This window comes from Diadema antillarum, unplaced genomic scaffold (assembly GCF_040938485.1).
Source record: "Diadema antillarum isolate AM-2024a unplaced genomic scaffold, OU_Dant_1.0 seq00000793_RagTag, whole genome shotgun sequence".
NCBI lineage: Eukaryota > Metazoa > Echinodermata > Echinoidea > Diadematoida > Diadematidae > Diadema > Diadema antillarum.
The window spans coordinates 847704-991882 of NW_027271680.1; the positions used below are offsets into that span (position 1 = coordinate 847704).

The 144179-nt window shown below is 37.9% G+C and overlaps 3 protein-coding genes across 3 annotated transcripts; 1 reads left to right on the top strand and 2 right to left on the bottom strand.

Annotated features, from left to right (window-relative positions):
• The first annotated feature begins 11085 nt into the window (after positions 1–11085).
• On the top strand, positions 11086–107113 carry LOC139739312 (uncharacterized). Its single transcript, XM_071649927.1, has 68 exons — positions 11086–11167; positions 56776–56892; positions 58323–59054; positions 59824–60261; positions 60794–60904; positions 61437–61565; positions 62294–62416; positions 62616–62723; positions 63060–63179; positions 63600–63722; positions 64402–64521; positions 64761–64958; positions 65614–65745; positions 67719–67745; positions 68379–68420; positions 69726–69842; positions 70387–70566; positions 71071–71241; positions 72052–72177; positions 72502–72627; positions 73208–73356; positions 73974–74135; positions 74412–74591; positions 75072–75564; positions 76137–76325; positions 76824–76943; positions 77611–77816; positions 78392–78479; positions 79013–79219; positions 79930–80037; positions 80591–80872; positions 81427–81627; positions 82063–82244; positions 82630–82810; positions 83595–83717; positions 84385–84513; positions 84964–85083; positions 85700–85803; positions 86279–86423; positions 87497–87622; positions 87888–88010; positions 88675–88797; positions 89419–89550; positions 90283–90414; positions 90788–90910; positions 91634–91753; positions 92201–92317; positions 92702–92947; positions 93248–93388; positions 94029–94154; positions 94587–94715; positions 95245–95357; positions 95984–96224; positions 96825–96953; positions 97469–97585; positions 98109–98234; positions 98983–99105; positions 99590–99717; positions 100537–100783; positions 101347–101434; positions 102019–102059; positions 102450–102522; positions 102990–103030; positions 103539–103614; positions 104019–104463; positions 104928–105023; positions 105574–105654; positions 107024–107113. The coding sequence occupies exons 1-68, from the start codon at positions 11086–11088 to the stop codon at positions 107111–107113; spliced, it is 10584 nt and encodes a 3527-aa protein (XP_071506028.1).
• Positions 107114–121408: 14295 nt separating this feature from the next.
• LOC139739313 (heparan sulfate glucosamine 3-O-sulfotransferase 5-like) lies at positions 121409–127653 on the bottom strand. Its single transcript, XM_071649928.1, has 3 exons — positions 127629–127653; positions 126547–127143; positions 121409–121422 (listed from the first exon to the last, which is right to left on the bottom strand). Exons 1-3 carry the CDS (start codon positions 127651–127653, stop codon positions 121409–121411), a joined length of 636 nt encoding a protein of 211 aa, XP_071506029.1.
• A 13658-nt stretch (positions 127654–141311) lies between these two features.
• On the bottom strand, positions 141312–142223 carry LOC139739314 (heparan sulfate glucosamine 3-O-sulfotransferase 1-like). Its single transcript, XM_071649929.1, has one exon. The coding sequence runs from the start codon at positions 142221–142223 to the stop codon at positions 141312–141314; it is 912 nt and encodes a 303-aa protein (XP_071506030.1).
• Between the last annotated feature and the right edge of the window lie 1956 nt (positions 142224–144179).

The window sequence follows — 144179 nt, forward strand, 5'->3', positions numbered from 1 at the left end:
GAGGTGCCTTGATCGAGCGTGACACGGGGAAAGTGTACGTCCTTCCGTGATTTCAGTGGGACTCAAAAGAAATCATTATGCTACCCACTCTCACCGAATGGTATTGGATCAAAGCTTGCATAACAGTCGTTCGGTCGTCTGTGCAAACACCGCTCCAGGCGGTTTCTCCCCGAACGTCTCATACTCCGGAGCAGACAGACGATCCCGAAATGAGTTTCTTGGCGGATGCACTCCTCAAGAACATTTTGAAGGCTCTATCATGACTAACATTATTTGCTTCTTTGGTATCTTTTACACAGTTTTTAGAAGGCTATCTAGCTCTTTATGTTTGTATTCTTTGTAAAATCATTCAGCATTTACAGAATAAATATTTCTTCACCCAAAACATAATAAAATGCCATAAAAGTGGTGCTGATTTGTTCTTGTGGCATGTCATTGTCCTTTCCTTGTCATAGTCTTTTTTTAATTTTCTGATTATTTCGCCTGACATCAGGATATCAAAATTTTATACATGGAGTCCTTGGCGGATCTTGAGATGCCCTCACCTTCTAGAGTAATTCACAGATTTTACAAGCTATGCTTTTCTTGTGAATTCCTCTTTTCCCTGTAAAGTTATAGATTAAGGTTGTATCGCTTACTTGTTTATTTATCCAAATCAGAGTTGATATCATTATGATAATTGTATTCATGTTCTGTTGAAAATTACGTGATTGAATGTTCCTTTTGATGTTATGTTCAGTTCAGTTCAAATTCAATTCAAATTTATTTCATATTTCCATTTTCTCAATGATGACATCACAAAATTATTGACAACAAAACAAGAGTACAAAATATATACAATCATGTCTTTTGATTGTAGAAGAAAGAGAAAAAGAAAATATACTTGACACAAATGTACATGGTCACATCGTATGAAAATGTCACTAGTAAGTATAAGAAATATGATGGGGCCTACATAAAAGCTTTAAAGCTTGTAAAACTGTAGGTTCCCGAGTTCATAGGCATATAATTTTACACGGAGAACGGAGTACAAAAAAAATCGATGAGTAATAAACTAATAAACCACATAGATATCGCACAAACCAGACTGCATACAAATCTCGCAGTGTTTGAATAACAAAAATGCTATATTATTAAAAGATGTATCGGTACCATGAAATCACTTGAATAACTTGGTGCTGCGGACAAGGACAAAAGACTGGGAGCATAAAAAGGTTGCTAAAGGCTTGGTAGTGTGTATCCACTAAGTAATAACTGTTTTAATTTGCGTTTGAAAGTGAATAAAGATAAGGAAGAAGTGTATGTATGAAGTGTATGTATGAAGTGTATGTACTCATGTAAGCGTTATGTTTATTACTTTGTATTACTTTATATGGAAATAAAATCATTTGAATTGAATTGAATGGATTTGATTTCACTATTTTAACTCTTTTCCCTCCATCTCGTTCCCTCGTTCTTCCTCACTCTTCATTTATTTCCCCTCTCTCTATCTTTCTCTTTTATCTGTCCCTTAAAGGTATATTTTCCCCTCTTTCATATCTGACAACTAATATTGGTCAAAACGACACTTCAGACCCAAACATGCAAACCCTTTGTTTCGAGAAAATGAAGGTAGAGATATTTTTTCTATTTTATTTCGTTTTCAATCATCTTTCCTTTTTTTTTTCCAGCCAATATTCCATGACTCATGCAGCTGATGTCCTCGATTAAACCTATTCGTCTTTGTGATGGTGAACATGAGACACAAGTATTTCAACGAAGAAGAGAAGTGAAGAAGTTTCGCCGCAGATGTGACGTATCTACCAAAAGGGAAGAGAGGCAAATACGTTCACGTCAGAGAATAGAATCATTTTTAACAATTTGACATTTTAAAAAGATCGCTTCGAATGTTTTAAAATACAGAAACGCAACAAATGCTTCTTTTTTCTTTACCTGATCCAAGTATTTTGAGAAATAATGCTTTAACTTCAGCGCACTTTCAAACGAACATTCGTTATTTTTGACTTCGACTTTATTCACATTATACAACTATTTTGTTCTCGCTTTAGGTGATGCCGTGAAAAGAAGTTTTTGGATATTATATTCTACAACGTATATAGTTTGAGCAACCTACCATATCAGCTATGTGAGTCATTATCATGATCCTCTATTTAAAAAAAAAAACAGTAAATTGGAAGGCCGAAAAATAACATCGTTCACCTAAATTAAACATAAAATCATATAACAATTGTGGGTGTCAAGCTTTCTCATATTATTGAGGATATATTCGGTTTCATTCGAAATGATACGTATACGTATGAAATATTGAACCCCCCCTTCACATGGTTCGAGGAAAAAAGTGGGTAGATTATAATCTAATCTACCCACTTTTATCTGTATACACAAATTGTAAAGTTATATTGTTTTCGTATTTCTTTTATCGATTTTCGATGTATATGCATATGACATTACTTCTGTGTGGGATTATTCCAAATGTTTCGTCACCCCTTCGTCCTGTTTTGTGTCTATTGATGTAATAACATATTACAAACAATGACTAAAACACACAAATGGCTAAGACAACGACACGAGAGACCGCTAAATGAGAATAATCCTCTTTTTGAAAGAAAATAAAACTTTCAAAATTTGTTTCGGTGCAATATTGAAAATGTTTTACAACATTTTGTGACCGTATTATAGTAACCGGTTGCCAGGTACGCAGTTATTCACCTCCTTCGAGGAGAAATTTTGGGCGACATTATTTTGATTATCTTGTCCGAGGACGGGATTCGAACTTCGGACGTCCAATTGAAAAAAAAGAGTCTTATCCATTATGCCACACTGCTCCCACTGATGTTAAAACATTATCTAACAAATGGCAACGCCCGAAAATACTGATACATCTATTACAATTCATACGATTTCTGTATTGTATTTCTGTATTCATCTCAAATTATTCTCAACATTATGTATATTGTATTTTATGAACATAAATCTGGCACGAATGTATGGATTAGTGCCATGGTCAAATAAAGTGCACATCGATTGCAAAATCGCCCTTTTGTTTTGTATGTTTTACTTCGTCTTGTTGTGGGCCGCTTTACAAGCTCAGTGGTACTGGTTATTCATTATTTCAAACTCCTAGGAATATCGCCAAAATGTTTATTGAAAAAGAAAACGATAATCATGGGTTATAAAGTGTACCTATTATCACAATGCAATGCATTTAGAGAACAATATGACCTTGATCTTCAGAATAATGAGGCAAACTGCTTACGGTCTTGAGTTTTGCGTGGAAAAATAAACATACCTTTTCAGTTCATTGTTTCAATTTCTCTACGAAACCAGATAAAAGGTGCATCATAAATGGATGAAATAGTGATCAAAATAATGTTCAGCAACGCGCATAGTATACCCCACTCGCAAACATTCGTGCATGTCCATAATCAGGGCAACAGTTCAAATTTGGTACTTAAAACAGTTGTATAATTTCTACAACGCTGGTTTGAAATAAATGTCTTTCCATTTTGATAACTTCCAAAAATAATTACCTTTCTTTCCAGGGAATGTAGGCCTACATTCTCTATATTGCGCATGCGCGCTGTCGTAAGTAATTAATGACTGAAAACAAGACTCTCCATGCTGGGGGTACATTCTGGAATGTATGAAGCAAAGAAAGAAGTTAAGGATGTTAAAGCATCCGCATCACAGCCTATTGAGCTGTGGCATACTGAAGAACAAGGACATTTATTTTACAGCATGTCCCCCCCCCCCAAAAAAAAAAAAAAAAAACAACAACAAAAAAACCATCGGATTTTTTTCATTGATAACATCCAATATGATTAAACCGTCTAAATGCTACTTCAGGGTCTAAAAACATAACATCTTAGCTCTATTTTGCAGAAAACCCCATTCAATTTGGTTAAGCGGTCACAGAGAAATGTGGATTGTTGTAAAGCATGCCATGAGTCTAATTCTTTCAAGTTTGGATGCTCTTGGAACTGCGTATTAATGTGTAAACACAATAGACAGAACTTGGAGGGAAGGGATTCCTCTGATATGCTCTACAAAAATCCTCATTTCTCTTTGAACATTAATACAAATTGAATGGGATTTTCTGTTAGATGTGGGCAATTAGCTATAGTTTCGTACCCTAAAATTGTGTTTGGATTGATTCACTACTTTCAAATTTATCGTTGCAGAGGGTACCGTTGTTGTTGTTTTTTTTTTGAGGGGGGGAACATACGGTATTGCTTCCGAATTATTATTGATAGACACACGTATCAAGATGTGCAAATTGTTCTATGTTTTACAACGTTGGCAAAATGATGCCTCTCTTATGTGTTAAAGGACAAGTTCACCTTCATAAACATAAGGATTGAGAGAATGTAGCAATATTAGTAGAACACATCATTGAAAGTTTGAGGAAAATCAGACAATCCGTTCAAAAGTTATGAATTTTTGAAGTTTTTTTTGCAGTACCCGCTGGATGAGAAGACTACTGCAGTGTATGAATAACTTAGATGTCACATGCGTACAACAATATAAGGAAAATATAAAGAGAATTTCACAAAATTCCATCTTTTGAAAAAAGTACACATTCCCCTGACTCGTTACCGATAAAAGTTATGGGTAATATTATTCCCCCTGCCTTTAGAAAGAGGCAAGTCAATTGCTCTTTTATTATGCGAAAAAAGTGAAAATATGTTGAATTTTCTTTTATATTTTCTTTATACTGTTGTACGCATATGACTCACAAGCTGTAGTAGTCTCCTCATCCAGCGGTTCCAACACAAAAATTTAAAAAAATTCATAACTTTTGCATCGATTGTCCAATTTTCCTCAAACTTTCACTGATGTGTTCTACTAATATTGTTGCATTTTCTCAATCCTTATGTTTATGAAGGTGAACTTGTCATTTAAATGTTGTTAATGTAATTGTATTGTATATTTTAAAAAGAATACACAAATGTGGACAAAACAAATATCCATGATATGGACAAAGATGATTGATATGAAATGAAATGAAATGGTAAAAATGAAATGAAATGAAATGATTGAAATGAAATGAAATGAAATTGAATTAAATTAAATGAAATATAGAAACATAAATCTCTGGGCAAATGATTATGCAAGCAGGTAAGTTTATAGAGGAAAAGGGTAGAGTGGTGTATGATTCAAATACCTCGATTGTCATTCTTGCATTTATATCCTTTTTGGTCTTCTTCTTGTTATCCCTTTGTAGAATTCTGCTTGCATCGTTGTTCTAATTAGCGTGTAATGATGGTGACTGCAATACTCTGTATTCATCTTGATCATCATTTTACTATAAATCAAGATTGTAAGGACTGTGTTGTTTGTTTTATGGGACTCCGGGTCAAGGGAGGGTGTTAAGAGGATTTGTTGATAGTAATTTTAGGATAAAACCATGAGATTTCTTCCCCGTTAGACAGCCAAAAGTAACTTCCTGTTATTGAGATTCTGAGATTCTGCATTTCTTTATGTCCCCAATGCCCTACTTCTGAAGGAACCCAGTCACGCAGTATGTATTTTTTCTTTTTCTTTATTAGAGGAGAAAGGGATGGATTGTGTTGCGTAATCACTGCTGCCGCACGCAGATTTGAGTTGGGCAGCGGAGCTTCCAACCTCTTAGACCAAATAGATCGTATTGTCCTCCGGACAATGATTCCGTACACTCTACGGCATTCTCCTACTGGCTTTACTCGGTCGCTATGGTGACGGGCGACGCTAAGATTTTCTTGAGTCTTTGTCTCGACTGGACCAGATTTAATCAGCGCGCCGTGGGGTGACGAAGAAATGGCTAGATATTCGGGCCGTAAACTAGAAGACGGGATGAGTGTACAGCAGATCTGTTGGAGGTGTGCCGGGACGGGCCGGGGGTCTGTGCAGACACCGCGAATCTTCATTTTCATCGAGAATGTTTTGGATTTTCCTGGATGTTTTCCCTATCATTTACTGGCTCAAGTTCGGCGTGCCGTCTTGCGTCATTAGAACCGAGGCCCTCCGTTTGACTGATGTGTTTGAATCAGATATAATCATATCTTTCACGTCAACTTCACAGCAATGCTTCACGTCTATAATGACTTAAAGGGACTGTACACTACTGGTTGAGGAGGGGATTCAGGTTTATAACACTCCTAAGTGAGATAAGGAGAAACCTTTCATGAAATATGAAAGAGCATTTAATTGTAAGAAGGATTCAACGTTTATATTTGATGAAAATTGGTTTTCAAATGGCTGAGATATCCAAAAAAAGTGATGATGATAATAAAAGGCGACAGGCCACGCCTTTTATTAGGATCTCTTTGTTTCACCTTGTTTTTGGATATCTCAGCCATTTCAAACCGATTTTCATCAAATAAACTTGTGATACCCCTTAGAATTGCATGCTCTTTGACATCTCATAGAGTGGTTTCTGAATATCTCGCAAAACGTTAAAAGCTAAATCCTTACCTCAACCACAACTGTACACATCCTTTAAAACCTTAAATATGGAAACTTGTCCGAATTGATATTTCGGGGGTTAAGCATCAGTTACAGAAAACAAAAGCTGTATATATTCTGCCTCGATGAGCTTGGGGATTTTTTTTTCATACAGATTGTACCACTATGATAATGATGATGATAATGATGATGATAGCGATAATAAGAATCAGAATTGAATGATTATAACAGTTATCACAACAGTTATAATAACAATGATAGCTATAATAATGATCATGATAATAGTAGTGATAATGATAACAATGATAAAAATAATAATAATAATGCGAATGGCGATTATAATAATGATTCCGCTAATTGTGATTGAAAGTAAAATGATGGAAAACTGTTAAGTTTCGTTTTTGTTTTGTTCCGGTCTTGTTTGCTGAAGTTTGTCACTTGTGACATACACTGTAACTGATTTTACCTGGAGGAGACTTGCATGCTAAACTTTTTGCAGTGGACTGTTATTGTTATCACACTATAGACAGATACACGTGTCAATATTTGGATTAGTTTGGACTCGCCGTGCCTTACACGGCGTGGTACCGGTATGGGACGGAATTGATGCTAATTCAACGCAGACAGTAAAAGTTCTTTTAATTTTTTAGCAGCTTGTGTTGGAGGACGCCCTCAGTCGGACGTTGTTGCTCCAAGCTTAATGTTACCGGTACTCACGGATTCGCTCGAGAAATAGACGAATAGCTGGAGGGAGCCGCTACCGTTGTTTGTATGCGATCTTGCGGTAAAATTCTAAACTCGACTGACTGGAGTGTCTTTTGCAGAGTGAAAGGAACTTAGAATTTCATGGCATGTCAACAAACAAGAATAACAAACTAACAAACTAACAAACTAACAAACAAAAAAAAAGAAAGAAAAAGAAACAGAATGACAAACCGTTGTGGATCAATGGGTAAGACCAAGAACTATTAATTAGATAAGGTCATTTGTTCGACTCCCCTAACATCAGAGGTTATGCCCTTAGGCAAAGATCTTTATCTTCTTTCCAATGATTTATCCAGCGATTCATGATTTCTTGATAACTTGTAATTGATGTTCCCTAGGCAGCTTCTTATTACAAAGAAAATGTAATGGTGACAAAAATCTAAGTGAACTTTTCTTTGTAAATAAATAAGTAAATAAATGAATAAAGAAATAAATCAATAGATGAATAAACAAATGAATGAATAAATGAATAAATGAATAGATAAATAGATAAATAAATAAATGAATAAATAAATAGATAAATAAATAGATAAATGAATAAATAAATAAATGAATAAATAAATAAATGAATAAATAATAGATATGGAAATGTCTAGTTGTTCTTACAATTATTGTGTGTGTGTGTGTTTATTTTTGTTTACAAGATTTCTGTTCCTTTGTCTTGTAGAGCCAACCCCTGACTCAGATTCCATAATAAAATCATGAAGTAATAGTGTTCTGCTACAAAAGAATTGCACACTAAAGACACAATATTATGCGATAAACACAAACATCTAAAGCTGTCTTTAACAACAGTGTGCAATAATCTTTCTTGGCCTGAGAGTGAATATTTTCGTGTTATACAAAATGTACGCTTCCGATCTGTAACGGTGCCAATAAAACCACCTTTTATTTCCAACATTTGGCTCAAGATGTACACTCGTCTAGCTTGCGATGTATTTTTATCCACATTTCAATCGATTGCCTGATAAGGGCGTTTAGTTGCCACTAAACCCTAGTGTTCAAGACGACTTAATGCCCTTCTCATTCTCAACAGACTATAGATGGCGCGATTCTGTGGAGATGCTAGGCGGTGGTTGTCGACTTGAGAGTATAACTAGGCCTATACTATGACTACAGCACTCAAATTGTGCTTTGTCGACCACCACACCGTCCAGCAGCTCCTCAGAATCGCGCCATCTATTGGCAAGCAGTCAATACATACGTCAGGCTAGCTACAGTACAGTATGTAAAAAAAAAAAATACAACGGGGCCCTCCACAATGATAATCTTTAAAAATAGTGAATCAATCTATATATAAATTCAGGGTATGAAACTATAACTCATTGCCCACATCTTACGGAAAACCCCATTCGATTTGCTTCAGTGGTCAAAGAGAAATTAGGAATTTTGTAGAGGATGTCGGGAATCTCTTCCGTCTAAATTCTGTCTATTATTCACACACAAGGGCATTGAATTGCTAAGATTGGAAGAATCAGACTCATGACATGCTTTACAACAATCCACATTCTTCTGTTAAAATGTTATATTTTAAGACCCTGAAGTAGCATTTCAAAGAATTAGTCACATTGGGTGTTATCAATGCGAAAATCTGATTGTAATTTTTTGGGGACATCCTGCAGTAAGTCGCCCCAAAAATTACAATCAGATTTTCGAATTGATAACACTCAATATGATCGACCTGTCTAAGTGCTACTTCAGGGCCTTGAAATATAACATCTTAGCTCTATTTTGCAGAATATCCCATTCAATTTGGTTAAGCGGTCACAGAGAAATGTAGATTGTTGTAAAGCATGTCATGAGTCTGATTCTTCCAATTTTAGCAATTCAATGCTCTTGTGTGTGAATAATAGACAGAATTTGGACGGGAGAGGTTCCCGACATCCTCTACAAAATTCCCAATTTTTCTTTGACCACAGAAGCAAATCGAATGGGATTTTCTGTAAGATGTGGGCAATGACTTATAGTTTTATACCCTGAATTTGTATTCAGATTGATTCACTATTTTTAAAGATATCATTGCGGAGGGCCCCGTTGTAATTTTTTTTTTGGGAGACATGCGGTATATGCAGACCTACACCAGCTGAGCCAGTTGGAAACTATACCACAATTTTGAATAGGCTGCTGCGCAACATTTAGTAATTTGACATCATACAGACATTGCCTTATAATTTATGTGTACGTTGTTGAGGTGAAGTGGTCCCTCCTTACATCCAACTTGAAGAAAGGAAATTCGCAAAATTAATTTGCATCGCTAAATTTATTTTAAAGAAATGAATAATTAATCATCACGCCAGTGAGTGACTTGGATTATGAAGGGAAGTTTCTATGCTTACTTATATTCCCTACTTCCCTTCCTTTCTTGTGCATAGAAACATTAATGTATGTTTTGTGATATGCTCCATAATATGAATTTGCTTAATCAATATTATTGATATGTATATATCACTATTCAATTCAATTCAATTCAAACTCATTTCTCGAAAAGAACATAAACATTTCACTTTCTTTGGTAACAGAGAATAGGGTTGCACACTCAAAACAAAGTAAATTGAGAAAAATATGATTGTGGAACCTTGGGGTAACAAATACGTTGTCATGAAATTAACTGACTGAAGTGATAAAGACGATATAACAATACGCAAAACATCGAAAAATTGAGGGACCCACTAAAAAGACAAAGTTTGTAGAATGTGGGCCCCTCAGGTACAGAATGTCAAATAGAAAAATGAACTGATGCAAAAAGGGGAAAAAAGCTGGGGAAACAGGTCAGGAAAAAAGACTAAAAAATGTCTGGAAGCCCACTAAGAAGACAGAGTAACAAATAGACACACATACACACGTGAATAAACATTAAACGAGACTGGGACGACGGCACTAATAAAGGGAGACTAAAAGACAAGACAGAATGAGACAAGACTAACATAACATGAAGACAATACAACGGATAGAAAGGCAAAGCAGATCCAGCGATCTCGTCAGAATTATATCGAAAAAATAATGGGATGCGTGAAAAGAATACGGAAATATAGAAATTATTATTATCATTATCATTATCATCATCGTTATCCTCATCATCATTATTGATGGCTTGCACCTAGAAAAAAGAAGAGAAGTTTTCGTATACGATAATCCTATGGTTTTGCGAATACCATGTGTCCGTTAGATCTGAGTGAAAAGGTATAGACATATGTTTAGAAAATGTGAATTATCTTTACAAAAACAAAAAGGTAATTTGAGCACTTCACAGCCCATGACTTGCATAGTGCAATAACGCCCATTTGCAAACAATTTCCACACCATTTTTGTGTAATACCCCGATTTGGTTAACCACAAGGGTAAGCAAACTGGTCTCAAATACTTAAAGAATCAACATTATGGACGTCAATTTTACGGCGTTTTGGTCATGAAACCAAGTGGAAGGGCGTTCAACAGATTCCATTTGCCATTGTTTGTGGGTGACTGTGAGATCAGTCGTGTGTAACCATGCATGCGTTGGGCCTTAACGGTCTTTTCACTTCCACCACGTGTTGTGATATGACAAGGTCAACAAATCACGAATTTTACTTGCTCTCATTTTCTTTGGTTTTTTATTAAGGTCAAAATATGCATCTTAAATTTGTCATCACTTTTCTTTAATCATTTTTCCACCCCAATTAAACTCCTCCATATAGATTATAACCCCATTCCACGCAGATTTTTCATTTCTGGTCATCGGTCACTCATCGGAAGCAAAGTTTGTTCCTTCCAGGCGGCAAACCACCGAAGTGTATTGGATCACAATCTGTTGAATCCGACTTGGTTGGTTGACTATCAGGTGAGTGACAGACATGTGATCCTCATCGGACAATCTGCATCATCGGATCACCGCCCGACATGTCTGACACTGATCACAAGTCGGATCCAAGCGATCCGATACACTTCTTTGGGTGGCCGGAAGCGATTAACTTTGCTTCCGGTGAGTAACCGATGAAAGAAAATCTCTGTGGAATGGGGGTATAACTCTCTTAACTTGTCATCAACAATATAAGGTCAGGTGCTAACGTTATGCACCTTACTTGGACTTTAGGCCTATGCACAAATTCGCAATAGCAAGATATAGATCTCGTAGAATGACACACCCGAACCTTTCTGGTGACCACTGCTATTTGGAAAATGTTGTGGGATTGCGAGTGGCGAATGGGAACAGAATAGATGGGTTGTAAAAGCATAGTTCTTTTGTTTTCCTTAATCAATTGTATTGAAAAAATCTTATTTGACTTGAACTGAATATGAATGACAAATAATTACCTCGATGACAGTGAAGTTCGCCGTTATGATCCTATTGTTTGCATGGGTTTTGTAACAAAAGTGGGAGTCTAGTTATGGGCGTGCTGCCATTTCAGTGTTTGCTGACGCTACTTTTCGTACTTGAAGGTCCTGAGGCCAATTATTGTACTAATTTTATTGTCTGTACACATAGCTTTCTGATTACGTGATGCTTTATGCTAATGCTTTAGGCATGCAGTAATTGCACGTCATATTGACAAATCATGTTCTCTCCTGGCCTTGTCAACACGAATACATACTGTCGATATCAATGTTGTACAGATTGTTTTAGGGATTCGTAAACAGCAGAAAGATATCCGGAATGTGAATATTTACCTATTTTGCATTTATATTTTTCTGTCACAAGGATTTAGAACACGTCGCTGGGAGGGGTGCCCAAAATTTCAAGGAAATAAAACTTGTGCTTTTGTGCAATCTTCAATATCATTGCAAGAACACCAGATCTGCAAACCCGACACCTCCCAGAAGGTAAGGTAATTCAAATCCTTACTTTTCGTACTAGGTCTTGGATTATGTAATGCGATATACTGCATATTTGTCTATAGTTTTACTTTGTTTAGTGTTTTTTAATTGCCAGGTCTCTAGTAAGAGACTTCTCAGAGTCATCTTGAATCGTGTGTACGTACGTGAAAAACGTAATGCACCTTTTAAGAATTTTTTCTTTTTCTTTGCAGAATCCTTAAGAAAATTTTCAGCTGAATAAGTTGATTAAATTGAGTTAGTGAATATGAAAACAAATTAATAGAAATGTATAGATAGTTTGACACTGGGAGAAGTTGTCAAACGCAACCAGCCCCCAACTCTCTAAAACGCTCTTGACAAAATCCCTGGATATAAGTGCCAGACAAAATGATGCTCTTCCCACTAAAACCTCCTAAATGTGATTTGATGATTGTGAGCTTTCTTAGAAATTTATTATGGACCCCCTCACAAATTTCACCTTGAATGATGTACAGCTCAAATTAGTTCTTCAATTGAAATCGTTAGGAATGACAATCCAAGATGATGATTTGAAGTGGTACGTGCATGTGGAAAACACGGTGTCCAAAGCCTCTCGAAAATTACTTTACACTCTATGCATTCTGAAGAAGTGTAAAATCCCTACTGAGGACATGGTGAGAGTGTTCTGTTGCTACATCAGACCAGTACTTGAGTATGCATACCCAGAAGCTGACAAAATTGAATTTGTACGAGGAGAGCACGTCGTAATCTATCAGCTTGGGAAGGAACTACACTGGGTATGACGAAGCTCGTAAAGGGAAAAATCAAGTCCAAATATACCAGTTAGTCTGATAAAGGCCGTGTCACACCTTTTCGGGCAAGCTAAGGATAAATTTCTGCGGGCGGACAAGAATGTTTGCGAGTTTCGCATTTTGTGTCCTACCTGCTAGACGCGTGACACTTCTATTACTTGCCTGTATTCCGTGTGACCTGCGTGAGAGCTTTGAAACGGATCCGTTTTCTGTTACGAGAGACTTTCGGGTACTGCGAAGTAACCTGCGTTGGAGGTGCTGCCGGTAAGGGTCTCCTACTGGTGTTCTGCGTGTACCTCTGCAGGAGAACCCCCACGACTCACTCGGAACAAGTTTTGAGCATGCTCAAAGCCTTGTCAAACCGTATCTGGGGAAGTTTTACGGGTTGACTTGAGGGGAAACAAATTTTTCTACCCGGAACTTTCCGCACTTGATCCGCACCTGACAGTACCTAGCGCGCACATGATTGTATCTCACCCGTAGTTGCCCGGAGGTGCGCACGCACATCCGATTTACCCGCAGCCAAGTTTTGAGCATGATCAGAACTTTTTCCGGTTGAGTCGCGGGGATTGCCCGCAGAGGTCCACGCAGAATGCCAGCAGGAGGCCCTCAACGGCAGCACCTCACAGGCAACTCCCACGCAGATACTTCGCAGTCCCCGTCTGCGGCCAAGATAATGACATTCTGTGGGACTTCTGCCATTCTTTCAGAAGATTTCCTTCACTGACTTGTCAGCCCCCAAGCGCTAGGCACGCAGGTCACACAGAATACACGTTGAACCAGTTGAACTTAAGTAGAGCGCGTCCAGCAAGTAAGACACATGCACTGACTCGCCCAAATCCTGTCCGCCATCAGAAATTGTCCGGTATGCTGGAAAATCCCCACATGAAACAAGCCCGCGTAGCTTGCCCGGAAAGGTGTGACAGGGCCTAAACATGGTTGCGGGCGACTACGGGTGAGATACGTGCTAGGTACTGTCATGTGCGGGTCATCTGTGGGAACCTCCGGGTAGTAAAAATTGTTCTTCGCAAGTCGCACGCAAGGCTTGCCCGGAGAGGTGTGACACGGCCTTAAGAAAGAGTAATAGAGTTCAACGGTATAATTTCGATCGAAATCGGATGAAAAGGAAGGAAGTTATTTTGAAGTTTCGCTTTTTTTTTCGGGAAACAGTTCTTGGAACGTCAATATCAATATGAAAATGGCAAAGTGAGCATGTCATCCCCTGACAACTTGCCATATAGGCCCTAGTTTGTACATAAAATTTTGAAATTGCCTGTTTTTCATTCAAACGCAATTATGCCAGGGGCTCAAATAATGTCATCCTGAAGTTATTTAACCAGGAATAATGTCATATTTCAGACTTCAATTTAAACATTGGATTTTTGTTATTTTTTTTTACACAATTAATCGAAAATTGTGAGGTTATGACATGGCTAGCTCACTCATTTGCATATATACATTCAGTGTACAGGAGCTGTTTTGCAGAAGCTAATAAAACTTCGAAATGCCATAACGTCCTTATTTTTCAATTTCATATTTTTTTTTACCTTTGAACTCATAACATTTTACTCTTTCTTATCAGATTAACTTATATTTGAACTAGACTTTCTCTTTAATCACAGACACTTACTCCCACCTACCAAGTCCAGTACATGTGATACAGGCTGCGTTTATCAACTTTCCCCTGTTTAAACGACTTTCCAAAGCCCATTCCAAAGCCCTTTCCAAAACCCTGAACTATTAATGTGCCGCTTGTTTTCTAAGAAGGGACGGCGAAAAGCAATTACCATCATAAAGACATATCTTCCTTTGAGAGTGACGAGTCATGATGCAATGCCACATGAATCAATTGTCTTCCTAGTTTAGCACATACTTCAAATATTTTTGAGTGGCGGCATGAGACTTTGGCTGCGTTTATCAACTTTCCCCTGTTTAAACGGCTTTCAAAAGCAGTTTCCAAAGCCCTTTCGAAAGCCGTTTCCAAAGCCCTTTAGAAACGGCTTCCAAAGTAGTTGCGTTTATCAACTCTTCGAGAACACGATGAATGGCCTGTCACAGCACAGCTGCATTGCGCAAATCGGCCCGAGGAGAAGAGGTCATGATAAGGCGTGCATTGTTCGTAACTGCAGTACAATACTACATGCCGTTTCAAAACAGCTTTGCGTTTATCAACTTCAAAGGCTTTTACAAACAGGTTTCTGAAAACCTGTTTAGGAAACCTGTTTGGAAAGCCACAAATTTGCGGCTTTCGAAAAGGCTTTCCGAAAGGGCTTTCAAAACAGCTTTGCGTTTATCAACTCGTAAAAATTCCTTGAAAGCTGTTTGGAAAACCTGTTTCTGCCGAGAAAAGGAGTTGATAAACGCACCCACAGACAGCTCAGGGACATGTCTGGAATGTGTACCGAAGATGCCATACAGAAAGATATCGTAAATCTACTAAATCCCCTATTTGGCACGAAATCTAAAGCTTGGAGTTGTTGTTAATTGGCAGTTGTATTCATGTATGATGATTGTATACACACTGTGTATGCATTTTCCCTTTTCATTGCCGATTATTTTTTATTGTTTACTATTTCGTTGGATTTATGCCGTCTGTATCTGAGAGGATTGACTAACCTGGGCATCATGCACATTGAGTTACACATAGTGCATATAATTCATTAAGGTATTATTTTGATTGAGTCAACCATAACGTAGTACTAAAGAACACTGTATACTCATTAATTATACGTTTTTATCCGATTTGGTGTCAATTACAAAAATGGGAAAACACACCTCTACTTCTTTGTCAACTTCTTGTTCTGTGCCTCAAGGCACTAAACTGATCCCTATTTTTTATCTTAGCAAAATTTAGGTGAAGTTAGCTTCCGGTTTTAATTGTTGCACACCTTTTTTCATGAAAATACATGAGCTAGTTTTTGATTCTGCTTGTCAAACATTGACACAGTGTATTTCCTCCGACTAAGGTCAAAAGGACAGCAGATCCTCATGATTGCGGAGAGCTAAATGTGTGTCATTGTTTGTGCGTGTGTGTTAAGTGCATGTGTGTATTTGTATTTGTATATCTGTGTATGCATGTATACGTTTGTATTCGAGCGTCTGTATGTGCATGTGTGTGCTTGCATTTGTGTGTCTGTGTATGCATGCGTCCATAGTGTGTTTGTGTGTGGATCTATACTATGTATACGTGTGCCAATAGACGTGAATACTGTCATGTATCGCAAGGCAATCATCATAGATTATCACTTGTATTTAATTCGTATTTGTGTGCATGTGTATGTAGAGTTTCCAAAGCTATTATTTCATATTTGCTATATATTTGATCTAGTAGCATATTCTGAGGCCAACAGGCCTATAAAAAAAATGAGGGCATTGTTTGAACGTAACATGGGTTAAATTGAAAAAAAAAACTGTGTAGGTGTAAGATGAAAGGTCATTGTCATTGCTATTATAGTATTCTAGAAGGTGGGTGAATGTCTTTTGACACGATTTAATGAATAAAATCAAGATCTTTTGTTGGAGCTGAGACTCTGAAAAGCCATAGCACAAAATCGTCTGATTAAACTGATCTTATCTGATAGTCACCACATTCTTTTTCCAAGGACAGAAGCCCCATTTCTGTTTCCCTCACTCCAAATATTTGTTCTGACATATTTGATATCTGACTTATTAATATCCCTATAATGGCACTATTGTGATTGACGTAACGGTAAATGCTTACCCCATGGACATCATCAGTCTTTAATTAAATCAAGTTAATCGCAAAAGGTCGTTAGACCTCCCAGTTTGTATGTAATAATAACACCAATCAACGAGACATAAGCACTAGCATTAGACCTATAAGTCCATATCTTGAGTTGGACGGGGAAATTAAACGCTGCTATAGTTTCCATGGCGCAGGCAAGTTAAAAATCATGATAAACGTTTGAAAAAATGATATTGTGGTGAAAAAGGGGAAATCTTCCCCAGGCCTTGGATGCAATTGCATATTAGTTTATATTTGCTGTGTATCAAATTTTGATCCAGTGGCCTGCTCTGAGGCCAGCAAGCCTTAAAAAAAAAAAAAAAAAAAAAAAAAAAAAAAAAAAAAAAAATATATATATATATATATATATATATATATATATGTATATATATATAAGGGCATTGTGTGAACTTAACATGGGCTGTGTATGCATGTACAATGTATTTGTATTCGAGCGTCTAGTGTGTGAATGTGTGTGCTTGTATTTGTGTGTTTGTGTATGCACGCGTGCATGTGTTTGTGTGTGGATGTATGTGTGTATGTACGTGTCAAGGTGTGCCAATAAACTTGAAAATTGTATGTATCGGGGGGCAATCATCACTATTAGGCGCGGTCACACTGGCAAAAGATCGAAAGAAGAAAGAGTGCGCCGTCCGATGGCTACTGATTGTGACGTAACAATGCATATCCGTACATGACAATGGCCTCGCGCTTCGGAAACACGTTACGTCCGCCTGCTAACATATCAAGAAGTTTCGCAGAAAGTTTGCGGTTACACTGGCAAAACTTCGCAGATCTTACTTTTGCCAGTCTGACCACGCTTATTTATTATCACTTGTATCTAATTTGTATTCGTGTGCATGTGTATGTAGAGTTTCCAAGGGTATCATTGTTTGCTCTGTATTTGATCTATTAGCCTATTCTCAGGCCAGCAGGCCTAAAAACAAATAAAATGAAATTAATGAGGGCATTGTATGAACTTAGCATGGGCTAAATAAAATTAAAAAAATAGTGTAAGTGTGAGGTGAAATGTCATTGTCATTGCTATTATAGTATTCTAGAAGGTGGGTGAATGTCTTTTGACACGATTGAATGAATAAAATCAAGACCTTTTGTTGGAGCTAAAACTCTGAAAAGCCATAGCACAAAATCGTACGGTCTGATTAAACTGATCTTATCTGATAGTCACCACAATCTTTTTCCAAGGACAGAAGGCCCATTTCTGTTTCCCTCACTCCAAATATTTGTTCTGACATATCATCTGACTTATTAATATCCCTATAATGGCTCTATTGTGATTGACGTAATGGTAAATGGTTATCCCATGGACCTTTTCCGTCGGTAATCAATCAAGTTGTTCGCAAAAGGTTGGTAGACTTCCCAGTTTGGATATAATAATAACACCAATCGACGGGACATAGGAACTAACATTATTAGTTCCTATCTGGAGCTTGGACGGGGAAATTAAACGCTGCTATTCCCCTGGCGCAGTTAAAGGGACTGTACAGTACTGGTTGAGGTGGGAATTCAGGTTTATAACATTCATAAGTGAGATAATGAGAAACCTCATATGAAATATGAAAGAGCATGTAATTTTAAGAAGGATTCAACGTTTATTTGATGAAAATAGTTTTCAAATGGCTGAGATATCCAAACAAAAGTGATAATGATAAAAGGCGACAGGCCACGCCTTTTATTAGGATCTCTTTGTTTCATCTTGTTTTTGGATATCTCAGTCATTTCAAAACCGATTTTCATCAATTAAACTTTTGATTCCCCTCAGAATTGTATGCTCTTAGACATCTCATAGAGTGGTTTCTGAATATCTCACAAAATGTTAAAAGCTAAATCCGTACCTCAACCAGAACTGTACACACCCTTTAAGTTTGAAATAATGATAAATGTTTGAGAAAATGATATTGTGGTGAAAAAAGGAAAATCTTCCCCAGGCCTTGGATGCAATTGTCAGCATTCCACAGTCTTTCCGTAACGTAGTGTAAAAACTGGTTTTGGTTGTATTTTCTTGGTATCATCGACTTGTGACTATTATGAGATGAATTAAACTCCTCCTATTTCAAGACTACTTGTGTTTTACATGGGTCTACGCAAGCATACAAGAGAGCTAAAAGAGTTTTCCCTTATTTTTTTTAAAGACTTACAAGTAACCAAAGAACAGATATCTCAATTGGTGGCCCGGAATGAGACTGGGATTATTCAATCAACGAATATTGTAGATTTATGTGCATGAACGTACCCTTGTGTAGTACATCACACCCGTATAGTGAAGTCTAAGTGAGCAAAATTATAATCTTACTCTCTAACCATGAAATTGGTTTTAGTCTGACTAAAATTCCAACTACAAGCACAGCAGAATGTTGACTGTGATACTTCGCAGTCATTTAACCCGTTGAGGATGAGTCCTGAGTATACTCGGGCAAGTGTCTATTAGAAATGCGTGTTGTAGCAAATCAGTCCGTCCTCAACAGGTTAAGTATCCATGAACACATGAGCCAACTCCAAAAAGTCTGTTTTAACCAATGTAGTCACTGAAACTGTCTGTCGGTATAAAAAAAAAACAACAAACAAACAAGAACAAAAACAAAACGAAAAAAAAAACCTGTAATGCCTTACCATTTCTTAAATATCAATGTCTAATTAATTCAATTCAATTCAATTCAATTCAATTTATTTCACATCTTTCAAAAAACCCACAAAATAGACATATATGTATAATATGTACAGAACAGAACACAGAAATATATACAAAACAAAACACAAAGTAGTACAAGGAAAGTTAAAGTAAAATATAAACACAGCAAAAACAGTCAGAACGGCAGCAGATGTGTGGGAATGACAAAAGGCCATTGGCCTGTCAAAGGTCAAACCCTCGATGGACTGCATTTTAAAGATTGCTTTTCTTAAGTTAAGAACATAAAACGGAGACAAGGAGAAAGACAGTCAAGAACACGGCGAGAATAAGACAAAAAGAAGCACAGACAAGATTTACAGGTAGTAAAGTCAGAAGACAAATAAAAAAAAAGCTTATGAGCTACAACAACAATAACAAAAATACATGAACAAGCAACAGGTAAGCAATAAAACTTACATGTATATAAAAATACCTCATAATATATTGCATATTATACTTACTCTAATAAATAAAATTTATACTTTCTTTTAAAATCACTTGTGGAACACCGTTTAAACTTATCTAACATAATTATTATTCCAAGGTACAGGACCTTTATAAGAAATCACCTGTTCTCGAGAATTTATATCTATAAAAAGGAATATACATTTTATGGGAATTTCTAGTTACATACATATGCACGTCAAAATTATAAATGAAATAATCATTAAAAGCCTCAGGTAATAGCTCTTTGGTGAAGGAATACATAACAGAAGCAATCTGACATTTATTGATACTATGTTTAATATCCAATAACTGCAACTTTGAAATACAACTCTTTAGTGTGTGCCAAATAATGTGATTTAGTTATTGTAGGTAATGCACGTTTTTGGAGTTTAAAAAGTTTTCTGCGTTAAATACATTGCGCAATTACCCCATACAATATTACAATATGATAAATGTGATAAAATCATTCTATTATATATTCATTAAAATTTTCAGTGGTAATTTATGCTTCAAATTATGCAGTACTCCAATTACTTTTGACATGTTCTTAAAAGAAATATGGTTAATATGATCTTTCCAACTTAAGCATTCATCAATAATAACACCCAAAAATTTGATACTTTTGACTATCTCAATGTCAACATTATTAATCATAATATTAATTGAATTCGCATCGACATTTACATTCCGAGATTTAGAAACTTTGTCTTTGTATAAATTATCTGTTATTTGTTGGCTAAAAACCATGATGGCACTTTTTCTATTTCAGCATTAACAAGTTGATTAATTGTTGCAACATTATTTCCAGGTAAAAACAGGCTTGTGTCATCAGCAAATAAATTGACAGATAAAACATCACTTACTATTGCAAATCATTAATATACATTAAAAATAATAGTGGTCCAAGATTTGATCCTTGTGGCACACCAACTGGAAGATCTCTAAAATGTAGATTAACATTGTCTGTGCAAATATATTGCTTTCTCTTACTTGAATAACTCTGTAACCATTTGATTGCTATAGCCCGTTTACCATAAAAACTAAGCTTATCAAATAAAATAGAATGATCAATACAATCAAAAGCTTTCGATAAATCTAAAAAAAAAAAAAACTCAGACTACTATTGCTTTATCTTCAAAAGCTTTGGAAAGTTTGTCTGCTAAATCAATTATTGCATGTGATGTACTGCACCCTTTTCTAAAACCGAACTGTCTCCGATATAAAATGTCATGTTTTTGTATAAAACAGATCACTTTTTCATAAACTATTTTTTTTTCTGATAAATTTACTAAAATCGATAAAATAGAGACAGGTCTGTAATTATTTACAGATATCTGATTACAATTCTTAAAAACTGGTATCACTTTGGCGATCTTTAATGCACTTGGAATTATGTAATTTGAAAGAGGTCAAAGGTCAACAAAAGTACTAAGTATTTCAGAATTTCTTCTGTGACACACCATTCCCCTTACAAAATCATCACAGACTTTCAAATAAACATAACTTATAATAGACAAAAAAAAAAAAACGTGCAGTGAGCTATTTCACATCATTTAGAAAGTTGTCGAAATGAGAGCAGTATTGCTGTACCTTCCAGGGAATCATATGGCATTATGTAAAAAATCTTCAGTCGCTAATAGGGCTCACACCTGTAAATAAAATGGACTGTCCCAGACCCCTTCACAAATTCGTATACCAAAGATACCAAAATAAATGAAGAAAAAAATTAATTAAAAATCAATGCTGTAGTTTGGCAAAAAAACAAACAAACACCTGAATAGCTGTAGACATTGAGTATGCATTCCTATACAAACTGCATTTTGGTTGGAAGATGAAAGCTTCTCTGATGGAATTTGAGGGGACTATATTTCATTGGGTACGTGTACGGAAAATAGGTGATTTTTTGAGTGACAAGAACTCGTAGTCTGGCTTTGCGGACCCTTGGACAGAATTAGAGCAGAAGAACCCACCCTGGAAATTTGATGGAGGAAAGGGTATATCTCACTTATTCAGGTTAGTGAAGATGAAACACCTCATTTCTCCCAGCTATTTTACAGAATTTTTTGAAATTTGAATTTTAACACACGTCTCTATAGGGAATTATTTACCCTTGTGAGCCCTAATAGGGTTAACTGTTGGTGATAACCCGAATATCGCCCTCTCTTGCTAGAATCGCTACAACAGTTCGAAGGGGAGGGGGGGGGGGAGGAAGACGAAGGGGGGGGGGGGGGTGGGGGAGGGGGAGGGGGGAGGAGGAGACGAACTGACTCTGAAACTGAGAAAGCGATTTTGCAAACAGAGGTGATGACATTTGAACAAAGTTTATATGTGTTACCAAATTCAATGATTCGTAATCGAACGTATTCTATAGATTTGGGAAAGAATGGACAAGATTAATGACGATTCTGTATGGCAGGCGAATTTTGAATAACTATTTCTTTACAAGCACAAGAGATAAACGAAAAGAAAATAAAAGTGTTCCGACGTTGGCTCCCATTTGAGATATGAATTGAATGAATTTCATTGGGGACATTTTCCTTAAAAAAAAGACCACAAAAGAATGTGAGCTCAGTATTTGATTGTCATTATAGGTAAAAGTAACAGTGACATGAATAGTATACGAGCACGACACGGTAGTTTGCTTTCATTTGCATTCAGACAAAATGTATTGTCAGAGGGCACGTCCGAATATGTACGTTTCTAGGTTAACGGAGTGTGCGTCTACAAACAAACAAGCATAAAAAAATTAATGAACTTTATTCATACCTAGTTCAGTTTCCATTTTACTGTTGAGAGGGTGTTTACCAATTCCTTATTGAAAAGAACAGTGTCCCACCGAGTGTTCACAGAATATCCACGAACATTCTCGGCTATTACACTGTTGGACACTGTGTTTTGGGGTTTCTTTTCCAGCAAGGAAATCTGAACCCAGCAGATTCTAAGCCATTTTTAGGAGATTGTAATCCCAAATGACCCTCTATTCCGTGCTAAAATGTTCTAGAAGCATGAAATTAGCAAAGCTTTCGGTGGTGAAGTAATAAAACAATGATAACAGCAGCAACAGCAGTGTAATTTAACGTCCTCTTTGACATTGTGACAATGACAATAGAATTCCTGTGTATTGATGTTCAAACCAATTAAAAAAAAAAAAACAACCCAGCATTCAAACTCATTTTTACAAGACCAATAAAATTACATGACTATAGGCTTTTCCGTTCATTTTCTAACTTTTTTTTCCCCGTCAAGTTAAATAGATCTGAAGTTCAATTCTTTCCTAGAAATCCGGAATATGCCAATCCTAGTTTGAAATACGTCTTTTGTTGCTCATTTTCAAACAAGCTCTATTCAATTTAATCATTTGTCACAAACTCTTGTCATTTACGATTCAAATTTGTCCGTCGTACTCGCTGCACTTGTAACAGTAAAAGCAATTTCGTCTTTTAGCAAGCATTTTCGTCAAGAAAATTGTCTTTCAATTCTATCTCATATCTTTTCTATTTTGATTAAGTGGTCATTTCATTCCCCTGCAACCGTTCACTTTTTCGACACTTACATGAACACACGTGTACCCTATCCCCTCCCCACAAAAAACACAGACACATACACACACACACTAATTAGAGAACACACGGAAACAAACATTATGTCCTGTCAAACAATCGAAAACGGTGATCCACGATTTCCAGGCACGTACTGACTGAAGTTAAAGCCCGTTTTAATGTCAAAAAAAAAATGATAAAAGATATCATTGTTTTGTCGTTTTCCATGTTCAATACGGTTTGTTTCGTACATGAGATACAATAACATAAAATCAGGAAATATGATATCTTTGATTTAATGAATATAAATTTGATATATCATCTATAGGTCTTTATATATATATATATATATGTATATATATATATATATATATATATATATATATATGCATATATAGTTTAATCTATCAACGGTGTTGCAAGACTAACAGTGGACCAGTGGCACGTGTTAGCCCTATCTTTATATCGAGAAATGATCTAACTGATCTTTTCGCACTAAGAGAAGTCAATGATGTGCACAGTTAACAGCAAGGACACTGAATCCTAGCCCTGGGGTATCCAACAACACATGAAATTGTCTGTGGTCTAGATCAGATCACACTGACAACCAACAAAACACTGCTATGGGTGCTATCTGTGAAAGGACTGAGGAACCGTTCAATCACGGAATCAGTCGGGCAGCAAAACTAAAGGGATAACTCATAACAATGTCAAAGAGTAGCATGGCCTATGATTGTGTCAAATGCTTTTGGAAATCATGATGCTGCTACCCGTATAAGATACCCTTGGTGAAGTTTGGGGAGCCAGTATTCTAAGTAAAAATTTTCTTTAATATCTATAAAGCAAAAGTTGTTGTTTTTTCTCCATTTTTTACTGTCTAAACTTCGAGTATATTATTGCCGTCAAGATTGTTTTCGACATATTCTTTGATTAATTCACCAGCAGTGATAGGTGAAATGTATAAAAATATTTAGATATTTCCTCTTTATCTTGAATTTCTCCATCTTCGGGATTACTAATTGTATTTACAAATACCAGTTCCTATTTCTGCCAAAAGATGAGGTTGAACCACTTTCACATCTATCAGATTTTTCAATGTTTTTCATGATATTACTGGTAATGTATTCTCCCTTCTCTCTACAAAATTGAGACGTATATGAGCCTGTTTCGTATTGAGGTATCATTTTTTTTTTCAGTCGTCGGGGGTGTTTTATAAAGTTGTTCTTAAAGTTACGAACGACTTAGGAGCTACTGGTCATCTGTTATGGTGTGCAACACTTATCAGAATTTCATATAATCCAGATGCCAACAGTGAAGTGCGCATTATAACATAAAGTTACCTAAGGTTGAAGATAAGTATGATTCCATGGGTTCAAAAGACAGAGTGTGTTTCTTCTGCAGAAGAGATTTTGCTGGTTTTGATTCTAACGTGTTGTATCATTTCGTCAAGACCTATACGTTGCGAACCATCCTGCTTGATACACACGTGGACAGTGGTGACCAGACCATTATTACATCCGGCAACTCGGCAGACATTGTTCTTCACTTATTATATCTAGTATAGGTACTTAGTGATATTGAGTAATGTAAGGAAGATCATTGGCAACGTGCATTATAGTAATTATGATCATGTGGGTCCTAATCAAATGAATTGTTGAGAACAATCACGTGATCAGTCTTTCATATTGCCTAACATGCCCAGCAGCTATAAGTTTTTAACCCTTTACCGCTTACTAATGACTGGTTCTAGCAACCGCTCAGAGATAAGAGCTTGACGTAATCGCACTTACTGACGTCACAATTGTATAATTTACCAGTACACTCGCAATCATTTTCAAGCATGCGCTTAATCACTTATTAACTACACGTAAACACGTTGTTGGAGGCGTATTCAGTGTGTTTGGAACAGTATTTTGGGCGTCTTCCCTTTTGAGAAAAATGTATACACGAAGATGACTAATATCTACACAAAATGGTAAATTGAAAGCAGTTGAACAATTTTATAAAACAAATAATGCCCAGGTGTCAAGGTACTGTTTACCATTGGGAGCAGTGATTTTAAAAAAGTTCGAGTGATTACATTTGATGCATATGTGTACGTCAGTAGTATCACAAAATATCCTACCATACAAAAATTTGCGATAAATCCCAAATATAAGGATATATCACTATTTTCTCACCAAACCATACCTGTAGACGGTTTAGTCTAGGAACAATCTTATCATATCTATTGTTCACATTTTGTATGTTTACAAATACTTTGATATTGATTATACTCTGATTCAAATTTTACGCTGGTTTCTATCCTTAAATCACATTTTAGAACTATTTTGATGCACTAAAGCTGAGTTTTTGTTTCATCTTCAATTAATGGTAAACAATGCGTTAGTGGAAATGCAGGCCACTAATGGTGTAATTCCCAATGTTGTGCAACATGCACTCGGCCGCGCCTCGTGTATGTTGCAATACACCATCGTAAATACCACTATCAATAACGCCCTTTCACCCGTACATTATTTTGTAATAAAAACACAATGTTCCTATGACTACCACCAATGTCATCAGGAAGTAGAGTCATCTCGTTTATTGAGTTCATGCCGACCCTGAAGGAGACGTACAGTGCACGCGTCGAAGAAAATTGGTATTAATAGATATCATTGTTGGACTTGAAAATGCATAAATTCTCTACTTTTGAAATTCTTTTCTTTATTGATACGAATACAGACTGCAAACATCATAATATACACATGTACTCATAACAAATATGTACATATGTGAATACATGCAGTACACACATACATAAATATTATGTATAGGCCTATATATATATATATATATATATGTATACATGTAGATGTACACATGTTATATATATATATATATATATTCATATAGGTGTGTCGGTGTAGTGTCTGTGTGTGTGTGTGTGTGTGTGTGTGTGTGTGTATGTGCAAAATGCACATTTAAAGGAAGAATCAGTCTAAAGCTGAGCTATGTAATAGAGCACATTTTTTGCTTACATACAAAGTGACAGCTGATAAACTATCCATAACTTGGAGAAAATGAGATATTTAATTCATTATACAAAACTCATTTCAGGAGGTTGTTTAGCATAGTCATGTTTGATAATGATTCTTTCTCCGACAATATTTTATTCACAACTAAGGAATTGAAAAGTGCAAGGGTGCTAAAACAGCCATGGCAATCCTTGTAATTTCCTTTGGTGATAGTTTCGTAATTCTGAATGTTTGTTATTTCGAAACACACAAATGTCAATTTTTCTGGAGCAAATTATTTTTTGATACGGTCCTATTTTTCTGTAAACACAACAACAACTCACAAACTCGTATATACCGAAATGTTCATTTATCCAAATATGAAATAGCTATAGGGTTCGGCGTTATTCCGAAGGTTAGTTGATCCTATATAAGGTTCGGTAGTCTGAAAACGAAAAGAACAAAAAAATGCGTATTAACGAATGCTTTCAAAATTACGAACATCATTTCGTTTTTAGGTTGACGAACCCTCGGAATAACGAACCTTATTTCATTTTCGGATTAACGAACCCTCGAAGTAATGACCTTACTGCTTTTTTTGGACTTTGTGGATTTCTTTTTTCTCAACAGGAAAAAAAAAAATTATCTTCGTGGGAAATAAGAAATTTGCACTAATTTTAAACTTTAATCATGAGTTAATTATGCGTTTGCATTTGAGTATGAAAACAGAGTATGAAGAACATGAAATCTCACTGATATTAATTTTTAAAAGACATTACAATATACAGTTTAAATTTCAAGGCTCGTTACAAACTCGAAATTCGTAGTTTGCAGTTGCAATTAGCTTCCCGAATTTTTAGGTGCTGCTATTTTCTATGGTAGTTACTTTTCCGTGTCGGAGATAGTACCGGTATTGATAGATTGAAATTTAAAGTGATGAGTATGCTAAATAATTATAGACGGACAACTCAGCACACATAGACAGATTAAGGATCAGACAGATAGACAGTCAAACAGACAACCTCTCATACACGCATTTCACACACAAAGCATTACTCTTTAAATACACACTCTGCTCTGACATCTTCTTATCATTGACTGCAAAGCCAGTAATCCCATATTCTATGCAATCGTCGTTCCTCACGACTACTTTGATTGCATCTTAGGAAGCATTCATGCATCTCATCCCCGTACCGTTTGTCCCCCCCCCCAAAAAAAAAAAAAAAAAAAAAGATTACAACGGGACCCTCCGCAATGATGTCTTTAGAAATAGTGAATCATTCCAAATACGAATTCAGGGCATGAAACTATAACTCATTGCCCACATCTTACAGAAAACCCCATTCGATTTGCTTCAGTGGTCAAAGAGAATTAAATGAGGAATTTTGTAGAGGATGTCAAGAATCTCTTCCCTGCAAGTTCTGTCTATTGTATTCACACACAAAAGCATCGAAGTGCTGAACTTGGAAGAATCAGACTCATGATATGCTTCACAACATTCCACATTTCTCTGTGACGGCTTAACCAAATTGAATGTGGTTTTCCGCAATATAGAGTAAAAATGTTATATTTTAAGACCCTGAAGTAGCATTTAGACAGTTTAATCATATTGGGTGTTATCAATGCAACAATTTGATTGTAATTTTTTTGGGACATACTGCACAGCTTATTACCTTTTGTGGATTGCAGGGATAACATGGATACTGCATAACCCTACCACCCACCCACCTACGTTCCCCCACCCCCTACGTCCGCCACCCCTCCCCTCCCCTCATCCCTTCCTACCGTCTTGTACCGCATATCCTCTTTCACTGTACGTGCTTTGCGCGTGGGCACAATGCGCTGTAGGACTTACACGCCTGAGCGGAGGAGAGGACCACAATTCCTTTATTATCAATCTGAGCCAACGCCCAAAAAGTCATTGAATCCAAAAAGCCGCCGAGCTGACTTACGTAATACCTTACTTATACCCACTTTAAAGAAAAGAACCGAGGATGTGGGGAGACTTGGAATTCGTGAGATAATGTGTATGGAGAAATGGACAAGGTTGGCTGAAACTTCTAAGAGTTGACTCATGTTACGTAGCTACACTTCACCCATTATGAAAACAGACGGACACTCGCATTACTATTCTTGCTGCCACCTTGTAGTTGCAGTTAATGTTGCATTTTCCCGTAATTTCGATGTCATACTAAGGTTTCCGTATGTGAATCTTTTCCTTATTCAGTCTGCCTCTACTTTTGTTCCTCTCCTTTTCCTTCTCCTTCTTCCATTTTGCCTTCTGCTTCTTCATCTCTCTTCTTTCCCCTTTGCCGTGTTTCAAGGAAAAGTGCATTTTAACGGTTTGAAGCCAAACAAGTCTTTAACGAAAGCAATACCTGATCGTTAGTTCTCTTTCTTATTACAATAGACTTTACCGATTATTTAAAAAAAAGACCTGAAACAAAACAAAGACGGACACAAGCATTATTGGTATATTGCTGTTACCTTGTAATTGCAGTAAGTGATTTTGTATCTTCCAAGTTCATCGTGTCACTGCCGGCAACCAGAGATATACATTATAGCCTGGTGGTAATGTCGCTGCCAGAAAAACAGAATCGAATCAGGTGAAGAAGCAAGAAATTATCAGATAAAGAAAGTTAGGGAGGTTGAATATATATAGAAGATCGGTAATGCGACAACGATAAACAATGATGATGATAATATGGTTATTATCATTTTTATTTTTATTATCATTATTATTCCTATTCTTATTATTTTGTTATAATTATCATTATAATAACAATAATGACAATAATTATGATGATGTTAACAATATATATTACAGTAGTGCAAATAAATAGTGAAGTTGGAGGAAGATAAGACCATTCATTCAGGTGTTATGAATTGTTTAAGTGTTTGTTTTTTTACCTATGTGCCATTAGTACTGGAAAAGAAAATTATGACAATTTTTGGTGTCACAGTGGTTGAAAAATGTAAAGAAATTTTAGAGAGAATTCCATAAAATGTATTTCTTTATAACGAAAAGTACAATGTCTTTCTTTCTACTTGTTACTAACAGATTAAGTGTTTTGTCATTTCCCCTGCCTTGATTCTGACAGAGAGAAACCGGGTGCTCTTTCTCTTTCGCAAGAAAAATGAAAGTTTGTTACGTACTGCTGATGTATACTACTGATACATTCATAGTTGACTAAATACTAGTACATAATATTGGCAATTATTAGAGCAAAACTGCATTACAGAACACTACACGTGCAGAAGGGGTGGTCCTTACCAAGCAGGGGTAATTCTTACCTTGAAATGTGGCAGTATCATAACCATGGTAACAAAGTTATATAACATGAAGAGATAATGAGACATGCATGACACCATGCTTTTGTGCAGTCATGGAGACGGTGGGGGAAAGGAAAGAAAAGGGGAGTTTGATATTAGTGTTTTTCTCAACTTGTGCGTGAGTTTTTCATGATTTGATGAGGATTCTGGAATGGGCTAAGGAGCGAAAAAAGCTGAAGTATTGATAAGGAAAATTTGCCATACGTTTACAATATAAACATACTTCACAAAGTTCTACAATTTTCATTTTTCTCACTTAATTTCAGTGAAGCTTATACTCTCCTAATTACACTTTACCCATCTTTATGATCTTAATAGAATACATCAGTGAAATTTGAGTAGAAAACTGACTATCCGATGAAAAAGTAACGCATTTCTAAAGTTTTGGTTCCCCCATCGCTGGATAACAAGAATACTTCCGTTCATGGACTGACGTCACCATAGGAAAACGATGAAAGGAATATGACATAACGAGAATTCCACAAAAAAATATTTGTATGAGAAGCACACATTCCCTCAATATATTTAGATATTTCAAGGGCGATATTATTCTCCTTGCCTCCTGATAGAGGTATTTTCAGTGATCTTTCATAACTGCGAGAAAGTGAAAATGTGTTGAATTTCCTTTCCACTTGTATAATATTCTTTTTTATACAGCTGTCCATGGATACCATTATAGAAATGTTATAGTCTCCTTATCCAGCGATTATTATTCTTTTGCCATCTATTATTTTCTGTTTGTTTTGCCGTTCGTGCCTCTTCAATTGTAATCATTTTTTTTTTCAGAAGCATGTAAATTCACGTTTGATGTCTATTACATACATAAACCAGGTGCACCAACCACGTGATCGCGAGTTCTAAAAACATAGCTGGAAAACTAAGACTGAACATGCTGGATTTGTAATCTTGCTACTCTACGCTGTGCTTTACGACATTTACCGGATTAGTCTATTCTCAGTCACCCTTAAACCCTCTGCCTCCCACACTCATTTACTGTCTATAGTTTTATGCGAGAGATATGTGTACATCAGACTTATCGGCATAGAAAGAGTTAAGCTAGTAACCTATACCAGATGGCCGTTTGATTCTTAATTAAGATAATTTAATGTAATAATGTGCACATGTTCGTGTACGTAATCTATCGTAATTGTTTCTGTGGGTTTTTTTTTTTTCATCCAGTGGGGGTTTATTTCCTTTATGTTTTTTTTTTCATGGACAAATAAATGGAATTAAAAAAAAATGAATAAATTTACTCTGTTTTCCAAAACAGTTGTTTCATTGAACATCATTGTTTCTGTTTTACAATTCGTAGTTACACGAAAATCGTTGGGTCACTTATAACCGTATTACTAGTTTCGTTTTATAGATCATGCGTGCTTTTACATCAGTATACCGAACATGATAACGCAATCACGTGAGTAAACGTTGCAATCCGTCTCTGAGTTAAGTGTTGTCTATGATCACGCCTTCGAGCTGTTCTTTTTTTTTTCAATTTCCTTTCATTACTTCTATACACCAACTGACCGAGTTTACAAGATGGGTCACAACGAATATCTGTACAGATCGAGCGGGATTGGGACATTGACAAGTAAAAATGAAAATAAATAAAAGGACATGCCTCTGCCTGCATGGCAACATAAATATTGTGTGTGTGACGGAAGCATTGGTTTCATAAAAATGCGACTGACACAAAAGAGGAATCGGGATAGGATTTTAACTGAGCAAATATAATTTTTTCAAACTATTTGCTTTCCCCCGGTGTGCGAAGATCTGCAACCACATAATATACAACTTGCACGCAGGCACACAGCGAAACAAAAGAACACGTAGTAGTTTGACGCTATACGTCGTGAGGCAAAATGGGCGTTAACTCTATTAATATACTCACAATATAATGTTAACGCCCCGTGAGCGCTCCATATGACAGGAGCAGTATTGATATTAAGAGGCTCCATCTCCGTAATTCCAGGCAAATAATCATTTCAAAAGAGTTTGCGGGAACTTGACCCCACTGTGCATATATAACCAATGATGTGTTTGTCTTATACTGACGAACTGTCTGCTGTTGGAGGGGAATTTCTCCCAAAATATTCGCAGATGCAAGCAAGCGTGAATACCAACAATATCCACACCCGAAATTCATTTTCCACCCTCACCATAGCATGAAGAATTGATTGATAGTTTTAGATTGGGCCAATCAATCAATAAGATATATATATATATATATATATTTTATTGGAAACTCATCTGAATCCTAATTGCAGGTTGGACAGTAATTGTGAAAGTCATTCGAGTGCAATTATCATCACGCTTAAGTTTGCATTAACCCTTTCCGCGTCAATTAGTCAATAATGTGCACACATTTCATTCACACCCCTGCGGATATAATGTGGCACGCAAAGGGATAGTGAAAAATATAACATAGAAGGAATAGCTAGAAGACGTGTCATAAGGCTTGGAGGTGAGATATGGTATTGAGGAAAGTTTCCAAGTTGCATGTATTCCCCCAAACAATGATATTTGCAGCAATCATAGTTATAATTATGGTGGGTGGTAGAAAGCTTAACAGTACACCACGTATTCTTTCTTGGGTAAGTATGGCCTGAAAAGGGCCTATACCCACTGTCGTTCTTGCCGTTTAGAAGAGAATGCCGTTTTCTCTTGAAAACGGCAAGAACACGCTCGCCGAAACGTCGAGAATGGACAGGCCCTTTGGGGGGGGGGGGGGGGGGGGGGGCACATATTTACCCAGATGTGATGTACCGTTAAGCCTTCTAACACACATCGTTCCTATAGATACCGCCACGGAAGCCTGAAAGATTTCATCATAATTACAAGGAAACTGAAGGAGATGATGACACGATATCACAAGTTTCTCATTGTCCCATGGATGTATTTTTGAATATTTTTTTCTACATGAAATAGATAGGAATAAGTTGTTTAGTGTCATACTTCTGCAGACTATAAAGATAAAAGACATCACAAATTTGGTATTTTTATACAACTCAAGCCTATCCGTGTAGGCCGCAGTTAGAAGTCTGGACACCTAGAACGATTAATGGTATTTATGACAGATTCAACTGCAACCGGATAGCTTTCTTTTCAATTTCTTTTAAAGGCAGTATTCTGTCACGATCTAAACGAATGCATAATATGTTCATAAATCTGCTTTTGACATCACATAAATTAATACAGTATTTTGCTTGTTATTTATTACGTTTTTCATTTCTTATGGGCAGAGCGTAGTGGATTAATAACAATCATATGAATAAAAGTACATTTAAGTGATTGAAATCCACTGTTGATAACCAATTCAAACAATTCAAGATTTCTGGTTTGTTGACCAATGCAAGGCAGAAAACGACCACACTCAAATCAATGGAATATTTATCTTGATTTTACGTTAATTATTAATCATATAAAGTACATGAAAATAATATTGGTTTCACTCTCCTTATACTACTGAGGGGCCAATGGGCAGCCGCTTAATATCATCACATACGATAGCTCTACAGGCTCCAAGAATGGAATGTTAATTTGCTGCTGGAAGTCGCGCATTTTCTTCCGGAGCTCCGAACTTTTTGGAACGCCCTTCCATCTCATTTTGTCAGATCTCCTCCGTGGACAAATTTTCTCCTCCCTTTTGATATGTCTGATTGATTTGAAGTGATTTTTCTCGTATTACTCCGTCCTACGCTGATTGTATCAGTCCTTTTTTTTTTTTATAATAGCGACATATATATTCATGTGTGTGTGTGTGTGTGTGTGTGTGTGTGTGTGTGTGTGTGTATGTACATGCATGACTTATGTTGCGCCAAATCCACTCAGTATAGTAGAGTGCTCAATGCGCACATATTTTATATTATTCAAAAGAATATCATAATCTTGTGTACATATTCGTATTAGGTATACTGATATGCTGATAGTTTGTGTATGCATTGTCCACTAGCATGACTAGCGTGTTTTGCAATATGCATTGTTTGTGTGGTGGATGTACGGACGAGTTTGTGGTTGTTCATAGCATACTAACCGACTAAAGAGGACAAATATTAGTTGTCTGACTTCATCTTCATATCATGGCCAACCCAAAGGTAGTTCCCACTGTGGACAGTATCCGATGGCTATTCCATCAATTTTTTTTTCTCTAACCATTAAGGATATCTTGTAATATCAAGCTCACACCAGACTATAAAAAAAGCGCAATAGTAAGGAATGAAGGGTGTAGATTATTCTTGATCTTGAATGATCAATTTCGCCTGACATCTTCAACGTTTTTGCCTTTTGTTTGTTTGTTTGTTTGGTTGGTTGGTTTCTTCTTTTTTTTTGGGGGGGGGGGGTGATTGATATAAGGGTTTTGGGTTGGTACATTGATATTAGCACTTGACAGAACAAAGTTATGATGCTTGTGTAGAAGTTGAAAAGAATATAGAAGAACTGGGTGGGAATTCGGAGAAAGACGTTCTTGGTTGCTATGTTACCACTCAAGCTTACTTCCCAAGATTCCTATAGATTTTTTTTTTTTGACACGTGGGAAGCCATTTTATCACATGGAGTCGTTAAAAATTTTCTTAGAATCCACTGGAGAACATTCCCCTAAGTAATACACATTTACACAGACACGCAACACACACACACAAACACACACACACACACACACACACACACACCATTATGTGCACGTAACCATACAAAAAGCACATCTTGAAAATCTAGACAAAAAGCTCTTTTCTTCGACGTTTTCTTCACTCCATAGCATTCAGACATTCCTTTCTTTTCTTTCTACACCCTTAATGCGATCCTTTTTACTCTCTTTTTTTCAGACCGTCGGCATCTATCCCCTTCGACTGCAATGTCATCATGGTCTTAGCCATCCACTACAGACCAGTGATCAATCGAAAGTCGATGAAGGCTACGCAAAGCCTGATTGGCTATCGGATTCGCCTCATTCCGTTTGAGGACGAAAAATAGGACCCCGTCAAACGATTGTGCGCGAGATCGTACGCATCAGTGTGTCTCATAACCAGGCGCATTGTTCAACTTTGACGACGTTTCCCTGTTGGGTGCCCCACTAAAGAAAACTTAACTCTCATGTGCCTGTCTTTAAGCTGCTTGAAGTTTCCTCGGGAACGCTGCACGTCTATAGGTCCTCGGCGGTAAGAAATGATCCTCTTGGGAAGCGCGCACTGGTGCGTAGTGTGGAGTCTTGTTCGCTTCTCATCAGCTCGTGTTGGAGGACGCTGAATGCGTGAACCTGGTCCACTCTCGGAACGGAAATTCGCCTATCGCCTGTGATTTCTGTATTCTGAGGGCCATACGACAATCGCAGTGATAGAAAAGGGATCTGGGATCCCACTAATTGCTTATTTTCATCAGGTTCTGGGCCTTTTTTCTTTTTGCATCGTCATTTAGTGGCCTTCATTCTCGCGTCAGCTGATTACCCGTACCAAATGGTCTTTCAACCACGGTAGAAACTTCTATGCCGACGGCTGCAGGGTACCAGGAGGTGTCAGTACCCCTACCGGCGCCATCATCCCTTCGCAGACCCTTCCATCTCATGGAATAAGTGAAATATTGGCAGTCATGGAGTTATATGGGATATCTAGACTGGTCGCATTTGGGAGCTTGTTCCTCCTACTACACAGTAAGTTGCCTTTTTATTCATACAAACGTCTTGGAAGACAACTTTCTTTATTGCAACCTTGAAAGCAGCGCGTACATCAGTGCGGAAGATTGATCCAAGTTTATAGCTTTCTTGTTTCCTTTCTCTATCTTTATGTTTATTTCTTACAATCAACAGAAAAGCACTAAACACAAATATTGACAATTCATGACTACTACATTAAGTTTTATCCGCCGATGCAATATATGCGTAAAAAAAGAAACACCTAGTTAGAAGGCTTCCAACGAGGTCATAATGCATTACGTGATCAAGATCAAAAGAGCATAACCACTGTGGAATTTGACATAATACCTTACTTTACTCTCATATCATGTGCGTTCCGATCGCCGCCTTGAAGAAATTCAGCATTATGCTCTGCATTCCACTCCAAGACTCTATTTTGTTTATTTATTCATATCACTTTTAATGTTTCTCTGCTCTTAAACGATTCTCGTTAAGCACTGTATGCGGTATTCCGAAACGACAACGTATTACTTGGCACAGGACTATACCGAGCCACCAGGCAAGATTTACAATGATGAAAGACATTTAGATCCCTTTAGTTTATTACAAGACTTACGTATTCGTTCTGTCTCGACTTAGATAAAAAGATTTCGTTAAAAAAAAAACGGCAAAAGGAAATGATGGTGTCCGAAGTTGTAGCGGTCGCAAACAAGCTCACAATTCCAATGCTGTTTTGCACGTCAAGACCTCAAGCCTGCCGAACCAGTGTAGGTTTCAGAAACCATTGTCTGCATTATCGTCTGTTTTAACCTTCTTCACTCTTCTACTTGTCCCCCTTTTTCCTCTTCAATTTTCTTTCTCTCTCTCTCTCTTTCTTTCTCTCTTTCTTTCTTTCTTTCTTCTTCTTCTTTTCCTTCTTTTCTTCTTCTTCTTCTTCTTCTTCTTCTTCTCCTTCTTCTTCTTCTAACCTACTCATGTATGATTCTGAAAGCAGGCTTTATGCCTCTTTATTAAGATCAAGATTTGGCCCTTCTTGAAGTAAGCTGGGTCATGGCCAGGTGGAGTGGCGTCAAACTTAAACTTGATGGTTTCATCGTCCCGAAACTTATCTAAACCGATTTCGAAGCCATAGACACTTCTTCTTCTTCTTCTTCTTCTTCTTCTTCTTCTTCTTCTTCTTCTTCTCCCTCCTCTTCTTCTGCTTGTCCTTCTTCTCATCTTCCATCTCCTCTATTTTATACGTTACTTCTTTCTTTTTTTAAATCTTGTTTTCTCCACTTTCTTTGTGATAAGATATTTATTTCTAAACATGTTCCGTTTTTTTTCTTCTGCCTGCTCTGAAGAAGTCGTTATGACTACCTCTATTCCTGCTTTTGTGCTGTATGAAATTTAAAGATTCGTCGGGGACAAATGTCACACGTAAATCCAAGCAATGTCTCATATTCACTCCTTCAGAATATGTATGAGATTCTCCTTAGTCATGGGTGAATGATATACTAGCAGTTACTCTCTCTAACATTAATGGTTTATAGGAATGTTAATTACGAACCTTATGTATAATGATCTGAGGTTTTAAGGTATTATTTACTATTTTCTGATGAAATGTGAGTTTCGTAGGGATAGAAATAACCCATGTAAGAATGTTAAGCAGTATAATCAAGTTATCTATTGTTAAATATACAAAATGTGAACAATAGTTGTAATACAACTGTTTCTACAATTAACCGGCAACAGCTATGGTTTATTGAGAAAAATAGTGATATCTCCTTACATTTCAGGCTTTATTGTAAAATCCTTATATGGTATACTAGGATGTTTTGTGATATAACTGACCTACACATAATTATGCATCAAATGTGATAACTCGAACATGTATTGAATCACTGCTCCCAGTGGTAAACAGTAGCTCTAAATGTGAAACTTTGTTCAATTTGAAAAAGAGAAGAAGAAAATGTCGAAAACTACCATAGAAGATAGAGAAACTCAATGGAACAGCCATTCAATAAAACAGTACAGCCCATATAAAAGGAACTTAACCGGAATGGCAGATAAAGAACTGTTTTAGGTCTCTTTATCCAAGTAAATCCAGGAAAGTGAGTAAAACTTTGTTAACTTGCACTGCAGCGTTCAAATCTAAAGAAAAGCATTCAAGCTTAGAATATATTTACAGTCCGACAATACACCAAAGGTAGACTGTAGAAAACAGGAAGAAGATATATCTAAAGTGCATTATGATGTCACTATAAAGACGTCTATGACCAAAATCATTGTTTGAGTGAACCGGTCACTTAACTGTTTCTACAAATATCATTGTCCAAGGAATATGAAGTTTAGGAGTATGTCAATCCAATCACGCAACAAATCATTATGGGTTTTTTTTTTGTCTAAAGCAATTTAACGGTTACACGTAACCTAATTGATTTATTTTAACTGTATTTTTACACTTGATCTGATACATCCGTTGCATTATATCATATAATATCTATGCAAAACTTATAAATCATGGAGGCAAGTTTCTCCCCAACAACTCATTTTCCCTCTTCTCACTTTGAATGGTGCATTTAACTCTTTGAACTCTTTATACCAGGTCACAGTCTGTATCAAGTTAGGCATTATCTGAGGGATGAAACGAAGGTATCATTCAACTGTATGTAAAATGTTTACCATTAGGAGCAGTGATAAATATATATATATATATATATATATATATATATATATATATATATATATCTTTTAATGTTCGAGTTATCACAATTGATGCATTATGTAAGTCCGTTCTATCACAAAACATCTCACCATATAAGAACTTCGCAATAAACAGAAACACATAAAGCTTAAAATCTAAGGATATATCACTATTTCTTTTTAAATAAACCATAACTGTCGGTGGTACGGTTTCTTCTATGTAGAAACAATTTTATTAAAAATATTGTTGACATTATATATATACATATATATATATATATATATATATATTCAACAATACTTGACAGATAGTACTGATTGTCATATTTACATTGATTGTTTCTATCCCTTACTCACATTTTAGAACTATTTAGAAATATTAAAACTGGGTTCTTGTTTCATCGGCAATTGGAAATGATGCCTCTGAATCGCAAACATCACGCACATACAGTAGCTCCGACGAATACCAGACGTGAACAGAGAAAACAAATGTGTGCCATGAGTATTGATTACACGATGACAATGATTCGTGGGGTGGCTATGAATCATACCTACATAACATACCTTGGATGTGGGCGTAAAGTTATACTGAACTTATTTGCCCCTCGGTGTCGTCATTACATGACATTAATAACTTTTGGTTAGGCGCTGTGCAGTGTAACATGGACAAAAAAAATATCCCATCGGGGTTGTATTTGTTCTTGTCTTGACTCCAAAACCTCTCTAGGTTAGACTTGAAACTATTCACGGATGGGCTGTCGATTACAAATGATGGCAACTTATTCCACTCACTAATAACTCTTTGAGAAAAAGAGCACTGTCTCACTTTGGACTTTACATGTTTCTTCATCATCTTAAACTTATGACCACGCGTCCTTCCTCCAACTGAGAACTCAAAAAAATCTGAGGACTTCATATCATCAATCCCATTCACAATCTTAAAAATCTGTATCATATCGGCTCTATGTCGTCTGTATGCCAATGAAGGCAATTTCAAATGTTCAAGTCTTGCTTCATAACTCAAAGGTCTAAGTGGACGTATCATTCTGGTAGCTCGACGCTGTACATTCTCTACTTTTACAACATTCTTCTTCCAATGAGGATGCCACACTGATGAACAATATTCTAATGTCGGTCTAACAATAGACTTGTACAGTTGAATAAATCCTTTCTCATTAAAAGTAGAAAATGTACGATTGATAATTCCAATCCTACGATTCGCTGCAGTACAAATTGTGTCCACATGATGAGTAAAATCTAACTTCTTGTCATAATTCACTCCAAGATCCTTTACATATGTAGCTACTGGAATGGGCGCGTTTGTTTCATCCATTGTATAATTGACACATGGGTTATTCCTTCCATAATGGATAACTTTACACTTTTCCTGGTTAAAAGGAAGCTGCCACTTTTTTGACCATTCCATCACTCTAATTAGTTCAGCTTGCAGATTCAGTACATCATCATTATCATATATCTGCGAATACAACTTGGTGTCATCAGCAAAAAGCTTAACTTCACATCTGCCACTTATCAACACATCAGGAAGGTCGTTTACATATCGACCGCATTATGAATAATTGATTATAGTGGCAGTTGTAAATGCCTCTATAAGAAAGAAAAGAGTATTTATGTATACTGTAAGAACAAAGAAATAAAAGATGGCGAGGGCAATCACTGCGTCACCTTCATACCTCAATGTCCCATCCCCTCTCCCTCCCGTACTATAAAATCAGATGGTTCGGCTTGACTTGGTAATTTCCATGCCTTCTCAAGCGTGTGTGATGTTACCATGTTGCCAGTCAATCTTCCCAAACACCTTTTAGAAAGTATTCTTGGCGCGGTATCATGGATAGCGTAGTGGAAAGCTGCACATGTTCTAATACGAAACAAAAATGGTATCCTGTATGTTTAAAAAAGATCTGGCGAATACCATGTGGAGTAGCATTTTCTGCTACTGCTTTCAACTCATAATGATTACTGTATCAGCTTCTAACCACATTCCTGTCGTGCTGGTATAGAGCCGAAAGTTTCATGTTGAATGGGCAATTTCCCTGTCTTTCAAAGTCGTTACTGTTGTCAATAGGCCAGTTGATCCTCCCCTGAACATCGAAGGGCATAATTATCTTTGCGTCAGAGCTACATAACATGTAACATTCGTGCACACAGGATTACGGTTAATGCGGTATGAAATGGGGCATACAATAAGCCAGTTCGGTGTTAGCTCATGGGCACACTGCTACGAATGACCTTTCTTTGTTTCACTGTTGGTGAGGGGCATTTCACTCGGTTTCAGAGCAACATAATGCATAAGCTTTACGCAACAATTTATGGGATTCATCCATCCTTTTCAGACAATCCGTCAATTAACACTTGGGTAAGCATCCATTTCATAATTTCACATTAAATGCATTAACAATCTCTTTTGATCTTGCCATATATATCCACTTTTACTCAGGTGGATGTGCTGGCAAGCAGCATTTACAAGGGTTACATGAATTATCATTACATCACAGTGTGCTTAACTCAGTGGATTTAAACACCACCTGGCCTGTTGGTACGAATTACTTGGTTTTTTTGTGTTTTTTTTTTGTGTTTTTACTCATGCGCAAAGTGGAACTCCGAACTGGCTTATAGTCACTGCTCTGGACCGGTCGGAAAAGCCTCCCTCGCACTTTCTAGTTGTAATAGTGTACTGATCATTCCGTCTAATCGACTGTGAATATATCATCATGCAGCTTCTGCAAAATTGGGCAAATTTCTTTGCATTTAACTGCCTCTTCTCACCATCACATGATTTATCTTGCAATTACTGGTAAGTGTACTTTGACTTCTTGGGAAAAAAACAACACCAAACACAGAATGGAATGTATGAAAGAAAATCTAAAAGGGAAGTAACACAGATTGGCTCATATCAATTATGGTTGCATTTTATAATGGGTGTAAGATGCCAAAACATAAAGTAGATAAAAAGATGAGCAGAGGCAGACACAAAGTGTATGCAGGGGGGTATGTGTGTGCAAAGATGCGATATTGAAAGGAATGGGATATGAGAAAGAAGTTCTCATGCACACCCCCCCCCCACTAGTCACATGGTTTCCTACAATGATATGCAATTGAACCAGTGTTAAGCGTTGCGTAAAAAAGTGACGTGATCCCTTTCAAGCGAGATAAAAGTCCGTAGAGTAGGTATAAGACTAGAGCATGGTAAGAGTAAGAAGGTACTAGGCGAACATCTTCTTCTTTCTCCCCACCTCCACCCCCCTCTCTGTCCACCGATGTGAATCACCGGAGAGGACGGTGTGTAGTGGCTCTTGACGTCACAAAGTCATGACTTGGGCCTTGGCGCACTGAAAGCGAAGTCCGTCTGAAAAGGGGGGCACGCTGCTAAGCACAAAGACAAATACATTGTGCCGTTCCCTCTTTACAATGTGAGGTTGTTCTTTTTTACAATCATATCCCTGTTGAATTGTCTTCTGTAAACTCCCTTAGTCACTCTCCCTAAAACCGCCGATGTAACGACAAAGGGCGATCGGGTATTGATGACGTTTGAATGTTGCAGTTGTGTGTCAAGAATGGGAGCCACAGACATGGCAATCATGCATAGCTTTTGGGGACAACCCGATGGGGACCACTCCTTAATCCTTAAAAAAAAGAGTACTTCCCATGATGATGAAAGGTGCAAAATGGTATTGACACCCTAGGGCCAGCTTTCATTTCGTTGATGTTTGCTTAGTTTCCTTGTACCCCATGAAGAAAAGTCGACTTTGATGAAGGTAAAGCGTACACTGTCCACTGTGCATGAGAGGGAAAGTTGAACGGTCAATTACTCGTAGTAGAACTGGTTTTCGGGTTGTATCAAAAATATCTAACTCTAGTCAAACTCATGCATCAATTTCATCCCTTGCAGTCGGGTACGAAGACAAGTGGGTGGTACAAACTTTCTGGCGTAAATGTGTAATATTTCTCTGATATCTTCCCAGTTGCTTCATCTGAAGTTACCCGTCTCATTGTGTTGTACATGTCTGTTCAGGATTCTGAAATATAACTTGATGATATTCATCTGAAATTCGTGAGGTTTTCTGAACTGAGCCGACATATTATGGTATTCATCTAAAGAGAGAAGAAGCCCAATACATTCGGTTTCGTTTGCACAGAATATTGATTCTGAGCACTTGTCTGAACAATATTATAATATGTATACATTTTATCTATGGATATCATTTCGAAAAATGCAATATACCTTGAAAAATGGAAAATGAGAAAAACAACAAACAAACAAATGAGCAAACAAATAGGCACAAACATGTTTTTTCCTCTCCAAACATTCTATCAAATATACTGATTTTTAGATTTCACACCGAAGTTGGAACAGCCATTTTGTTCATGTTCATGTTCTCCGCTCTCGTACGCTGTGAACTATTTATCATATCCCTGTCACCGGCAACGGCATTTTCTCTGAAGTAAAATTATCCCAGCCCTTTTTGTTCCTTAACCCCAAATGATAGTCAGTAAAAGTTTGAAGGCGTTTATCAACAGTTTATTGAGAATGCCATCCCAAAGGGAAAAACAATAAAGAATTCTTGCCTGATCAACATACTCGAAGTCAAATAGTATTTGACTTCAATGTTTCGGTCATATTTTAACAATGCTATAAACATGATAAAGACACGGCTAGCACTGAGAATAAGACAAGATTACTGAGTCAGTAGATGGAGGGGGGGGGGGTGAGAGAAATATATAAAGAGGGAGAGAGAGATGGGAGAGAGAAAGAGAAAGAAAAAGAGGAAGAGATGACATACATTTTTGTATATTGTGCACTAGACTCCTTAACTACTTCGAAAACCCCTCTCCCTCGAGCTCGGTTTAGTGACGGTACAGTAATCTGAAAGTTGTTACGATGTGAAATGTTTTCCGCCATTCTTCGCGATTGGGAAGATCGTTGCCGTTTCAAAGAAGATTTAGGGAATGAAAAGGAAGACAAAAGAAAATAAAAAAAAACAGCTAGGCTCTAGATCAGGTAATCTTCAGTGAAACCCTGTAATCTACCCTGTAATACCACGAGATGCAAGAGGGATAATAGTTTTGGTTGAGATGGGGGATTAAGCTTTTAACTCGCTAGGGAGATGATTAGAAACCATTATGAAATATTAAAGAGCATGAAATGTTATTTTAAGGGGAATTATTCAAAGTTTATTTCGTGAAAATCGGTAAAAAAATGGCTGAGATATCAAAAAACAAAGTAAAACAAAGTGGAGTAATTCCCTGTTACAGCTCTTATGCGAAACTATTATACTGGGATGAAGAAAGATTATGAAGTCGGTATTTTTGTTGCGTTTTCTTGTTTCTTTCCACTTCATTTTGGGGACGTCATATAGCCTAGATACTTGTCGAGTGAGAAAAAAATGACACGGAGTATATTAAAAAAGTACATCATGTTACTCCCGGACCAGATGCACCTAACTATACTACATGTACATGATGTATATCGTCTATCGAATTAGTTGGGAGGAAAGCTAGGGGAAGTACATGCCCACTTGTTGTGTGGGATTCAACATTGTTCAAGGCAGCTCGAAAACGTCTTGCGAACTTAAAGGGGGTGGCTAGTAACTGATCAGTGGGAATCAGTGGGAATGCTGGGGGATGATTGTTCCAATCCTTGTGGGATTCATTTAAGAGTACATTATATATCTATTGTTGTGTGAAAATGATTTGCTTCAGAACGGTCTCATTTTCAAGTAATATGCAGTTTAATGCCCCGTCACTGTACAGGCATGCTAACCTGGAAACATTAAACTGCATATAACTTATATGAGACCATTTTGAAGAAAATAATTTTCACACAGCAATAGATATATAATGTACTCTTGAATGAATCCCACAAGGATTGGAACAATCATCCCCAATCATTCCCACTGATTCCCACTGATCAGTTACTATCCATCCCCTGGGATTGATCATAATCGCTTGATTCGCGTCAACACAGGCAAGAGAGACACTGGCAAAAAAATGCATGCTGAACATTGCTGGGCTTGACACAGTATAACTGGCCAGACAGAAGGCCCCAAATGCGATCCCCGTCGGCAATTTACCATACGCAAATAACAACTCGACAAAAGTCAAAAATAAGTTAACAGCGCGCCCCGTCGCCAAATCGCGCAAAGAGATCCCTACTCCAAATACACGCGCACTCCCAGCTTTTACGAAAGTGACGGCCAATACCTTGCCGGCATGTCTTCCTCTCACCGGTCTATTGTTCCGCTTGAGGAGGACAAAGGAAGGGCAAGAATAGCGGGGGGGGGGGGGGGGGGAGAGAAAATGGTCTTGAAGCACACTTAAGAAGATGTTATACCGCATCACGCGATCAAGAACATTGACGTGGTTTAATACTGCTTAAGGTTTTTCTGATAATAGTCGATTGAGAATTAAACCTACACGCCAGGCTTCTTGAAGTGAGGCTAATTATGACACCGATGGCTTAACGTTAGCATCTAATTAATGTCTCATGAATAACCAGAAATGCCTTTTTTTTCACTATTCACTAATGTACAAGTAGGGTATCTGAAGGCGTCAGATATTGAAACGACACAGCATCTGAAAAAAAAAATCAAACGAAGTCCAATGTACATTCATGAATGATACATAGCAAGGCAGCCTCCACACATACACACTATCACATGGGAGTTTGAATACGAAGAAACTGCCGTTTTCTAGCACTAATGAAGAGTTTTCCCCCCTTTCGAGTTGAGTTCCTCTCGGTTGACATCACTACAGCCAAAACACTGTCGTGACAGTATTGTCCAAGACCCGTGTTTGGCCTAGATCTCGTTTCCCCTCACCGAGAGCGCCTTTTAGCTGGTGGTCCATACAACGACTGCTTTTACCTTGACAAGGACTGAGATATAGATAGAGAAAAGAGGGAGAGAGGGTTTGCTTTGCATTCTCTAGTCGCACATTGTTTATCCCGAACAAACATGAAGACTGAAAAACCACGTCGTTTAGGATTGTCGCTATATTCATGACAGACAGACGTAAATCGTCTGCGGGCCAGTGGGGCTGAATCTCAGCCCTGACGCAACCTCGTGGCGAACCGATGGCGAATATTTCGCATGTTTTTGCACCCCCTTGAATCTACCGTCATATTTCTATAACGACTGTATCATATCAAGACCTCTCTCTAAACCGTAATATTCCCCTTCATGTGAGTCATAATAGGTCGACGACAAAAGGCCCACTCCATTGGAATATCCATGAATGTCTAAGGTATAATGATGGAACATTCACGTGGCACAATCAAACGGAAACTCTGGAGAGTAACTGGAAATGTAGAATTGTCGTGTCTAACTTGAAAACATATACATGTAAGCGAACGCCCGTACACATACTAAATCCTTTAAGATCTACGTACGATAGGACCCAGAGAACTAGTTTCAATGATCGACATTTTCATTGCTGGATCTGTGAACGTTTACCTTGCTTTTTCTATAGTAGTCCCACGTCTATCGGTTAATTTGTCTTAAAGTTATGCCTCTTTTAAAAAAACTATGTGTTAATCTGTCATGTTATTGGGAGAGAATATAAATTTAGTAGACATTCTTAGTGGGGGAAGGGGGAGGAATGAAAAAAAGAGGAGAAGTGTGTGAAAAACAGAAGAAGGGAAAATTAGTGAGGAAACGGGAGGAGAGACAAGTTTTTGTTGGAAAGACAATAAACAGAATATGTTGACGTATAAACTAAAAAAGGAAATTGATAACAATAGAGGGTGAAAAAAGTGTAAAATAATTTTACGGTGTACATTGCAATCGTATTCTCGATCACATGCCAACCTTTTTACTTCAAGGGTCTCGATCTTTCATGTGTACAAACTAGAGCAAAACATCCATTTTAAGGTTAAGAGCACAGAAAGTGCAGACTACTAATCTGTAAAAGGGTGTCTCTGGTTGAAGTTTCTCGGTTGGAATGTCTCTCTAGAACCCCTCCCTCAAGATAGGCAGTTACCTAAGTTTCGAATGGTTCCGAAAGATCGTTATTCCGAAATTCGTTAATCTGAAAATGAAATCTGGTTTGTTATTCCGAAGGTTTGTTCATCCGAACACGAAATAAAGTTCAATATTTCCGAAGGTTCATTACTCCGAAAAATAAAACAAGGGTCGAAAATCCCAAGGTTTGTTAACATCCACCTTCTTTTCGATATCGAATTAACAAACCTTCGAAATAACGAGCCTTATTTTGTGTTCTGAGTTGCGAACCCCCGGAATGACGAACTTATTTCGTTTTCAGATTAAACAAACCCTCGTAATAACGAATATCACGTCGAACAAGAACGGGAGTGTCGGCATACTTTGGTTGAGACTAACTCTTCATCCCAGAACTTGGAGGACATCCCTCATTGGTCCTGCTCGATTTAGCCGCACTTGATATTACGCAATTCTGGTTCCTGTCCTTATGTCCCCGTAAAGACGCCATTGCTGCTCAACTAACGGCTCAGTGATTTAATTGATTTAAAAAGAAGACTGTCGCTCTTGAATGTGAAATTCATCAATACACGAGTCACTATATATACATATGTAATAAGCAATGTAATGATTTGAGACCCTGGGCAAATTATGATTTGCATCATAACTTGTTTGATGGTAGAGTCGGCAAACTCAGCAACGAAATGTGAACTCGAAAAATATTACGCGCTGTTAATGACGTCTGACGAGACAATATCCCTACGGTGCAAAGTCTTAACAGATAAAAGGAGACATTGTCCGTTGAGGATTGCCGGTGGCAAAGTTCAAAGCATTTTAGGCTATATCAGTGTATTTCATGCAAATCATTTTCTATCTACATCCAATGACAGCTGCTACATTATTATTACTATTCCAAATTGCCTAGCTGTTACGAAGTTCCGGTATATAGATGAATCCGACTTCAGATCACTGTAACTTATGGTTGCCATAAGTGTGTGTGTGTGTGTGTGGGGGGGGGGGGGGGGCTTTTAAAGGGGATAGCTAGTTCCTAGTAACTGATCAGCGGGAAGTGGGAATGCTGAGGGATGATTGTTCCAATCCTTGTGGGATTCATTTAAGATAACATTATAAATCTATTGTTGTGTGAAAATTATTTCCTTCAGAATGGTCTAATACTCAAGTAATGTGCAGTTTAAAGGGATCGTATAGCTTTGGTTGAGACCTAATTTCAGGTTTCTAACATATTTTGGTGAGATAATGAGACACCTCTTATGGAATATGAAAGAGATTGTAATTCTTTTAGGAATTTAACATTTATTTGATGAAAATTGGTTTTGAAATGGCCGAGATATCCAAAAAAGAGTGATTCTAATAAAGTGTGGGACCCACACTTTATTACAATCGCTTTGTTTTACTTTGTTTTTGGATGTTTCAGTCATTCCAAACCCGATTTTTATCAAATAAACTTTGAATTCCTCTTAAATGGTATTCTCTTTACTATATCATAAGTGTTTTTTTATCAAATAAACTTTGAATTCCTCTTAAAATGGTATTCTCTTTACTATATCATAATTGTTTTCTTGGTATCTCGCAAAAAAGTTAAAAGCCCAATTCTCATCTCCACCAATACTGTACCCTCCCTTTAATAATTCCAGGTTACCATGCCTGTACAGTGACGGGACATTAAACTGCACATTACTTGAATATGAGACCATCCTGAAGCAAATGATTTCCACCCAACAATAGATGTAATAATGTACTCTTAAATGAATCCCACAAGAATTGGAACAATCAATGCCCAGCATTCCCACTGATTCCCACTGATCAGTTACTAGCCATCCCCTTTAAAGCAATGAGCCAGTTGCGTTGCTCTGTCGGTGCATAAATTGGCATTATGTTAGTTGTTATTGAAGTCCCGGTTAGAAATTACCATAAAAAGAGCACACCTACACAGAACAATATAGTCGTTGAGCCGAATCCCGTATCTATATTATACTGTCCTTCTCTTTTGTTGAAGCGATTTTGATAAAAAAACAAAACAAAAACAAAACAAAACAAAAACTAAAACTTGAGGAATGTCATCTTTTGAAAGCGAGGGACATTTTCCGGACTGCTTTAGTGATACAATATTTACTTCAATTGATTTTCTTCTTACGCTTGTTGTTTTCGTCCAATCTTTTATGTGGACAGACTATTGTTTTTCGGCCACATGCATGTCCCCGTGCTGATGAAGGTCATGTATTATTAATAAACAAAAGGATAAGATATTTTTACAACGTCAGATGACCTAGATAACTTAAAAATAATCCGTTCTCATCACGTGGCTTCCATGTGTTTTCAGGCGCTATGAGTAGCTGCCGGGCATTTTTGAACTACCACCCTTTGTGCCGGTTTTTGATAGGGTATATGGTAATATATACTTTTCCCGTTGTGTTCCACAAACACAGTAGCTTAGTCTTTCCATACAACAGTCTAAACTCTCCATCCACCTGTCCATATCTCTACATACACCCGGTTTAAAACTCCCCTTACGCCTGACCACAAACGCTTCTGAACATGCTAACACCACCGTCTGTAAAATCTTCATACACCAGTCTAAACACGCCTCATACTTGTTTAAAAAGTCTCTATACACCAGTCAAAAACTCACATACACCGGTGTAAAACTCTAAGCCCGTCCTAAAGTCTTCATAATTATCACACCAATTCAATCTATAATTCTTCATACACCAATCTGAAACTATTTGTGTTGTCAGCACAACGTAAAGAACCGTTCTTATGTGCCAAGCAATGTGGTTTATTATTACATGCATTTTTTTTTTTCAACGAAAGGAAATGAGCCCTCCCCCTACATACGTTTAATCCAACTCAACGGTTTCTAATACAGATCATAGGAGACATTGTTTGCGCCGGTGTGCGCCTCGTTTTCAAAATCTCAGAGAGTTTGTCGATCTTTTTTCTCTCCTCACCCGAGTAACTATACGTTATTGATAGCCTTGATGAAAGATTAAAGGATTAATTCAAAACCATAATGACGAAATTGATTCGACTAAATTCAAAGAAGCACTCTAATTGTTTGCGCTGCGCAATCAGAAAAATTGCTGAGGAAAGAATATGATATGATCATTGTGACAAATCTTGACAAGGAATGTCGCATGATGACTGCTGGATTAGTTAAAGTTTTTCGATCCTTGGTCTTCTTCAGCTTTGTTGTCCTTAGACAAACATGACATAATACAGAAATGAACATAAAATGACGTAGGACAACCAGATTACACATGAATATGTTTGACATTTTTTGCAAACATAATTCTATAATGGAAGAATAATTATGTAATGTCAAGTAGAAATATATGAAAACAAAATCATAGTTGAGTACATAGTTCCATGCAGATATGTATGCTACTTTTTTATTACAGGTTAATTCTTTGGGGTTTTTCTTATTTTTTTGGTTGCTAATATCATTTCTCTTACTGGGCCATCGCCTAGAAACTTTGGGAAGTGTGTGCAGATAGTCCATTCCTGATACTTTATATCAAGCAATCTTTACCGAGGAGAGTAAAACATGGTGAAATATTATGTGTGGACTATAGTATTGACAGAGTGCGGCATACGCTGTGCCAGTTATATTTAACACAAAACAAAGGTCCAGACGACAGCCTCACATATACCCCACGTGATATCCTAATGGAGACCATGCATTGGACGTTCCAGACAGGCAACTGTTTTGTTCTTTTAAAGTGAAGTACTGGATGCGTAGAAGGAAATAACCATGAGATCCAAAGCTTTAAAGGGGAATTGAGACCCCAAATTTTTTAGATACACGTGAATATAGAGTGAATGCAATGATTTCAGTAGAAGACATCAACGAAGTTTGAGAAAAATCGGACGATCCATTGAAATGCTATGAATATTCCAAGTTCCTGTGTAGCCATCGCCGGATGAGAAGACTACTGCATGCAGTTCGTGACGTCACGGATAGAAAAAAGATGTAGATAAGATATGATAAGAATTCACAAATTCCCTGCATTCCCTCTATTCAGCCGCAGTAACATCCACATCCACGTTAAACCCAACCATTCGAAATCCTTTACAGTTTTCCTTTAATGTTAAGTTACACTTTGTGGATGAAGCTCGCTGTACGCAGAGCAACAAAGCACTCACAACTATCCTAAACACGGCATCTAATAAACTAAAACAAAAGGGGAAAATCATTAGTAAAATAATTCTATTCGCTCTAGAACCCACTTCTGATATCAATAAATGTATAATGCATCATTACTGTTCTTCCAATTATTGTTCATCAATGTCTGTTCTTGTTTAAATATAAACGATGCACCGACAGGCAGAACTTGTTATAACGTTATGAAATGAATACATGCAGTCACTCTAAATATGCTTATCCCCCAAATGTCAAGTTTATGAAGAGCCATGGAAAGGTGAGTTAAAAATCAGAACTTCACAAGCATAAGTGGAAACGATTTTAAAAGTTTGTTTCTGTAACCAAAAAATCATTTTATCTTTGTTAATTGCATTCATAATCAAGTTCAAGAGTAATTTGAATAAATTAACTGAAATCATTATCCATGTAAAAAGGTCAAAGTGAACTATAGCTGATTGAAGGTGGATTGACTCTATGGTAGCTCGATTATCACATACATCTGTAAATGCACACACACACACACACACACACACACACACATACTTTGGTGTAATCATCTAATGTATGTGAATTGAGCACACAGTCGGTCTCTTTGAGACTGATGAGTATGAAACAAAGCGAAAAAGTTTCAAAAGTTTCAAACTCAGATACTTAACTGCGGTGCATGAGGGGCGGGGTCATTCTTTCAATTCTTGATATCACCTATACGTGTATATTCATACATTATGTACATTGGTGCGATTCCTACTTTATTTGTAACCTTTTAATCTATCGTCTTACTAGCAGCATGCTTTTGATACTTTTGTCCTTTCAAAAAATGGAAATTCTCATCAAAAGGTCTTTGTTTGGAGTATAATGGCGCCTTCAAGTATGACATCAATAATAAGAGCGTGATATCTGATAAAATTCAACATGAGATATCATAGATAGGAGAGGTGGATTTCACGTATCGTTATTAATTGTGTCCTCAAGAAATAAGCCTCTGGAAAAAGGATGAAATTAAAAGCATTCAAACCTGCAAGGTGAATTGCAAGTGATCGTGGATATACATAAAAGTGTTCAATTATTTTTATACATTAATTTTGAAAAAAAAGAATGCATTGTGGGCAGCCACCGTGTAACCCGTCGTGAAAAAAAAAAAATCAAAAGCTATTTAACTTATATGAAAAGGATAAAAAGAGATAAAAACATGACGGGTGTTTAGAGATTTCGACTTTTCAAAAACATAGCAAATCCAAATGGTAAACATGGAAACAGCATTTACGACTTCCTTGCGCACCCGACAGACTCCAAGATCTACAGTTTATCTTGGTGATGTAACTACAAACTTTTCATTTTGTCCAGTCCTTTAAGAATGACGTGTATAATCTAAATACTTCGAATATTATGCAGATACGCAAGAATGTTGAAATATCAATGTATATATACATCATATGATATATCAGATATATATATATATATATATATATGTACAAACATATCACAGACATGTTATTATGGTTGCGAAAAGACTAGGACATATTTTGTAAACGACAAATATGTGACATGGCTTAGGCAAATATTCTAATGTCATTCAAACTGCGGAAATTAAACATTTCTAATTGCTGTCATCAAATACCACGATAATTATGTCGTGGTATTGCGTCAGAACTGTAAGGTGTATCTATCATTTGCGTTGCTATGTTCTATTTGTGTAGCTGTAGCACATATTGTGAATTGAGTCTGATTTTGAAAAGGTTTAAACAGACAAACGTGTACAGGAAAATATCAAGAGACCTGGTGAATATAGTTTTACTTTATTTCAAAGATACCAATACATAAAGACAAAATGTAAAGTTTCAATAAACTGGATTAATCAGAAATTTTAGAAAACATATACGGCTGTTTTGTTTCAGTTTAATACTTTTTTTTTTTTACTTCAGATGGAGGACTTTTTGTTAATACACTACTTATAAAATTGTTTATTCATAATTAAGTAAGAATAAGGTGTCGTCAACTTGATAGGTAAAATGGAACAGTCTGTACAATATGATAAGCAAATATTGCTTCATTCGCACGAGGCCACTGTTTGATGGACTCTTTAAGTATACTTCGTGCTTATAGATTACGAGCAGAGTATATAGCCCCCCTGTGAGAAGTAGAAAATCCCGTGCACTCGATTGCAGTTTATGAGAACAAGATAATAATGGTCATCCACACACTATGAGCAGGCGAACTTCTCGAATGGGACCAACGAGCAAAGGAAAGTGGCGGATAAATGCATTCCCCCCCTAAAGGCCATTCAATGGAAGCTTGATAATGGGTGTGGTTCCCTGTTTACCCGCTGAGCCTATTTGCTCAAGCCCAAATAGCCTGTGTCCCAACGATAATGCAGATTCGCGCCGATGGCGGAAGGGTGGCCGATGGCACCTAAAGCCATCGGGGCGCCAGTACTTCTTCGTGTTCCAATGTGTTTCTTACCGTCTACATGACATTTTGTATTCTCCTTGGATGATCGTATTTTACGTTAATGTCTGTAAAGTGATACAACTATACAAATAGCAATAACACATACTAGTATTCCTCAGTTATCCCACTCGTCCTATCCAATATCGCACATGCAATAGGTGATTCGTCACAATCAATCGTTAAAGAAAGAGGCGTAATGGAAATTATGTCTCCATGACTATGCATTTTCGTTAGGAAAAGGATATTCGTCTACATAAGTGATTTTTATCTATTTTTGCTACTGTTGAAATAGTGACTAGTAAAGTCACATGAGATTAGGTAACTTGTCAACCTTTCCTACACCTGAAACCTAAGCATATAAATATATAAAATCCTCAAGAGGAACCCGACCCAAACCCAAAGAGCAATGTGGATCGAGTAAAAGCAGTAACATTGGTAGAACACATCAGTGAAAGTTTGAGGAAAATCGGACAATCGATGCAAAAGTTATGAATTTCTAAAGTTTTGGTGCTGGAACCGCTGGATGAGGAGACTACTAGAGGTTATGACGTATGAGTGGACAATAATATAAAGAAAATACAAAAGGAATTCCACAAAAATTCACTTTTCTAGCAAAATGAAAGAGTACTTGACTAGCCGCTCTTAGAAAGCAGGGGGAATGAAAGTGCTACCCCTAACATGTCACTATCAAGTTGATGGAATATGTAATTTTCATGAAAAATTAATTTTCATTGAATTCCCTTTATATTTTCTTTATATTGTAGTCCACTCATACGTCATAACCTCTAGTAGTCTCCTTACCCAGCAGTTCCAACACCAACACTTTAAAAATTCATAAATTTTGCATCGATTGCCCAATTTTCCTCAAACTTTCACTGATGTGTTCTCCTGATATTACTGCTTTCACTCAATCCACATTGCTCTTTGGGTTTACGTTCCCTTTAAGCGAAGAAAATCAAATTTTGTTCATCCGTCTAACATGCTTCACGTGTTCACCATCAATTTACTCACACGCAGCTTTTATGGATGTCTTTTTGAATTTGTCTACCTTCGTGCAGTTTTGCTATGACCATTTTTTTAAAAGTATTTGCGGCAAACGTTCCTTTCTGAAAATGTCGCATGCCATGTTTGTCTTTTTCTCGCCTTTGTTCAGTGCGCATCCATCGGAGGGATAATTCAGCACTGGACAAAATATGCTGACATAACCTAGTTTCTTCTTTGATGATAATCCCATGCATCAAAGAGCCTATTTACCATTATCGTACGCTCGTATCTGCTCGAAATTACATCTTTTCAACCTTACGCCGTGCTACTAAATGTAATCATACCCCTTTCAAATAAGATGGAATGTGTTTTCTTGATCCTCAGGCGCATTTCATCACCTGATTTGCATATTACATAAGATGGAGATTTGATGTATACTCCTGTGCGTCCCAATACACCATGAGCAGATGAGAAGATACTGTTCCTTAAATCTGATATGCGATATTATCAAATTATAACTTATGTCCGACTTGTCTTTTGATTTCTGAGTTGTTCTTGCATTTTGATGCAGCGGAATCCTCTTCCATTTATCTCTCTAGAACACATTTGTCATCAATCAATTATCATATTCATTATTTTTTTTTTAAACTGTCATTCCATATATCATGTGCGTTCTAACACACGGTGAGAAGATACTGTTCCTTCTGATGTGCGATATTATCAAATTATAACTTATGTTCGACTTGTCTTTTGATTTCTGAGTTGTTCTTGTTTTTTTGATGCGGCAGAATCCTCTTCCCTTCATCTCTCTAGAACACACTTGTCATCAATTAATTGTCTTATTCATTTATTTTCTTAAACTTTCATTCCATTCGTTATCCATTGCACAAATTTAATTATTCCAGACCGTGGTAATCTTTGGAACAATATTTTTTGAGATGATAAGAATGCAACAAATGAGATTACACCGTGTATTACGCACAAAACATTACTGAACTCTATCGACTAATCAATGTAACAGCATTATCTGTTCTGTAAGCGTACCTTCGTATACAATTCTGTTTAGGTTGTAGTTGTTTTTTGGTTTCCCCTTTTCTTAGAAATCAGAAATGAATATCAGGAAATGAAGCTGACGATTTTTTGTACATTTTTATTTTAAATGGTATGAACGTAATAAAATTAGGTGGTGAAGTCAAAAGTCCCAAATTGTGGAAGTGCCTTCCAAAAGAACACGAGTCGTGACGGATGTTGAGAAGCCTATAGAAGGACACGTTAAATCTTGCGAGTGATGAATCTGTTTTGTGAGAGAAGTCCTAGGCATGAAGATTTATTCCTTGTATCCTGGGATTTTCACAAGAGGATCTATCACCTTATGTAACGAGCCGTTCCTGAATTGTAACGGTCAGGGTTGTTAAAAAGGGAAAGAATGCCCACCAACAATGGCACCACAGAACTACTGGTTGACCACACCCTAAATCCATTGATTGCCTTCACCGGGTCATCAAGCGCACGATTGTTGGAGAGGAAAGGTTGAAGCGAAACGTATGAACAGATGGCTTATATCTCCAAACCGTATTTGGTCCTCGTTCGTGGGCGTTTAAGAACTTGACAGCCTACCTCGAGAAGGGCCACACCCATTTCCTTTTCTTTCTTGAAAGAAACAACAACAACAACATAAATATCATAGTGTAATATCCTGAAAATTGAGACATTGCTTTAGTTTATGTAGCAATACCTCACTTTATGACATAATGAAAACCTCGCTGAGGATTATAGAGTAGAACCTCAAGTGACAACATTCATCGACAATTGACCATAAAGAGTATTGATTTGGTTACAGACTTTCTCTAAATGAAAATACCTCACCTAACAACATATATTGATTACTGACCGAACCTAGTCTCGGTCTTGATTGAACATTAATCGGCATAGGCAGTATTGATTTGAGTAGGTACAAGCATTCTCTCAATGACGGTAACAACAGTGATTGTCACCATTAGCCAAAGTAGGCACATAAGGAGGAAGCGGTTAGTACATGATATATTGCATTAGATAAATAATACTTGACCCCCAGAAATATATATATATATATATATATATATATATATATATATATATATATATATATATATATATATATACAGCTCTGAGAAGTGAAGAGGTTTCATAAATGATCCGGTTTTGTTGGAAGAACCGATCAAATGATAAAGATCACAAGCTGTGAGCTGCCTAACTTTCTTTTTTTAATGAACCATCATAATGATATACTTATAATTCCATCATACAATACTGAAGACCAACTATAAAGTCTTCGTTACGTACTTTCGTCGTCACACACAAAATGTTTCCTCATTTGTAAGGAAGTAGTAGAACGCGTGCGCGTTTTGACCTTTAGGTACACTGAAACAGACTCTTAGAAAGAAAAAGCAGTATTGCCACCACCACGGTTTCTCTGATAAAGAAATATGTGATAATTGAACAAACGTATATACTGCTAATAAATTCTTAACCGAGTGAAAATGGTATGATTATCAATCACAGTTGGGCAGAAGCTAAGAATGTAATACTCGTCAGAATTACACTGGCAACTCATTTGCATTTTGTTTCTTGTCTTTGAACAGTATTCGTTTAAGAGGCGCATTCCTGAAGATATGTTCAAAGCGTCCAGCAAATCTGATGGCAACGAAATAAAAAAAAAAATCTTGATCTTTAATCTCTCCGACTTTAGATAGAGATCTTTTATCATCACCAAACATCGCAATGCAATGAAAGCCAAGTTTAAGGGGATATTCCATACGTTTGATATGTTACTAGTATCACGTCATGGATACATAAATCTATAATGTCGTGATTAAATTGGTGGAATTATTGTGGTCTCCAGAGTAGGTAAACCAATACTTTCAAAATCCAAAACATAATACACTCCATGATACAATGAACAATAAAGACATAGGCAATAGGAGGTTCACGTATTCCAATAACGTATATCAATGTAATTCCTGTACAATACCACTTGTTTAACAACTTCCCCTTTGGAGAACTATAATATGCATAGAACTTACTGCATGCATGTTTCTATTTTGTGTGCTCTGTTTCATTTAGCACATTATCTGAGGTTTCTATGTCATTATCCTTGTTCACTCTGATTTGTTATGTATTTTTAACAAGCTATTATTCGTTACCCAAGTCATTGTAATTTCTGAAACTCTGCACCCAGCATAATCAATTCGTAGATGTTAATGATTATGCAAATGATGGAAATCACCTGAAAATTTTAATATGATACATGTGCAGTATGTTTGCATGTAGACTTACTTGACGCTGCATTCACTTTATTTTCATAACCAACGTTCTTTGTTTTCTTTCCCTCCTTTGCAGTTGGGTCAGCTGACAGATTACCGTCATCATCGTCGTCGACGTCGAGTTCGACGCAAAACTCTGCATCGCAGAATGGGGCATCAGCAATACATAGTTCAACTCATTTATTATATGAAGGTAGGACTGCGATCCATTTGCTCATTTCAAATTCTAACTTTGTACATAATTGTTCGTATCAGAAAGAATCGTATGTGTTTATGTACGTTTTCAAACGAGTACATTAACGACCTAGAGAACGACAAAAGTAAAAGCAAACAAAAGTAAAAGCAAAAACAAAAGCAAAAGCAAAAGCAAAAGCTAAAGATGGAATAACAATGAGAATATAACCTGAACGGATAGCATACATCTAGGCAGTTGGATATTTGACTTGAGTGTTCGCTAGCTTTCTGCATTCTGTGGTTTGTAATGACGCAGAAAAAAAAAATCAAATCACTATGACCGCCTACGAAATTCTACATGAGACACAGAACGTCTGTATTCTTTGAATACCGATGAAATAATGTTGTCGACTCACAACTCTGATATTAGCCATATTCACATATACAGCATAGCGGGGTAACGATCGTGATCCATATCTCTCTTTTTTTTTTTTTTTTTTGCTTTTGTAAGCGTTCACAAGGATAAAAAAGAGGGATACAGTCATGATCCAAAATTCGAGATTTGTAAATCCCATTAATTTGATCAAACAAGAAGTTATAGTCTATTGCATTGTTGCGAGAAAAGCAAGAATCTTTTTGCACTGAACAGCATAAGATTGTTTTCTTTTTATTCTTTTATCACGTATTTCATTCACGGATTCTACACGGAGTTCGCAGTGTGCGCCTGCAGCTCTAGACTCCATTATCTAATACGTACAGGACAATTGTACTCCCGTGCCAAGTGCATGTTTTTTCCATTCTTTTGCTTAAATTTCCCCCACTCTGACTTGACATCTTGATGTTTTTGTGTTCAAACCAGCTCAATATTCTGCCAACACATACACATACCCCTTAAAGGGTGTGTACAGTTCTGGTCGAGGTGAGGATTTAGCTTTTTAACATTTTGAGAGATATTCAGAAACAACACTATAAGATGTCAAAGAGCATGCAATTCTAAGGAGTATCAAAAGTTTATTTGATGAAAATCGGTTTTGAAATGGCTGAGATATCCAAAAACAAGGTGAAACAAAGAGATCCTAATAAAAGGCGTGGCCTGTAGTCTTTAATCATTATCACTTTTGTGGATATCTCAGGTATTTGAAAACCAATTTTCATCATATAAAAGTTGAACCCTTCATAAATTTACATGCTCTTTCATATTTCACGAGAGATTTCTCATTATCTCACTTAGGAATGCTCAAAACATGAATCCCCACCTCAACCAGTACTGTACAGTCCCTTTAAAATAAATCTGATATTGGTTTTGGTATGCGAGGGGAGGAAATAATGGGAGTGTCTTGATCCTTTGTCTTTTTGTCCTATACTTCTTGTTCTCCGCTAATCTTCTCGATTGTAAACCTAGATTTTACGACATTTTTCATGCTTTTATTGATTTACTTTTGGACACAGAAAATTTGCTTTCACATGCTGCTGTGGCGACATCAAATTCACAAAAGGATACCTTAAAAAGGACAGATGATGCCACTTTAGAATTGTTAGATGATTTTACTGCAAGAAAAGATGTTATACCGTCATCAAGAGAATCTGAAATTGGACGTCGGAAAGAGGCGTTGAACGTTGCGAAGACGGAAGCCCCGTCCTCAGGCAGGACGCATGTCACTGAGGCGGACTTACAAGCAGCGTTCGGAACAACGCTAGGGGATGAAGCTTTAACAGAAATCAGTGTAAATTCGCTTCACCGAACCTCGACAGTAGCGCCAGATTCATTAACCCAGGTAAACCAGCAGAATATATTGCCAACCACCGCGTCGCCGGGTGAGACGCTGACCGAAACGCGGACAAACCGACCGCCGGAAATTACAACGCCGGGCGCTGACACACTGACGGTGTCGGCCGCAACAACCGCGTCTGACGCGTCGCAACCGCTAACGGAAACGGCGCCAAAATCCTCCACCGCGTCGTCATACAGCGACGGTCATTTTACAACCGGTGATTTACACACGGGCTCGTCCACTGAAAAGACGACGGAAGCGGAATCCGTTACGTTGGCTGATCGCACGGATAGCACACACCGGGAAGGGGACTTTAGGATACCTTCAACAAAAGTCGCTCCGGAGGAAATTACAACAGAAAGCAGAATTCACGTCGGTCAGGATGGGTTATTTCAGTCAAACCAAGCCGGTAAGTATTTGTCGAACTCACTTGCAATGTGGCAAATGCAGGAAAATGAGTATCAAACCATAGTCAAATCATATATTTCTTCCTCCTGTATTAAAACTTACTTTCTATTAACGAGTTAAGCTTTTCCTGGGGGCATTTCATGAGGCGTTTCGTAAGTTGTTTTTTTTTTTTATTAGTGCAAGAATGAGCAAAGAAAGTGGGATTCAATGGAATTATCTTTGGGGCAAACTGTTAGAAGTTATTGAAATCCTTGCATCTGATCGACTCAGAGCAAATTTGTCAGACAAATTGGTCGGACAAGAAGCTTCATGAAATGCCCCCAGAAGAACATCTCAAATTTGGGTGCACATTGATCGATATTGTTGTCATTAATATTGACTTTTTACCATTAGTTTTGTAACCACCATTACAATTATCATTATCATAGTTATCAACAGAATTACTGTTATCGTCGGCACTATCTGTACCATTATGTCTTATTGATATGGTAAATAACGCTTTGAACAGTAAAACGGACGGTCCACAATCAAACTCCAGCCAACATGACATTTGATCTACTGTGTTCATGTTAATTCAAGTACGTGCATGAATACTTGGAAAGTGGGGGATATTACATGACAGGGACAAGCGGATGAAAAATGCTTGCACCACAGAATTTTCCATGTGTATAGGAAATGAGCAAGCAATTAACCATCATACGTAGCTTTATGAAAGACACTGTATTTGCAAGCCATGTTCTGAGTTTTGTTTTGAATGCTAACTTCCACAGATTTTGCCTCAACGGCAATGCCAGTGAATCTCGCTACAGCCGGCGGGAATTACGTAGAGGCACCAGTTGAAGACACAGCTGACGTCGACCATGAAAGCGACAGTTCCGATACCGATGATGAACCGCTTCACGACTCGCCTCCGCCGACGGAGCTGCCAAGCGAGACCGACCACTTGGTCGCCCTTCCCGAACGCCAGGGCGCCGCGACCGAAGCACCGAAGGATGGACCGGAAGAGACTTCCAACAAGCGAACTACGGATGCCGCTCCCAGACAGACGTCTGAGGAGAGGCGGGATGATTCGATCACAACGGACGAGACAAAGAACTTCGTATCCATGACAACCGTCGAGACGACAACCTCTCTTCCAGAAAGAACAGAAGATTCGGAAAGTGTCACACAGAAGAATCCTGACGTCACAACTCCAGAGACATTGGAAGGTAGGACGGCAAACTTTGTAACGAGAGAGAAAGAGAGAAAGGGGGGACAGATGAGTTTGAGAGTCGAGATGGAGAGAGGGAAAGAAGTGAAAGATGCGTTTGACCGTGAGATTCATGTATAGAATGATATGGGTGAAGCTTTCATTATTATTACCAGTTTTTGTCTGTATGTTTTCCATGTTCATAGGTAATACAACTTGATCACCTCAAATTTAACGTATTTAACCTTAAATCTAACCTTAAACGTATTTTGATAAATCTTTAAAACTGTCACAAAGCAACATAAAATCATTTTGAGTGTTTTGAATGACGCACAATGTTTTGTACGCAATCTGCAAACTGAATGTTCTTGATTGAACATAGAATAAGTTATCTAGAAGAAAAAAGTGGGTGAGAGAGAGAGAGAGAGATAGAGAGAGAAAGAGAGAGAAAAAAATGATGTCGAACAGTGAGTTAATTTAGTATTGTTTATCGTGTATATATCGTAAACAACTCCTATATCAATCTTTGATCACTGTTACCATGGTTACAGAAAAGGAAACTGGTTTCTTTCGATGCACGGATGGAACGATCATCGCTATCGAATCGCTCTGCGATCGAAAGGGAGACTGCCCCGATTTCTCGGACGAAGACATGTGTGATCGTAAGAGCAGACAAGAATGATACTATTCATGAATTTACGCATTAGCACACACACACACACACACACACACACACACACAAACATAGTTAAGAAGATTATGCCAGTTTATGAGCGACTATTGTTCGTTTCATCATTTACTTGATCTCCGTTAAAACTCCTTTTCTCTCGTTTCCAAAAAAACTTTATTGCTACGTCAGCCTTGATGGTCGAGTTGGCTATTCACGATGACGTCTATTCAAAAAGATTTAATAATTGATATGACTTCTATTGGTTGGGTCACTTTGGTATTTTGTTAAAGAGATCGGATCGTTCTATTTCCTACGAATGCAAAATAAATGAATGGAACAGTCTCTTGGAAACCAATCCAAAAATCCTGCCATAATCTTTCAAAAACCTTTATAGCCAAGAGAAAGATAATTCGATTGACTCTTTGTTGTAGTAGCGTCATGATGTTTGTTTTGGATTTTGTTGTTGATTTGTGAAGGCTTTTTGTGCTCATTTCTTTTTGTTCTCTGTTGTTTTTCCTTCGCAGCCGAGGAGAAAGCCAACCTAACGGAACAAATCCACAGACCCACCTCTTTGTGGAATGAGGAAAAGAAAGAGGGAGCAAATGAGGAAATTATATCTCTGGACGGCGAATCAGATACACAAGCAGTGGAACGTAGGCATATTCATAATTATTTTCAGATTTTTATTATGACTGAGATGACATATTGTAAAAGGAACTTAATACAATAATTACAAGAAATACTCTCTTAAAATGTATCAACGGTGTCAATTCAGCGAAGTTTTTCTTTGACTCTCTCACATGCCAACCAAACCTACAAGTGAAGGGAAGTGACATGTATTGAATTACCAGGGAAAGGACTGGAACTTCCTTCATTGCAATATTTGAACTTTGGTTAAAGACCCGCGGAGGATACCTGGGGGTTAGAAGGCTGGGCAGCTCAGCTCTATTCGAGAATCCCTGTAATGAAATGTGTACAACTTTATCGCTGATCTCTATGTATTAGTGCGAGCACGGCCGAAGAATCGGGTGAATGTCATGAGACCGACACCCACGAGTCATGCAGCCCACGAGTCATACAGCCCACGAGTCATACAGCCCACGAGTCATATAGCCCATGAGTCATACAGCTCATAAGTCCTACAGCCAACGATTCGTACAGCGCTTGAGTTCGACACTAAGCAAAGCAGGCCCGCGAGACCAACACATCAAGCAATGTCGACTCCAGGGCTGTCTTTGCCTAGTGTCGAGCTTAAAGACTCCCAACTTTGAAAACCATGATTGTCATTTGTACAGAGAGCCTACAGCGATATAGTAGTGGCAGGGTTTACCACAATGTGATGCCTCAGTGATTTTATTTTTTGTTGTTACGATTTATACAGAGAGTCACACCGAAGCTCCGGCGATGTTCACCTGTCTGGGAGACGGTTCCACCATTCCCTGGTCAGCGGTTTGTGACAAGCGAGGCGACTGCGACGATTACTCCGACGAGTACGACTGCGATGGTATGTCACGTCAAGCATATAACCTTAAATGAGACAAGCGTGAGGACAGGTCATTCCCCTACATTGAATGTACTTAGGCCTAAATAATGCATGTTTGCTTTTCTTTTTCTGTAAAATGTGTGTATTATGTGGTCTGTATAGACAATGCGTGAATGTATTTTTGTCTGTAAATGATTACTGATGCCCTTTTCATTTCCAGGGAGTAAGCACGTGACCACTGATGCCACCACAACCACAGAATCGTCGGCGAAGTCGTGGACGATGAGACCAAAGCTTGACCTTTCTCCAAAGATCGAAGTGCTAGACGGTGAGTACCAATCGTTTACAGCGACATAGGGTCCTACTAGTGGAACATGAACGAGAGAGTGTATCAAGAGAAACAATCCCATAATGTATGGCAGCAATCGCTGATTCCCGGACTACAAACAGCCGCGGTCACAAAATCTGATCATTCATGACACAGGTTGAACGTAAATCATACAGTCTGCTTACGTAATGGAGCATGATCTCGTGCACGAATGAATTTTGAAGTACACGATAATGACGATAATGACAATTTTGGGGGAAAAGGGGTGGGGCCGCACTGCACATGAAGCGTGTGTTGATTGCAATGTATTCTTGTTTTTCTTTCTCCATCTCGTAGAGGAAGACGAGATCGAGGAACTGTTCCGATGTCTGGACGGCAGCGCCGTGGTGCCCATGTCGGCCGTGTGCGACAAGAAGTGGGACTGCCTCGACTTCTCTGACGAAGACGAATGCGATGGTAAGATCAGGACGATGGTCACGACATTGAGCATTGAAGTGTCACCAGATAACCAACGATTTTTTTTTTTTTTGCAAGCACAACAACTATCCCTTGGTCAAAATGTAGACGGAAAATTGTGTTGTTTCAATGGAATGATCTTTGTATATGAACTTTCCTTGAAGAAATGTTAATGGTTACAACGAAATGAATAATAATCGGACGTGTTAAAGAACATATATAATATTTTATGATCATGATGATATCAAACACCTTTTTCCATTGAGTGTGTTGAGTGATATTCCTGTAATTTTTGATTGAGGCTTGTTATTAATTATTTTCCATTCTGTGTTGAGTTAGTCTTTTTTTTTTAATTTGTGCTTGTTATTCACTTGAAAATTGCGTCATTCTGTCCATGTGTTTGTTTTTCTTTCTCCTCAGCAAAAGGAAAGCTGAACATCACGAAGCCCGCCAAACAAAAACCTTCGATGTCTTGGGCGAAAACGGAATCAAGATTGCCCCTACCCGGCAGAGAAACAAATATGATCATTGAAGAAGTATCAGGTAATAGAGATGATATTTCTTTAAAACGATGCACATTTAATAGTTTGCTACATTCTTCCCTGGATCTCCACGTTAGATTGGGCTCTCTTGCAGTATATCAATCATAAGCTTAGGGCAATTTGCCAAATGTTTTGAAAACAAGGGCGATTATACGCGTCATTTGATGTAGGTTGTGTGGGTACCTTAATGGAGGTCGGTAAAAAGGAAGTGCTTTATAATTGGACTATCCCTTTGTTTGATTGTCCTTATATTCATGTTGCTGGAAATTTTCGTTATGCTTGACTGACTGTGATTCGTATTTATGGGTCAATTGGTATTTGTAGAAGGGTGTTGACCATGTTGACAGTGATGTGATAGCGTAACTCATGTGTACATAATATGAAGAGTTTAATTGCATAATGGATTAAGCGCCATTTCTAAACATTTCAAAGTAAGCCTATCATCAAAAAGAGCAAAATAAGACCTTTTCAGTGATTCATCATTTGTAACATAACAATGAATATTCTTGAAGTTATGATTAAAATTATCCAATACTTTATTTATTTCTTCTATGTTTTATAGAAGCTTGAATATCTCAAATCAACACGAATGGAATTGACTCCTTTTGCAATGAAACTCTCCATATGGCGCATTTGAACATGTAGTCACCTGTGTACTTGCTTCGTTTTGCCACTCACAGAGGCTAAGGGGAGCTTGCCGGAGTACTGGCGGTGCGAGAACGGAAACTACATCTTCATCAGTTCCGTTTGCGACAAGAAGGATGACTGTGGTGATTTTTCTGACGAAGATGACTGCATAGGTAAGGTTAACCTGGAATTAAAGATTCAACAAATTATAATAAACGAGGCAACTCCTTTATATTGGACATCATTTCCATGTTGACGAAGATAACTGCATAGGTAAGGTTAACATGGAATTAAAGATTCAACAAATTATGATAAACGAGGCAACTCCTTCATATTGGACATCATTTCAATGTTTGCTCGATATCACAACATGACGTCTAATGCGTACGAATTGTAAAAATATTCCCAATAGGAAACAGGAAGGTCCCAACTACAGAGGCCCCTCCCATCACAGTGGCGACAACAATGAACGCTTCCATCCACGTAGAGAGCGGGACACTGGCCGTAACCACGCCCGTTTCGTCAACCGTCCAATCAACGCCTGCGCATCTGACCCTATTTCAGGGTGGCGACGTGAAGGCGTGGTCAGAAGAAGTCACGCCTATGATGGGTAAGGGTATTCTTAGATGATTTTTCGTTACTTCCAGTTTCGTTCAATTCTAGTTTGGTTTGGTGTAATAAGCGGTAATTAGGTTGCGCAAAGCATTAAGCATATTGTTGCTATAAATCTTAGTTCAGCTAAAAACTTACCCGGATGTAACATTCTCGCTCTGTGCGTATTTCAAGTTCAAGTATAAGAGGTGAAAGACAATATTAGCACCGTCAGCTTTGGTTACTGGTTAAAATTAACCGTTGAGACGATTTTGTTCTAACACGGATTTGCCACTCAGATAACACCTGCCCGAGTAGTCTCGGGACTCGTCTTCAACGGGTTAACATTGCTGGGTTCTTCCGCAAAGATTCCAGCTATCAACAAAAAGAGAAATATTATCAAGATGCGTTTCTTTATTATAATTGACATTCACAAGATATCTCTATCATAACATGGTGTTCTGCTATCCTAATTTCCTACGATCATCTCATTTTAAGAATACGTTGTAACATTGGCAGTGTCAGATATCGATCGGTGGTGATTATATTTATATTTATTAAAAGTGGGTTTGGTTGCGTAACTGAAGCTATCCTCTAACAGAAAGCAGCAGCGAAAGTTTTAGGGTAAAACTGCTCGTATGATGGCATTCACGTTTTCGTTGTTTGTCGATCAGACATTCTCCACGGCCAGCGCTTTCCGACAGCGATGTTCACGTGCAACGACGGTGAGGAGATCGAAGCCGTCAAGGTATGCGACTACGAGGTCGATTGCTTCGACGGCTCCGATGAGGACGACTGTTATGATGGTGAGTCGACAACGAGATCTTAATTGTTATCCCTCTCCGGAAGGATGCCTCTAACCAGCCTGACCCTCCTGAAAGTATCTCCCTTATCCAACCGTGTGAAGAAGCCCCCTCCCAGGCTCCCCCCTGTTATGGAGCCACCGGCGTCCAAGTCGACAAATCACTTTCTTAATAAGATGTGCAGTGTCATACAGAGGTGTCAATTCAATGTTGACAAGACGGTATTGCTTTTTGTGTATAATATAGATATCCAGTGTATAATGGGTTAAATCGCTCATCAAGCTTGAAGCTCCCCCAAAAGTCCAAACAAAAAGTATATCAAGGGCCCAGACATTATCTATCAACACACTGCTCCTCGTTTGGATTCGGCTCTAACACAAGGAAGACTTACAGTAAATAGTTCACCTCAACCAGTCAGCCGTAATACAGTCTCTCCATTAGCTCTCTGGCTGGGAGCTATTCAGTGAAGATAACATGCGACTTAACTGTCAGTGTTTAATTATAGCAAAGTCCTCTATCCGCATTTAGGCATGTGGTGCAAGAATTAACACTATCAGCTGAGACTGACTGTCAGTTTAGCAGTCAGGGACTTAAATTTAAGAGTGTAGACCAGCGATAGCACCACCCTTTTGTCAGATCTCAGGGGCAAACACGGGGATCTGAAATCAAAATATGAGCAGCGGTTCCTTGTTCGGAGGAGGGACCGTGGTTCTCTAGACATTAACAACTCACGCTCGGCCTTGGGTTTTTGGGGTGCTGGAAACTTTCTGGGGTCTTGCTGAAATAGAAAGTTGGCGATAATCCACGCGTTCAACAAGACCGCAAACAAGCTGTGATCATTAGGGGAGCAAATATTGAAACGGGTTATTTTCGCTAGGAAACCTCCGCCTTAAAGCACACACGCAAAATCCGCACATCACAACCTTCAGGTTCGCACCACGGAATGTAAACGGCCCGACACGGCTGGGGAACATGCTCGAGAATTTACTTAGGAAAATCAGCCTGTTGGTGAGAGTCAATAGCTGTCTCGCTAGACTGCGTAAACTTCAGAAACCGAAGACAAGATATTCCGTCATTCAGTGGGTGTGGTGAGCTTTCAAATGTTTATTCAAGTCAGATATGAAAAACTTCCAGAGCTGAAAAGACAACAGTCATGGGGCCCACTTAAACCGAATTACGCTTCCAATAGGAAATGAATAGAATCATGGCCGATTTATAACATAGGAACAATTAAAGGAACCGTATTCCGTCTGCTATTGTTTCTGTTTTCTACCAGTCTCCCTAGCAACCCATTTCGAATGAGAAAGTTGTCAAATGAGCGGGTGTTGCGTTTCGTCTCATGCAGAGAATGAATGAATAAATGAATGGATGAATGAATGAATGAACGAACGAACGAACGAACGAATGAATGAATGAATGAATGAATGAATGAATGAACGAATGAATGAATGAATGAATGAATGAATGAATGAATGTAGGAACGAATGAATGAATGAATGAATGAATGAATGAATGAATGAACAAATGAATGAATGAATGAACGAATGAATGAACGAATGAATGAATGAATAAATGAATGAATGCATGCATGAGTGGATGAATGAATGTATGAAATGACGAATAAATGAATGTATGAATAAATGAATGAACGAATTAATCAATTACACAATTCATTAAATAATTCAAATGAGAGAAAATGGGGGTGGGGTGGGGGAAATAAGCCTGAAGAAATCTTGATTGCGTTGATAAATGAATGAATGGATTGGTTCGTGTCTAATTGTAATATCATACAATATACATAATGAGTAAACGATCTTAAGTAAATCGTACAATATACATAATGAGTTTTGGAATTTGTTAAAGAGCGAAATGAAACTTAAGCTCCTGATTACTTGTTACTATTTCATGAAATCGTGTATTCGTCTTCTCATCATTGACCTGAAAATTTCGTCTTTATTCATCTTCCTTCCTCACAGGATGGGACGACGAACGTCATCTAAGATGTGAGTTTACGCCAGACCTTGTTAGCACGGTATTCACTGCCACTCAGAAAAAAAAAAATGTTACGGACGCATGGAACGAAAACTAGTCCCTTTAAAACTCTTCATCGATCCATAAGGACTACTACACCAAAACAATCTTAATCATTACAGGCGTTTGTTGTCTGATGATTTTTTTTTTGCCATGGTTAACAAAATACTTTTAAAGCATCTTTCCTATCATTTCGTTTAATATTATCAAGTTGATTGCAGTTATTATGTTTACCTTCATCAGTGCTATCATTGGCGTAAGATAATTGCTCGTAATCTTGGTAATCTTGCCATCATTTTCGCTGGTGTCTCTCTCGCTCGTTCCCTCCCCCGTTCTGTACTAGCACTGGTATGGAGAAAGAGGCAAACTTAAGTCATATACATCTTTCTTTATTACACCACACAAAAGACGTTTGCATTAGTATGTTGTGTCAACGCACTTTGCGGCCTATTTCTGTTCTTCTGAGGATGTCGACTTCGTAAATAGCTGCAGCTCCAACTTGACTCTAAAGCCCTCAGGGAAAATGTTATTATCGAGGCTTGTAACCAGGAATGTAGGTCGTGTTTGTTGACTAAAAACATGGATTTTCTTCTGTTTTCCGACAGTTGAGAGAGAAGTTGGCTCCGGAACAGGCTCTACCCCTATAGGTATGTAACGTACTTCTTCTTCTTCTTCTTCTTCTTCTTCTTCTTCTACTACTACTACTACTACTACTTCTTCTTCTTCTTCTTCTTCTTCTTCTTCTTCTTCTTCTTCTTCTTCTTCTTTCACAGTCTGGTTTCAGCATTCATAGTCATATACTTTTTCTTTCTTTTTAAATGTCTCAATCATTATGGTTTGAAAGACGTAACAACAGAAATAGAATTATGTATTATAAGGTCTTTTGCTTTACCCCATGGCGGTAATAGTAGTGTAAAAGGTATCATCTGGTAATAGTTTTCGTCAGGAGATTAACGGAGACTCTCGGAGAAAAAGCCTTTGTTTCTGCAGCCCCATCTCTCTGGAACGCTCTTCCACTAAGGATCCGATCAGCAGAGACCATTGAAACATTTAAAAAGCTTTTGAAATCACATATGTTCGTATCTTGTTTCGATTGAATTTTCAACGAATTGTTCATTGGTGTGTATATCTCTACCTATCTCTTTCTTCTTTTTCAACCTTCTTATGTATAATTATGACTACGATGTATGCTATTCTTTTCATAATTACGTCCCTCTGCGCCTCAGAATAGGATACTAGATCGAAGGCGCATTACAAATGCTGTACTTATTATTATTATTATTAACGTCGCATATATGGGCTTCACTCTACAAAGTAATAAACAAAACTGAGAGAGACAGAGAGCTGCCATAAAATGAGACAAATGAAGATTTATCCGTTTATGTACGTACTCATGCAATGATTCATTCATGATTCATTCATACTTATTTATCTGTTTATTTAGCTATCGCTCCGTGTTTCTGTCGATTCAATCCTATTTACATGTTTAAATGTCCTTTATACCAGTCGAGCCATTTTGCTTCACAGTAATTAGTCTTTATAGTAGTAGTAGTAGTATTAGTAGTAGTTTATTCTTTATTAGAAATCACACCCGTCACACGGACGGCCGGCCTAAAAAGGCCTATGAGTGATACATATACATCAAACATTATAAGTAATACAAAATATATAAATGTTTCATGTAAGACATACAGACAAAAAATAATTTAACATAACAAAAGAGAGAATATGGTGGGCTAAATAATACATAAAAGAGATATTCAGTTGTGGGAATATAATAAATTGTTACGGCACGTTAAAATAAGGTGGCTGTCTACTAGATTATGAATTACATATTACGCCATAGTTACATTGGGCTTCGTGTGGTGGCGTACAATCTTGTTTCCGACATTCTTGGTATGCTTCGCCTCTCACTGTCTACGTTTCATATGTTTTTTTTTTCCTGATTGTAGAATGCGGTACGGGATTTTTCCAGTGTAACGATGAAACCTGCATAGATGAGTCCCTGCTATGTAACGGTGTCTTTGACTGTCTTGAAGGGGAAGATGAATCAGATACGAACTGTGCTGGTGAGTGCATGTCTGTCCCTATCGGTCGCCACTTTCGACCGATTGGATGTTAAAGGGCGCCATCACATGACTTTTTCTTTTCTTATCATTGATTGATAATCGAATAGAGAGAAAAGTTTAATGTTGTCTGTTATATGAAGAATGTACACTGTATCAATTACATGTTGGTAACAAGTTAGTGAATTGGTAGGTAGGCCTATATTCTAAAAACATAACTGTAATGACTTACTTGTCGATTTTGGAGCATTTCATTGAACTGTATTGATTTGTTTTAGTGACAGCCAAGGTAGCATTGGACTCTTGTTACCAAGCAACGACGGGATCGACGGCTTTAGATGCTGTCCTTGATAATGATAATTTATCTTCCTCATTTCAGAAATGGTCATCATTCCTTCCAAACCTTCGTCAGTCATTCCTAGAATAAATTATTAGTTTTGCATCTCATGAGTAAAACGTGTTAGAATATTTGGTGATCGACGAGATTAGAGCATGGAGATTTAAATGAAAAGCTAACTCCGCGATGCCACTTTATAATTGATCGCAGGTGCCTGTCCGTTCCCATCACTCAACGAACGGGTCATTCTAGCAGTCGGCTCCCAGGCGCAGTCCAGGTACCGGGACGGTACAAATCTCACGCTGGCCTGCACCCGGGGAAGCACCCTCCAGGGTTCGCTGATGATCACATGTATCAACGGCACGTTCACCGACGGCACCCAATGTCTACGTAAGTCTTTCACTGCGATATGCTTTGTAGTTTGGAAGAATCTAAAGGATGGTGGGAGATGATCCAAAAAATAAGAAAAAAGAAGAGAAAACTGGAATGAGTACGTAAGACACTGATTGAATCAGCTAATATTGATAGAATCCAATTACACGAAATTATGTAACTATCTCAATCGTTGTTACTATACTTCCATACCACCCTTTCTGTTATAGGGACTTTTGACAGTGTGTTTCATGTCATGACATTTTTTGTTTCATTAAGCACACAAAGGATTAAAGCATAAAGCTGAGAATAATGGGTTCTATGCGTCACTCGTCACAGCACGACACTTAAATGTCACCCTGATTGAATACTACCTGAACGTACTTGAACTTCAGTGCGATCTTTGCATGTCTCCGGACTACGAATTTCTCTTTGAATTCATCTTCATCCATCATGTCACCTGAAGTAATAATTGACTGTCTAACCTGGCTCACGGTTATGGATATGAAATGCTCTCCGCAGGTATGTGTCACATCGACCCAAACCGCAACGCCCTCACCTGTTCGTCCGACACCTACGAACACGGCACGAGTCCGAACTGCAGCTGCAGCGACGGCTACAACCTGGAAATCGCCAACGCCGACATCACATGCAACGACACGATGTTCATCCCGACCCATCCCCAGTGTGAAGGTTTGTTACTGTCTGTCGCTAAAACCAGGGATCTACTGCGGATCCTATCGTTATCTGTGTTGGGAAAGTTACCTAAAGTTTGAGAAGAAGAAGAAGAAGAAGAAGAAGAAGAAGAAGAAGAACAACAACAACAACTTCAACAACAACAACAACAACAAACAAAAACAACAAAACGACAAAACAACAACAACAACAACAAGAAATTATGCTGAGTTTTAAGATTCGGAATAAAGTCTTTACACAGCAAGAAAGTGAAGAAAATGACACAATGCACTATGTAATGATATCTGAGAGTCCCATCAAAGGCAAGACTGGTGTAACGAAAGTGCTCATCACTCGAGACCTGAGGTTGAGTCCTGTCCGACTCTAATGTCTTTGCAAAGCATTCCTTTATTTTCACTCACTTGGTGCCTAGCACTGCTGATGAAATGATTGCTTCAAAGTCCCATTGGGCACGTTGGGGAGCGAAGCAGCAATTGGAGTGCATACATTACGCAGATAATACCATCGTTGCCATTGTTATCATGATGATGATATTATGTCTGTATTATTGCTGATTGCTAAGGTCTAGTATTGGTATCCACTCTGACTTCGACGGTTTAGTTGTTGTTATTGTTACTGTTGTTGAGATTAAGAGGCACGTCATTTACATCATTGTAGTCTCGAGTAAAGTCGTTGGTTAGGATGGGATTTAGATGTACGCCTCACTTGGGGGTCTCATTGAGAGGCTGAAGGGGTCTTAAAAAGAAATATTCTATGCTGATATGTACTCTCTAATCTTATTCATCTCTTTGCTTGTTGATTCCATAGAAACGAATGAGTGTCTTCTGCCAGTGTCCCCATGCGACATAAACGCAGAGTGCTTCAACATGCCACTTGGAAGTTTTCAGTGCGCGTGCTTCGATGGCTACTCTGGTGACGGGACAGTATGCTCGGGTAAGGAACCAATGTTGATGAATTATTTCAAAAGGATCGTCAGGAAAAGCACTTATGTTAAGTTAAAAGTAGCAGGAGAACTAGAAAATGTGATAAGGCATATATCTCTCAGTGCTTGTCTAACTCAAGTTTCAAATGCATCCGACATAACGTAGCAAAAGCAGACACGGAACAAAATATATCTACTATGCCTTTTTTTGTACTTCAGTGGGTACTGAAGAATGAAGACAGATTATATCTTCAGTGCTTGTTTTGCGAACATGGTTGCTGATTATCTTGCAGTCCTCTTTTTTTTTATGCCTATCTTGCTTTTCTTCTTTCCAGATATCAACGAATGTGTTCTTGGTACGGCCATCTGTGACCCGGATGCAAACTGCACGAATACAGAGGGGTCATACATTTGCACGTGTAACGAAGGATTAATCGGTGATGGCGTCACTTCCTGCGTGGGTAAGACAATACAGCTTCCCGTCCGCCATCTTGTCTTTCATATAAATGGCATTAATCCATCTTATCAGCTTAGTTTGTGTCTGCATGTTTATCTATCAAAAAAAAAGACTGACAGTCGTATCACAAAGACGTGACGTGAGAAATTGGTAGAATCTGAATCAGCTAATTAAGTAAGAAACTTAACTGAAAATTGGTTTACATTCAGACTGGCGGAGAAATTATATTGATTTTTTGTCTTTTATACGTATCTACAGAAATATAGAACCTGTAAGCAGTAGGATTTAATACCTGTTCAACAGGATATAAACATAATACAAAATATCTGTAAAGATGGATTTGCCGTTGTCCATCTTAAATTAACTATTCATATCATAAACTATGAAACTTTCAATTTCATTTCTAAATACCTGCTATCATCATGGAAGTATCTCTTGGTAAACGTGATGAAGGCAACTCGCTGCTTGGTATTTGTAAGATTTACTTGATTGCTTCTTAGCTGTCATCCCTTGACGTTAAATCCTACGCTTTTTTTTTTTAAAGTGACACCAATTTTTCTATTTCGTCCTGTTAATTTTCTCAGAACCAATCTACTTTGACTACGGTATGACATACGGCGATGATGTCATATCCACTGCGATTGCGACCAAAATCGATGGATACGTGATATCGATACCTCTTCAGAGACGTCGACTTTTCCCCGTGGGAGACCAACTCTATCGATACTTTCATGTAAGTCAGTGGCGCCTTTAGCAAGTTTCTCGCGGCAGGTACTAATTATGCTTGGCTGGGACACCGTCGTCTCGGAGTGCGCTTCTTCACGCCTGCATTCAGAAATCCCATATTCGATGTTGTTTTGTGGCTACTGCGTTGTCTCTAAAAGTATATCGAAATCCATTTTGAATCCATCATTGAATACTGGTCTCCTCACCAGAAAATTTTGAATACAGTCAGGAACCGGAATTTCAAAATTATCTGAAGAATCTTAGACAGTCTCCAATCTTTTGAACAAGATAAAAGATATCGATACACTATCTGGGATGCGTTGCCTTCTTCTTCAATACGATCTCTATCAGTTTAAGCTCCATGAGAAATAGTTAGACAAAATGGACGTTACCATGGAATATAAGGCAGCACTTTTGACGAGTATAATGTTCCAAATGAAGTTCCTATTTTCTCCAGTACTGCTATCAATGAGACGTTTTTGTTTTGTTTTGTTTTGTTTTAATGTATACATTTCATGAATGTGTTTGGGTCACCCCTAGTCAGTTTCAACTTTGCAGCAGTACCCGACAGCTCATCAACGATTTTTTTCGTCGTTTTGTTTCTCCTCTATGATTTCGCTTCAGATCACTAACACGGGTATGGTGGCCTTCAGTAATATAATGAGTGCTGACATGACCGAGTTCTCTCATCCCTCTACGTTCACGGACACGTCGGGACAGCCTGCCGTAGCCGTCTTCGGAATATCTTCCTACACAGGCGAAGCGGACTCTGACGTTTTCTACCAGGTATGTACCACGTGACAGACCACGTGACTCGTTACTTCAGGATGAAAAAAAAAATGCATCGCAATTCAAACGCTGACGGGCCAGTATTTCATATCGATGTCATTATGATATCAATGTTGTAGAGCTTATTTTTCAGTCCTTGAATAATATCATCATTTCTATAACTAATTCGACTACTACCATCCAACACAGCTAATATTTCAAACCGTATCCCTTCTTGTCGCTTTTGTTGAAAAGTTAACTGTCAAAATGTGTACATTCCTATACTTTCCACAGATTTACGAGGACACAGATACGTCAACCCAGGCACAGACTCTGTTGAGCGGCGTTGCCTCATTCATCAATAGTGCCGACACGGCTGACACGAGGCTCACCACGACTTACTCTGCGAAGTGGGCGGTGCTTATCACGTGGTCAAACCTTAGACGATGGGGAACCATACCTCAATCAGCCGAGGTGAGTAAGATAGTGGCGAGATGGCTCAGTGGGTAGCGTATGTGCCTTCAGGTAGAATGGATAGGGTTCGAGCGCGGGCTCGAACCAAAGTGAGTCTTAACTGAGCAATGCTATGTGTTATCATGCCGTCAACTCTATAGCACAGGCTCCATGTATGAGAGAGTCAAATCTACGCATTTAAAAGATCTCATTAAATTCATTCATCGCAAACTAAGAACAGGGTGCATAACCCGATGAAGTGGTCCACCCCAAGCATTCACAGCTGGACCCCATTGAAGACCAGTTAATGCAGCTTAAAAATGGGCTATAACAGCCGTCTGTATGAAATGAAAAAAAAATACCCTTCGGTTTGTGAAGTTCGTGTCTGTACTGGAGACAAGACAGTTCTATTTATTTGATCGCATGTAAATCCTGATGCTGACTGCGTTCGCCGATTTTGCTGATTAAATGCATCAAAATGTTCATCTGTTTCTCCCCCAGACAAACACATTCCAAGCTGTTCTGACTACAGACGGCATCCGAGGCTTCGCCCTCTTCCAATACCAAGAATTGTCCTTGTTGTGGGATGAGAGCCAGCTGACCACTGACGAGTTCCCTATCATCGGCTTCCGGTCAAACCTCGAGTTCTATGACCTCCAGTCTGACAACAGCTATTCGCGAGCCCAGATGTTCCGACCAGACCAACTCGAAGGAAATATTCCGATTGCCGATACGTCGGGCCGGAGGAAGCGCGCGACGGGATCGAACGAGCTCGGCAAGTTTGTCTACCGTCTTGATAGGAACGCGGATGATTTCATCAACCCAGCGGAGTACTGCGTCAGCTGGTACGACAACACGAGGACGCTGTCCCGAAACACACCGGGTGTGCTTCCCTGCCCTTGTACTCGACTGCAGGCTATGAACGACGAGCGTTTCAAGCAGTGTACCCCTTACACCTCAGGATTCGGACTTCCGGAGGTTGACCCGTATCCAGGTATTTTCATTTACCCTACTTAGCACATTTGTTATTCTATTGCCCTAGACAATTATACACACCCTGCAAAAAATTGCCATCATAGCTGTTGCCATTATCGTTGTTATCGACTTCTAGTTCTGCAGTCAAGTCTGACCAAAATGTTGGCAGTGCTTCACAAACAGACCAGTGTCTTTGTCCCGAAACTCTTGGATATGCCCAAGACAGTTATAGGTCCATTGTGAGTTTACGACGATGGTTCCAGAATAGATAATCATCTATATACTAGAAAGAAAATGAAGTCAATGTAACGTCGCAGTGAAATATACGTCAAAACCATTAGACTCGCTATATTGATTTTATTATAAGACACCTCGCATATACATGTATTCAATGAACACTTTCATGACTATATATTTCCATCGAAGGGTTTAACTGAGATGGGATAACACTCCACTGCAATACCTACTTGTAAATGATCACTGAACACTGATATCTTTCCAAGATGCAGGACGAGATATTATTTGTTATCTTGAAAACGAATAGCTTGCATTGAGACTTAACTCGTGATCTCTGTCTTCTCCAAACGCCAGATTCCTTGACGAACAGCGACAGTTGCGTGCAGCAGGTGTTCCCGGCAATTGACGGCAGCGGCTCCCGCTGCGTCTACTACCGGAACGAGAGTCTGGTGGTCGGCTACAACACCATGTGGGAGAGCAGCCAGATGCAGAGCGTGCTTGTGTCTACCTGGTCCTTCTCGTTCCTCTTCCTACAGTGGGGAAGTGAGTTACCTTCATTTAGCACACTCAGTAATGTATTTCATATGCCTTGATCTTGCAAGAGAATCTTTGAAGACGCGGTAGCATGGGGGAACATGGCTGGTCAGATTAAATCGATCTGTATTCGCTGTTTACCGGATTACACTCGAAAACCACGGTATGGAAATGAATTCAATTATCTTTTAATTTGCCCCCTTACATAGACGCCTGGTACAGAAAAAAACAAACAAAGAAAAAACACCATAAACTAATAGCTACTGCCCTATCTTCCCGTTCATGGTCGAGAGTAAGCTTGTTAAGTTGAATCATAATCAAGCAGTTTGTATGTTAGCAATTTCAATGACGATATATCCATTCATTAACCATACTTCGATCATGTTGTCACATACTGCATTAGATATATACGGGTAAATGTTTATTGGTTCGACTACAGCGTAACCAAATACTCAAATGGTCTATTATGTCACCGATATCGTTGATTGTTTGTTTTCTCCACTCCAGTCGACGATGTCTTGCCCAGGTACTACTGTTGTAGCCAGTCGGCCGACCCATATTTCTGCGACCTTTACAACGACAGACGTCCCAGAAGATCGTGTAACTCCTACATTCCACCAGGGCTTGGTGAGCTGGCAGAATTTCTTATTCAACCTAGGGTGGAGGACAAGCTGGTGTACAGACATAGGAAATGAGACAAAGCAAAAGAAATAAAAAACATAGAAATGATTCAACAGTGATGAAAATTCTATTGTTACTGTAATAATTGAATCATTAATTATCATGTTACGAATCCATCATTGCCTTTATTATCATGAGCAGCAAAAGCATCATTATTGTTACTTAATTGTTATTGCTATCAACGTAAGATATGAAAACAGTGATTTTGAATACACGTCTACACAGCAGGCACAATTTCCAAAAAAAAAATCGCATTCATGGCGCACATATTAGAAGTCGAAGAAACTGTTTGATGAGATTTTAAGATTGTTACTTAATCAATGTTCTGGGTAAATTGATTTGAATTGATTTGAATCGCTTGTTTTGTTGCTAAATAGATAATAATCATATCATTTATGATTATATTTGAAATGCCTCAAGAGAGGGCTAATATTTGTGGGACTAATGCAGTAAAGCAAAACGTAAAGAACGACAATAAAATCACAAACATTACTTCTGTGAGCTCACAGGGGCACGTAAATGTGCAAACGTTAACACTAACCTCCTTAAGGAATGTGTAAGGTGCTATGTGATGCCAAACATTTAATGAGGTTGAACTTTCTCCCTTAATTAGCCTGGGGCCAAGGTGATCCGCATATCCGGACGCACGACTCCTTTTCCTATACGTTTAACGGTCTGGGCGAGTACACTATGGTGCGGATCCCATACACGGGCTTCGAGTTACAAGGTCGAACGGGAAAGGCGTTTGACAGCGATCTTCAAGTGACGGACACCGGTACTGTGTTTACTGGGTTCGCGGCCGAGTACGGCGTAACCAAGGTATGAACCACGCAACCACAACTTAAGCTGGTAATGAACCAGCCTCGTGATTCGCTGACAATATTGACTGACGCTCAACAAAGTTAGAAATTAGTTTTGTTCATGATGCCGCAATATTGAATTATGGTCATACTGTTTCATTACTTGAGTAATGAATTCAAGTTGCAAAACATATGTGAAATGAAAAAAATAAATAGATTCCTAAGATCCTGTGATAAGATAACGACTCCGTCTTGTGTTTTGTTGATACATCCTGCTATAAGCATCGAATACAAAAAAAAAGAGAGAAACGGATGAACTATATAATATAATCATTTATATCTATCCACTGTATTTCCATTTCTTTTCTACTTTGCTATGCATATCTCATTCATGGTAATGCGGTAAAAAGGGGAAAAACATAACTTCGTTTGTGGTATTACTATAGTTCCATAATACCATGCATACAATATTCTGTATGGACATTATTGCAAATAGTTGGAAACGCCAGGTTGTATCAAGCCTAACACCGTAGTGAAGACAATATCTTTGTCGATTGTTCCCTGATTTTGTGCTTCTTGTATCGTCTGCTTCAGGTCGAGTTCGTGCTCAATTCTGAGCGCGCCAATTTGACGATCATCATTAACGGAACTGAGGAGTTTCTTGCCAATGATCTGCTGGCTTGTGAGTAATGTTGTCATAGAAACCAACAGATTGATATATTTTCAATGTTAAGATTCGACATTTTTTTCGTAAAATATAGTTATTATAATTATCATCTGCGCCCTGTTGCACAGAAAAGACGCAATTAAATGTCACGTCAGAAAATCAATCGTGAGTCAGATATCAGCCAACCAGAAATGAATATTCAAGGACTTATTTTTTATCTCAACCTTAGTACAGCAGTACCTTTTAGATTTCTACTTTTACTTTGAATGTTTTATGGGGATTAATTTCTTTAAAAATGATATTTTCATGTGTCATAGTACTATCTAAAGAAAAAAAAGAAAAAGCACGTTGCATTTTCAACTTGGCTTGTCTAGATGATACATCAGAAAACATTTGTATTATCGTTATCAGTTCTTCGAACTACTAATTAGAGAATGCATGGTTGTGAAGCATACATGAATACTTTTACCATTAGAAAGTATCTGCAATGTGCACTGAAATAACGATATATGACCCATGTGTTGTCGTATCTTACATTCACCTTACAGCGCCGTTCGTTTCGGGGGATCCGTTGTTTGACTTGCGCTACGACGCCAGCGAAACGAACACCACGGGCGCCCGCTTCATCGCGACATTTCGTGAAGACTTGTCGAGTGCGAACGACGTGTCGCTGAACGTGGGCCTAAACCTGAGAATGTTAGACTTCGCCTTCTCGAAGTCTGAGGCCTATGTGAACAGAACGACCGGACTGTACGGTAAGAATTATGTCCCCCCCCCCCCCCCCCGACATCAACAACAATTTCGACGATATTGTCCAAACCAATTTGGGGATAAACAGAGAGACACAACCACAATTGGCTGGGTCTGTGATGAGGACGAATAGATAGTTTTTCAAATATTGAAATGAAAGGTAATACAAAGTCTAGTTTGCAAAGGATGTAAAGAATGTAAGAATTCTTACAAACACTCGCACGACGAAAAAAAGTATATAAGGGCCTATAAACGGCATTTTATTGATACGCAAGTCATCGCAGTGGTCATGATAGTGCCTCAAACAATTATATCGAACCGAACGTTCAATAGATTCATTTCACAGGTATCTGAATTCGTGTTAAAAGATCATTAGGCCTACTGTAAATAGCTGGTAAAACGTGATTACCAACATTCATTTCTCTACATGAATCTGATGGTGTGCAAGCCGAATGCAAACTGCCTAAGGACCTTTCTGAATCTTGATGTGTTGATTAGGTTGATGTATTCTTTTTTTAGTTTTTCTTTCAAAATGATGTAATTTATTCAGCATTTCTCGAAGCATGAAGCAAAGCAAGAATGGATAAATTGATACAAAATTGCATCAGCAGAAATATAAAAAAGTAATATTCATGTTCGCCATATTCATCTAAGAAGTAATATCCATGTTTGATTGGTGCATTATTTTGTATTGTTTTACATTTTCAACCTGCAGGAATCTGGAATGGCGACCCCACCGACGACATAGTGAACCCCAATGGCACGGTTGTTCCAAACGCCATGTCACTCACTGACGAAGAACTTTATACGTATGGTGAACTATGTAAGTAATGTGTTGAATATTGTCCGTGTGAGGTTAGTGTAAGCATGCATGTTATTGCAACACTGTTCGTTTTTCATTTTTACAAAATCATCGTTTTTTGGATGATGTCCATCTCTGCTTGTTTCTTTTTGTAGTTTTGTTATCGTATGATAGTTATCGTATGATTTTCCCCCAAAATTGTATGTCCTTTCAACAGCGTACATATGATTTCCTTTCAATATGAAATTATGTTTATAATTTGCACATCAACCAGAACGAATAAAATGTGTGTTATAATGCAAAGGAGGTGATTTCTGGTAATCAACACCACACACATCATTCCAATATGACAACAGACAATGACACGGTTGCATCACCACCAAACGTTTAAAAGGAATCGTTCAGAACCAATTTTATTTCTCGAGCGCCATGTATACGATCTCTGCCTCCCCAGATTTTTTTTTTCGTTTACGTGAGATTTCTCTAACGAATTCATTGGATTATGAATGCAATTAATTTGCATATATACATATTCATAAGTGTAATACATCTCCTCCCCTTTTTTCACTAACAGGGCGCGTCAACTCAAGCACGTCGCTCTTCACCTATGGGTCGAACGAGACGTGGGCAACGTACAACCCGACAAGCTTCACGCCCTTGTTCATCGAGTCGCTGAACCAAAGCGTTGCCCTGAGCAACCCGGGATTCTACAGCCAAGCCAAGGCGTCGTGCTCCGCGAGCCAAAACCACCTGTTCGATGCATGCATCTACGATGCGCTCGCCACTAATGACGTCACAATTGGCGAGAACACCATCATGATCGGGAACGCGCGGGAACAGGAGGCGCAGGACCTCGGTGAGTTCACAATAGAGTGATACAGTATATACAAATGATGCACAGGACAGAGTGGATCGGTGAGAATTGAATGCGCGAGTTTAACTTTAGAACTGTTCAAACCCACAAGCACGGCGAGTGGATTTTAGACTGTCTCCAAAATTAAACAAGAGCATCAAATTCTCAGTGATCAATAAAATGGACCTGTGCATCATTCGTTTTATAAAGTGGGCCCGTGAAGTCATGGAATTCAACCTTTTTTTTTAATTACCATCATGCATCCGGTTCACCTACAATACTATATAAGGCTTGAACCATGTGTTCGGATTTTAACGGACGCATGGCTCAGTGTGGATCAGTGTAAAATCAATGCATGATGATTTACCAATCAGATTGCAGAGATTCTAAAGCCCATTTTCTAAAACTCAGTAGGCCCTAGTTGTTTTGTTTTAATCAGTTTTAGATGAACATGTTGTGATTTTCACATAAAGGCAGAAGAAATGATGTTTACAAGCGACAATCTGTTTTCTTTATATGATTGCATATTGCTCTTCATCCACTTCTGAAATATTCAGAGAATTTCCCGCCGATCCTCAACAACATCACGGAGATCAGCAGCGACGCAGATGTCCCTGCCATCAACGTGAACGGCGTTCTCAACTTGATCGTGAATAAGACCTACATGTTCCAGGCTTCGGGGGAAGACGCGAACGGCGATACTATCGAGTACAGTCTGCAGGGAGATGTGCCTCCAGAAGCAACTATCGATCCCTTGAGTAAGTATCGATAATACAGAAGTTTTCACCAGCATAGGAACGCAGTGCTAAAGGCAAAATGTGGAACGAGAAATAGGTGGCTACAGGCACTCTTCTGATCGGTTTGGCATGATCACGTGCTTTCTATAGGAACTGTACGATAGTGCAGGGACAGAGGATACGAACAATTCGTTACACAGTTAATTGGTTACAACTGGACAAAATAGCTTGATTTTTTTTCTCTATGTCAGTATTTTGGGGCGTTCGAATTGACGAAGTTAATGGTAAAAACAAAAATTCCAGAAAGCAAAAACCAAAACTAAAGACTCAAATTGATCTGTAAAATGACACCAACAACAACTTTCAGTTGTCAGTTGTGCAATATCATGTTGGTTAGTATTCTTACAATACACAACGTCTCTGCCCTACTACTACTACTACTACTACTACTCACAGCCGGTGTGTTCACATACCAACCGTCGGGACTCAGCCAGATCTCGATTGGTATCCTGGCCAGTGATGGCGTGGTATCCCGATTCCTCCAGCTGCTTATCGTCCTCTGCCACTGTGAAAACAACGGAACGTGTGACTTCACCACCTTGACCGAAGGCTACAACCTCAACAACGACAAATTTGCCGTAAGATATCTCTTCGTTTTCTAATCTTTTATATTATTTCATTTTGTTTTATTTTGGCTGTAAACATTACATGAACAGAGCTTTGTGATGAGCGAGGTAGGCTGTGTGACTGTCATATCTTAAGTATTCTAGTAACTCGTTCAAGGTAAAGGTCAGATCACTTACGAAAACATTAAGGACAGAAAGGTAACAAAATGGAATAGAGGAAAGAGTCAAACTTTGAAGCAGCGGGACACTTCTGCTACCAGTAAAATGTAAGTTTGTGCGAGCAATGTCGTTTGTGTTTTTATTCAAGGAAAAAAAATCAAGAATGTGGTTTATTTCTTCTCACCTCCGTGTAATGGTCACTATTTATTTATTTATTTATTTATTTGGCCTGATCCAGATCGCCCAGTGCGACTGCGCCCAGGGCTGGACTGGTCAGCGGTGCAACAATGACTTTGACTCCTGCGAGCTGAACCCCTGCTACCCGGGCGTCACTTGCATCGACTATCCGGCCCCGAGTGTCACCCCTGCCTGCTCCTCCTGCCCGCCGAATCTTGCCGGAGATGGATACCAGTGCTGGGGTAGGTGATGTAGTCTAGCTTCCGTCCCTTTTACCTTGGTAGTTCTCGTCCTATCGCAGTCCTGTCGTGTTAAACCCTCTTACGGCTTGTCGCCTACATTGGATTCCCGCTCCCGTTAGTTAAAAGAGTCCAGAAGCTAGATTGGAGTAGGTAATGTAGTCGCGGTTCTCTTTTGGTGTCCAAAGAAATTCCACTTTGTTTGATGTTAGCTTTGTTAACATATAGTTTGATAGGTTTATCTTCTAATATACATGTGGGCTAAGTAGTTCAGTTTATCATGCTCATTTTTAAAGCAACGACTGACAAAATTGAATAGTTTGTGAATGTAGATAAGGAGATTTGGAAGAGGGAAAGGAAGGTGATATGAGGGAGGAGAAGAAGAAATAAAGGGGGAATAGTGGTCATGATCAAAAAGAAGAAAAGTGAAAAGGAGAAGCCAAACGACGATGAGGAAATATTAGAGCTGTCAAGTCTTCTAGATTAGGAACTAAATACCTCTTAATGCATTTGAATGCATCATAGATTTTAAGCATCATTTTTGACAACTTGGATATATAATTATATCAAACATTGGATGTATGATTATATCAAACACACAATTATTTCCCTTATTACTCATTGGAACGTCACTGCACCTGATGTTTGCATGTTGGTAGCCCTCAAGTACAGCCTAGGATCATCCCAATAATGGCAAAGGCATCCACGTCCCTTTTACTGTAAAACTGCACATCAGGACCAGTATTCACCGACTTCTCTCACACTTGTTGTTGCTCCATGTCTTTAGACTTGGATGAGTGTGCCGAAGGTCTTGACGAGTGTGAACAGATCTGCGGCAACACTTTGGGCTCATACACGTGCAGCTGCCGGGGCGGATATGAGTTGACTCCTAACATGAAAGACTGCATCGGTGAGTGTACAGTTTGCACCATATGTATATATATTGGATAAACAATTATGAAGACGATATTTTGAAAACAATTTGTGGTGAACACAATGAACAAGAAAAAGAACACGCTTTAGTAGTCGAAAGTTAACTTATGACAGGGCATGTGCAGAAGTATGCTTTAGAACCCCCCCCCCCCCCAAAAAAAAAGTATAGCATTTAAGTTTTGACAGAGAAAAGTATTGTCGAAAGTTTTGGCTACAGAAAAAAAATAGATTCCCTGCCACGTGTTCTCTTTTTGGTGTTAGACAGACATGAACGCAAACGAATTGCAGTACTTTGCTGGACTTTGCTTAAATAGTATATCTAGTTTTCAAAATCATGAGACAATGTAAACATATGTATTATGGTCACAAATCTGGTCTGATCTTTCCCGAGAAAATACCATCCCATCAGACAAGCATCCCACGCACGAAAACAACAACAACAACAAACAAACAAACAAGCTTTGTGATACACCTGAGACCAGTCACATTTTCAGCGTTGATATCATGCCCTCTGAAAAAACATCCCATGTTTGTTTGGCTGAGTCTTTTGGTTGCTGTCTAAATAAGGCCTATGAATAGCTAATGTAGTTGTGAAAAATGCGTGGAAGACCTTTTTTACACCATCTTGAATTCTTCGACCACAGACATCAACGAATGTGACCGTGCAACCGACGACTGCAGTGAGAACGCAGTGTGTAATAATACCATCGGCTCCTACACCTGTAGGTGTAACGACGGGTATCGGCTGACGGCCGACAACAGGACGTGTGTTGGTGAGCTTTTCATCCGTTTTCTGATTTTTGTTTCTTGAATTATTGTTCCATCTTTCCTTTCATGTATCTTTTTTTTTTCATTCTGATTAAGGTTATCCAGTCTTACCCTTTCCTGTTTGATATTCAAACTTTGTAACCTTGAAGAGACAGTCTAGCTGCTTTAAATGGGAGTGAATATTCGATAAAACCTTGCTTTTATCTCTTGCTAACTAGCTTCATAATCCTTAGAAATTTCTCAATTTATCCAAGAGAGATGCTGTTACGATTTTATTCTGCTTCGTCTGTGTCTAACTAGACAGGAAAGAAGACAGGTAACAAGACAGGGAAGATTCATTTTGTGGCAATGACGGTATCTTAAAAAAGGCTTTAGATTGCAAAGAAGACACCTAACATCTGGTAGGAAGAAAATATTTATCCGCGGCTATCTTTGTCTTTTATTCTTCGCACCAGACGTCGATGAATGCACAATCGAATTGCCGTGTGACACGAACGCAGACTGTGCCAACGTGGAGGGGTCGTACACCTGTTCCTGTCGCAGTGGATACCAGGGCACCGGCTTGGTCTGCGATGGTAATTATTTGATTGATGCGCCTTCTTAAGTAAAGTCGACGCGATTCAGATTCACCTCAGTGTACTGGAATCTCCTTAGTTTCGACTTAATGCATTCGTATTGATCTCTACCGCGTTACCAGTTACACTAATTAGCGCAATCATACTCGTCTGCATGTGCAAGACAAAATACTTGCCAATGGAAGTACTCCTTGCTATTTTCCTGTACACACTTCCCAGCCGTGAACAATACTCAGAACAACAAGCAACATGACGTTCGCAGATGCTTGTTCTAATACAGCAGTACTGGTACATTTCTATGTACGTAGGCCATACAACTGTGCACAAGCATTCATAGAAATCTAGCATAAAACTGTCCTGTTATCTTTACAACATTCTAAACTTAGCCATGTTATGCATCAAACACACTACTAGATCCTGTCACTTTTACTCTAACCGACTTAAGCTTTCAAGAAGCGCTCTTCCGGTGGATTGCTATGGAGATAATATTAAGAATCCTCGTGCGAAAGAGACTCAAACATGAAACAAACAAACAAACAAAAAAAGCATTAGTGTTCCAAAATTGTCAATGAGCCGTCACACAACTGTCTGTGCTCAACCCTTTTCCGTGCTCCAGATATCAACGAGTGTTTCAACCCTATGCTGAACGACTGTGACGAACTGGCGGATTGCGTAAATATCGAAGGTTACTTCATCTGCAACTGTATCACGGGCTACGAGGTGAGACCCCAAATCCTGTTTTCGTGCCGTTTGATATCTTCCAAGAGATGGTATGCAGTCCCGGTGCCGATGCGAGTTTCGTCACCCTCTATGATGGTTTCACAGATCAATGCAGAGCTGCTAAATTGGAGGCATTGTTTCCGTTGAGTTTGCGAGATGATCTCCTCCCAAAACGTGTCTCACACGGATGGGAATCACCGCAAGAATATAATTTTTCAGTAACCATTTTACTAATCATGATCAACGTACACACATCACTGTACCATAATAAAGTACAAATTAATGATATCACTAAAATAACCATCTTAAAGCGCCAGTACCCCGTGCTTACAATGTAATTGAAATTTGAGCCAAAAGATCCTTAGGAAGAAGTACTTAAACTGTAAAACTGCAAACCATGCTTGGCATGATATGATTTAAATTTTTACTTTCGTCGGGACTAGCAGGGTTAATGATCTTCTGTTCCTATCCGCAGGGAACGGGGCTCAATTGTACCGATCGGAACGAGTGTCTGGAGGGCGTGTCGCAGTGTAGCATGAACGCAGAGTGTGTCAACGTGCCGGGCAGCTTCCAGTGCGGCTGCAACGCCGGCTACACCGGGGACGGTAACACGTGCATCGGTAAGTTGCGGCAGGACTGGTAGTCATACAGCAATCAGGCCAGTCATCTGGTGCAAGATTCATTTGGAGTCTTGTTATAAATAATGATTATTATTAATTGACTTCATGCATATCACACTTATTTTTTGAAAAAAAATCCTTGTATAGAAAAATTATTCATGTTTTCAAGTGAGCAACATTTTGCATAATACACGAGATGACTTGACAACCACTAACATTTTAAGTTATGCGAACGAGATTCAAACTGATATTGGGGAAAAACACCCTGTAGTTTATGCTGGCATGTATTCTTCTATTATTTTTGCTTGCGTTAATAATTGACCAAATGAGAGAAAATTATGCATTTGCATATCACTTAAGCTTCGCTTGGCTGACTACATTGTGCGCATTTCTTTGAATGCCAACAATAGAAATGGATGGATTGCTAGGGTTCAGCAATAACTGCCGTCAAAATGGAATCAGCCATGCATTCGATGTAATCAGTCGAGACCATCCATCCATATATGACTGTTAGTGTTAGACCAAATGGCGTTATTACCCTATGCCCATAACCGCATGGGAAAGGTACACTATACAACAGAGACACGAGTGATTACGAACGAGGAATCGCACGACAAGGATAAAGTGAGTTAACCGCAAATTTGTTGTCATACAAATCAATATTTGTACCATGACAATTGTTACGTCTGGGTAACCAGTAGGAACTGGTATGACTTTGTAGCTCGCACCATTGCGGAACTGTCAGGTTTGCTGGCGAAAGCTCGTCACCTATGATGGTTTATCCTCTAGAGATTATATACTCGTTCCCCATGTAAACCCGATGGTTGCAGCTGCAAGTGTTCAGTAGTCTACACACTGGTTCAACTGTAGACTCTTTTCTGTGTGTTTGTATGGACGCTCTACACTCGGAAACATCAAGAGGAAAACAAAAACACAGGTGACTTATGGATACTTCATTTAACCATCTTAGAGGATTTATACGCAGCAGACGCATACAGTCCTATGGTCATATCAAACATTCTCTAACAGACCACACCCATTCGTTTCTTCCACACCCCCATTCCACTGTCCAGATTTCGACGAATGCTCCGACTCTGTCTTCAACGACTGCGATGTTAACGCCGAATGCCAGAATGAAGTGGGAAGTTACACGTGCGCCTGTAACACAGGTTTCTCTGGCAACGGAACTTCGTGTTCAGGTATGTACACATATGCCTCTTTTTTGTTTTATCTTCTTCAAAAAATCTTATGATTTATGAAAAAAAAATTTACTTTGTCGTTTAAATAATCATGTCTTTATTGCGCATTGATAGTAACTTGACGCTGCTATGAAAATGCACTACTGAACGATCATAATGTTCCTGAGAAAGTAATGTACCGGTGGTAGACTAGTCCCACTGGCTATGCCGTTACCATGGCCACAAGTCAAGTAACCATGGTAATCCATCTTTCCTCCCTTGACAGATATCGATGAGTGTGAGGGGGTCCCCGCCCCGTGCTCTGCTCAAGGATCCTGCACCAACACCGAGGGTACCTACCGGTGTGCCTGTAATGACGGTTACAGTGGCGATGGCTTCGTTTGCCAAGGTGAGTAGAAGGCGGCAAAAGTATTATAAGACGATCCCGTTATAACGAAATCCTCAGGACCGACGGTTTTTCAATCGTTGTAATATGTAAGTTTTGTTATAGCCAAACAAATAAAGTGTATAAAGATGCACCAATGATAAATTTGGGACATGAATTGTTGATTCGTTGAAACGATTTTTGTGTGCGTCTGTAAACATGTTCGTTGTAACAGGAGTGCCCTGTACTTGGTGCCAATAATAATTATCAACATATCACACACTTTCTCACGCACACGCACACATAGACATACACGCAGTCACACAATGCAGGCTCAGGCACATACGTACTCACCAGCTTTTGGACCACGGTTTAAAATTTTGCTCGAAGTCACCTGAAATTCCATCATTAAGAGTGTCTTGGATTTTACTTTACAAGAGAAATCACTTTGACAACATTCACATTTTCATTCGTCAAAAACCAGCCAGTGGTCCAGACAAAGAGTATCTCATGTGTAGAAATCAGGGTCTGAGCAAGATGGTCAAAAGGTTTTGTTTTCCGTGGATAAATAAAAGTCGTATCAAGTTTTTCGTCACAGCCCCTCCCCCCATTGTTTAATTTAAACGTTTACACATCAGCATCATAAGTAATTGTCGTCGCTGTTATGCTCGTCTTCTTCACAATATAGACATAAACGAGTGTAGCCAGAATATTGATGACTGCACACAGCGCTGTATTAACCTCGAGCCTGGCTACCAGTGTGGATGCGATCCGGGCTTCCAGCTCTCAGCCGACAATATCACGTGCGAAGGTAACCATGGAAACAATTTTATACTCTTGGACGCAATGAGACAGTCCCATTTTTAGAATTCTTGCTATATAAGTTCTTTTCTCAAGCAAAGTTGGGAGAACAAAATGAAAAATCACCACATCTGCAAAAGATGACGAAGATAATGTTTTAATGTTCCATGCAAGATGTGGTATTCATCTCTCTGTCAGTCTGTTGGATGTGAATGTTTTTCAATGGAATCAGTCATTATTTCGAATCTGATTTTCAAATATCGCGTTGGCCCAAATCCCAAGATATTCTCACATTTTATTGACATCAGAGTAATTTCCTTTGATGGAGCTTCTCCCTCTTATTGGAAACATGTGCTTCGTTCTTCAAATAAATATTTGCGAAAAGTTAATTGCAGAAGTGGAAAGATCTAAATCACACATACGGAAATCCGCTGCAATCTTTTTTAAACATAAAGATGAGAGATAAAGTTACAGTGTTGTGAATAATGGAGACATACAGCATGAGACTTTTTTATTTTTCGGAATATTTACATCCCGCAGTGTACCTCTAATTCCTTTATCATCGATTTTTGACACAGTTTCCATATGTTTATATCGAACCTTTGTTGTCGTCAACCCCGCTCCCCAACAGTTGCTGCGGGCATGGAGTGTGACGCGGCCCTCGACCCCTGCACTGGAGGCGGGATGTGTCTGAACGCCACCGGCCTCATCACCTGCGTCTGTCCTCGCGGCTACAACAACTCCAACGCCACAAACTGTCAAGGTACGGCTTGGTCTACAGCATCCATTTTTTCTATGCGCAGGCACCAAGCCAATTCTGAGCCGATGTGTCGAACAATATCCACAAATTTCACATGCCAACCATATATATTTAATGATTATGGACTGGTAATTAAAATGGCACGGAGAGGCTTAACAATCAGCCGATACTTTCCAGCCTGAGCGGAAAGCTACGTTCCATGACATGATAAGCTAGGGGTTTAGAATTATGCGGCACTTTGTACGGAAGGCTTGCATGATTATTTTTCTTCTTTTCAAGGTAAATCCAAGGAGTGTTTTTTTTTTTCATTCAATCATGTGTTGTTTTTTTCCCCGCGTTTTTATGTATGTATGTTTATATGTATGTATGTATGTGTGTTTGTATGTATGCATGTATGTGTGTATGTGTGTGTGTGTGTTTTATTTGCGTGTGTGTGCGTATATCTTTTTGTTTGTATTTGCTGCATTCCCGAGAACATGGGAAGAGGCTTTGGGGGAAGGGGCAGTATATTGCATGTCTCTTGCCAAGAGGTGCGCTGCATAATCATGCAGTATTGTAAATTTCTGATCATGTGCCCTACATCACAGGGTTTTGTCTTTATTTGTGTGTGTGTTTTTGGGAATGATGAGCATGAACTGATGTTGACGATGACGATAACAATACAACAACATTTATAGCAATACAACTACATTGTTCTTATGCTTTCTTACGTCCCACCTTCGTACCGATTAACAGATGTCGACGAGTGTCTAGAAATGACCGATAACTGTGACCCAACCGAGGGGGTGTGCTCCAACACGGAAGGGGGATACACCTGTTCATGCAGGAATGGCTACACCCTGGGCGCAGATCTGCGAAGCTGCTCGGGTAGGTGATCTTCGGAAAATCAGTCAAACAAAGAAACAAACCAAGCAACATTCATACAAACAAATAATGAAGCAAACAAAACCACACACATAAGCATATAAGATATTTGAACTCTATGCTTGAATGTTTGTTTAGAATCTCGTAAGTATGTTTGATGATCATAATTATTCTTAAGACAGTAGGAGTGGATTGTTTTACAGATTCTCCGATTACAGATCCAACTTTCGTCACCGTTGATGATAATGTTTGCAGGAAGAGAGAAAAAGAAAGGTCGATAAAATAAATTTCCATCTTTTACATTGTGGCATTTAGCATCGTTAGTTACAATACTAATGTTGGATTTTGTTATTTTTTTGATACGTTTATCATGCAGATATCAATGAGTGTGACACCGGAAACAATAATTGCTCGATCAACGCTGCGTGCAACAACACGGCAGGAGGATACGAATGCTCTTGCAATGTGGGCTACAGTGGAGACGGGATAACATGCTCGAGTAAGTATACCTCTTTCGCCCAACGCACCATTTTTTTTTCCACCATAGATATTTAAAGGTTTCAATACTCAGTATTCCGCCGTTGTCAAGCATTGGCTTTTCATGACAACAACAACAACAACAACAACAATAATAATGATAATAATAATAATAATGATAATAATGATGATGATGATGATAATGATAATAGTAATAATAATAATAATAATAATAATAATAATAATAATAATAATAATAATACATGAAATAATAACAACAAAAGAAACGCTGCAAAGCTAAGAGATTTTCGTATTAAAAATACATTTGAACAGTTTAATTCTATCTTTACCAAAGGCGATCCTAAAAGTAACTACTAGTTTACGTGTTTTTTGAGTCTGTGATCTGTACATGGTCAAGTAATGCATTCAGGGTATGACTATGGCATAGCTGAAAAAAAAAGCTGTTGTCTACTATGAAAAACCACCACTCTGAAAAAAACCCCAAACAGCAACCCAAGTCACCGATGAAATCATGTAGATGATTAATTGACAGCGATGTTGCTTGACTTTAACGTCACAGAAAGCGTTTGCGTCACGCGGCAAAAAAAAAGTTTATAATTTCATCCTGAAACGTTAACTCTCTCAGGCTCACTAGTTTAATTTACCATAATTGACATCGTTACGCCCTGAAGTAATGTGGATGGAATTGAAAGCATTAAGTTGAGTCTGTATGTCACTTTTTCAGATATCAACGAGTGTGACAGCTCACCATGCGTGGCTAACTCGGATTGTACCGACACGGAAGGGTCATATGTCTGCACCTGCTCACCGGGATACGTCGGCGATCAGACCTTCGGGTGTTTCGGTGAGTTTCACGAGAAGTTCTCCAAGACATGTACGGCTTTACGTTTGGCGCGAGTGGAACCTGTAGAAATCGGGTCCCGGGCCACGCAGCAGCAGACGTGGAGATGGCTGATAGTTGATACAATTTACAAATTATGTGCCCTGTCATTATGAAGGACGACAACACCGACATGCATAAAGACTGTCGTCAGTTCTATATGCCTTTTCATATTCAGTCCGCATAATTCATTACCTACCAAGAAAACCACATTAGGGTATAGTAAACCATTTGAAATTGACATACAAGATTAACTGAAATTCCATTTCCAATGCAGGTTAGAACACTCCGCTTCCATATCACAATGGTTATCATAACACATACTTCACCTTCAGATTGCAACTTCAGATTGCAAACAGCCGTAGAATGTTTCAAAGTGCAATCTCGTTCTTTGGTTTCTCCTACATACAGATATTAATGAATGTCTGTCGGTTCCATGCGACATCAACGCCGATTGCGTGAACTTTGAGGGTTCTTACAACTGCACTTGTCACTCCGGTTACTTTGGTAACGGCACTGCGTGTTATGGTAAGTTCATACAGTTTAATTGATAACTGTTGTTGTTGTTGTTGTTTTGTTACATCATGGGAGGTAGAAAGAAATAAGAGCTGAGGCCAGCAGAAATAAAAAACCTGGTAGTGTGGTGATACTGTGGAGTGGGAAGTGTAGCCAGGCTTAGATGTATTCGGGAATAATCGTAACGAATAATCCCGTGTACAGCTTCAATCACCGACTCCTTTGTAATACACACACACACACACACACACACACACACAGAGCCATCCCAGTGATTCCTGTAATTGATACGAATGACCTTTCTTTTCTGCTCATGCGCAAAGTGGAATTGCGAACCGGCTTATAATAGCCATTGTTGCCATCTCCTTACCGGTTACGTAATCTTCCCCTGTACAGACATCAAGGAATGCGAAGACCCAAATCTGTGTCCAGAAAACAGTTACTGCATGGAGCTCGGCGGCTCGTACACTTGCGTCTGTAACGACGGCTACATGGGGGACGGGACCGAACCGTGCGTGGATATCGACGAGTGTTTTCAGAATCCGGAATACTGCCACGATGACGCCATTTGTACCAACTTTCCTGGCAACTACTCGTGCGATTGCATGGTAGGCTACAGTGGAGACGGAGTCAATTGCACAGGTAGGACGATAGAGGGCGTGCTCCTTTTTCATTTATGTATTCATTTATATGTCTATTTACTTTGTTCATTTTACTATTTATGTATGTTTAAGCATATGTTTATTGTCGTTTATTTTTCTTATTTTTAACAGACATGAAAGCAGGACAAATAGTCGCAGAGATGTAGTTTTGTTGAGCGATTATTTTTGCGAATGTGTATCATTTGTTGTCTTAATAAGATGAGTTAGCTATATACATGTAGATACTCAAAGTTGTGCCTTTCTATCACTCTAGTTTTTCTTGGTTTTGCCACAATAATAGATGTCAATGAATGCGACCTGGGGACGATAGACTGTGACGTCAACTCAAACTGCACGAATACCAAAGGTTCCTACACGTGTAACTGTCTGGCTGGCTGGTTCGATAGCACGGGAAGTCGTGCGGAAGCCGGCTCGTGTCTAGGTACGTGACAAGCTGTAAAGACTTTTGAAACCTGCAGCTAAAACTGCCACAAACTTGCATTTACAGTACACAGGCCGCCTCGTGGGCTCACATGCTCTCTGTTTAACACGCACAAACGTCAACACCAACAAACGCTGTCGTGAATTAATAATCCTACTACATTACAAGAGCACGGTTTTGTAATTCATAATTCAAATAATCCTGAATAAAAATCAACATGACCTGATGAAAGCATCACAAAAGTCATTCTGATTGGGGACAGATGTTTATATCATACCGTGAAATATCGTGCAAAGAAATCGACACATTAGCATTTTGTTACTTAAATAGCGCTAGTAATTCGTTACACTGCCTTTAATGCTACGTACACGTATCCTTAATCTTTCTTGTTGTTGTTTTCGTCAGTGGGTTGAAAGCTTCAGGGTCATGATACAAACGTGCTGACCTTAAAAAGATAGGACTTGTTGATTGGCTTGTTTTAAACCGCCTCTGATAGCAAAATATGTTCGAAGGAAATGGGCATTTTTAATTTTGATGTTTGTTCAAGGACAAATACAACTACAAGCACACAAACATGCACACACAAGTTTTCTCTGTCTCTAATCTTGACTACATACTTTTTTCCCCTGTGATTTTGCAGACGTGGATGAATGCGCACTGCAAGTGGACTCCTGTGGCGCCAACTCCATGTGCGTCAACACGAATGGCAGCTATGAGTGTGTGTGCGACAGTGGTTACATGGCCAGCTCAGCGAGAACCTGTGAAGGTGAGTGCTATAGGATCGTACGTGCATCTAGTCTTCCTGCTAAATTCTAGTATACACATAGCTCGTGCGGATTTTGCTTTTGTTATTGGTCTCTTTGATTTCAATGATTTCATAGCTGGTATGAGTCGCTGTTTTCTCGTTTAGAATAATATGTTGATCCATACACAAGAATGAATTGATCAATGTACTGTAATGAGTATTGATATCAATTGTTAACCTACAATATTGATTTTTTTTTATAAATCTAAACTAAATCACTCCTGTTCCGTGGGATCAGAATCGACTCTACCATTTAGCAAGCGTTCTAGAGGACATACACTCTCAGCCTCACCGCTGCCACATACTCGTAAGATCAACAACGTAATAATCTTTGTATCGTCATTCATTACTTTTGATGTCCTTGCATATCTCTTCTTATCATCTTGCGACTAGACATTGCTGAATGTTCGCAGACTCCAAATCCCTGCGACGACATCATGAACACTATTTGTCTCGAGGAGGACGGAGGCTATCAGTGCGTGTGTCAGGCGAGCACCTTCAACATCGACGGCATGTGTCAAGGTGGGTGTCTGGGATCACGTGACCGATAACTCCGTGTTGACGTCACAAATTTCAATCTGTAGAACGCGGAGAGTTTTCTCCTGTCTCCGCAGGCGACTCTTTTCAAGGGCAACTTTAACCTGTACTGATATGTGATGTTGTCTGGCCCAGTAACTGATATCGATATTGGAACTTTGCTCAAATTCACAATGTGACTATTCTGATATGACTTAAATTTGGAAATGACATTGGTATGTCGAGGAATGTAAGGGGCTAATCTACAAGGTTGGCATTACGATTCACGGTCACTATCTGATTGCGAGGAAATACACATGAATAATTATTGTAAACTGTCTGCATGAGAATACTTGCAAGATATGAGTTCTTCTTTATTTCCTTTTTGTGTTAAATTTTGCTCCCAGACGTATATAATGAAACGGTACTATTGAACGATGAACTCTGTATCTTTGTGCGTTTATCTGTTTCTCCCTCTTGTATGACTAGTTGGTCGAAATACAATGACAGTGATATATATTGTTTTATCTTACAGCGGCCCACACTCTCTTTTTGATGGTCGAGTTCGTCGACATCCAGGGACTGGTGGTCGAGTTCTATTACAGCATAGTCAGCACTGACCAATACCTAGAAGCCCTGGCGAATGATGTGAGTTGCAGGCAGCTTTTTGTTCAAGAGTATAATTTTGTAGCTGGCTCGTTTGTTCTAGTTCGTTGTTAATTCAGTAGCACATTGAGTGGGCGGGTTGTATTATACTATGACGTTTTATGTGCCAATTCATACTCAAAGCATACAAATGGGGTTATCACAAAACGGCATGTAAGTGAATAGGGTGACGTAAACTCTGTTTTGTTGCTATTTAAGACAATTACATCCTAACCCAATTTATCTGGACCGGCTCACTTCATTCTATAAGCTACACGAGCTATGCTTCTTTTCTGTTTTTCTTTTTTATTGGTTGATTTTGCGAATTGCTCTTCTTTTTATGTAATTTTGTATTGATACATCTATTCTTACCATTGTCTTTATGATTCGAGAAAGGGTGAATAGATTACAGTCAAACCTGTCTTAGCGACCACCTGCCGTATACGACCAGTAGGAACAATTCCGTCCGAGAGAGAGTGAAAAAAAAATTGTTAAAGAACTTGTCTGCGGCGGCCAGCTGTCTATAATGGCCACTGTTTTTCGTCTCCCTTGGGTGACCGATGTAGACAGGTTTGACTGTATATATCATTTAAAATAAAACAAAGTTTCTGCAACCCTTCTGTCCTTAGACCATGGTCATCCTGAGGGCATCGACCTTGTTCTCCGACGTCTTCGCCGTGTTCGTGCAGCAGATAACTCTGGCAGGGAACGGCACGAGGGCCGTAGTCATCTTCCGTGTCGACATCCCGCTCAGTAACGACGCGACCGAGGCCGAACTAGCCGAAACATTCGACGACGCCCTGATCGGAACCCGAACTGATATTCTTCCGCCGGACAACCGTGTCTATGTCGAGACCGTCATTGAAGTCGGTAAGACTTTTTTTTAACATCTAAATTTCAAAGTATTTCGCATCGTGTCTCACCATTGAGGTAAATGAACTTACATTTGTTATTGCTCTACCATGTCTATACGTTAATATTATAATATGTCTCATTTCTCTATCATACATTACGTTTGCTAGCCCATCCCCTAAAATTGAAAAAAAAAAGAGGGGAATACACACGAAACATACAAACACAGATACATCCAGACAAAACAAAAACAAAAACAAACAAAAACAGACACTTGATCAAAATCCTAGTCGAACTCGATCCCCACAAAAGGATCATAGAATGAATGTGAGTAACCTTGTTTCCTACCACATACTTGACATAAATATTCGATAGGACTATGACTACATCAGTAGTTGTGATTGCCTCTTGTTAATCGAATGAGTCCAAAGACTCTTTTGATTTGCTTATTCTAACCTCTTTGTAGGTGACTTTTTAATGTGATTGGTAAAGTGATGTTCTTGCTGTTTTAAGTACATTCTGATAAGAGATCGCCAGAGTTTGCATTCGTCTTTTAGCGCGCAAGAGAAGAACCTAATATCTATCTGGGTGTTTTCACGTGTTATTTACTGTACACAGATATGAATGAGTGTAGTAACGCCTCCATCTGCCCCGTGAACTCCATGTGTATCAACAACGTGGGAAGCTACCGCTGTCAGTGTGACCCTGGCTACGAGTTTGTAACCAGCGCAAACAGATCGTGTGGAGGTAAATCACTTGGTTTTGACTTTATCGGTTCATTGGTTTAGTAACAATTGTCTTACAAGGCACCTAAGAATCGGTAGAAACCACTGTTACAGAGTGAAGACAGAAATGATTTCATTAATTGACGAAATGATTTTCGTCAATTAATAGAATTATTTATGTCTAATATTACGTCGCTTCAAAAGAGACCGATACAGCACAAATCCTGGTAATTTCATTTTGATACCCCCCCCCCCCAAAAAAAAAAATACTATTAGATTTCTTAAAGTAATTGCATAGTCATAAGGTTGTGACTCCTAACACCCTGAATATTGATGTAATTTTTGAAAAAAAAATGCAAAAACGACAAACAATTTGTGTGTTTGTTTTATTGGGCACGGTACAAAGTTGTGAAATGCATCAAAAAACAATGTCCCATTGCTGTTAATGAGCCAAACATAACGATGAAAAGAACTGCTTATCTAACAGGGTAAGACATTATGAATACTTTGGCATTTCTGTATCTTCTTCTTCCCCAGATATTAATGAGTGTGAGCTCGGAATCTGCAGTGTGAACGCACAATGTAACAACAGTATTGGAGGATACTCGTGTGTGTGCAACGAGGGATACACTGGAAATGGCCTTACGTGTTCAGGTAAGCCTGGGAATTGGTGTTTATTAAGAAGCCAATGTATTATTGTCGCACGAATAAACATACCCTGTTAATGCCACACTGGTCGTTTCAAAATAGTCAAGTACGCAAGGCAACTCCACTAAGCAATTAATGTATATCAAGCACGAGCAGGAATATTTCGCTCTCGAGTGTTGGTGTTGTTTTTGTTTTTAAACCATAACATATCCATCTTTGAAAAAAGGATGGAAACTTCCTTACAATCCGTACGCAAACATAGTATTATAATCAACGGCCACGACACACAATAAAAAACCCAACAACAACAACATCGACTCTAACAATAAAAGGAGGCTAGTCAAAATTTTAGATTAAAACGTTGGTATGATATGTGATGCGGCGTAATCATAAACCTATGTATTCTTTTACAAGATGTACCGGTATTTGATAGAGGAAGAGAAGTAGTGTGACGCGCAATAGAAATTAAGGGTGCAACTTCAACAATGTCTTCTCTTTATACCACCTGCGTTAAACATCACTCGTCCAGATATCAACGAGTGCGACCTCGCTAACGTGTGCGGAGCCAACTCGGTGTGCAACAACACGGACGGAAGTTACAGCTGCTCATGTCAGACCGGCTTTACCGGGTCTCCGCCGGGGTCCGTCTGCACAGGTAAGCTTCATCATTTTCTAGCAGCAATAAATAGCTTTTGGTTATTCTCTTTGAAGCTACCATATGTTTTATAATGTTTTTAAAAGTTACCATCATCTTGATTTTAAATTCGCAGGTTTAAGTATTCATAAACGTTTCTGATTTAATTTGTTCTCAATTTGAGTCCAATTCTCATACGTCCATATCAAACATCTTATTTGATTTTTTTTTTAGTGAAGGCAAATTACACAAGGCATGCACCTGTAGTTTATCGATGGATTATCTTATTCATTTATTCATCTGATCCCTTTCAATCAGTTGTATATCTTATTTGCCAATTAAGTTGGTTTTGGTTACAATCATTTCAAATGATTATATTTATGTAAACATTATATTTATGTTTTGCATTAGTGGGTATTATCGGATGTACGACCCTTTATAGTATGTTTGTTAGTAAGAAGTTGTTTAAATATTTGAAAAAAGCATAAAAAACACAGATAAGTGTTTAAATTGTTTGTATCAAAGAAATGTTTTTGTGTTGAAGTAATAACTTTGTAATTCATTTATCCTCTGTAAAATTATGTTGCTTCGAGAAATCAATAAATTCTATCATTTGAAAAAAAAAATATTTATGTAAACACTTTCGGCCACAAAAATGTATAGGAAATGTATACACATTCATACAAATACATGACACTATTCATGTAGTGTTCGCAGCACCATGACGTCATAATTTACTGAATATCTCAATTCGACTCTTTACGTGCAGATATCGACGAGTGCGCAGATCCCACAGCCTGTACGGGAATGAATGAGGAATGTGTAAATACTGCTGGCAGCTATGAATGCGTCTGTATGGATGGAACAATACGGTATCTTGGCTACTGTCTATGTAAGTTTATGCTTGTTTTAGTTGTTGTTTTTATTGTTGTTGCTTGTTTTTTGTTTTGCTTTTCACCTTCTTTATTGAATAGTAAAGCAACAAAAGCAAACTTTGAGCTCTATAAGCGGTATTTACCTTGAAATCAAATTTAAACTCATCAAAAACGCCCAGCGTTCCTAGCTTTTGTCTGTGCGTATGTATGGTAAAATCTGTGTGTTTTTTTTTTTTGTGGGTTGATTTTTGTGTGTAGTATTAAAGTTTTTGTAAAATTGGTTTACTTTTCATTTCTTCGGTTTAAGCTACCCTTATTTCGTGTTTTGTGAGCAAGGGTTTAAAGTTGAAATTGCCAAACGTCAACACGAACTAGAAAATGCTGAGAGTGATACCAAAACTGATGACGGGTACTTTCATCTTTCATATTTTCTGCTTTTTTAATGTTTTCATCAATCAACTGGTCTATTATTCTGTTTTATTATCTTTTCCCATAATATAGTCTTTGAGGAACTGAGTGGTCAGATTCGATACAATCGCATCAGCGGAACCCCTGTTGACTACAACAGGAGTCTGGCGGATCCTTCCTCTGCCTATTACCAATATCAAAGTGAAACAGTCTGTGCTGTGGTAAGAATCACAATTTGCATCTTACTTTTTTACCCTCAATTTATTGTAGAGTTTATTTTTCATCTGACTTTTCACTGCTTTTGACGGTTCCCGTTGTTGTAGCATAAATGACATCACAATCAAAAACAGTGAAGTGTCAACTGGCATGGACTTGCATTATTTGAGTGTATTGTTTAGAAGAAAGATATTGAGCCGTTCAATAGAAGAGATAAAAGCAAGTCTATTAGCAGAAAATTAGTATTTATGCTTCTTCGCGGATTTTACTCTGATTGCTTTGATATATCCAAAGTAAATGCTTTTTAATAATTTATGTGAGCAAGTTGCACGTATTGGACTTATTGCAGGACAAGCTAGAGAAACGCTCCATACAGACCAACCCATCTACCTGACTGCAAGTCGTATGTGTTAAAACCGGATTGTCAAGTTTAGCGAGCTTTTATATGGGGGTCAAATAATACAAAAATAACATCTTAGTTGTCCATTGACACAATTAGAAAAGGGAAAAAAGAAAGAAAATACCGCCACGCTTGAAGATGAATTTGACGTGTGAAAGGAAAAGTTTTCCCCACGCATACTCCTGCATGTGGCTTCCGCAAAATGCTAAGAGAAAAGAGAGAGCGATTCTGCAATATCAAATTACAATCTACTCTCTAACGAATATTTTGACTTTACTAGCTGTATTCATAGGAAGTGTTTACTGCATATCTCATTCTTCGATTCTTCATTGATGGTTCGGAAAACTTTAGCTTATAATTTCTTGCATATGAGCCCAGGATTTCCAGGATTTAAGTCCTTTTTGCATCATTGCATCTCCAACAGTTCTCATCCCAAATTGACGTATGGCTCAATTTGAACGTACCGTACACCTACCTGAGCTGCAACGTCACAGGCTTTTCGGCGGGAAGTATCATAGCCTTCTTCTCGCTTAACGTCTTCGGCGAGTCGCAACCCGAAGCCCTGGAGAGAGCCGGCGTGATTTTTGACAACGGTTTCTCCTCAGCGGAGATGACGGAGTGGACGGGCACAGACGGGACCATTTTGTATCTGGAGTTCCTGTCATTCGAGGGTAGGTTTCCAGTTATTTACTTCCTAAACGAGTTCCAATGAGTAATACAATTTGGCCAGTGCCGTCTCTTATTTGACAGACTACAAGTCTTAGCAGAATGCGCAGGGATTTCGTTTTGCCCAAATCCAAAATTTGCAGGCAAAAAGAAAAAAAAAAATCTTTTTTTGTTTTCCAACAGTGAGCTGCTATTTTAGTCTATGTTGTTTTTTTTCTTATGGGGGGGGGGGGGGGGGGTATAATGGCAACATTATGATGCATTTCTGAAGCACACGTTTCCATGCTTTGAAGAATGGAGGCCTTATTTGTAAGTAATTCGTGTCGGCTAAACTTTCTTTTACCAGATCCCCGTTTTATCAAAAGATATAATCGATTTTAAATTTCCTTAACACACAGGCTGCCGAAGACTTATGATAAAAATCAACTATGTGATCAGTTATAACCTCTTCAGAAAACAGGGCCCAGAGGTCCGATAGTAATCTTACTCTATTTGATAATGGATAGCACCTTATTTGATTTTTACCTTAACACGTTTCACTTTGCAATTTTAAACCCGTGTATTCCAGATCCAGCTAACGCGTCGTGCAGTGTGAACCCCTGTCTTAATGGTGGCACGTGTCAGGTAGACTACGACGACGCGGTTACACGATGCGCGTAAGTATCCCTGACACGCTCCGATGGTGTTAATTCATTCTAAGTAATTTTTTGATCTGATAGATGTTCCTCTGAGTTCTTGTGAATTCACGTGAGGATTTGATTATGGCTTTCAGCTCAGTTTCTGTTTTAAAATGTCGACTTCCTGGATGTCATTTCATTTTCGGTCCATACTCAACCCATTTGTTTACCGATGTAACATGTAACTATACCTTACTAGGCCTGTTCCGTTTTACACTTTTTTTCTATTTGCTCCTTGAAGAGTTTTCTTCTGATTGAAGTAGTAAAGTTACTGCCATACCATGGCGTACCATGCTATGCAATTTACCAAGTAATCATAGTTAACTTTAGCCTTCTAAACTGTATCTGACTGTTACGAGAATGATACCCCTTCTATAACAGGCTGCAATAAAGTAATAATTCAGTAGGTTGAACGTGCGATATTGCGCTGCATGTCATTACGTATTGACGTTGAACATTTCTGTAAATGAAATATAGGCTATAATATATAGATATAAGTTGATGACTCTGCAATTTGATTGCCGTCAAGTGACTCTTGATTTGTCTCTTCATTTCAATTCCAGATGCCCACCGGGATTCAGTGGATCAATTTGTGAGAACAACAGTAAGTATCATTTTGTTTGTTTTTTTTTTTAATATCAAAGGAAGAACGTACACTATTCAAATATGAGTTTGCGAGACTTCCCTTCCCTTTATGAGGAATAATTGATACCTTTATAGTTCAGCACAGGGGACGCACATTGCGTATCATAGAGTAGGAAATAAAAATAGTACAAAAATAGACTTCTTGCAAGCTTTTTTTTTTTGTTTCTATAAAACGGAAGTGTTTGATCTTGCTCCTCATGACTTTGTTTTTTTTTTCTCGGTAACGATTGGACAAGGTGAAAAATTAAGCAAATATGTATCGTCTCCATCCAAACGTTTGAAAATATATCACTGGAACCTGTGTGTGAGTACAGTTAATTACAATTATCAATCATCTTAATTTCCTCAGCTGCCTGTTTGGGTCATGACTGTGTCAACGGTGGAGAGTGTCTGGTTGACGGCAATGGTAATCCGTACTGCAGGTGAGTGCATTCACAACTTACAGTTTGCCAAAATAGTATTTTCTCCGTATTTTCTACAATTTTATACATATTTCAAAGTTGTTCATTTTGGTATATTCGCCAAAACAATTAGTTTTGAGTTCATAGGAGTAGTTCAAACTTATATACAGGAGACAGAAGCAAATAACAATGATTTCCATCTCTTCCATTTCCTCTCTTTTTTCTCTCTCTTTATGTATGATAATTCTGTGTTATCTCTGATCATTGCTTTTCAACACAGACGAATTAAAGCCAGATGATGCGTTCAGAATATTATTGTCACAGCCTTTATATTGGATAAGACAAAAAATTATGTCATTGCCAGAAGCTATAGAGATGGACGCACTCTCCATGATTGTAAAAATTCCATAGTATCATGTCCTGCAGATGATTATTCAAAATCACCTGGTATAATATACATTATATTTTTTTATGGTTGTGCCTTACAGCTGCCCAGCGGATTATACAGGAACTTTCTGCGAGCTTTTAGGTAAGTACATCTGAAAAACATTCTGCCTTTGTGAATATCTCACCCTTTCTCTCTCACACAGGCACACTTTCTCTTTTTTTTTCTCTCCACCTATCTTTGTCACCCACAAACAGACTATGCTCACATAATTTATCTCTTTTCACACGCTCTCTTATACACAGACGCGCGCACACACACACAAACACACACACATACTCTCTCTCCCTATTGTTTCAAAGTCTTCTGTTTATTTCTTACAGTAATTTTTACGTCACAATGCAGTCACCACTGTATGATGAATAGCGTAGTTCTCTGACCTTACTTCGAAGCTGTACAAAGAATGATAAAAAAGTAGTGTTCATGTTTGCTCATGTAGTGCATAATTACGAATGGATTTTATGGACATAAATATTGATAATATCTCTGGTAAGAAGATGGTCCAAGTTATTTGATACCAATATGAACATAAACAGCTCGAAAGCCGTCTAATAATCACAACGCTATATATTTCATTTGTTTTTACCCCCAGTTGCTTGTGAGACGCTTGACTGTGTGAATAACGGAACCTGTGAACTGGACGATGAAACTGGTCAACCATATTGCCGGTAAATACCTCGCATTTACCACTCTGTTTACATGCCGATACTGACAATTATGACGTTATAATACTGTCGTGTCACGATAACAGTTTTTACACGACTGGACATTTTGCGTATTTCATTTTCGCTGTATTGGTGAATACTTACCAGTAATTCTTGCACGATGTTCCATTCTTGTTTGATCTAAAGTTTCATAGGTGTTAGGTAAAGCAGTAACATTTCTCAAAGGAGAATGAACATACCATCAGGATGTGGCAAAATAATCCTTTGATATACAAGAAAGATCTGTGGAATGATTTTCAGACCATGGAAAGGAAAAGAACATATTTTATAGAAAGAATATAGCTTTCAATAAAAACAGCTTCTTTACGAGTAGAGAATGATACAAACCCCTTTGATAAAAAATACAGATGTCCAGATGGATATACGGGCACAAGGTGTGAAAACATCGCGACTTCTGGTCTGTCCGTGGGCGCCATCGTGGGCATCGTGCTTGGCGTCGTCGGGTTCGTGCTCCTCGTTATCCTCCTGTGCTTCTGCTGCCTCATCCTCTTCGCGGCCCGCCGACGTCGACAACGGAAACTTGCTCTCTTCGAGGGCGAGGAGAATTGGGGCTACGCAGGCGCTCGTCGTCTCTACGCTCCGGCCGCCCCAGCGCCAACGCGGAGCTCCGTGGTCCGGAACGACCCGAGCGAATTCGCCAGCACGTCATCCGACGATTTCTATTACTATCAGAACACAAGAGGGCGTCCTTTTGCTGGTGCCCAGCCGAGACCAATCCTCGAGTTCGACGACGATGACGACGACACGATTGACAGCAGATTTTCCGGCATTGTCAAAAACATGTGGAACATGGTATGCCGTTTTCTCTGAAATTTTATTTTTGATGATAAGAATTTCTTTTCTTACTTTTAGCAAAACAGTTACAACAAAATCTGTAGAAATATTGCAGCAAGCGTCTTGATGCTTTTGCTGGGTAAAAGGTACAAACAATCCCTCTTTGCAAGCGGACTTTGATATCACCACTCTTGAGCTTAATAAAGATACTGAAAAGGAGGTAATGATATCGAGATGTGTCGATGGAAATGGAGATACATCAGATCGCTACCGACATGTTCTGTGTCATCTACATACCACATCGAAACAAGAAGATGAAAAATTGTAAACTAAAGAAACTAAAACAATAAACAAGATGTAGAACAGATCTTTGTAATAATTGCAGGAGAAACAATGCTGTTTTGAAAAAAAAAAACATATATTCTCTACCCACTGTGCCTTTCTATGAGTCGCTTATTTACGTGTCTTCTTCTGTTTACCAGCACGCTGATCAGAGGCCCACGACCTTTGACCCCAGGGAGCTACCAACGAGCTCGAACTTCCTGGCTTCAGGTGGAATTCCTCGTGCGTCCGTTCAGGTGAGTGACAACGCATTCAGTCAGTTTACTCCAGACATAATTTTCTCAACCTGTTTGAATGGCAGAAGTACTGTCAGAGCCATTGTGATGCAAAGTTGAAATAAAAAAGTATTTCAATTATTGGGAATAGTACTGATTATTTTGAGCTGAAAGGAAAGAAATCCAACTTTGGTAACATGGACCGTAGTACATGAAATACATACGATTTCTTTTTTCTTGTTTCGACTGGTTGAGTCTTACTGGAATCTAGTATCCTTTTAACACTTTGAATGACAAAATGTCGCCAAGACAGAATAATCCCAGAGCACCTAAGCACTAATATTGTTCGCGCTAGTATGACCTTATGAAGCGCCTTTTGTTTTGTCTCTGAACATTATGATTTCATCGCTATTACTCTACCGACTAGAACAGCTGGTTATGATGTCATAATCACGTATTGTGCGAGTTTCGTGTATGAAGAGAGAAATTTGGTACTCTCAAGGTGTCCAATACACTCAGCAGATGCAATGAACTCTTACCATTTGTTTTTGTTTTGTTTTTTACTTTGCAGGCTCGAGCACTTTACCCAGAACTCAGCAGTGGGTTTGAACGACCGTACGTCGCAGACGGAACAGAAAGCAATGCCTATTCCGTAAGTTGATAGGGTGTATTACATCTGCTTGAGCTCTATTGTACCTTGCAGTTTGTCCGAGAGCATTTGCGTATTGCAACTGAGATTTTGATATTAGAATATGAAGTGCTGGAGGAAATATATACCATATCATTATTTACTGGAATATATACCAAGACCATTCTCATATGATTTTATGTCAAGTATCCATAGTGATGTAAGGCGTAGTAGGTCATGTCGAAGGCGACGGGCCTGCATCAATTACTCATCAATCTGTCATAAAATTGCGTAACTTGGGCATTATGCATTGAGCAAACATTTTTTTAATGTTGTCTGTGCGCATGTGCACAGCGTAGCAAGGGTGTTGACTCTTGGAAATTTCATGCTGGAAAGAACACGGTGCCGCGCAGTGTGCTCACAATTTTTCTTTTCACATAGTCGGCTAGTAAAGGACAAGTTAACCTCCATAGACATGTGGGTTGAGTGAATGCAGCAATATTAGTAGAACACATCAGTGAGAGTTTGAGCAAAATCGGACAATCCGTTAGAAAGCTATGAATTTTTGAAGTTTCTGCTCAGTCACGGCTGGATGAAAAGACTACTATAGCTTGTGATGTCACATGAGTACAACGATATAAAGAAAGAATAAAGAAAATTCAACATAGTTTCATTTTTCTCGCATAACAAAAGAACACTCGACTTCTCTCTTTCAGGAGGCAGGGGGAACTATTACCCTTAACATACGTCAGTAGCAAGTCGAAGAAATGTGCACTTTATTCAAAAAGTAAAGTTTTGTGAAATTCTCTTTTTATTTTCCTTAAATAGTTGTACGCATGTGACATCATACACTGTAGTAGTCTTCTCTTCCAGCAGTGACTGCGCAGATACTTAAAATATTCGTAACTTTTGAACGGATTGTCCAATTTTCCTCAAACTTTCACTGATGTGTTCTACTAATATTAAGGCATTCTCTCAATCCTTATGTATATGAAGGTGCTAGAATTGAAAATAACAGTGTGTAGATGACTTCACACTGTGGTGTGGTTTCACAGTGTGTTCACATTGTAATGTTTTGTTTCACACTGTGAACAGATGACCCACGATGTGTTCATAATGTTAAAACGCTCGAATTTAACAATGTCAAGAGATTTAGCACTGTGTTTCCAATTTTCTCACTGTGTGTGTCACATAGTGCTTCACACTGTGGGACATGGGATTTTATTTTTTCCAACAGGGAAAATGCACACAACATTCTGTTTGACAGTTTGGTACTTTATAAATGTGGCAGATGAACCAAAATTTTACTATTGTCTCTGTCGGTACCTTGTAAAAATTTCTTACTTTAGTTGATGTTATCTCATGTTTTCATGTTTCCTTACATTTTCTGCAGGAGGAGACGGAAGAATTTAGATCATATCGTGGCAGACCGGGACGAGATAAGGGAATGTCAAGAGGATTCGAACCGTATAACTACTTTTAAAACTTTTAGTCATACTTTACTGCCAAGGTGTCTGTTAAATTGATATTTTTTATATTTAATTAAAAAAACTGTAGATATGGATACTTTATACACCTGGGATGATCGACATGATGTTCCATTCATCCTGGATACCCGTTTTAAACGCAAAGCAGTTTCTTTTTAAATGTATGTGGAATGTAATTATGCAAATAGATGTACTCATGTCCGTTAATGTGTGCCTAATTTCGTATTTATTACACGTATATGTTTATTCACTCACTTATTTTTTGTAGTGTTTCTGCATCGAAACTTTCGATCGCTTCTTTTTACTTTGAAACACGTGTCCAGAGTGAAAGGTAATACTCTTACCTTGATGGGTATTTGAATTTTGAATGAAGGTAAAAACGGAATTTAGTTTATGGGCCTGATTATAAATGAGAAAATGATATATCAGTACTTTGTGGTTAACGTGAGTAGAGACAAAAATGGACTAACAATTTACTTACTGTCGCCATCTTTAAAATGCTAGTTATGTATGAGGCAATTCTGCTCATGACAAAAAAAAAGAAAAAAGAAATCAAACGGGTTAGTCCACTGGAAGCTATGCTTCAACTGATTTATTCATGTCTAAAAACTTATGAAAGATGAGATTGTAGGCATGAATGGAATATATGTATAATTGATATTTATAATAGGCTGATTGTGTACATGGACGCTGATCAAGAGACGATAAATTCCTAACATTCAGAACATTATTATGTATTCCTGGAGAATAATCTTTGTACTTGCATAATCGCAAAAGTTTTAATGACAATGGTTTTATCACTCAATTATTGCCAAGCAGAAAGTCTTTCTTTTATATACATGAATATATATATTTATGACTGTATTCGTTCATCAGTACTGTCATTTTGAAGTAAGTGAATTTGATAAGTGCGTCTGTACTTTACACACAGCTCTCTGGTATATGTATGTCAGCTGCAACACGCCTGAATGTTGGCGTAAATCTGTATTTAGTCTTCATTGACGCATGTACTAAGAAATGCAAATTTTCCAGAGATGCTGAAGATTATGAGTTTGATTTATTTGAAACGCAATTCGTTTTTTCTTTAATTCAATCTATCTTGCTCCCGCTGTCTTTTCAATGTTTGTATGTATTTTATACGAACAAACGTACTTGTGTATGTTCGTTAGTATGTTTGTCTCAATCTGCCCAAGTTGTTTTATTCTGACTGGACACATTAATAACCCAGTGTTACGAGGTATCGTTTAAGACCCGGGGCCCGTTTCATAAAACTTGTTATCAGTGACAACTGCCACATTTCTATGACAAATTTGCTCTCAGCCAATCAGATGCAAGGATTTCAGTGGCTTGTCACATCTATGACAACTTTTCACTGATGACAAGTTTTATGAAACGGCCCCACGGAGTGGCCAGGCTTGTCGGATACTGCGTCATTCTACGTCGATAAACCTGTCAGTCCTTTTTTTTTCTTTTCAAGGAATATTATCATAGCATACGTTTTATGGACAAAGATTTGATAATACCAGGATCAAAGAAGAAAATACAGAGAAAACGTAGGCCTATATACATTACAGAGATCACATGCTTTTTGCTAATGATTTATACTGTGTTAAATTGTGAAGAATGTTTAGAGTACACGATTTCCAAATGATTAAGTAGTAATTCAGTAACTGTAAATGAGCAAACTGCTTACTTATACCTTGATATGGCCTCGTGTGAAATGTAAAGTAGAGTATATAATTGCGAAAGTATACATGTGTAGGTCACGCTTTTGTTGTAACTGTAATGAAATGAACACTTCTGACACTAGTACACAAGTGCGTAATATGTGGTTATCACAATGTCGTCAGTATCGGGTGGTTAGCAGGGGCGGATCCAGGAATTTCGTAAGGGGGGGGGGGGGGGGCGGTGCAAACAATATTTTCTGGTGCTAATTCCGGGTTTCGTTTCATTTTTTCCTTTTTTATTTCTTTTATTTTAACAACAAATAAAGAGGGGGCGCGCGTCCGGTGCACCCCCTCTGGATCCGCCACAGGTTAGAGATCAGTTAACACCTAGTATTTTTCCGTCGTCGATTAATACGCTATGTCGACTTTTCACCCTTGATATGCGTAATTTATCAAAAGCAAAAATACTCTTGAACCCTTTTCATACTTTGCTTTCGTGCCTCTATTTTTGACAATCACAAGAACGCACATAAAAATCCGGACCAGAGGGGAAAAATGTTGATAAATTTGTTTTAAAAATTGCTAAGCTCAGGAAATGACGTATTTTTTGTTTTCTTTCCATCCTTCGTTTTATCTTCACGAATATATTGAATCTCGATAGCTTATTGATTGGGAAAGTTCTACCGTATGTTAAAAATATGTGATACCATAGAACAACCCTTTCTGGTTTATATGAATTCGCTTTGTGGTGTAACATGCCAATGTCTTTTATGGAATTGATCAGGAATATTGCTCGGTGCCAGAAATGGGGAAGAATTCATTCCTCAATATCAGGAATTGCGATTAAGGACAATTTATAGGGTGTCAGAGGTTGGAAGCTGCTCTTTGACGTCACAATCAATATTCAACCCCACTGGCTTTTTCCGGCGCTCACCCTTGCGATACTTGAGATTTCTATCATAATCATGTATCTGTTCGAAAATGCACGTGAGTCGTGATAAACAAATATGAATCACACGGAGTGCTGAAATAATTATGTATAAGCTGAATGAAATCATTAATACTGGTGACTTTGTTATGGACAGGTATCAAAATATTATTTTCACGGCATATAATTCCTTGTAATTACTTCCATTATCAACAACTCATCCACACAGTTCAGTTACCAGGTAAACAGTTTTGAATACGAGTCTTTCTTGGTAGATGGAAGAGACAGGTATACTCTATTTACAGGGAAATCAATTCATTGAAATGCTTGTCAACAATGTCTTAAAAGCAAGTCTGATAGCTCTCGCTTTTTTTCAGTAAATATCGTTTCTATTTTTATTCGTAACTTCCTCTGTGTTCAGGGCCTTGTCTTATAAAACTTGTGATAGAAATCAATCAATCGCAAATCTCTTGAAAGCTACAATCAATCGCAACCTGTGATTGATTGATTGCAGTTCTCAGTCTTAATTTCAATCATAACTTTTTTATAAGATGGATTTGCATGCAATAGTAAAGTTGTGATTGATTTGAATCAATCACAAGTGTTTATAAGACGGGGTCCAGATGATACTGATAAGGAAACTATAGTTGTACTTCATCTCATAGTATAATTATATCAAACGCATTGTGCTTTGATGCAATCCTATACATAGTCCATTTGTTTAGTTTTTCCCCAATTCACTCGAACTATTATAGAATTGTTAGATGAGAAGGAAATGGACGTCTTCTTCAGCTATTGCCTATTTTCTGCCAAATACATTTCTTTTGTCATCTGATTATTGGACTTATAAAACTTTTAGAAAAAATATTGAGCAGTCATGGAGTGCAAAAGTACATTGGCGCAAGGATTTGTTTCGTTTGAGTTGTTTAAATTGCTGTCAAAATTGAATGCTATTGGGTCCCGTAGTCAACGTATAATGCGTTACAAAATTAATGTTTATGCCTACGCAGTCTTTCAAGCATCCACTTATTATACTTCAGGAATAGTTTCGTTTATCAGTGGTCGAAAGGTTTGCTAGAAGGATATGATTTTAAATATGCAATTTGATTTCTTAAACGGTTTTGATTTTAAATCTTATACTTCATTACCTGGGATGTGTATAGTTGAAAGGAGAAATACTACCAGTCAGTAGCGTAAAATGGCAAGATTCCATTAACGTTTAACTCTGGTTTACTAATATTTTTATATAACTTTGCAGGCCGCATTCATGGTCCCAATGTAGGAAACTTTCCTAGCTGTGGATAGTTAAATCAAGATATCGTTTCAATCACTTATTGTTTTATTTTTGGGCCCTTGTATTGATGATTTGTTGTTTATTGCGTTGTATTGGCTTGACAAAATGGCGGAATACATCGGATTGTGATTTCGATAGTTTTATATTTCAGAGTCAAAATGGAGTATGCCACTTATTTTAAGGATGCGGTCTTTAACTTATCCGTGCCTTATTATGTATGATCTGTCGGGATTAATAAAATTACGTAGAAATCAATTGATCACTTCTTTCGTGTGATTTACTTGTGTTGATTTCTGCACAATTTTGTGAAATATTCATACCCACAAGCAATATCCAGTTCTATACAGTCTCAATAGACGTAGGGGTGATTTCAACCGTACATTTATTTGAGAGAGTGCAACAGGTGCGGTTAGCAGGGCAATGCTGTTTCAAATTGCAAAATACAAACCAAGTCCTGAATTGACTTTCTGAAAGAAAATAAACGCTTCGAAATTAATCATTCAATTTCAGACAGTATCATATTACAATAAGATTGTTGGATTCTTTTGCGAGCACTTTTTTCGGGTGCTCTCAACTTTCAAGGGCAACAGAGCACTATGGATATACAGTTTTTCAATCGAAATCCCCATTTCTCAATTATATAAATGATGGGATCTAGTCATCATTACACCTGCAGCGTTAAGAACCTCTTTCATAAGTAATTTGGCCCTTACTAAAAATATTTCATGTACCCACTTGTAGTTGGTTTGGTTATGGAAAGAATTATTATACATGGAGCCTATACATGTACATAACTACCGTATGTAATGTATATATATATATATATATATATATATATATATGCCTGGGTGTGGGTGTGTGTGTGTGTGTGTGTGTGTGTGTGTGTGTGTGTTCAAGGAACCTACAAATGACGTCACTAGACACACCGAAACAAAGACCCAAGAAACATACATTACATTTTCGATGGATAAAATAACTGCTTAATCAACCCCTAAATACTTAAAAGAGAAATTTGATCTTAGAGACACTTCAAATGATTAAGGAAGTTTCACATTATCCGGTATAAGCACACACTTTAAATAAATTGAAGACACAGTTAACTGTGGCACTAAATATTTATTATGGATTTTCTTGTCACCATCAATAATTTTGTGGTCATTAAATCACTTTTTATTGTTTCAAAAAGAGACAACATCAACATTTTAAGATAAGAATTTTGACAGAGGTCATGGCAGAAAAACGTAGAATATGGTGAATATCAAGACGGCAATACTGATTATTGAAATTTTATTCTTACCTAAATCATATCTACGTGTCATAATCCTGTGTTTTTGCTGGAATTAATCATTTGTGCTTTTTCTTCTTTTCTATGATTTCGTATGACCATACTACTTTTTGAAACGATGTTATTGTATCTTTGTTTTATCTTGTTATCTGACTGTGCTGTACGGACATGCTAAAGAAGAGCTTTATGGACTAAAACTTGTACATGTGCTGGAATGAAATGAATGAGTGAATGAATGAATGAATGAATGAATGAATGAATGAATGAATGAATGAACGTCAGTGAGGCGGTGCATTCAAGTGCGATCAAGGATTTCCACCTCTCCTAAACAAAAATATCAAAGCAAATGAACATTATAGCTTCTCTTGTACAGATAGAATAAGCCCTAAGACAACGTTAAGGTGAGCGTTTTCATACACTATTTGATAAAGCAATAAAAACTTTATGTACTAATCTCACTTACAAGCTAACCTATCATGTTAGTTGTAATAATCATCGAATTTTTATGGTAATGCTCACTTTATTTCAAGGATGTGCATTAGGGAAACGTATTTATTTGAAATTTTACTGAAGGCAATGTTACCCTGGTAACAACAAATGGAGAGTGTAAACCTTGAAATGGGTGACTTCAACGTGTACAATTACTTTTAAATGGTATATCATGTATGTTATTCATTAAAAAAATTGCGTCATCATATAGTGGAATCAGGAAAAGTGCCTCTGCTTAGAAAGGCTATGTTCATACAGAATGATTGAAATTGAGTTGTGGGGGTGTTATCTTTTCCCTTATGTTGGGGGGGGGGTACAAACGAATGAAATAGTTCTTGGGGGATATTATGTATTATACTTCTCGTGTGATGACACCCTATGGATATTGTAATAACTTTCATCAACTTCCATATCCTCTCTGTTTTATGCCTTCGGTGACAGGCCTATGTCTGTCATAATGTTGTACCGGCATTACTTTATCAAAATATGAAACATGCAATTTATCAAATAAATCAAGTCTATTTAAATACTTTATTCGAATTCGAATTCAGCTGCACCACCCACCTGCAATTCATATGTAATCACAGAAAATTCCCACTTGGTAGGTTACAGTCCGTCAGTTCGAAGGTTCCCTAGTACGCACCCATTTTTTTTCTTTTTATTAAATTTTAGGATTAAAAAAAGCCGTTATTCCGGACTATCAAAACTTTGGAATATTTCAAACGAACTGTATCTTATCCTCAATACACCTCTACAGGTATACAGAATTATCATGAACTTATTTGTGCTCGCTTCCACGGTTGACACTCTCATTTTGGTGCTCTGATTTCCATGTCATTTTCTCATAACTAACTGTTAATTTTAGTCTGCATTTGTTACCATCCGTCAGCACCATTTGTTTGAGATTTGTCACATGTTACCATCGTAATTTTGTGTGTGTGTGTGCGTCGTGTCTTTATATTTTTGTTCGTACAGAGCACTTAAATAGTCTGTTTTTATCATTATGATTGTAAACGTGTGCAATTCAGCCTTTGGCTGCGCAAGAGATATACTGATATAATAAAAACCTGTTTAATTCAAAACAACAAAGTTGTATGTTTCGGAAAGCGGACCTTCATGGACCTTATTTCATTTTCGGATTAACAAACATCCCCAAATTTTGCCACCCACCTTAATTGACCAATGCGGTGACAAAGTATCCCCATGAATGACCTACATCTGGGAGGCATTGGATAAAGAGAGGAATCTCGTAACAAATATTGAGCGAATTTGTGCGTATCTACAGGTTCAATAGCATGACAATTGAATGCTTAGGATTTCACTGGTTTTGATGTTCCGTGCTCCCAAGTCGTTCTCCCATAGACTTTGGATATGGAGACCAGCAAATAGGTTGTTGATTTTAACAATTTCAAGATTTCTTTCGAAGAAATGTGGAAATCCTGTATGGAACTTGGTAGCAATCTTACACATAGCAATTACTTTAAGTTTGTCTTCAATTCTCTTTGTCATTAACACATGACTGAAAAGAAGTATTAGTATCTCTTAGAAATGTTAACATTTAACCATCGTGCGCACATTTATACATAATATTGCTCGCCAGGTTCAGCACTTGAATATTAAATCTTTCGAATCAAGTAATTAGCTAATGCGTATTTCTTCGATCGTACTTAGAAGCGTTTTACGGTTAAAGAAGTACAACTGTTACTAATTTTCCTTTGCGTGTTCTATGTATTCTTTGCACACTAAGCAATTGCTGCCGGAAATATTGAAGGGGACAGGGAATTGGTCCTGGCTAGGTATGCTGTAATCTAATAATGATGCATATTTATATGACAAACTGAAGTGCTGTCATTTGTCAACTTAAGCAATACATTAACACGTGCGATACGGAGAGCGCATAACTTCTCAGCGACACGGATCATTGGTATCGTATTCAAAGGAAATATTTTTTTTTCTTCTCCTTGTCTTGTGTAACACCTCCCTGCATCCATTTGTGATGCAGACGAAAAGCAGTTCTGTTTTGAATGCAGTCTATAAACCTTTACACCGAAAGCACCCAACTATTACACATCACAATAAGAGTGACCTAGTTTACCAATTCACACAGAAACCAAACTAACCTTTACTCTTCATGCTTTATCCTTTAAAAGATATATGGTATCAACGACATTTGGACGCTTTTGTTACACTTCCTACTGTGGACTGAAATATCCCAGTCTCCACTAGCGACGAATCTGGGGCATACGCACGTAAAAAGACAACAACAAACAAACAAGAAAAAAGGCATTGAACTTTCCTTGCGATCAGCGTCAATCATTCATACATATCACAAAGGTGAATGTAATATTTAATGTAATATAATATTTCTCTTAGAGCATGTAGAATTTTGCTTTAAAAAAAAAAGGGTTTATGTAGTTTCAGCTTACTTGAACTAGGCCTATACTGAAAGTTCGATTCCTAACTTTGATTAACAAAAAGAAAATGTCTCTTTTTTAATTCCCACTAGAATTATCAATTAGCAATATCGTTTAGATGACAGGCAAAGTTACAATGATGAATGTGAATTTCAGAAATTCTGGTCTCCTCGGAAAGTATTTTATTACTTCCAACTTACTTCCAACTTATTTTCTTTTTAAATCAAAGTCGCTTTTAAGTTGAGGCTGATGAACATGGATGAATAGGACCAAGAAGGAATGAAAGAGAGGTGAAACAGTAAGTATTGACTTTTTTTTTTTAAATATAATATAGTGCCACTGCCGTGAAAACAAAAAAATAAGTAGGTCTACAATGTCTCCGAAAAATCCTTCTATTATTGAAAGACTTGTTGTAGATTAATGTGTTTCAAACTCATACAATATAATCTATATCTAATGCGTATTCTGGTCACTACGCTGTTATTATTAGGTTCATTGCCATATTTGCTCTGATTCCCAGCTTTTTCTCCTAGCTATTCTAACTACAGTCCGACAGTCATTGTAAAGGGTCAAAGTTGAGGAGTAGACGTTATTACGGAACTCAAATGACAATCATTTCAGCAATGAAATTATAATCATGTACGTGAGAGCGTTTAACTGTTACATGATTTATATAAATATCGGCAGTAAAGTAGAAATGACTTGCGTAGCGACAAGAGCCATTAAAATACTGGTACTGCCGATTAACTCAATGTGGCCGTAATAAAACGAAACCTTTATCAATTTACTGCTTTCCGAAGAGTTCTAGTTTCTCCATGCCACGTGAAATACCTCACCAGATAACCTAAAAAAAGAAGAAAATACTAAATTTTTTGGTGAACTATTTTATACATGAATGAAAAAAAAAAATCGGTAATATTTCCATTTTTACTTTTCCATTCTAGCTTCAATAAATCGCAAACACAGACACACACGCACATAATATAAATAAATAAATGAATGAAAACGAAATATTGATCAGGAAATGTCATTTCGAAGTCATGTAACTCATATTCAGCGGAATGTTCGATATCAGTTGCGTAATTTAAGTTTTATAAGGAAATATTTGTCTAAATCTGCAACTGAGATACTTATTCATGCTTTGATTTCATCTCGGTTGGATTTTTCGAATTCATTGTTGTGTAATCTTCCAAACAAAGATGTCACAAAACTTCAACGGTTGCAAAATTCTGCTGCCCGATTGTTAACTTTTACTAATAAGTTTGATTCCATATCACCAGTTCTCCGTTCCTTACATTGGTTACCTGTAGAAAAAAAGGATTATTTTCAAGATTCTGTTATCAGTACATCATTCACTTCATTCTTTTCCCCCCATATACATAAGTAATTATGTTCAAAAATACAATCCGACACGAAGGCTACGTTCATCATCAGATGCATTCTTACTCCAAACGTAGAGTAAAACATGGTTATGGTGATCGTGCTTTTTCCGTTATGGGACCAAAATTGTGGAATCAGTTACCTCTTCAGTTAAGGGAACTGTCATCTACTGAGTCATTAAAATCCAAACTTAAAACTTATCTGTTCCTTTCATACTGAGGACTGTAATTGCTGTATGTCGTTAATGTTGGATCAATATTGTATTTTTAATTGGTTTATGTTGTATTCTTTATTTGGTATATTTGTTTTTGTTTACCATTTTCTTCTTTGTTGAAACGTTTGAATATGTATGTGCATGTAAATATATGATATCTTTTCATTTTTGAAGCGCCATGAGCACTGAAAAGTGGACCTGTGCGCTATACAAGTAGCCACTATTATTATTATTATTATCATTATTGTTTGTTTATCTATGCGTTTATGTATGCAATTATAATTTATAATACACACACACATACACACACATATGTATTACAGACACAATATATAATTACATGTCTGTAGATAGATAAAGAATGATAATCGCAACATCTTTACCTCCCGCTTTAAATGACGAACTGTAAAAGAAATAGCTTTGTCTTATTCAAGCAATATTCCACATGAATAGATGCATGAAGGTAGCTATAGCCGTATATGTATTATTATGCCTATATTATGCATTTGTTAAACTGTTTGTCTGTCTATCTGTCTACTTTCTCCCTAAATGCTCTAACTCAGGAATAATTGTCATATCAATGGGAAAGCGTCAGATGTATCCGTTTGCTTTGTTCTAACGCCATTGCGAGATATACTCTTAACTCTTCTTATTGCGAGAAGTGCTTTTCTTAACCTATTTTTTTCGCTATCATTACATACCTTCGTTTTACCATGTGCATTCCTGCACTCGACCTGGATGTTCTGCCAATGCTTAATCTTGTTGTTAATATCATCTCCCGTTTTCAAGTTCGGTGTGTATCTTTTTATTTCAGAACCGTTAGAAGAAAAAAAAAAAAACAGCAACAAAAAAAGAAACACCTCAAACTGAACAAGAGATCCTAAATTATCTGACACTATGCAAATCGTTATTGTCGCTATTGATTTTCCTTGCTACTCAACGATGCCATATGAAGCTTGCCGGAATACTGTAAGCGAGTAGAGAAACTACATTTTCATAAGTTATGTGTGCGACCCAAGAGTGCATGATTATACAATATTATGCTAAACACAAACTATACATTAACGCGGGACGCAACATTGAAGAGCCGCCATATTGCATATCGCCATCTCTGGCAAATTTGGTTACAACTACCCGTAGTCTCGGTACTCCCGGCAGCTACCTTTGGTTTATTCATGGAGCAGCTTCATGGTTTGCCATTGATATTTTCCCCACTAGTAAAATCTTGACTGGCTATTTAAGCCGTGAATAAATAGACCTTGACTAGAGTCTGTTTATGGCTTTATAATTGATATTATTATTTTTATTATTACTATTATTATCATTATTATTACTTTTTTAAATTATTATTATCACTATGATTATTATTATTACTACCATTATTCTTATTATCATCATCATTATTATATATTATCATTACTACTACTACTACTACTACTACTATCATTTTTATGCACTATTATTATTATTATCATGATTATCATTATCATCACCATTATCCTACAAACTCAGATTCTGAAAGAGAACGAACAAGCCATTGTGTGCATATGAATTAAAAGAAAAACAAAATGTGCCAAGAAAATTATTGCTCGCAGAAAAAACATTATTCAAAAAAATCGTGCCGCAGACAAAAACAGAAATATTTCATACACTGCAGCAATTATTATGCAAGGTAATATCCATTAAATTACGATGCGATATTCTATCACAATACCTTGATGTTTCTAGTGGTCATGTTGATAAATTGATTGGAAAATTGATTTAGTTTTACCAAGAGGATTAAAAAGGGTTTTTGTTTTTGTTTTTTGCTTTGTCAGGGTTTGATATGGATGGTTTCATTGCAGATATTCGACTTGTTGATCACACCTTATTTCTTTAAAAAAGAGGTTTAAAATCTGATGATTTAATTGAAGCAAGCTGATTTACATGGATACCCGCCGGTGAGAAAATAGATTTATTTTTTTAATAATTATTGCACATTGTTGTTGTGTCGGTGTTTTTTTCAAGCAAAAATATCAAAAGTCTAAATGGGATACGCGTGCGAGATCTCGGCCGCAACGCCCTTTACTGACGTTGTTGTATCATCTCATTGGACAGCTAAAGAAGAAGAAGAAGAAGAAGAAGAAGAAGAAGAAGAAGAAGAAGAAGAAAAAAAAAACTAAGAAGAAGAGGGAGGAGGAGAAGAAGATAAAGAAGAGGAGGGAGGAGGAAGAAGAAGAAAAAAGCACTAAAGAGAAATGAGCGCCTGAGACATGGAATCTTCCACGCAGAGAGTCGCTGCGTATTGCGTATTTAAAGGGGATGGCTAGTACTAAGTAACTGATCAGTTGGAATTTGTAGGATTCATTAAGAGTACATTATACATCTATTGTTGTGTGAAAATTCTTTGCTTCAGAACGGTCTCATATTCAAGTAATGTGCAGTTTAATGGTTCCAGGCTAGCATGCCTGTACAATGACGGGGCATTAAACTGCACATTACTTGAATATGAGACCGTTCTGAAGCAAATAATTTTCACAAAACAATAGATATATAATGTACTCTTAAATGAATCCCACAAGAATTTGAACAATCATCCCCCAGCATTCCCACTGATTCCCACTGATCAGTTACTAGCCATCCCCTTTAAGCACGTCTGTCTTGTCAACCACCCAACACAATAATGTCGGGGAAAGTATAGCTGTTTACAACGAGAACATGCTGACATTCTCCACAGCATCACGATTAAGGTCATAACATATTCCAGTTTCGATTTTTAAAGTATTTTCGAACTCATCTACAGATAAGTAACGATATATTACATGAGTGATATTTAAAACGCTTCGGACATCGACTATTCCCTTCTATTACAGCTTTATTCTTCCACATGTCAGGAGTTACAGCTGAGTTTCAGGCGTCGGGTTGAGTCTTTTCCCCAAGTGTACAAAGTACACCTGTTGAATGCAATCAAAGCCAAACAATAACCTGACCTCTGGCAGTAAGAAGATCGAAGTGATTGGATCCAGAGAATATGAACTAATTAATGTGATGTTGATTCATGACGTTGAGTCTGGAATGAGTTGTAGCGAAGGCCTGGAGTGTCACCTGAGTGGAGCAAAGGAATTATCGCGTGCCATTGTATTTTCTTATACTGTGCATTGTTTCATTTTTTAATATATATATAATTATATGCGCACAAACATACACACACTCTCTCCCTCTCACTCTCTCCCCTTTCACTCCCACCTCGAGAGAGATCATTCCCTTTCTTTTTGCAGGTACTCTCTAAAAAAAAAAATCGAATGAAAATATTCACTCTTGAAGGAGTGAATACAAAAAAGAATGAATTTATAGAGAAATTGGAGTGACTTTTTAGAGTGATCTCAGGGATCATTCCAAAATCTTCGAGTGATCTCTGAGGTCACTCCAAATTGAGTGAAAATGAAAATTTTTACTCAAAATTCACTCCAATTTCACCGTAAATTCACTCTTTTTTTGTATTCACTCCTCCAAGAGTGAATATTTTCACTCGATTTTTTTTTAGAGAGTAGTTTGGTTTCCAGACCCTTTGTCAACTTTAGTCCCCTCCACACACACAAAAAAAATTCTATACAGGCCTACTTCGTAACGTCCTGTGTTCAAATTTTTTTTCAAGAACTCTTGCCGATCTCAAGCAAAACAGGCTATGAGATACAACCCTGGTTAAGTTCCTCCTGCATGTCATTGTCCAAGTCTAACATTCTGGAACATTGCTTACTGGAATACAGGAACTATTAAAGCTGGAATACTCTGATAAATCATGGTTAAAAAGAATGGAATCTTATATTTGCGAGCATTGTTTCCCCAATTTTTGGAAATGTGTCATAAACATGGTGAAAGTATCATGGCATGCGGATATAATTTCTTTGGATATTTGAGACTGGTCAAGCAAGTCAAACTTTCCATTTACGACGAGGCTTTCGTCAAGGATGCAATGTAAATCCGGTAATATACCATATATGTTTCTTTTGGTATCTTACAAACTTAAGTGGGTAAAAGTACAAGTGTGTTTAAAAAAAAATGCTCACCCTTTTGGGCCTTAGAGGTATAACCACCCGACGAAATGTCGGGTTTTATGTCCTTTAGCTTAGTCTGATTACGTTTTCAAAACAATTCTAATTCATGAATCATGCATGTTTATAGTGGTTGGTTAGATGAGGTATGGGTAACTGCTAAGGGTCTTTATTAGGAAATTCAAACATATCACCCACATTATCTTATAGCAATCGACATATCAGGATTAGCCTTGAATTAAGCTGTTAAAATATAGTTAGAAAGATATGTTGTTAAGCAACTTATGCGAATTAGGTCAACCAATTCCTTTTACACTCATTTCCGATATACATACTTGTCAGATGAAGGCTATCGTTAGCAATTTTCAGATTTAATGAAAGCTACGAGAAAAGAATGGCGAACTTTAAAGGCTTACGTATTTACTAATATTTTCTGTCAATTAAAGCAATTACAACCTCGTATGAAAAAAAAGAAAATTGATGGAAAATCTATGAATGATTATGAAATGAAAATAAAAGGAAATGCAATATTTTTTTTTTATAAAGTAACCAAAATATATCCATATGTATTTAGACAATTATGCGATTTTCAACCACCTGAATCTGAACAAAAATGGGTGAAAATATACAATGAAAATTTAGACTTATGCCAAAGGAAAAAAAAAATACTTCCTATAAAACTACTCTGAATCAGACACTTTGTAAAGTTTGATATGAAATCCTACATAGAACTACTGAGGGTTTCTCTGTTTTCATGACTTTTACTCTCTTAATAAAATCGAGTGAAAATATTTACTCTTAAAGGAGTGAATACAAAAAAGAGTGAATTTAGAGTGAAATTGGAGTTGATTTTTAGTGAAAATGTTCGTTTTCACTCCAAAATCACTCCAACATCTTCGAGTGATCCTTGAGGTCACTCCAAAATGAGTGAAAATGAGCATTTTCACTCATTATTAACTCCAATTTCACTCATAATTCATTTCATTCATATTTTTTTTTGTATTCACTCCTTTAAGAGTAAATATTTTCACTCGATTTTTTTTAGAGAGTATGTCGTGCCGTTGGAGCGTCTCGACCTGAACCTATGTACATCTTTTTTTTTTTTCGAGTTTCCCAGAAGGAATTTCTCAGTTGTTTTCTTAGATGGAACGTTACGCAAAATGAGTTACGAAGTGTAATTGCCTATATCACTAGAGCGTCTGACGATAGCATCCCTTCTTGTGACAATCTCTTTGATTTATTCTTTGACTTATTCAACTCTTAGATTGCAATCCATACGTTTTACAGGTGTCAAGGAATGGAATTCTATTGACGGTGACCTTAAATCTAGTACTACATTTTGTAGGTTTAAAGTTCTATATAAACAGGGTGTGCTAAGACAGAATATTGATGGTATCCATGTCTGACTAGACTTCCTTTCCTCCTCTGCCTTTCTTTCTCTGTCTTAGGAAGTATGTATGTATGAATGTATGTGTGTGTCTGCCAACAAATTAAGCTAAGGTATGTCTTTGTCTTTGAAAACAGATGGATTAGGTACACATATGTGTTACTTCAATTTAGATTAATCTTCTGTATGCATTGGTCCATTTTACCTTTTGTGTTTGAGGGCTCACCAGCCAAAAGCACACAATTGCTTCTTAGGTGTCATGGCATGTATTTGTTTCTTTGTAACGAATGACCTGGAAATTGTATATTGTTTTATATTTTGCCAAAAAATGAATGAATGAATGAATGAATGAATGAATGAATGAATGAATGAATGAATGAATGAATGAATGAATGAATCTCTGCAAATCAGTAAAAAAGGAGCCAAAATTTCCGTTGCTGCATGTGTGGTAATCATGAGTGTCTATACGCCCATACGCCGAATAAGTGAAAAACAAAGCCTTGTTATAGCAAGAACGATGGACAGTTCGTTATTCCGAAGATTTGTTCTTATTAAAATGATTCAAGCAAAGTTCCTAATTCCGAAGGTTCGTTTGAAAATATTATATATATATTTTTTTTTGTTATTTGTTTGTTTTTGTATTTTCTGATGTGTTCATTTTCGGCTAGACGTACTGTAGTATGTTGACCCCTTTGTGAAAGCTTAACGTGCAGTACCTACATCCACCACCTGCGGTCCTGCACCCACTTCCACTAACATTGACACACACACACACACACACACACACATACTCACACGCAAACACACACACACACACACACACACACACATTCGTTTTAACTCTATTCACTATTCCTATGTACTAATGAATAGTAGATGAATACATGCGAACGAAAACTTTCAGATACGGGCAATAAAACTGAATTCAACGTCAATTGATTTCATTTGAATGGATGTTTTTGCTACCATGACATCAATCTGTTTTGCAGTTTCCCTGTACTTTGCGTCTCTTGGTTAAACCTAAACGTAGCTTGTGTGCACACACCAGATTGCTTTCTGCTAATGCTGGCGCAGACAGGTATCATCTTAAACGTATTTGTTAATGAATACAGCTTCTCTATTAATTCCTGTAATCCATATTGTTTCAACATGGTCGACTGAGCTACAAAGCTGCACCTGAGTTTTAGCTTGAAATGAAATAGATAAAAAACGGGAAAATGGCAAAGAAAAAAGACTATCGCCTAAGAACGCAGTCACTGCTTATTTGATGCGAAGGACACAATTGACATTATGTTTTATGAAAACCAAGAAGGCCTGACATAACAGCTACGATCAAAAAGTAAACGTACACATTGAAGACACCCATACCAAAGTTTGTACTCTCCAATCTGTGGTTTCAGTGTCTTCAGTGTGGTTTCAAATATTCATTCCCCTATATAGCTCATACATGAAGAGAGTTTGTTCGCAAAAACCGATAAGTCCATATTTGCCAAATGGAGATATTTGCGATTAAAGGTCATGAAGAATGAAGAGAATAATAAGAAAATTTTTGCTACTTTTGATCATAACTTCAAAATTGTACCTTTATATGTATTGAGCAATATATCATTTAAAAGGTATTATTTTGTATTATATACCTCATAAGTGAGATTCGTATCACTGATTGGTCAAAAGTATATCACGTGACAAGGTGTAGTCCCGTCTATCTTGCCTTAGGGCTTTCATGTAAGTGATAGAAAGGCAAAACCCTCGTGATAGAAAGGCAAAACCCTCGTGATAGAATTCGTAAACCCTCCGCGACTTTTGTGCACATTTAAGTACGCTAGACTTCGCGCGCGGTGTCCGCAACCCCTCCACCCAAAGACGTTCACTACGCGCGTCGTATAAACACATGCAAAATCACTGCACATAGCGCACAGCAAGCATGTTTCAACGTGGCATGGTGATCGAGCGCTCCTCCGTGATTTGAAGTGAGCTGGATCAAAGATCGTACACTTTGCAATTACGATTTCTTAGTCGATCCCGAAGCAGAGACAAATCTCAGCATGTTGGAAATATCAAATTAAAACACGAGCGACGGGAAACTGGATGTATACTGTAATCTTCTGCCACGATTTTATGCAGGAGCTCGCCGAAGGCCGTGTGAGTGAGTACAATGTACCGTGCGTACTGGGTAGTCTACGAAATGCACGAAAACCATGCAAGCAAGCGCAGGCTGTGGCCTGATTTTAGGGCTAACGTTTAGGCCTAACAGTTAGAATATACTTCGCATTTGTCTAGCCCTAGATCTTGGTTAAGTCTTAAACGATGAGGTATATAAAACAAATATTAACTGCTCTGTATTCGGATGGTGGAGGAAATTATCAGTCCCTCGGTGCTTTTCATACCGACCCTTCCATCACCCCTCGGCTAACGCCTCGGGGTGATAGAAGGGTCGGTATGAAAAGCACCTCGGGAATGATAATTTCCACCATCATCCTCATGAGCAGTCAATATTTGTATACTATATGACAAAGACCGTACTTCAAAATCTTCAAAAATGGACTTATCGGTTTTTGCGAACAAACTCTTCACATGTTCTTGAAATACAATAAGGATTGCTAAACATATTCAGTGAGTAGTAACATTATATATATCAGAGTGCATATAAGATTAGTTTATTGATTTCATATCGCTTCACCAAAAGCTGATGAACACAAAAAAACAAACAAAAAGCATTAGATTTTAACAACAATATATTGCAAGAAACGTGTCTACATTAAACACTTGGACACTCTGAAACGTGAAATAAACTCCATTTGTAGGAATAACCATTCACAGTGCCAATACCCGTTTAGAAAGGATGTAAAAATATCAACTAACTATTAAAAAAAAATCAAGAGAGTGTTTTCACTTTCAATGTCTGAAATTCGCGAAGAGTTTTCACTCTCTTGTCTCAGTGTTGTACCAAAGCAAAATAAGAGTGGAGCTAGAGAAGAATTTTTTTCCTGATTTTCCGTTTGAACGAATGCAAACCATTGATGGGATTTTTTTTTTATTTTACAAGGAAACGCGAGAGGAACAAATAAAGATCTGCTTGCATTTTATCAATTAACTTCAAGTTAGAGTTAGGATGTCCCGATGATTCCGTACCCCAGAGTTCTTAGAACTTTATTTCCGCTTTTGCAATCTCCTGATCTAAACGAACTTCTTGAAGCATATCCTGAATCTTATTTTTCTTGACACAACAGAAATCTAAGGCTTATTATTTTGTCATCTTTTTCGGTCGTAAACCGTCTTTGTACTGTGGTAATAGATTGATGCGGCAATTGCAAATATTATTTTTTAATAGGGCAATTCATGTCGTACCGTTTATGGCTAATTACTTTTTGTTATACGAAATGTTCTCAAGAGGCTCAAATAAAACTGGAAAGTACTTCAATACTTTAAAAGTATGGTACAGTTTTGGTTGAGATGTAGATTCGAGTTTTAACTTCGTGCGAGATAATTAGAAACCACTTTTAATATGAAGCATGAAAGCATGAAAGTTGATCTGATGAAAATCGGTTTTGAAATGGCTGAGATATCAAAAGACAAAGGGGTCGTTTCATTAGAACCTCTTTCTTTTTGTATATCTCAGTCATTTCAAAACTAATTTTCATCAAATAAACTTTGAATTTCTATTGGAATTACATGCTCTTTGGTATTTACTGTAAAGAGGTTTCTAAAGAGGTTTGTAAAGAGTTTTCTCATTATCCCACAAAAAGTTGGAAACCTGAAGCTCCATCTCAGCCAAAACTATATGTCACCACTTTAATGAACGATCAAGAACTGTTAAGCCATGAACAAATACTAGCAAGTTTGAAATAATTGTGTACCTATGATCAGTAACGTCATGGTACGGCCGATGGAAAAAAATGCTAATAATGATAAAATGAACCAACCAAATAAACAAAATGTCTGTAATGTACTGCTCTGTCTTAACTTCGGTGGATTTCATTAAGGTTACTTTTATGACCTGGAAAGAGATTAACAAGTGGTACCAAAAATAGGATCTAACATATCTCATTTGCCTCAATTGGATATCCACGACATTTCTGTATTCAATGTTTTTAATAAATTTGCTAAATCCTTGTTGTAGGGTTTGTAATATTCCTTTAATGTATTCCTGACGGATTCATCTATATCTGGATGCTCCCTCCCTTTCGATTTCCCCATGCATAAGTTGAACGGACTCAACAAGCACGTAAACCCTTTAGTGTCGTTAAAGTAAAAGTTTTCCGACGAAAAGTAAGGTTGGATGCCTAAAAATTCTTCAACCTTCTGTAGTGCGGGAACTGGATCTATAACAAACGCCTCACCGTCTAGAACCAGGAATTGGTGAGCTGGAAAAAGTTCCATCCACTGGCGTATGAACTTGGCGTAGAGTCCCGAGAATATCAATCGGTTCTCCTCGCGTACGCTTCCGTCCGGGTTGAGCACCGATTCCTCGAATGTGGGTAGAATTTTGTAGGATGATCTATCGGCTTGGATAATCTCGCGGGTCCCACCTGGAGTTGTGCTGTTTTTGTACATAATATGCACGTAGTTTGACATAGCGCGTTTGATTGGGTCTCGAAGGATGATAATCAGTTTAGTCTTGGGTAGGACCGCTTTCAACTTCTTCCCATACCCTACGGTGATAAGATATCCTGCAGTCTTCTCGGCAGGCAGTTGCTGGGATGTGGTGTAGGGCATCAATTCCTCGTATCCCTCGAGAGGATTCTTCAGCCTGTTCAGGATGTGGAGCTCGTCTTTCGGAAACACAAGCTCTGGATGAAGACTGAGGTAATATTTCAGCGCACTCGTGCCGCTCTTCATCGACCCAGGAATGATGACAGCCGGTGGACGCCGTTCGCAGTTCCTCTTCTCAAAGACTGCTTTGCTGATTCGCCTGAACTCTATGGCTTGGGTTGAATCTTTGAAATGAACGCAATAACATCCATGATCGAGTTCATTATCCCGACAGTACTGACTGGTATTGACCCCATATTTCCCTGACGTAGCTCTTATGAAGTCTTGACTGATGGCTGGGGGTATAAAACCGCCGCTGTATATGGGTCTGATTGACACAAATCTTAATGCGATGATCATTAATAGAAAGCAGAAAGGCACGGTGAAGAGGACAAACACGTGTTTCACCTTACTATACATCATTGTCCAAGAACATTCACTCAGGAAGGAAGAGTCCTGCAGGTGATTTCCAACTTCTCACACGAGAGCCCCTCCAGATGTCAAGACAGACGTTGTCTGAAACAGCGATCATCGTTGATTTACGAGTAATATCTCAACTATGTGTCAACTGTCACTGATGTCGTCTGCGCAGTACGTACCTCGATCCGTCGCAGAACTTCCCGCTCTATTCTATGATAATGGCAGTGTAGTGCTCTGGAGCTCCGCCAACGGTTGAGCGGGGCATGGTACGACATCACGCATAACATCATTAAAATCATTTCGGGCTCTCACTGCTTCGTGCACAATGACGTGTCACAAACGGACTGATGTATCTGGAAGTTGTGTAATTGATTATGTCACAGACAGCTGACGTGTAATTTCCTTAGAGCCGAAGAAACGATTTGCTTCTTCGCCTTCACCGCACACTTCAAGGTGCTAAACTTTTATAGATCCTGCCATTATCCATTGTTTCATAAGACATGTACTATTCTGTGCAAAGTTGTAGTCCTACTTGAGTACACACTCACACCTCCAAACGCAATCATCAATATATATATATTTATGTATATATATATATATATATTACATGTATATATTACATAATATAATATGATATACTAACATATGATAATATGTACAATATAAATATTTGTGTATAAATTAGTACATCTCATTATTTGTCTTGTTTGTACAAACTGTACATTAACACGCACGCACCCCCCCCCCACACACACACACACACACACATATATATATATATATATATATATATATAGGGGCCTACATGTGTGTGTGTGTGTGCGTGTGTGTGTCTAGAGAAAGAGGGAGAGACGGAGAGAGGGAGGGACGGAGTGATAGAAAAATTTATCAGTTTGTATATGGGTGCGTGTTTATGTGCGTTCGTGATCACGGTGATAGTGTGTTGCGTGCCAATGGAATGATAAACAAATGTTCACTCCCATGGCCAAATTATAACACATCAAAAGTATTGAACACAGCTGGATCTATACGTAACAGAAGTAACGTTAGTATATGTCTCAACGTGTAGTTTATCCTGAGTTCGCTTAAATTATGATTGCAATAAAGAAATGTAAGTGGAATTTATCACTATCAAAATGCCAACACACAAGCTGTTTACGTTTACACACGCAGTTCGATCCTATACACCTTTAAATGACTCTCTGCACTATAGATGCATGTGTAGACATTATTTACCATTTGCAGATGACACAAAAACCCAGCTTTAGTGCTTTAAAATGATTCTAAAATGTGAGTCAGGAATAAAAACAACCAATGTAAAATGTTAATCAGCATTGGTTGAATGATTGACTGTTTGATTGATTGATTGATTGAACTTATTCCCACTTATTAATAGTTTTAGTAAAAACAAAATTCCAGAATAAAAACGTCTACACTAATAGTTTATTGAGAAAGAAATAGTGGCATGTCCGTATTTTTTTTTTTTTGGCTTTATTGGGAAATGTTTATGATTTATGATAGGATGTCTTGTGATACAACTGACCTATACACATATGCCTATGCGTCAATAATGTGATAACTCGAACATTTTTTAAACTATTACTTTCAGTGGTAAACGATACCTTTAAAGGCTGTCAAAACCAAAGAGAAATGTGGACTGAGTGAAAGTAGTGTCTGTAAAGATGAAAGTGATTATCGGAAGCTTCATGACTTCATAATAACAGGATGTAGCAACTATTAGGGTTTTCAGGTCCGTATCACATGGGTTCACAGAAATGTCACAATTCTTTTTTCTAACATTGAATTCTACAAAACTGACTAACTAGTTATCCATCAAATATGGTCGAGTAAGGGAGATTTGTGACTTTACAGTTAAGGGAGATTTAAAGAATGCGTTATTTGGAACCTGGTCAACTTAAAAAGTTTCGTGTCCGCATCATTGAATAGATATTGTGTCAAATCATTACTACTTGCATGTTGCCTGATGTCACCTTCAAATTTACAATAATTGTTTTTAAAGAACGTTTGATAGCAGGGTAGACTGATTTAATACAAAATTTTGTCCCTATATTTTTTTCTCAATTTGAATACCTATGTGACAAGGTCACCGTGACCTGGATCTCTGCATCACATATTTATAGGGCCTATATTCTATTTCTGAATATTATCAGTTGCTTGGAAAGAAAAAGGACTCTACTTAATTAATGTTTGTTCATTATTCCTAAACTTTGATAGTGAAATAATCAAAGAATGTTATTTTAGCACAAGAAAATACACACAAACCTCTCCTCTTGTTTTTTTTTTTTTTTTTTTTTTTTGCCATGTCAAATATATGTACCTATGTAATGCGGAAATATTGGTGTCCGCATCACATAGGTTCATTTGCACGTCAATCATGGCCTGGTTACTGCAGATAGTACACTGAGGGTTTCTCAACTTGTATTTGTCAGCAGTTGCTTCAAGTATAATGCATTTTATGGACAGAAAAAAAAAAACATTTGTAGGTCTCCTCACCTGAGAACAGTACCAGTGTGATGGAGACATCAATTAATTCCTGGTCACCTCACCGTTCTGATAGCCTTACATTATAGCTCTGTTCATGACACTCTTTGCACTATGTCACTTCTATTCAAGTCTTTAAGACTGAATAGCTGTTGGAACAATAACATTATTACAATAACAATTAATCCATTACTATATAAAGACTAATAGAAGAAAACTCATCTTTATCAAAACTTGCATAATTGAAATTTGTTCACTCTGATTCATGCAAAATGTATGGCGCAAAATTATAACATCATTTTTGTCATTTGTAGTTAATTTTGATACCTAGTAAGCTTGAGGAGCACCAGAGATACTACCTTGACAAGTTCATCTCAGTATTTAACTAAAAACAAAGAAGTTACTCTTAAAAATTGCGTCTAACTAGAATGCTATATTTATTAAAGAAAAAATCCACTCCAAAAATAGATAAACGTCAAATAAAAGAGAACAATATTCCCAACAGAATGATACAAAAATGACAAAAATTGGATAAGAAACAAGGAAGACATGACATTTTGAAATTTCACAGATTTTTTTTTTTTCCGAGAACATTTCTTGACCAGTCCTAATGAATATTCAAATGAGCGATTTGACAATGTCATACCCTCACAATTTTTCATGTTTATTTGATATATGTAATTCAGAAAATTTGTTATATTTTGCTCATACAAGTAAAAGTATGTGCCCATACCAAGATATATCAAAGTTAACATTTGTTCTTTTTAATATTTGGTGGCTTTTAAGGCAAGTTTTATATTTAATTGATACGAAATTGTGAGGGCATGACATCGTCAACTTGCTGATTTGAATATTCATAAAGACTCGTCAACAACAACAACAAAATGTTTTCCGAAAACATGTCAAATTTCAAAATGTCACGTCTTCCTTATTTCTTATCCGATTTTTGTCATTTTTGTATCGTTTTGTCGGGAATATTTTTCTGTTTCTTTTTAAGTTTGTTTATTTTTGGGGTGGATTTCCTCTTTAAATTTATCTCGATCGATCTCATGCACATGTGACATTTAGAATATATTTTTTCTTTAAACAGTGATGATTAGTTCTTTGGAAAACGAGTTTGAAAGTGATTACAGTTTCTGAAAATGGAGTGTTATCACAAAATCTTTAAACTTTAAGATAAGAAATCAACTTTTCTCGGTAGGATATTGTCTACCATGCATAAATAACATATTTTCGGCTACAGAAATTACACCATTACTCACGTAGAAATGAAAGCGTTAATTGCAATCTTGTTTTCACATGTTTTCACATAAAATGTTTCATTTAATACGTATTCGTTCTTTAGACACTTAAAGGGTGTGTACAGTTCTGGTCTAGGTGAAGATTTAGCTTTTAACGTTTTGTGAGATATTCAGAAACCACTGTATGAGATGTCAAAGAGCATGCGGTTCTAAGGGGTATCAAAAGTTTATTCGATGAAAATCGGTTTTGAAATGGCGGAGATATCCAAAAACAAGGTGAAACAAAGAGATACCAATAAAGTTGGGGCATGTCGCCTTTTATTATTAGCACTTTTTTGGATATCTCAGCCATTTGAAAACCAATTTTCATCAAATAAACGTTGAATCCTTCTTAAAATTACATGCTCTTTCATATTTCATAAGAGGCTTTTCATTATCTCACTTAGGAATGTTCAAAACATGAATCCCTACCTCAACCAGTACTGTACATTCCCTTTAAGTTAGATCAATTTCTGAGAGCGCCGCATGGCGCTTCAATGGAAATTACAAACATTGATTAGTTCGTTTAAAACGGGTATTGATAGTTTACATAGGGTTATACTCTGTCAAAGTGGAACATTCACATATGTTGATAGTTGATAAATATGTTGATAGTGTTGGTTAGAAAGTAAGCAAAATAACTAGATTTTTACAAAAGCCTAAAAATTTAATCAGTTAGCATAGTATAAAACGAATAATTTTCCGTTATCAGATCATCGTGTATAAGTTATATATACAGATACAAAAAAAAAAGATACACTTATGTCATATGCCATATCAAACTAATCTACTTACAATGTAAACTGGACCATTCATCAAACAGCAGTTTTAGGATGGCTATTCGGTGAAACTATCTGGTCGTGTTTATCATGTTTATCACTTGTAACTTTATCACATAGGCCTAGTTAGTTTCCGTGATTGCTTTTTTTCTTTTTCTATGGAAATACATAACAACTAACCAACTAGCAAAGGAAACAGCAGAACGGAGGATTTGTGAAACTTGTTTATTCAAACACAGAGTGGGGGAATCGCTATCATTTTTTTTTCTTATCTAGAAAGAATAAAATTGATGGAAACCATATGCAAATTAAATGATATGATGATGTCATCACTTTACATCTCAACAACCTATACATAGTTCGTATAAACATTAACAAAAACTCATGAAACTGATACAATGTTATTGTAAGCAAATACAAACTTCTTTCCTTAAAGTTACCAGTGCAGGAGAATTCCAACTCTGACGTCATTTGCTTGATTTTGTAGTCAAATATAAATTAGGGCCTATAGTAAAGATGTTTTCAAAGCCAAGAATTGTGAAATTTAAATAAATTTTGTGAAGATTATCACCTGTTTGGTCACAACACGTATTATTTCAAAGATTCTATCATTCCTTTTATCTTACAAGAATTTGCAATTAAACTTGTTGGCTTGATTCCTTTTGTTTGATTCATTTGGTTTTCAGAGTCAGACCTTGAACGTGCGGTGCCCCTTTGCGTGCAAACTGAAGGCTCGGTGAATGTTTCAGAGCAATTTTGTAACAGCAGCGCGCGTCATGTTGCCACCTGCTTATATACTTCAAACACCTAAGCCGCTCTTATTTTCGCCTCTACCGGAAATTCATGATTTGCTATAAACTATACATGACTTGCATAAACTATATACATAACGATGAAATGTGTCGCGAATGATTGCTATGATGGATTACAGACGGGTGCCAGTTCATAGGACAAAACACACTTTGGCAGGGATACTTGGCTGCAAACCGACAGACGCATGTTTTGGGCGAACCTCCCGTGATACTCTGCACCAAAACAAATTTCTCAGCCCACACAAAATTTACAAACTTATTTTTTTCTCCATTTCTAGATATCTTTTCTCATTACTCAGTAGAGGGGAGCCTTGCTAAATGACAGGTTCACATTCTTACATATGAACTAAGAGAATGCAGCAATATTGATAGAATACATCAGTGAAAGTTTTAGGAAAATCGGACAATTCTTTCAAAAATTATGGATCTTTGAAGTTTCAGTACCGCTATATCCGGATAAAAAGAATACTACACAGACACACAGACAAACATACACGCACACACACACACCACACATATAATACATATATATATATATATATATATATATGTACATAATGTCAATCGGTATCTACATTGAGCACTGTAACTTGGTTTAATGGGGCATCCGGACGATTTTCATAATTGCACATCACATCGATAGTTCCATGTACAGATTTGTGGAATTTATTGTGGTCCTTGAGTAGAGAAACCAATAATACCAATTCATTGCAATTTGTTATATTTTTTTAAAAACATTCATATTCCTCATCCCAATCACTATATGAATTTTGAAACTCTGTACTAATTAACTAATTTATAGTTGTTCAAATGCGAAAGTCTGAAAATCATGTGGAGATCTCCTCTAGGACAGTACGTCGATCGACGAGCATACAATTAGCGCCACTCTCACCTACCCTCCTCCACAGGTAACGTCAAGAACCTTCTTGCATCCATTAGACTTGAGCTGATGTGTCATCCAATTAATTTTTTTTTTTTCGTTCTCAGATGATCGCGTCCGCAGGGCGCCAAAAGTAGGGAGCTTTAGATTTTAGACGCGCGGACGTTCAAAGGAAAAAAAAAAACATGGTCTGAGCGTGCGCAGTAGCGCACGTCAAGTTACTGCGCACGCTCAGACCATGTTTTTTTTCCCCTTTGAACGTCCGCGCGTCTAAAATCTAAAGCTCCCTAGTTTCTGTTTCTAGGTCAGCGAGTAGGTTTCCTGTCCTTTTCTTTGGAGCTTTTCTTTCTTCTCAATGGAGCTACGTTCATAATGTCATGTCTGTGTTTGTGGACTATCAGTTGAGCGCAGGTTGCCCCGAGTGCGTTGCTGAAACTTATTGTTAAACATTGTTTACTGAATGAGCCAACCATTACAATATTTTTGAGTAATTATCGGTTTTAAACAACACAAATACGGGATAGAAACATTGACATTATGGTCAATTAAATCTGAATTTTTTTCCCAAAGTTTCGGTTATCGTGCAGACATTTCAAAATTATACTCTTTGTTACAATAGGGTTGTTATCATAATGAGGTGTACGTCTATCGTGCACTTTTTATATTATTCGTAATTTTGAACGGATCGTTTGATCTCCCTCATCAAAAACCTTCACTGATAATAATGTGCTCTTCTAATATAATATATGCAATCACTGAAGACACAGAGCACGGACCCTAGTACGTCGCTGGAGTGAATTGCCCGGGCCTCGATCATCCGAAAATTAGTGACTGGCGGGAGGGGAACGCGAGAGGGCGTTAGTTACAAAAGAAAATCCTTCAAGATTCTGATGTCTGGACGATTCGAAGGCGAATCGGATTTCATTTTGTTTTCCCACGGTGCATATCAAACCAACGGATCACACTCCAGTGGTTACACAAAAGATATGCAAAGACGATACCAGATTGACTCGGATTAAAGAATTAGCTTTGCATGCTTTAAAATTCGCTTTGATTCACTTTGGCGTATTTTTTAAAAAGAAACTCCCATGGACAAAAATAGGAAAGGGGTAATTTCAGGCGCAGCTGTGAAATACACCTTGTAATATTGTGCTCATGTATACGAGCAATGGACAGTATCTCACCAACGGAGACGTCTCTGCGACGACTCCAACTTATCAGTCGCAGCAGTCGCGGAGACGTCTCCAACATAAAAATGTCTTGCGGTCTCACCAAGGAGACGTCTCTGAGACGAGTTATGGCAGGTGCCAAAAAATTTCAAATATGAGGGAGCTGTTGCAGGATCACCTGACTTGATTTAGGCAGGATGTCAGCACGCAGATAGGTCACGTGGTTTTTAAAGTAGGTCAAACATCGTCAAATAGAGTCGCGGAGACGTCGCGGAGACGTCTCCGCGACCTCTCACCAGTTTTTCTGGTCTCCAGCAGGTCTCGCCGACGTCTCTGAGACGTCTCTGGGACATCGCGGAGACGTCGCGGAGACTTCGCGAAATATTGAACGTGTTTAAATTTATTGCGACTAACTGGCGACTAATCGGAGCCTCTGTAATTTTCAGGAGACGTCTCGGAGACGTCGCGGAGACGTCTCTGCAACTAGCAAAATCTAGAGTCGCGAACTAGTCGCGAAATAGTTTCAAACCCGGTGAGATACCCCTTTTAGGTCCATGATACGGGTAACAGGCAAATGCAGTACTAGTATTTAGAAATAGCGTTACTCCTGTTGACAGTGATTACGTAACATCCGCAAGCACAAGTTTCGTGACAATGCAAGTCTGTTACGTCATTCTTGCTGTCATTACTTCAGACAGGGAGGTATTACAAAAAGGAGTGGAATCCCTTCGCAATTTGAGCAATTTAAGATCTTTAAATAGCGAATTGAAAGCTTTGCATTTCACTGGCTTTGATTTTCTCTGCCCCAAGCGGCTCTTCCAGAGAATCCAAAGAATTTTAGACGTTCTCGATTTTAACAATTTTAAGCTGTACCGCATGTGTTTCACAAGAAATTTTGACATTCTATATGGATCGTCTTGGTAATATGTTAAGGAACAAATCCTTTCATTTCTTTTCTTCAAATCTTCGCGCTATAAACTTTTAAGGAATGAAAAATAAAAGGAATTTTAGTATCGCAGAAAACGTTCAAATTTATTCATCTTTGGCACATTTACTACATAAATGTTAAATCTTAGTTGGCTAATGTTTGTTTCTGCATGTTAAGTAGCATTTTACAGTTCAAGACGAGCAATGTTTACTGATTTTTTTTTTGTTCGCGTGTCCTGTTCTCTACACACCATTTTTGATTGCTGCCGAAAATGTTGAAAGGGACACACTGCAAAAAGTCCGGTGTTAAATAGTGAACACCGAACTGGTATTAAATTTTCGGTGCTCATTTATGGTGTTAAATTAACACCTCCGGGTGTCATTTCCAAATATAAAACTGTTTTTTGAAGAGTTTCTTAGTAATTGCACTTCTTGTTGATTTTTAATTTAAACAAGACGATCAAGAATTTTACAGTAAAATACTAGATTTTTGAAAAAAATGTGGCACACCACAGTAACACCAGCTGGTGTGGTCCTTTATTGAAGCTGGACGGGTGTTAAACCATTGATATTAACACCAACAAATGTCAAATCAACACCATGTGGTGTCATTTTTGAATTAACACCAGTACAGTGTCAAAATAACACCAGGTACAGTGTCAAATTAACACCACGAAGTGTCAGGTGAACACTTTTCAACACCATCGCAGTGCATTTTCTACACCTGTGGGTGTGGTCCTCTATTGAAGTTTGATCGGTGTTAGATTTAACACCCGTGGTGTTAAATCTAACACCGCTGTTTTTACAGTGCAGCAAACGTACTGCTGATCGCTCGGTTTTCATATCGCTATTGAGGAATGATGTAGGATGATGCTGCCTTTTGTCAAATCACTTTATCAAGATATAGAAATAGAACACATAACTTCTCTTCTTTAGCTGGTTAAATATATGAGAGTTACGACACCCTATGGAATCCCATTTCCTTTGCTCAATTTTCCAATAAAGCTACGACTCTAGTACACTTTAAAGGGGTGGTATACGTTTGGTTGAGGATGGTTAAGAACCACGTTTATGAAACATTAAAGAGCATGCAATTCTAAAAGGAAATCCAAGTTCATTTGGTGAAAAGTGATTTTGAAATGACTGAGATATCCGAAAGAGATCCTGATAAGAGGACTGAACCATCTTTTATTAGGACCACTTTGTTTGTTGCTTTTTTTATATCTCAGTCGATTCAAGACAAATATTGCTCAAATAAAGTTTAAATTCCTCTTAGAATTATGTGCTTTTTAATATTTTATATGAGTGGTTCTTAATTTTCTCGCAAAGAGTTTCAACTTGAATACCTATCTCAGCCAAAACTATCTACCATCCCATTAACCAAACAAAAGAAAGGGGAGGTGTATTTAAAAGGGGTCCTTCATAGTGAAGTACTTTTGCTGTGATTTTGGCTTAGTACATTGGTAGTCCGTCTGCCTCTCAATCCAAATGGCCAGGGTTCTATCTCCGAGTCTAACTGAGCCTTGTTGTTTGCAATCATACTGTTCCCTAAAGCAAAAGGTAGAATACTCTGTGTCTTGGAATGGGACATTAAACGGAGGTCCCATGCGTGAGAGAGTCATTGTTCATGCACATAAAAGATCCCACTTCATCTATTATTTCGTTGTAAAGGGCAAGGGTGCTAACTCGGTTGAAGGGATGGTATAGTATTTGTGGAGATGAGGTTTGGGCTTTTAACTTTTTCTGTGAGATATCAAGAGACCACTTGTGAAATAGTACAGAGTATACCATTCTAAGACGAATTCAAAGTTTATTTGATGAAAATCAGTTCTGGAATGGTGGAGACATCCAAAAACAAAGTAAAAGAAACCGATTGTAATAAAAGGTGGGTCCCACCTTTTAATAGGATTGCTCTGGTTTGGATATCTCGGCCATTTCAAAACCAATTTTCATTAAATAAACATTGAATCCTTCTTGGAATTACATGCTCTTTCATATTTCATAAGAGGTTTCTCGCTATCTCACCAACAATGATAATACCTGAAGCTAAGTCTCAACCAAAACTATACGATCTCTTTAAACAGAGGTCCCATGCTTGAGAGAGTCATAGCTCATGCACATAAAAGATCCCACATTATCTATTCGTTGCAAAGGGCAGGTTGCTATATAACCCGGTTTGGCCCATTTATACCTATACCCACAAAAGATCATCTTCGTGATATAGGCTGCACTTGTCTTTGAAGAATTAAGAAAGAATTTTAGGAAGAAGAGTTATGGAGAGAAAGGTCGCCATCTTTGTTGCACGGGAAATGTCTGACGTCTTATATAATAACTTCAGCAAATAGTCAATTGTGATTTGACGTGGCGCTCGAATAATCAGATAGTCTCCCGCAACGTGTTTGTAGCTATGGTCACTAGAGCTTCAAGCAATTAAAGGAGACCTCCGGATGATTTCATATTTTTACATTTGAACCACTATAAATTAGTTATACTGAGGACAGAGTTTCAATATTCATGATAATTGGGATGAAAAATAAGAATATCTTCGAAATTTATAACAAATTGCAATGAACAAAGATGATGACATGGCAGGTTCCATTAGAATGCATGACTTGGGACTCTTGGAAGCAGAACAAAAGAAGAAGGCAGGCGTAGATTATACACAAGTGAACTCACAAGCAAGCGGTATTGTAATGGAATTACACTGCTACATTTCTGGAATATGTGAACCTCCTATGCCATCATCCTTGGTCAGTGCAATTCGTTTAAGGTTTTTCAAAGTATTGTTTCTCTGCTCAAGAACCACAATAAATTCCACAAATCTATACATGAAGCTGTTGATTTACAGATGTGAAATTATGAAAATCGCCTGGAATGTCCCTTTAAACCTGAAGAAACCTCAGCAGGTGGGGGGAAACAACAAACTTTCTGTTGCTATGTATGTGGTAATCATGAACAGCTTTTCCGCCACATTTTTGTAATAAATAAGTGGGGAAAAAATGAAACTCGAACAAGTACCATACTTAAGTACCACATTTGGCATGACAGTATTTTCAACGAGGTAATAGCAAGTCACATGTAGTAATGTCTAGCAATACAAGAGTGTCTCCCTTTGGTACAGCAATGGGAATTTAGTCTTTTATCCCCCATTTGCGGAGCTTGAGCCATACCATGCATGGCGGAAGATATTTAGTAGTGGGTGATTTCATGGTACATGTTACATCATGTATTTCTTTTATTTTTTTCTCAATGAGAGGGGTCCTGAAAAGAACGTTACTTAACTCATTCTCGACGTTTCGGTGAAGAGCGTTTTAATCGTCCTCGGTAGAAAGCGCGATATTTGCCCATGGAGAGAGATTGCCCATGGAGAGAGATTAGCTGCTCCCACAAAATCCCTATTGTGTCACGCGCCATGCCTGGTGGGCTGGGGGAGAAGCTCACTGCTACATCTGAATGGGCTAGCTCTAGAAGATTTCATGGATTACGAAACCTAATGAAAAACCCTTGGCATGTCAAGATTAGAGGCTGGACACGTCAAGGGTTAATCCAGGTGAAAGCCTTCAAAATGCCAATCGTTTATTGCTTATCCACATGCAATGACAAATGTAGGACGTATAGGACTATGTACAGCACGTACATTACGACGTTATAATACACTTATCAGGCAAATGTATGGAAACACGTTGGCCTCCATGCTCCTTTATTTTTTCTATTCATCATCTTGCAAAAGAATGGAAACACTTTATTATTATTATGGTCCATCATAGACTATGCGTTTTATTCCAAACTTACGGACATCACTGAACTTCGATTGGTAATTCTGCGACTCACTATTGTAATATGCGTGAGTCAATTGGCGTTGACTGTACAGCAAATTCAAATATTACTTTATTCGGAATGATGGCAATTGTTTGGAAATACAGTATAGAATGCTTACAAAATGTAACAGGTACAATTCAGTGAGAACCAGAGGCTTATCACAATAGACCAGTTATCGAACGTACGCGCAGATCACTCTTTATTATACATGATATTAATGCAATTTAAACATCTAAGTACCAAATGATGTATAAAAGGAGCACAGGTAGAATATAACATGGTATAACAGGCACGAAAACAAAAGGATGGACGTTACCGAGAATATAAAAGGAACATGAAGAAAATAAAACACACAAAAAGGCACGATTCTGCGGCTCGTCAAGTGCCTACGTCAATTGTTTTGCCACAAGTTCAACCCTTTTGTATATTGTGTACCGCTGGAAGAAAAAAACAACCTGACAATATTTCAGTAACACAATAATATTTTGGAAGTCATGAAAAAGCTTTCAAATGTCGTTGAGAAAAAACACGTTCGAGCACAGAGTGCATCATGGCACATAGAATATCATAGTGCTGTTGAAACGTATATAGATTTTGTCTTATGAATCTCTTATAAATATGAATAAATAATACAAAATAGGGAACATTTCAACAATGAAATTATGTAGCTGCACGAATAACAACAGTTTGTGATAAACAACTATCAAATGTCGAAGAGGGTAAAAGTTAAAAGTAAATTATACAAAATAGATTTATCATAAATAATACACGGTACAGCAAATCCACAAAAATGTTTGTAGTAATAGCTCAGACATTGATTTAGTTCAGTTATACTTAAAAGTTGCTTTCATGTGTGTGTGTTTTTTTTTACTAATTACGTTAAATTATCATCTTATATACAGAGTTGTATCTATTCAGAATTACAGGAAACGTTTCTCCGTAGAAAGTCACAAAGAAGGGGAACATGAAATTCTGACACATGATGGGGCTGCCAGCAGCACGAAAGATTAAAACTACAAGATGTAAATTACCAAATTACCATGACGCACAATTCTGCTACTCCACACCTTATGAATGGAGATGGCAACATGATTGTGTGTGTGTGTGTGTGTGTGTGTGTGTGTGTGTGTGTTATCATGGTAATCTTCAGCAATGTATTTTAAATTCATGTCGCAACAGGACAACTTAAGCTATTTGTAAATTAAGTATTTCAAAATCCTTTTTAAACAATATTGAACTATTGACAGCTTGCATACCTCTGATATTTCAACATACAATTTCTATTCTCTGGCTTGTATGGAGGGATACTTTTCCTCATTGCGGGGAAACTTAGGGACTGCTGTCTGACGTAATTTCTCAATTATAGCTTTCAGGGTGGAGAATCTAACATATTCTGCATAACTCTTTGAACCGTCAGTTGATGGTTCAAAGAGTTATAATATTGCATTGCACATTGCACAGAATTGAACTGAACAAGAACAGATACACTGTCTTTACGAAATGATTAAAACAACAAAAATAACAATAATAGCACCAACAAGTACTCCTAGAATCAAGAGCGTAACCTTAGCAGCTGCAATCTTTCTTCATTATGATATTTTCAACTCGTCGCCTTTGTCTTTTAAAAACACTCGCGTTGCCTTTATCTCAACTCGCTCTCAGGCATCATTGTGATTGATCTGGCATCGATTTTGTTGTTCTCGTCAAAGGAGAGTTTCATTTAAAGAATTCTTATGGTTTGAAAGCTGGCAGATCACATTCTCGCTCATTGCGTTACATCTGCATCTGATCGATCAGAGATCCATGACATGTGTGTATTCATAGCTTCCAATAAATTTGCTAAGTCCTTGTTGTGGGGTCTGTAATAATCCTCTAATTTGTTTCTTACGGATTCATTTATCTCTGGATGCTTCCTCCCTTTCGCTTCGCCCATGCATATTTTGAACGGCCTCAACAAACACATAAACCCTTTCGTATCATTTAAGTAGAAGTTTTCAGACGAAAAGTAAGGCTGAATGCCTAAAAATTTTTCAACCTTCTGTAATACGGGAACTGGATCTATAACGAAGGCCTCGCCATCTAGGACCAGGACCTGATGCGCTGGAAAAAGTTCCAACCACTGGCGTAACAGCTTGGCATACAGTCCGGAGAAGATCAGGCGGTTCGTCTCGCGAACATTTCCGTCTGGACTGAGCACCGATTCCTCGAATGTTGGTAGAATTTTGTAGGATGATAATCCATTACCGTGGAGTATCCCATCTGGCGTTGTGCTATTCTTCTGCATGAGGTGCACGTAGTTTGACATGGCGCGTTTGATTGGGTCTCGAAGGATGATAATCAGTTTAGTCTTTGGCAAGATTGCTCTCAGCTTCTTCCCATACCCCACGGTGACAAAATATCCTGCAGTCTTCTCAGCTGGTATTTGCTGAGGCGTGGTATATGGCATCATTTCCTGGTATATCTCAAATGGATTCTCCCCCCTGCTCAAAGCATGGAGTTCGTATGTACTGAAGGCAAGCTCTGGATGGAGGCTGAGATAAAATTTGAGTGCCGTCGTGCCGCTCTTCATGGCGCCTGGAATAATGACAGCCGGTGGGTGCCGTTTGCAGCCTCGCTGTTCAAAGACTGCTTTGCTAATTTGTCTCAACCCTACAAAAGAAGTTGCGTTTCTTATCATGTGTATGCAGTAGCATCCATGGTCGAGTTCATTATCCCAACAGGGCTGACTGGTATTTACGCCATATTTCACTGGTGTACCTCGGAAGCCCTGATTGATTGCAGGGACTATAAATCTCCCGTTATATATCGTGTGTTTGACTGACACAAATTTGAAAGTGGCGATCATCAATAAAAAGCATGTAGACACCGTGAGCAGTATGAAAACGCGTTTCACTTTTAAATACATAATAATCTGTCAAAGAACAACAACTCAAAGATATGCTGAACAAACAGGGAAGACTGGTGCTACACAGTTATGTTCCAAATTCTCACCAGAAGAGGACTAGCCCAAGACCAGACCGGCATTGTCTCAAGCTGCTGCATTATCCATGACAAAATGTCCAAAGTGCACCAACTATCACTTCCTCATGGAATTTGTTCACGCAGTTTGTCGTTGTTCTGCCGAAGAACTTCCTTCACTGACTCTGTGATAATCCTATAGTGTAGGAAGCCTTAAAAGACCACCGTCACTGGCCAGGCAGGTAAGGTTTAAGCCGTAGCACCAGACGTGAAACTTTGTGTCACTTTCCTACATTCGATCGTTTCACCTTCGCTTTAAATGCGGATCCGTGCATCTGGGAGCTGGATAATCTACTTTCTTCAGTCATGTCAGTCGAATCAAATGTCTGTTTCGCCAATTTCCCGAAACAATTCATAGGTCCTGAACTCCCTGTATCCACGATCTTCCATCCTTCGTTGTCCTGTTAGAGTACCAATTTGCACTAATGCTTAACATGCTTTTGCCTGGACGTCGACAAGAAAATTGATCCACGCGAGTAGACGCTCCGTTCACTTACACGTGTCTGGTTTGTCGTACATGTATTCGCTCGAGTAACCCTAGCTGACAGACAAAAGTATTAAAGGGAGGGATCATTCTATTGTATAAAATAGGGGTGACAAGATCGTGACTGTCGTTACGCAAGCCCCTCTCATAATGTTCAACACATAATTTATTAGCCTTGTAGTTCATATAAATGTGGATTCATTTCTAGACTTCAGTCATTTCAGTCGACTTGCGATTTAACAACACATAAGATTCTTCTGATCAAAAGTAACTTTTGTTTAATTCTCGTGTCCTTTTTTATACAGTATAGCTGAATGGAGACTTGTGAGAATCAATCGTAATAATAATTACGCAATTAATTTTGTCACTGAGCTGCATTATTTTGACGCTGAGCTCCAAATCAAACACACGTCTTGTCAGCTCCTCACTTACAGTTTAAAACGTTAAGTTGCCTGCAATATGGAAAGTGACATTTGATTTTTTTTTTTCGAGATGCGTTTAAACGCAAAGTTCCCGGCAACTGGCCCAGGTGAGATAAGAAAAAAAAAATAACCGGAAGTGTGCTACTCAACCGGAAGCGTTTTTTTTTTTTAGACGGCACAGATTGGGGCATGGTGCGTATTAAACCTATGGGAAACACGTTTGATTAGGGTTAGGGTTAGGTCCCCAATCTGTGCCGTCTAAAAAAACACGCCAACCGGAAGCTAGACCCGCTTACCTCACAGTTTTTTTCCCATTCTTATTCCTAGTACATGTACATGTAAAATATACTTCAGTTGACTCTCTCCCTGCCCCCTCACTTTCTCCTTCTGTCCTTCCCTCTCTCTCTCTCTTCTTTCTCTACTCCCTCTCCTCCCTCATCGTGATTTTTGTTCTATTCAAAATAATTTCGGCAGCATCTTTCCAACTAAATAACATTAAGACATTGCTATAGAGCAGCATATTTGTTGCGACTGGAACTCACATTTCAGTCAAAGTAGAGTCACCTTACGGTACATTACGTATTTTTTCTGCATAATTTTCCATCTTTCCAAAACAGATTTATATTCCAAGCTGATTTTTTTTTTTTCTGTAAAATGTCTGACGCTTGATGTACCAAGCTTCGGTGATCTTTGACCTCGTGAGATACTG

Bases quoted from the DNA above. Each gene is read 5' to 3' on its own strand.
- LOC139739312 (XM_071649927.1), top strand. From the start codon at position 11,086: ATGTCTGACACTGATCACAAGTCGGATCCAAGCGATCCGATACACTTC. The intron at 71,242-72,051 runs GTTTGTTACTGT...TTGATTCCATAG, and splicing joins GACCCATCCCCAGTGTGAAG to AAACGAATGAGTGTCTTCTG. The intron at 81,628-82,062 runs GTAAGTATCGAT...TACTACTCACAG, and splicing joins AGCAACTATCGATCCCTTGA to CCGGTGTGTTCACATACCAA.
- LOC139739314 (XM_071649929.1), bottom strand. From the start codon at position 142,223: ATGATAAGAAACGCAACTTCTTTTGTAGGGTTGAGACAAATTAGCAAA.
- LOC139739313 (XM_071649928.1), bottom strand. From the start codon at position 127,653: ATGTCGTACCATGCCCCGCTCAACC. The intron at 127,144-127,628 runs GTTGGCGGAGCT...TTCATTTCAAAG, and splicing joins GTACCATGCCCCGCTCAACC to ATTCAACCCAAGCCATAGAG.